At 40.6% G+C, this 144,179-nt stretch overlaps 1 protein-coding gene across 2 annotated transcripts; it reads left to right on the plus strand.

The window, feature by feature from the left end:
• The first annotated feature begins 14,043 nt into the window (after positions 1-14,043).
• On the plus strand, positions 14,044-79,217 carry SLC16A9 (solute carrier family 16 member 9). 2 transcript variants are annotated; one of them, XM_057735399.1, is made up of 6 exons: positions 14,044-14,362; positions 42,991-43,223; positions 56,035-56,178; positions 69,845-69,940; positions 75,033-75,950; positions 76,593-79,217. In XM_057735399.1, the coding sequence occupies exons 2-6, from the start codon at positions 43,028-43,030 to the stop codon at positions 76,778-76,780; spliced, it is 1,542 nt and encodes a 513-aa protein (XP_057591382.1). In that variant the 5' UTR covers positions 14,044-14,362; positions 42,991-43,027; the 3' UTR covers positions 76,781-79,217. The 2 variants fall into 2 exon arrangements, with proteins under 2 accessions (XP_057591382.1, XP_057591383.1); XM_057735400.1 differs by lacking the exon at positions 56,035-56,178.
• The last annotated feature ends 64,962 nt before the right edge of the window (positions 79,218-144,179 follow it).

Below are 144,179 nucleotides of genomic sequence, written 5' to 3' on the forward strand. Positions count from 1 at the left end.
GGTAAAGGAGAAAAGAATAGCTTTATTGCTTTCCCAGACAAAGGGGCCACAGTGGGCTAATGCCCTCAAAACCGTGTGTCCCAAACTGCAGGGGGTAGTGAGGAGCTTTACAGTAATGGTTCAAAGAGGAGGGTGTGTTCAGCTTGTGGACATTGTTCTGATGGGTTGGTGGTGAGGTAAGTGGGAGTCAACATCATCAACCTTCTGGTTCCACCCAGTCTGGAGTCTACATGCTTGTAGGCAGCATACTATTAACTTCTCCCATCTAGTGGGGCTTTCAGCATCTGCAAAACAGCTCAAAGATATCATTATGTATATCCCTTGAGGGGGAACCAGGACCCTGCCCCAAGGCTGCACTGTTGTTTCTTGACTGCTCCTCCCTTATCTCTGCATCCCCTCCCTTCCCAGATTAGCAACAACTTGAACCCGCTCCTTGGAACTCAGGTAATGAATGAATGAAGCCTATTTCCTGTAATCAAGAGATGGAGGACAAGAAAAGGCTATTGTGCCCAGGAGGCCCACAGGGTCCTGCTCTGTATCATCCTCATGGAGCTTGCCTTCTGCTGGGGGAGGAAGACAACAAACTGATAAACATGTGAAAATTTCAGATAGTGCTGAGTGCTGTGCAGAAAATAAAGTGGAGCCATGAGAGAGAAGGTTTATGTGGGGGAAGAATATTTTAAGTAGGAGGAGCTAAGGAAATTTTCCTGAGAAGGCGACATTGGAGCAGAGGCTTGATTGATGGGGAGCCAGCTAGGTGGAGATCTGGGGGCAAGTGAGGACTGCTTATGGGGAAAACAGCAGATACAAAGGCCCTGAGGTAGGTAGAACTCAGCAAAACATTGGCAAGGCCAGTGTGACTACAGCTTAGTGAAGCAGTGGGGAGTTAATTTTTTAGGATTGATGAAAACTAGCTTCTATATAACTTCTCTGGTTTAGGGAAACTTTCTCATGGCAGAATATGTCCTTTGTATGGTACACATCACAACTTACAGTAAACAAGGAATCCTCTCTCCAGGGGTTGCAATTCTTCCATGATTATTTCAGGCTGATCATGTCTGGCCCCTAACTTGTCACGATGCTAGGGAGCTTCGTAGTTCTGTAACAGGGAAGCGTTAAATCGGACTCCATGTTGGATCTGTTTCTTTGACTTTAACCTTTGCTTTTTGTTGCTTTTGTTATTATAATCATACATAACGGCCTGCCTCAGAGAACCCTGCCCACCTGTGAATAGCTGCAGAAAAGAAGAAATTAACATATCCCTTCCCCAAGGCTAGTCATTCCCGGAGAGACATTTTGCAAGACTGATGGCCCTTTTACTTTACTTCCCCAGGCCTCTCCCTCTCTATTCTGCCTTCTTACTTTACTTCCTCACCGCCTCTCCCTCTCTGATTCTGTAAAAGAAACTGGTATCCAGACCCCAATAAGATGTTGTTTTGCAGACACTAGTCCGATATCTTCTTGCTCTGTTGGCTTTCCGAATAAAGTCGTATTCCTTGCCTCAACACCTCGTCCCTAATTCATTGGCCTGTCGTGTGGTGAGCAGAGCAAGCTTGGACTCAGTAACGGTTCTACTAGATGTATTAAAAAGCGGTGTTTTTAGGACAGCTTTTTTAAAAACTGTAAGCAGAGCTAAAATTGCATCTGCTGTAGCTTATTTTAATAATAGTCTTATTGACATATATTTCATATACCATACAATCAATCTATTTAAAATGTACAATTCAATGATTTTTTTTCCGTATATTTACAGAATTGTGCAACTATTACCACAATCAATTTTGGAATAATTTTATCACCCTAAAAAAAAAACCCCATACCCAGTAGTGCCCATGAGCAGTTTTTTCCCATTTTCTCCCAACTTAACCTCCTCCAAACCACCACCCCTGTAAGCCATAGGCAATACTAATCTATGTTTTTTTATATGGGCATTTCATATAAAAAGAATCATACAAAATATAGCCTTTCATGCCTGGCTTCTTCATGGCCAAATAATATTCCATTGTGTGGATATACCACATTCTATTTATCCATTGATCAATAGGCGGATATTTGAATTGTTTTTATTTTTGCTGATTATGAATAATGCTGCTATGAGCATGCATGTACCAATTTTTGCAAGGGCATATGTTTCCATTTCTCTTGGGTATACACCAACCTGTGGAATTATTGGGTCATATGGTAACTCTTCCTTTAAACTTTTGAGGAACTGCTGGACTATTTTACAAAGCAGATGCCCCATATCTATAATCCTTGAAAAGGTTTTCTCTTGATCTCTAAAGGAAAAAGAAGTTTTGTCACTCCGATAATCCTTAGGATTTCAAATGTTAAACAGGTAGGTTATGAAATAAAGGCTAAAGATGAAAGTATTCTGTTCCCTTTCTCTTGATTTAAATTTTAAAACTTTCCTCTGTTTTCTTTAAATCTCTATTTTATGCTGTCTAGCAATCAGAGTTCATTATTTGGGCTCCTTATTACCCATTTCACATCAAAGAGTTAATTACATAAGAAAGTCCTCACCTGTTGAAGGACATTTAGGTTCCATCCCATGTCCTGGCTATTGTAAACAATGCTGCAATGAACACTGTGGCACATGTATCTTTTTGGTTTTTGTTTTTTTCATGTATGATTTTTTTATTTTTTATCATACCAACTTAATTCTCCATAAATACAAATATAGTAACTCATTTCTGTTTTAATTTGGAGGACATTTAGTTTTCTTCTGTTGTTTTAAGGTTTAGAACACAATATTCTACATTGAAAAAAATTAAAATAGAACCCTAAACATAAATAAAGAGAAAACAAGATACTATAGTCCAAAGGCAATTGCTGTTACATAATAAAGAAAAGTTAGTTTAAAAGTCAAATAGAAAGCCTCATAATCAAATGTACAACTTGGCTATAATCTCACTGGATAGAGACTAGCTATGTTAAGATACCTACAATTTTATCAAACAATATATCTCAAGTGTTGTGAATCTCCCTAATGTTACAGAGGTTAATATGTGACATGTCCCAGGACAGTAAGTCACACTGGCATTTAACCAGTCTTTAGAAGGGACTTATACTAATTCATTTCCCTTTTAACTGTGACTCTAAGTTGACAACCCTTGGCAAGGCAGTATGGAAGAAGGATGATTAGGAGAGAAACATTCTTAAAATGGAGTAAGCAGGAAAAGTACTAGCCTGTCATATGCAACAATCATAAAGTCAAGGAGAAGGCTGATGGATTGTTTGTGGTACGTGTATCTTTTTCAATTATGGTTTTCTCTAGGTATATGCCCAGTAGTGGGATTGCTGGGTCATATGGTAGTTCTATTTTTAGTTTTTTAAGGATCCTCCATACTGTTCTCTATAGTGGCTGTATCAATTGACATATACACACTACCAAATGTAAAATAGATAGCTAGTGGTAAGCTGCTACAGAGCACAGGAAGATCAGCTCGATGCTTTGTGAAGACCTAAAGGGATGGGTTAGGGAGGAGATATGGGGATATATGTATACATATAGCTGATTCACTTTGTTGTACAGCAGAAGCTAACACAATACTGTAGAGCAGTTATACTCCAATAAAGATGAAAGAATTAAAAAAAAAAGAAAAAAGAAAGTCCTCACACTTCTTTCAAGTACCTTAGGTCAGATAATAAAGATCCAAGTTAATATGAGATATTTTTTTCATTGATGGAGAGATTAGATTTATCCAATTAGTTTTCACTGAATACCTGCTCTAAGCCATGCATCTTTGAGGTGCTGGATGTTTCCCATGCTGTTTTTGATTCTAGATGTTTTGCTTTATTAGTCGTGTGGTTGGAGGAGTACCTTGTAGTGCAAATGATCCTTGTAGCTCATTTTCCATAAGCAGTCTCTTTGCAGATTGAGTTTTTGGTCTTTGGTATTCATCAGCTGCAAACTTTTCCTTATAAAATATACTCTTTGGCCACACTTAGCGAATCAAACGTGTTATAGATTATAATTAGCATGACAGGAGTTCCATTCAGTATTTCTTTTCCCACCTACAGCAATATTCATTTCTTGATTTTGATGGTGGTATACTGGTTGGCTAAAGAACTTGTTGAAAAAATAATCTTGACCAGCCAAAGAAAAGTTGAACTAACAGCTTTGCCAAGAATGACATCTAAGTCAAAATCCAATTCAGTTCATTAAGACCATAGTTGACAGAAGATGGACTCAAGTTGTACAAATATTGGTGTGATGTGGGGTAAGGGTGACACCCGAGGAGTGATTCAGGTCTACTTGGTAAAAAGGTTAATTTTTAGACTTTGTTGGCCACTGAACTTTGTTGATTTCCTGGGCTGGCCCTCATACCTACTTATCACTACAGGAGCTCTTCTTGAGTGGATTTCTAGAACTCAGATGCAGGTTTTGATGAGACATCTTTAAAGGATATTATATATGAACAACTACTTGTAATCATTGTAAATCTGTCAGTGGGTAGAATTTTCTTCTCACTGTGTATGGGAAAGGTAGGATCAGATTCGTAGTTGTAGTGGGGTTCTTTGGGATATTTGTGAATACAAGTACTTGTATGACACTTGCTACGTGTTAGGCTGTGCGGAGCACTTTGTCTGGTTTAGTTCACTGAATCTTCTCAGCTACCATATGAGATAGGTGTTACTCTCCCAAGTTTACAGATGAAGAAACAGGCACAGAGAGGAGAAGGAACCTCATAAAAGTTACAGAGCTAATCGGTAGCCTGACTTCAAGCTGTGTACTCTTAGCCTCTGTTCTCTCTACCTCTTATCATTCAACCTCTCGGACCCTCTGTTTCTTTGCCTGAAAAATTAGTAGATTAAATGCTACAGTGAGTATAAGGTTCTATGTGCTAATCCTCAAGGCCTCTTCTAGTTCTAAGACTCTGATTCAAATTCAGCAATCTCTAAAGAAGCATTCATGACTGTGTGAAACTAAGACACAAAGTATCCTGGGAGTGTTGAAATACCAAGAAGCAGCCTCTTTGGGCCTCCAAGGATGTCTCGTAGACCAAGTTCAGTGGAAGGAAATGCCTGCAGTTGTTGTCCATGATTGGTGGGTGCCAGGGTCTGTGTAATTAACCCAAGTATTTGTACTGGGGGTCACACCATTCCAGATTTAGAAATGTAATAGTTTCTCTTTATATACAGACTGATGGATTTGGTTGTGGATATTAGCACTTTTGGCATGCCTCTGTCTGAGCCAGCTCTACATCTGGGGTGTCACTGATGTTTGCTTGTTGCTGCCAAAGGATCTGGTCCCTTCCTTCTAAGGTCTCTTTAACCTAATAATCAACCCTGATCCTTCTCAGTTAGGACAAGCCTTTTTCCAGTAAAACTTTGGCATGTACTTTGCAGGCACCACTACTCACAATACTGGTATTGAATAGGTTTCCTGCTTTTTGTTTCTGTTGCATGTGTTCACTCACCTATGATCATATTATCCAAACAACAAATCAGGAAATTTGAGTCGGACAAAAGAACTTTGTATCATATCCAATTGCAAAAGAAATCTTGAAAATATATTTTTTAATTGGAGTTTCTTGGAAATTTTTTATGTTTTATTGGAACAATGAGATACAATATTTGAAATCCGGACTATTCTAGAGGATCCTGCAGTGTGAGGCACACTTCCCTAATTTTACAGCAATTCTTTATAAGCTCTTACGGGAAACCTCCTGGAAGCCATCCCCAAACTTTCTTTCCACTAATCCCCACACCCATCCGTTACATGGCACGTCTTTTTCTTTTCTTCTTTTTTTTTAAATAAATTTATTTATTTACTTGTTTATTTATTGGCTGCATTGGGTCTTTGTTGCTGTGCCCACGCTTTCTCTAGTTGCTGCGAGTGGGGGCTACTCTTCATTGTGGTGTGAGGGCTTCCCAGTGCAGTGGCTTCTCTTGTTGCGGAGCACAGGCTCTAGGCATGTGGGTTTCAGTAGCTGTGGCACGTGGGCTCAACAGCTGTGGCTCATGGGCTCTAGAGCACAGCCTCTGTAGTTGTGGCACACGGGCTTAGTTGCTCTGCGGCATGTGGGATCTTCCCAGACCAGGGCTCAAACCCACGTCCCCTGCATTAGCAGGCAGATTCTTTTTTAAAAATAATTAATTAATTTATTTATTTATTGGCTGCATTGGGTCTTTGTTGCTACACATGGGCTTTCTCTAGTTGCGGTGAGCAGGGGCCACTCTACATGGTGGTGAGTGAGCTCCTCATTGCAGTGGCTTCTCTTGTTGCGGAGCACAGCCTCTAGGTGCATGGGCTTCAGTAGTTGCAGCACATGGGCTCAATAGCTGTGGCTTATGGGCTCTAGAGCACCTGCCAGGTGGAATCTTAACCACTGCACCAGCAGGGAAGTCCCAACACAGCACTTCTTAATCTTTCAAATTTGTCTCCTTATTGCAAAACTTTCTAGGGGTTAAATTTTCAAATATATATTTTTGCCTCAGCTGTTAAATCAGCCTCTGACCACTTTCTCTTCCAGTCCATCTTCCAACATGGTTTCTAAGACTGATGGTTCTGAAACACAAAGCCAACCCCCTCATCCACTGTTTAGAATCCTTCAGTGGTCCCTCTTTCCTTCCTGGAGAATGCTTTCATATAGAGACATGGGGTCTAACCCACTGTAGAGGATATTTATTGTGTTTAGGCTAGTCAACATCCCAATTTGCTTTTGGAGAGTCCTCTCAAAGTGCCTTGTCTTCCTCTGAGTGATGGTTACATTGTCCGAACTGGGCCAGTCACACTCTTTCTTCTGGGACTTTGAGTCTTGAACAAAACCCTGCAAGGATGAAGAAAATAGACAGAGCTCATTCATTTCCTGATGAAGCAATGTGCTTACTCTTTTCCTGATGAAGCAAGGTAGCCCCTGCCAGCTAGATCTCCAAGTGGACTGGAGTCCACCCCGGCTCTCCACTTATGCTGTCCTGCGAAGAGATGGGAGGTGTTCCCAACAATGGAAAGCCCTATTCCTGTTTACCTCCCACTTCCCCCAAGTACTCTAACCTTGGATCGTTTGTAATTATCCATTGTGGTTCCCTAGCCTGGGACTCCATTAAGGCTTTGCAAATGCTCTTCCCCCAGTCTTGGAATGCACTCCTTCAACCCAAGCAGTGCTTCCGCCTCTCTGTTCTCTACAAGTACCTCAAGTACCTCGACGGAGATACTTAGCATATCCTAGTGATTGCTCACCTGACAGTCTTTCCTCCTAGATTGCAAGACCCTTTGTTTCCATATAATGTCTGACCCAGCATAAATGATTAAGAATTATTTGATGAGTGAATAAGTAAGAATTGACAGTATAGCCTGTAATCCATGCATGGAGATTTATGTTATAGACAACAAGTGAGACACATTTCCAGGATTCAAGAAATGGGTTGCAGATCACAGAATCGACATCAAATGCGTGAGATGCACCATTAAGGTAAATTGCTGATGAGATTAAGGCAAATTGATCAAAGTAACAATGGTAAAGTCAGTCATGTGGCAAACGCAGAGCATTTATTTTCAAGCTAAGATTTTATTGTTGTTGTTTTTAAACTAGGTAGGTAATTTTAAGGCATTATTTTTAATACTGTTTGGTTAAATAGTGTAGTGATTAAGAGCACAGAACTGAGTCAGCCTGGCTTGAAATTGCATACCTCTGTTTTTTTGTCTGTAAAATGAAGGAAATAATACCTACTTCATAAGGTTAGATACATGTATACAAAGTGCTTAGCACAGTACCTGGTGGTTCTGGTCACTCTCCCTCTGCCTCTCTCCCCAGCCCAATCCAGTGCCTGCCTTCTTTGCCCTGCTCTGGGCTCAGGAGGCTGACCCCTGGTGGGCAGCATTTCCTGGGCTCCCTTTGTGCCTGGCTTCTGCCTGGCTTTGGCCAGTGGCAGGTGCCACCAAAAGATTTGAGAGCAAAGAGAGAGGTGGAGGTATTCTCTCCACACTCACTTTGATTCTTTGTCTCTGGCAATAAAATGATATCTTTTCCCAATTCCAGCTCCCTTCAGATGGTCCCTCCTTTGCAGGTTCTGCTCTAGGTCTTCCCTTTGTTATTTAGAGCCTAGGAGCTTCCTGCTGTCCAGTCTGAGTGTCTCTTGTTTATTCCTTTAATGTTGTCCACATCCCTATAGATATTCTTTCCCTTAAGATTCCTTCACTTGGCTATCTGGGATAAATTCTGTTTCCTGGCTGGACCTTGACAATACAGTGTATATAGTAATTGCTTAAAATCTGAGTTATTATTAAATTGTTAATCTGAAAAGTTATTAATAGGAAATATTTAAATAGATAATTATTAGTATTGAACATTACAATGATATTAAAATACACATGGCTATTGAGTAGAAAGTATTCACATGCCTCTTTAAAATCAAGCAGAAGCTCTCAAACACACTTTACTTCTACAGCTGGTTGTTTTGTCTATGGTTTGAAATAACTCCCAAGTACATTGATGGGAAAGTATAAGAAGCTCTACAGTGTGGTGGGTGGTAGGGATAGGGGTGAGCAAGCCTTTCTATGTGTGCACAGCTGTGGGGCAGAGGGGGGGAAATCCATTCATTCTATCAGATTGATTCCACCTGCAACAATTTCCGTCTATGGTAAACTCTTACAGAACATGTTTGACTTTACATTTTTCCCTGTACGGTATATTTTTTCTTTATAACTTTTAGGTTCATGGCTTAGCTACCATCTTCTAAATTTTACCCAACAAACCAAAGTTGCAACATGTTAAATAGATCTAAAGTGACCATATTTTCAAAATAAAAAAAAATGTTTACTTGCTGAAACCATGGGGGAAACTATTTGGACTGCTCACAAATTTTGGACGAAACAAACCGTGAACATAGAGTAGAGGTCACGCTTTTTCTCCTATGTCATGTAACAAAGAAGACAAGAAGGCTAAAGCTTGCCACATTGAACTGAAATATTGTTTGGACCTGTCTGAAACTTTGTTACGTAATACACATAAGTCAGACACGGAGGCAGAGGCATATTTAAAAAATTGGCACTGCTTCACAAAAGATTCAATTCAGTGGTCTTACGATCGTTTTAAAATAACATTCATCAATTGTATTTTCATAAGAAGAAACTAGATCCATTCGTACATTTAAACTGGACAGCCTACCTTTGGGAGTAAACCCTTCGGTGGTAATCTGTTATCTAGTATGATTACATCATAGGTCATACACGTTTAATTTGTAAGATACAAATGTCATGAGTGAATTCAAATGTGGGAAACGGCCTTAAACTGTTCTGGACACGTAAGCAAACCTCCTCCTTCTGTCCTTCAGTACGTTCATGGAGTGTCTACTGTGTGCCAAGCACTGAGGCTGATCCTGGGCTCGAACAAGCTGAGAACGAGCACGGTGAAGGGCCACACAGCCTAGCCCTACCAGTGTGCACCCTGGACTCACACTGCCTGTGCTTACCTCCTCTCTCTGCCGCTTTGGTGCCCTCACTTCCGGCAGCTCACTTAACCTCCGGAGGCCTTATTTTCCAAACTATAAAATGAGTAAAAGGTAGTAGTTGCTCTATGGGATTCAATGAGATGATGGTAATAGTTACTTAGAATAGAATAGAGCTTGGCAGGGCAAGGCAACTGAAGAATTTCAATGATCTACTGTAGCAATAATATTACTGACAGGGACTTCCCTGCGGTCCAGGGGTTAAGATTCCGACTTCCAATACAGGGGGCACAGCTTCTATACCAGGTTGGGGAACAAGGTCCCACATGCTGTGTGGTGCCACCAAACCAAACCAAACCAAACCAACCAACCAAACAAAAAATATATATATATTACTGACAGTTTGAGCATGCATTCATTCCTTTGCTTGTTTAATCATTCATTCCTTCATTCCATGAAAACTCATTAAGCAAAGTTCTATTCTTGTTGCCACTGTCCTCTAGAAAACAGTGATGCACAGGACAAATCTGGTACCTACTCTCAGGAGTTTATAGTTTCGCCTTGCAAACAGACAGTGAGCACATTAAGGATGCTGTCAATCCAACACCTGGAGATAAACTGGGTGTTTTGGAAACAGTATGTGTGAAGATGTAGGTTGCTTTTGGTTATGGCCTTGAAACCACGCAATGCAGGTCTGAAGGATGTAAAGTGAAAGGTGTGTATATGTGTCCTGCCCAACCCCCCACCCTCCAGAAGGACACGTAATTTTTAATTGCTGATTTTCATTTTCATGAGACAGGGTGGTGATTCAAAGCATGGTTCTCTGTAGCCTGGATGCCTGGATTTGAACCCTAGCCTACCCTTCCTTAACTGTGTGATTGGGGGCAAATTATTTAACTTCTCTCTAGTTCATTTTCATCACTGGCAAAACGAGGATGTTAATAAGAGCACCTACTTTTTAGGTTTATTGTGAGCCTTAGGTGAGTTAATGCAAGTGAGAAGACAGTCCTCCATTAGCTCGTACCAGCCTTGACTCATTTTTCTAAGGTAGATTGGGAAGAGCACAGGCTTAGAAACCAGCCAGACCAGGGCCTGAATCTTACTCCATCACTTACCAATTGAGTGACTCAGCAAGTAACTTAACCTCTCTGAATTCCAGTTTCCTCATCTATAAAATGAAGATAACAATACTTAACCACATGAGATTGCTTTCAGGAGTCAATGAGATAGCATAGTTCTTGGCAATTACCAGGCACTCGAAGAATAGCATTTACCCCTCTCTCCTCACTTCCTCTAAGGTTAAAAAGCATTTAAGCCAGATAGCATGATTAAAGAAAAGGCAAGAAAAAAGATGAAAAAATATTCTGGAGGAATGCAAGAAAAAAAAAAAGATAACATATGTCCTTCGGGTCACTTTTGACATTTGGAAATTTGTCCTTTTCAACAAAAGCTCTGTAAGCATGATTGGAAAGGATTAATCCATTTCTACTATTTTCTGATCTTTTACCTGTTAGAGGGTGAGTGAATGAAAGAGAATTAATAGAATGTTCTTTAGATCTCTGAGTTAACTGCTATAAAAACTCTAAAGTCTATTTTTTTTTAGTTACTTTTATGTCACACTGTAGTGTCTATGTAGCTGTGCTGTCATTCATAAACAAGGGAAGAACAAGATGTACAAAAGAGAAGAAACCTGCCCTGATGAAATAAGTCGGGAAGGGAAGTATGGTCAGCAGGGCAGGTGCTGGACCAGTGTCTCAGGGGCTGTGCAGTGTCCTAACCCTCCCCCACCAACTCTGCCCTCCGTGTTTCAGGCTTCCTTGTTGGGCTGAAGACCACAGAGTGATTTCAGGTTAATTTCTCTGCCTTACTCTCTAAAAGCTTGAGGCAGCAGATAGGCTAAGAAGGGGCGACCTTAGAATATTTCACAAATCACAGACTTCTTAACAAATGTTCCGTAATGATAACACAGGGCAAAAAACAAATGCCTTCCTTCAGGGCACCACCTCTATATAAATTTTTCTTTAAATGCTTTCCCTTAGGTCTCTTTCTTCCCAAGGGAGGCTCATTAAAATCGGGTTTATTCCTTTGAATCGTTCAATTATTTGTATTAATAAATTCCCTTCTGTACAGAAAAAAAAAAATCGGGTTTATTTCACAACCCACCTTTTACTCTCACTCCATCTTGTTGAAAGTATACCAACTTCTGGGCCCAAAGGGCAGGGGCTGCACAGAACTGTAGAGGCAGCAATATGGAACTTCTCTGACCCTCACCTCACAAGCAGATTTTGCATCTTCACATCACTGGGAATAAAAATTCTGAGTGGTCAGGAGGTCATTTTGGTCTTTACCGATAGAGGGATTTAGCAAGTAACAACCTCTCTCAACTCCAGTTTTCTCATCTGTGAAATGGAGCCAACGTACTTAACCACTTGAGATTGCTTCAAAAAGTAAAGGAGATAGCAGAGTCTCTGTTTGTGAAAACTGCTCCCCACCTGGCTCTGTCCTGGGGCAGGGGTTGATCAGGAACTCATCCCTGGCTTCAAATTCCATTCTAGGTAAAGTATCAAGTTTGGACTAGATTTCTGAATTCTCTTGCATGTCTAAATGCTCTGCTGAGGTGTGACTGAACAATAAACCTTCACAAGGAGGTGGGGGCAATTTTCACATTCCATCCAGGCAATAAATTTCCTGAGTCAAGTGGCCCCTGCCACCCCACCCCACCCCCTCAACCCCGGGCCAGCTTCCATGCTCCCTGTGTTCTCCAGGCTGCATTCTGTCCACTTCATTCATGACATTATGAGTCTGGACCCCCGGCCATTTGAGTTTTTGATCCCCGGGATCCAGTCTTACACTAGAGTTGGAACCACACTGTGTGTAGGAATGAGCTTAATTTTCAGTTCTTAGTTGATAGGCACGGACTGGCTGAGCAGACATGGGAATGCTAGTCATACACTCTCTTTAAAAGAAGTCTGGGAAAACTAGGTGAAGATGAGCACAGGGATATGGCAACTTTAGAAACCAACAGGTGAGCCCAGAAATATTTTTCAAGCGCGGTTTCCCTGTCCCCCAAATATAATTTCATATGTATTGACTGGTTCAACCATCAAGATGATATTTGCTCTGGTGGTTAGGGGGTATTTGAATCAAAGAAAAAACTTTCTAAAAATATCTTCTATTGAAATATGTAGAGAAAAATACAAATGACCAGTGTACAGGTCAAAGCATCATTACAAAGTGAACGCACTTGAGTAACCGCAAACTAGGTAAAAAATAGAAGGGGATGAGAAGCCCCTGTGGTATCCCCTCTCCTCAGAAATAAGGTGATGTTGACAGCATCACCTCTCCATTTTTACTTCCAGAAACTATTTCTGGGACCACTTTCCTCTGATTCTTACTGTTACTTTTCTTCCCCCTAATCTTTCCACTTCTTAGGACAAAACAAAATAATATCAATCAGCACTGGCCATTCTCTTCCCCATAACCTGAATGAAAGTCAGTAAATTGGGTGGAAAGGAATGATGCGAGGCAAATAGATGAACTGCTATTTTCCTATCTGTAAGAACACTCACCAGTGTGGCCAGGGTCCACAGATTTTTTGGGAACTCTCATCTCATGTATACTCCTGGATGCCGGCAAGATGAAAAACGGAGGCTCAGGAAGCTTATGCAGCTTGATTTGGTTTCAGAAACCAACCCTTTGCAAGGTGTAGGGTCTTTGTCTAGGTCAGAACTAGAGGAGGTTCAGCGTCTAAAAGAAATTTTCATCTCGGTGATGGGTGGTCCCAGCCCCCTTTGAGAAGCTAGTAGAAGGTATGATGTCCCTTCTCAAAAAGACCTATCTACACAGGAACACAAAAAGTACACATCATTTTAGGGGGTTGCCACACCTGGTTAACCCCAGGTACCTACCTATGGACTGTCCCCAGTCTGCCGCAGTGACTGTGGGAATCTCGGCACCCACGCCCATTACCTTTCAGCTAAAGACAGGAGTGTATTGTTAGTGCAGCCCACCTGCCATACAGACCGAACATCAGCCTCTCTCCCTCAGCACACTCTGTGCACTTCAGGGGCACCTCCCCCTTTCCAGGGAGCTGTCACAAAGGACAGCACTTGGCATCCTCACTCCTCACTGCCCAGGAGCACCGACTTCACAAAGTTCTGGTGCCCGTTTCTCTGGGATCACTGCCAGCTGGGGACACAGCTCCGGCCAGGAGGGCGCCCGGCGGCCCAGGAGCCTGGGAGACCCGGGGGAACTCGCCCTCATCTCCAGACCCGGGCTCGCTCCGAATGCGCACGGTCCTGGGCGGGCGGCCGTGGGCACGCGGCGGGCGGCGAAGGCACAGAGGCGCCGGGGGCCGCGCGCGTGTGCGCACCGAGAGGGCGCCTGGCCGGCGGTGGCCAGCTCGCCCGCGGCCTTGGTGGCTCGGGGCCGGGCCGGGGCCGCGGTCCCCGCGGTGCCCTCCCTCCGCCTGGCCGGCCTGACCCGGCCGGGAGCCGCGAGAGCAGGAGCAGCGCCCTCCCGCCCATCTCCTCCGCCTCCTCCTCCTTCCCTCAGCCACCCGCTCAGTCACAACCGGTTCAGACTGGCCGGGGTGCCCCGCGAAGAAGAGAGACGGTGGGGGGGTGGGGAAACACAGGGAATAACTTCCCGAGGAGGAGGAGAGGAGGAGAGGAGGAGGAGGACGGGAAGGTGGAGCCCACAGGAGGGGCCGGCTCCCTCCCTCCATGTGGCCGCCGCCGCCGCTGCCGCGGGGCTCGGCGGGGGCAGAGGGCGGCGGCTCCCGGGGCCGCGCGTAGCGGGACCGATTGCCCAATACTCCGGCAGGGGCCGGGGCCGGGCCCCCGGATAAATAGCCGCCCGACAGGCCCGGAGCTGCAGGGGAGAGCGGCGGCCGAGGTCCCGCCCGCACCACCCGCCCAGGGCACTGCGCCCTGTGCTGCGCCCCGGAGACCCCGCCGAGGCCGGTACCCAGGTAAAGGGCTGGGGCTCCCGGGGCGGGTCGCAGTGGCCGGCGGCCCCCCGTCTGCCTAGAGTCCCGGAGGTGAGAAGTAACTCCTCGGTCTCGGAGCGGTGGGAGGAGGCGGCGGCGACCCTGTCATCCACGGCCGAGCAGCACGGAACCGGTTTCTGGTTTGGAGGGTGTGTCGGGGGCTGAGAGTGTCCTCGATGCACTCGCGCTCGCCCCGTGACCCCCCCACCCTTTGGTGGGGTGCTTCTTCGCAGCGGGCCAGTTTTCCCGGGGCTCTGAGGGCGGCATTTTGCGCGGAGTTGGACGAGAGAGAGGGAGAAAGGGGGCCCTGGAGGGGGGACGGTGCCCTCAGGTTGGGCTCAGGGGAGAAATCTGCTCCGGGACTCCCGAGACAGCTTCTGGCACTGCTGGTGGCAGAGCAGGGGGTGGGGGCAAGCGGGAGAAGCGACCCAGGTGAGCCCCAGTTTCCCAGAGGGCAGCGAGGCCTCCAAGTGCCCTGGTTGGGAGCTGGTGCACGCAGGTGGACCCGGGAGGATGGCATTGGGGCGCCCCGGGGGCTCCTGGGCTGGGAGGAAAGCAGCGCGCGGGGCGGGCGGATTCTGCGCCGCGGCGCCAGGTTCAGCACCGCGGGGTCAGCTCGGGCGAGCGCAGGAGGCACGGGCGCCTCGGCCACCTGGACACAGAGCGGGAACCTGAGGGGAGGACTTGGTGCTTCGCGCTCCATGTGTGGCTCGCCCCAGGTAATCTGCTCTAGCTTCAGCAGCTCCCAGAGGCTTCGGAAAGAGCTGAAAGCTACTTAAAAACTTGGTCATCAAAAACAGATCAGTGCTTCTTAGGATGCCATGTCTAATCCAGCCCAAGGCAATCCCTCCCGGAGGTTTAGGTAGGATTTACAGTAACTACACATATACTTACATAGTAAGTTATTTAATATAATATTTTGGGGGATCAATCTCCTGGGTCACAGTTAGTTTGGGTGTATTTTTTAAATCTTGAATTACCTGGATACTAGTTCAGATTGCAAGTGGGTTCCTCTCCCTCCCCCCCCAGTAGGATTTTCAGTTGTTCCATCAAAGCCTGTTAAGTTGGTATGTCCTAAGTTTCTTAGATTTGACTTGACTTCAGCTGTGAGAAATTGTTCTGACTGGTTAAGGCAGAGGACTGAGGAAGATAGAGAAGATTCTAAAGTGAAAGCACCGCTTATTCATTATAGGATTACATCTTCTTTTAAATACCTTGTGGATCCACATACCAGGGTTACTCATATCATTGCTAGAAATTAAAAAAAAAAAATCTTTAAGGCCCTGGGAAGTGGAAATTATATAAAATAGCTTAACCTGCAATTTTGCAACAACTCATACTTTTAGCAGCACTGAGAACATTCTTCTCTGTTTCTTCTGTTTTGTGTGTAGGCAAGAGGGGTCACAAGGACCCTTCATGACTGCGGAATGAATATAGGGAAGGACGAAAGATATGTAGAGGTAGATCTGGACACTAGGAAATCTTTGCTGACTTCTGATTGTGACTCTGGAAAGATGGTGGCGATTGGTGTGCATTGGTTGGTGTCTGAATCTGTATCAGGGCAGATCATGGTGCTTTGGGGGTGGACTGGTCATGAAACTAGAGCTAGAGGGTGACAATTAGACAGATGTAGTCAGATTTTCAGGCTTTATTTTCTCACCTCAATCTTTTGAACCCCTAGCTTTTGTAGTCTTTTTCTCAGGCGAGCTATCTCAAACTTAATTCATACCCTGAAATTCGGTGAAAGCCAGTGGGAAAGCACAAAAGAAACAATGTCTTGCTTGTTTAACTATAGCTTTGCAAGAAAGTATCACCTAGTGACTTTAATTTAAATTAAAGATTGCAAGAATGCATATATTTTAAGCTAGTTGGCCTTTTCTTTGGGAGGTTCTTTGTAGACATCAAAGTATTGAACTGTGATTTAAAGCTGAGTTCAAGGAAAGAACACATGACCCCGGCCTTCAAAGAGTTTAGTCTGGTGGGAAAGATAGGCATATTTACAAATATCTATAATACAGAATAGTAAAAATGGAGTCACACAGCAGTGACATCAATTGTGTGCTAGTGAATGGCAGAGAAAAGGAGAGGTTCATTCAAGGTTAAGACTGAGAAAAGTTGTGCAGTGGGTGTAGCACTTGAGCTGGGACTTGAAGAAGGAAGAGGATTTCCTTGATGGAAAGGAGGGCTGCTGGAACAAGGGCGTAGCACTGAGGTGTGGAAGTCTGGTGTGTTCAAACATAGCAGAGCAGTTTGGAGTGGCCAGAGCCTGGAATTTAAGATAGATAAGGCTGGGAGGCAGGCTGGGGCTAGATTATGGGAAACACAAGCCAGGCTAAGAAATTACAATGTGATTGATCCTTGTTATTGCATTTATACCAACAATGTTAACATCCCTAACTGTAGTTTATTCTTTGAAGTTCAATTTTGTGAGCGTCCCCTAAACAAGTACGTGAATAAAATCTTCATGGTAATTGCTTCCTATAAATGTTTCTGTAAAAGTGTAATTTCAAATAGCATTCAATGCTTTATTCAAATCTAATAATTATTTTTCCCCCGAATCTGTAATCTTATGGTATAACAACTTTTAGTTTGATTAAAACTTTGGATAGGAAAACACCTCCACTTTCCTGGGCCACTATGCAGAGTAAAGCCATTTTCTGTTCACTGTTTCAATTACTACTACTACTACTAATTCATCTTTATTAAACACGATATGTCAGCTGAGCCACATACCTTATTTTATCTAGGGAGGCATAATTTTTTTCTTAATCTGAGAATTTTGATAAGGTCACTTAGCTAAGTAAATGGCAGGACCCGGATCTGAACCCAAGACGTCTGTCTTGAGAGTTATCCTTTGGGCAGGGACATAGTGTATGATAAGTGTTATTAACAGTAGTTAGAAGTTGGGCCTGCTACCTATAGGAGAAGTGTTTATTTTTTCGTTGCATCCTCATTTCTGTCATTCTGATTTTATTTTACTTTTTTAATTGAGATGCAATTGCCAAATAACGTGTTACTTTTAGGTGTACAACTTAAAGATTCTAAATATGTGTATACTGTAAAATGATCACCACTGTAAGTTTAATTAACATGCATCACCACATATAGTTACAATTTCTGGGGGTATGTGATGAGAACTTCTAAGATTTACTCTCTTGGCAACTTTCAAATATGTAATGCAGTCTGTTAACCATAGTCACCATTATCCGTTACATTAGCCATCATTCTGATTAATTTTACAGATTCAGTGATGGCACATATTTCAATGTTTTAACACATCTTCGGACTATTACATGACCTTGTACTTTTATGACCCACTCAAAAGAAACTCTTACGCTCTTTGAGAAGAGATGGGATATGAGATGAGAAAAACATTAGTGAACGTAGCAGCCTTAAATACAAAGACCAGACCTGCCAGATTCCCTGGAAGAGTGTCAGTTCCATATATTCTTTTCAATCTTCCCAGCAAGTCCCCCAAATGCAGCAGATCTTTTTGTATTTCAGCATCCCATATATATTACCATGTGTCTTGAGTTTTTACTCTGAAAGTGATATAGCAAATCTACTAGTTTGTACACGACATGCTGAAAGTGTATATTCAGACAACAGATTGGAGTCTATATAATCATGTACAAGTTATGTAAAACACATGCTAAGGAAGAGGACACACCAGCATAGATAGCATCATCAGAGATTTCTTCACCAGAACTTCACCACTACTCCTTGGACCGAGCTTTGTGGGATGTGGGTTGTGTGGAATCAAGATAAGCTGAAACAAGAGGCTGACAGCATAGGGAACATGATATGAGTGTGGGATAAAGGGAAATGATGGTACCTTCTAAGTGTCTGGCCCTCATTTTGCCTATATTGACTCTGCTAAATCTTTAGATCTTTTCTCAGACTCTGAATGATTTACGAATTCCACTATTTTCTCTTCTGAGCCTGAGAACAGCAGGATTGGAAATAGATGGCCATTCGCTGGATGGGTCAGTAAGGGCTCTTGAGACCAGTCTCCCCCCTAATGAGACATCTCAAAACTGCAGTTTCCTCGTACGGAGGAGGAAAATGAAGAATTGTTAAGATTGGTGGCGGCAAGCTCACAAGGTTCACCCAGGGCAGACGGACATCGTAGAGGAGCAAAGCAGACCAGGGTGGGAGGTGGGCAAAGCACAGGTGAGACTCTCAGTGCAAGTCAACCTTGGTCCTGTGTCAGGGAGATGAGAGGGAGTGGAAGGAACTGGAGACCCATTCAACGAGGGCCAGAGCTCCTCCGTTCCAGCCAACTGTTACATAAGAACAAGGACCAGATCTTCTGAGTTTTCAAGAGAATCCAGAAATTCAGAGTTTGATGTGCAAACACTGGCAATTCATTCAAAATGGCTAGAAATAAAATAAATAAAATAAAATAAAATAAAAAATTGGGCAGGCCAGACAAAACACCTTAAGAGATCAGATTTGGCCCATATGCTGCCAATTTGCTAGATGATTTCCAAGCTTCCTTCTGACTTCAGACTTCCTTGATCCTACACTCAGTCCATCTGAGTCCACTGCAGTACCCACCATATCTAAAGTATGATAGCTTTGGAAGAGCTCTTTGGCAAGTGCTGGACAATGATAGATTTACAAGGCCTTTAAGGTCAGAGAATGCCTTTTTTCGATGGCTGTGCTGTTGACATAATTCAGAGGCCCTGGCAGTTAATTGCTTGTGTTAATTATCTCTTTCAGGGACAATTAGTGCGGTTTAATTCCAGGACTCAGAGCTGTTTCTCTCAATATTTTCCTTCCTGCTCTTCCTTCTCACCCTAGTGTGAGATAATAACTAGTTGGAAAATCGATCCTGGTTTCCACTTGGACAAGGTGTGTTTATAGGCTTGTCTTAAGATGCTGAGACAAAGAAATCTTCATCTTCTTTACCCTAGCAAGACTTCACCATGTAGTCTGTCTCTCTTCTTAAAAGAGGGCTATCTGGGATGTCCTTGAACTGCAGCAAGGTAAATAAGTTAAGGATTTGGCTTTTGTCATGTGTGTTAATATGGAAGTTTAATTTTTTTTTTCAGTCCCTCTTTTTTTTTTTTTGGCTAAGCCATGCGGTCTGTGGGATTCTAGTTCTCTGACCAGGGATCTAACCTGGGCCCTCAACAGTGAAATTGCAGTCCCAGCCACTTGACTGCCAGGGAATTCCCTTTTTAAAAGTTTTATTGGAGTATAGTTGATTTACAATGTTGTGTTAGTTTCAGATGTACAGCAAGGTGAATCAGTTATACATGTATGTGCACTAGGATTCTTTTTAAAGCATATTTATATGGATCCAAAAAATAAAAATGAGAACAAAAGTAGTGGACTTGCATGTGATTGCAATCCCAAATTATTTTTTAATGACTCTGGTTCCTAGGAGAACTATGCAGTTAAATTCTTTAACATAATATTTTTAAAGCTGAGTTTCTTGGATGTGCTGAGCTACAATGTGTTCTTTGCTTTATGCCAGTGAGCTATTTTACAAACAGGTGGGCCTGGCTCTACTAGAAAAGTTCAGAGCAGATATTGACAATGGGAAGGGAGCATCTGAGTAAATAAAACAAGCATGGCGTGTTCAGAGAAACCACATACCTTATTGTGACTGAGTTGACTGAGAGAGGACCAGCAGAAGGCTCTCAATGACAGTTCTGAGCCAGAGTTTGTCCTTGTCCTGCTCCAGTGATGTCAGCCCTCCCTTGCACTCGCGAGAGTGTGTCAACCAACTCTGGACGTTTAACATTTAAAACCAAGCCTGAATTTAGAGACTGTCATACAGAGTGAAGTAAGTTGGAAAGAGAAAAACAAATATTATATATTAATGCATATATGTGGCATCTGGAAAAATGGTACAGATGAACTTATTTGCAAAGCAGAAATAGAGATACAGACGTAGAGAACAAACTTATGGATACCAAAGGGTGAGAGGGGGATGGGATGAATTGGGAGATTGGGGTTGACATATATACACTATATGTATAAAACAGATAACTAATGAGAATCTACTGTATAGCACAGGGAACTCTACTCAGTGCTCTGTGGTGACCTAAATGGGAAGGAAATTCAAAAAAGGGGGACATATGTTTATGTATAACTGATTCACTTTGCTGTACAGCAGAAACTAGCACAACTTGTAAAGCAACTATACTCCAATAAAAATTAATAAAAAACAAATGTGAAAGAATCAGGTAATTATCTGATCATTAAAGACATACCATCTGATGTTATATTGGTAAAAACTTTGAATTAAAAAAATCAACTTTATGTTTACCCATGTATTTAGCTAACCTTTTATTCAATGATGGGAGCAGGCTCTAAGCTCCAGGGAGGCAGGGACCACATTACTTTTGCTCCCCAATACCTTCCAAATGCATTCAATTCATTTTCTTCTAAATACGCAAATACCTTCCAAATGTACTCAGTTCTTTTTGTTGAATGAAAGCTATTTGATTAATCATTTTGATATGCTGGAGATTTAGGTCAGTAGGTTTTATGCACATTCATTCATTCGTTTTTTAAAGATTTGTTGAGCTTTTACTATATGCCAAGCACAATTCTTAGTGCTAAGGACTTAGTGCTAGGGCTTGTGGGTTAGATAGCTCAACAAATAATAATGTATTGTGATAAATATTGTAAGAGCAAGATTGCTCAAATTATTGTGAGACCTTCAAGGAGGATTGACTAAGTGTTGGAGGGTCTGGATGGCATCAAACAGGAGGAGCCATTTAAGCTCAGTCTTGAAAGGAAAAGCAGGAGTTGGAGAAAGGAGTTCCAGCAGTTGGTGGAGACTGAAGAGTTGAAGACATACAGGAGGGAAGGAGCACGGCTTAAGGGCTAAGTTGTGACGGTGGCTTGGAGAGCACAGGTTTTGAGACATCCTGGAGAAGTGGTTGGGGCTGAATTGTTGTGTGTGTGTGTGTGTGTGTGCACACGCAGACGTGCGTGCGTTTCAGGAACATTAAAAGACTTTTATGAAATAAGTAGAAATGTCTTTGGTAAAGACTTTTAGGACTTAGGGCCAAAGGAGATCTGAAGACCGCAATATTCTGTGTATTATTCTCAAAGGTTCTTGAAGTGGTCAAGTTATCATTATTATTATTATTTAGACATTACTTTGTCCAGTATAAACCCTTGAAGGATGTTAGCATGTTCAGTTATATTAAACAGTATCCATTAAAAAAAGTTTCCAATCAACTCCCCAAAGTAAAAGAATGCAAACCTATGGACCATTTATGAACCTGCATTAGGTGCTAAATGCTAGGGTTGAATAGAGAGAGCCTTAAGTAGAATCTAGCAAAACTCCTGTGGACGCTGCAGGTAGAAGGAGGGTTATTAATACCGTCCTAGTGTATATTATGTAGATGAAAAAGATAACTTTTGAACACCCTGGCACTGTGCCTGGTACATAGAAAGTGTTAGTAGGAAATGGTAATTAAAAGTTATTCGTGAAATAGCTAAGTAAGAGTACATTTCATCCTTGGAAATTTTCTTGATGCCACTGTTTAGAGAATTCCTAAGAAAGGATGGTCTTGTGATACCATTGGGATTTCAGGATATTTGAAATCTTTTTCCATAGCCATGTTTGATGTGGGTAAAAAAAAAAAAAAAGATCAATGTAAATAACTAAACGCAGTCAAGGCTTTCATTTTAGGCTTGTCCACCAAGAGGAGCAATTATGTAAGCTAGTGCGGTGGTCCACTCCTTTTAGTCAGGAACTTCACATTGAGATCACCTGGAGCCCTTTGGCACCCTGACCTCAAACCCGGAGATCCTGTTTTCATGGGTCTAGAGAAGGCTCAAACACTGGCCATTTTTAAGCACCCAAGGTGATTCTACAGTGCAGCCAGGTTTGAAATCCCCGGCAAAGTATATGCGTTGATGATTAGAAACATGCTCCTGTGGAGATGCAACCTTAAAATGGAGTCCTGTGGTTGCTTTTTTGATGCCCATAGAGCCATCACCTTTTCTTGAGAACTAGTTTAGAAAACAAGCTCTTAGGAACATATATGTGAGGGTGTGTGTGTGTTTCTTTTGCAGGGGGTGGGGGGGCGCTGCACTGTGCAGCTTGTGGGATCTTAGCTCCCCGACCAGGGACTGACCTGAGCCCTTTGCAGTGACAGCAGAGTCCTAACCACTGGACTGCCAGCGAAGTCCCAGAAGCTGTAACTATTGCTATAACAGACAAGTGGAACTCCTAACCATCTTTTGGGAACCACATGATATCATTACCAGAAGATCCCAGCTTCTCTGTCACTATGTTCCCCAAACTGAGATGTTCCGCTGATTTGACCAAACTGATCAGTGGTGACTTCACCGTCCGTGTTGACAGCTTTATTGTAATTATCACCACCATCGTTAACGATGTCGTCACCGTTAGAATCGTCTCTGAGTTTTACCTGCTGTGCTCATGCCTGCCCGGCTGGGGACTGCAGAGGCTGGCTGCAGCGTGTGGCTTGGCCCCAGAGAGGTGGGGTGACTGTCTTGGCACAGGCTGCCTGGAGATTCCTGAGGCTGCTCCTCCCAGGTCTTTTCTTGGGCTGCTGTGCAGCAGCAGGGTGGCATTATGGGAGGTTGAGTGATGCTCTAGAGGCAGTACACCCAGGCTTGGCCATTTGGGACAGTGGGAAAGAGACAGGAAAAGACCTCTTTCTCTCCTGGCTGGTGATGGTGTTTATATTTGCTCTCTCTCGGGCTGCAAGGGTGAAACTGCTCATTCTCTCGCCAGAAACCGGCTAACAGATTTTGGGGACTTGCCACACCAAAGGGTAGGGTTAATAGCATTGCCACCACCAGTAGGGACAGAGCCAGATGTCACAAATGAAGAGCGAGCAGGCAACTGTCCATCCCCTTTTTTCTCCCTTTGGACGCCAGGCTGCTTAGAAAAATAAAAGTCATGCTCTCCTGAGATGGTCCAATTATTCTGCTCTCTTGCTTTGTAAACTTTTGATTCTTTGGAGAGGGATACTTTTCCACAACCTTCAAGTCACTTACGTGCATTAACATAGTGGTGGTGGGGGTTTTTTTGGTTTGTTTTTTTTGTTTTGTTTTGTGTTGTGTGATATACTTTCTTATACCACTTTCTCATATTTTCATTGAAGGAGCAGATAAAAGGTCATTATCTTTTAAATTTTGTGTTATAGATAATGATTCCCATTTTATAGAAAATCAAGAAATTAACTTTTCCTATGGTCATTGCTCCTATGAGAATTTTTGCTTTTGTTTCTGTTTGAAACCTAGATGTGATGATCAGTAGAGATTTTGGGGGGTAAGTTAGCTTTGTCCTTGACAGTAGAGATAACAGGGTAGAGCTAAAAGGACAGCCAATTGCCGGCTGCTGCATTGGGGTGGGTGGGCTCCGGGCAGAGAGTTTCCACTTGCTCCGTTCACTCCCTACTGCCAAGTGCTTCTTACCTTCTTCCCTCCCTTCCTCACCTGTGTCCCTCCAGTGGGACGGAAGATGGAACAGTTGATTGGAAGGTGCTTTATCCTATAGGGCAGTGATTCTCACCCTAGCTGTACGAGGGTGAGTCAAAAATTATCTGCACTCTGGCTGTAGAATTTATCTTAATTAACTTTTAGAAAAGACAAATGCATCATTCTTCAACATAGTCGCCTTGCTTTTCAATACACTCTGTCCATCTGTCAACAAGCTTTCGTATTCCCTCATTAAAAAATGTCTTAGGCTGAGCTGCAACCCACGAGTGCACCGCTGTCTTCACTTCTTCATCAGAAGTGAATCTTCGTTCTCATAGGGCTGCTTTCAGGGTACCAAACAGGTGAAAGTCTGATGGAACAAGATCAGAACTATAGGGAGGATGCTTTAACACCTCAAAACGAGGTTTTTGCAGAGTGTAGACAGTGTGGGCAGAAGTGTGTGGACGTGCATTGTCATGCAAGATGACAACGTCCTTGGATAGCAGTCCTCTGCGTTTAATCTGAAGTTTAGGCTTCAGCTCCTCAATAAACATCTCACTGTAATGAGCACTGTTGACTGTTGAACACTTTTCCTGGTGATGTTCCAATACTGGCCCTTGAGAGTCCCAGAAAACTGTAAGCATCAGTTTTCCAGTTGATGGTTGACTTTTGAGTCACACCCTCAGACCACAAAAAACAAATCACTGCACGCTGTTCTTTCATGCAGGTCACAAGTGGGGCATCCATTTTTGCTCACACTGCAGTTGCAAATGAACTGATGTAACACATTCACACCTGCACTGCAGTGACTAGGGAGACAGTAGCATTGAATGGAAAGCGCTGATAAGACAGTGTGGCCAATAGAAGTTTTAATATAACCAGAGTGCGGATAATTTTTGACTCACTCTCGTACATTGGAATGGCGGGAAGGGTCAGGCTCCACCTCAGAGCAGGCTGATGGTGAGACCTGGCATTGGGTATGTTTAAAAGTTCCCCAGATGATTTTAGTGCCCACTGTGGTTGGGCAACAGTTTTCAGAGTGTATCTGTGGATGACCTGGGTCAGAATCATAGGGTAACTTTTTTTTTTTTTTTGGCCACACTGCACAGCTTGTGGGATCTTAGTTCCCTGACCAGGGATTGAACCTGTGCCCCCAACAGTAGAAGCATGGAGTCTTAACCACTGGACAGCCTGGGAAGTCCTCTATCTCTGTTTTGTAGATAAGTTCATTTGTACCCCTTTTTCATATTTGATTCTACATATAAGCAAGCTTTGTGCTTTAAATTCACTATTATCCCATTTTACAGATGGGAAAACCGAGGCTCAGAGACATTAAGTAATGGGTCAAAAACACATGGTAAGTAATGTAGACTGGATCAGAAGCCAGATATACATGTAATAACAAAGCTCATGATCTTTAACCATTGCTCAGTTCCTACCATTTGGAACCAGATGCCAGAAAAATTTCTCCTCTTCGTATCTACCCCATCTTTATGGTGAAACTAAGAGGAATAAAGGGAAGCTATAGAGCAGTTGAAACTATTGTTAATTTGCTCCATATCATTTTCTTTACATCCTTTTCTATGTATACAAAGCAGTCAAAGATCTCTGACATTTACTTCAGAAACCCTGAACTTATGTTTTATTTTCATTGCTTAGTTTCTTCTTTTACGGTGTATATAGTCATTCCCGCACTTGAACAGAAGCTCTGTTACTCCCTTATTTGAGGAGCTACAATACAAAGAGAATAAGCAAAACATAATCTCCTGATTTTTATTGCCCTTGTTTAAACCTGTTTGTAGGTTGAAAATCTGGGTGTGTGTGTTGGAAAGTGTGTGGACGTGGGTGGGTAGAAGCAACATTGGCCTGGGGGAGGGGCCTCACATTTATGAAAGGCCTCAAACAGATACGGTTGATTTTATCTCCAAATCAGGCCATGTATACGATCATTGGAACCATATGTAGCATTAATTATTTTTCTTTATAAAATCAGATTTATTTTTTTTGCAAATAATTTTATATTAGTTATCTATTTTATACATATTAGCATATATATGTCAACCCCAATCTCCCAGTTCATCCCACCACCACCCCCCGTAAAATCAGCTTTATTGAGGTATAATTTATATACAGTAAAATTCAATTCTTATAAGTGTGCAATACAATGAATTTTGACAGACGTATTCAGTTGAGGTTTGCGTTAATTTTTGAATGACAGCTTAATTAAAATATAATTCACAAAGCTTATAATTCATCTATTTAAAGTGTACAATTTGATGATTTTTAGTATATACACAGACATGTGCAACCATCACCATAATCAGTTCTAAAATGTCTTCATCACCCCCAAAAGAAACCTCATACCCGTCAGCAGTCACTTCTCATTTTCTCCCAACCCTCCTAGCCCTAGGCGACCACTCATCTGCTTTCTGTCTCTGTAGACGTGCCTATTCTGGAAGTTTCATATAAATGGGAACCATGCAATATGTTGTCTTTTGTGATTGGCTACTTTCACTTAGCACAATGTTTTTAAGGTTCATCCGTGTTGTAGTACGTGTCAGTATTTCATTCCTTTTTATTGCTGAATAATATTCCATTGTGTACAGAAAGAGACTCACAGACATAGAGAATAGACTTGTGGTTGCCAAAGGGGAGAGGGGGAGGGATGATTAGCAGATGCAAACTATTATATATAGAATGGATAAACAACAAGGTCCTATTATATAGCACAGGGAATTATATTCAATATCCTGTAATAAACCATAATGAGAAAGAGAATAAAAAAGAATATATATATGTGTATTCATATCTGAATCACTTTACTGTATACCAGAAACTAAGACAACAGTGTAAATCAACTTTACTTCAATAAAATAAATTTTAAAAAAATAGAAAAAATAAAACTACCTACCTCCTCAGTTAACTTGGAGACTAAAGGGTCAATACATTTTATAACAAAGAAACAAAATTTTCCATTGTGTAGGTATTCCACATTTTATTTATTTACCAATTAATCAGTTGTTGGATACTTGGGTTGTTTCCACTTTTTTGGCTGAAGGCATTAATTTTTGGGGGGGCGGGGTGCTATGCCGTGTGCTGTGTGCCATGCGAGATCTTAGTTCCTCAACCAGGGATTGAACCTGTGCACCCTGCCATGGAAGCGTGGAATCTTAAACACTGGACTATCAGGGAAGTCCCTGACTGCATTAGTTTTTAAAGACTAAACTTTTAACAGATACCTTGATTTTTATGTCCTCATTTAGGCCTTTTTTTCTTCACTGTTTACTATGCCAGGAAACTGGAGTGGCTTAGACTTGACTTCTGAGACAATCTGATTCAGGCCACCACAGTGGGATTTACAGTTGTACTCAAATTATTATTTGGAGTTCAAATTATTATTTGGAGTTCACTCTCTCTTTTTTTTTTTTGAGTTCACTCTCTTTTATAGCTATTTAATATTGTAGAAAATGCTTATAGAATTGTAGATATAGAAATATATATGTGCATGTGTATATGTAAAATAAGGATAACTAATTTTACAAACGAGTTTTAATAGTTAATTTAGAAGAGTGGGTTCTTTTCCTTTAAACAATAATATTGATATATAACTAAAATTGTTTTACTTTAGAAATCATAAACTGCACTGACCATGAAATGTCATTGGAAAGTGACAAAATTGATCCAGTGCCTATAACTTTTGCAGGACTAATATGTTAATGTGACTTTGTTCGCTAATATATGAATCAACAAATAGATTCACTTGAAAGTTTACGTCTTTGACCCAGCGGGAACTTATATATTATTTTAAAGCTTTAAATTACTCATAAATTATCAAAAATCAGTCATGACAGTGTTGACACTTTTGCAACTGATAACTGCAGATGCACTTTCCACCCCTCAAACACATTATAGAATGGACGTGCTTAAGAAATAGGAAAGTGAAAGTAGAAGTGGAATAATAGCCGCGATAAAAGAGGACTCAAGAACTAGGAACAGGCATCATTATATCTCTCTCTCTTTTTTTTTTTGTAATAAGTCTTTTTTTAATTGAAGTATATTTGGTTTACAGTATTGTGTTAATTTCTGGTATACAGCGAAGTGATTCAGTTATGTATCTATTCTTTTCCCTTATAGGTTATTACAAGATATTGAGAATAGTTCCCTGTGCTATACAGTAGGTCCTTGTTGTTTACCTATTTTATATATAGCAGTGTGTATATGTTATTACCAAATACCTGATTTACCCCTCCTCCTCCCTTTCCGCTTTGGTAACCATAAGTTTGTTTTCTGTATCTGTAGGTCTGTTTCTGTTTTGTACATAAGTTCCTTTGTATCATTTCCTTTTTTAGATTCCACATGTAAGTGATATCATACGATATATATCTTAACTACCTTGCCTATACTTGTCTCCCATTAAATGAAATTTATGTTCAACTATGAGCTTTAGTATATATTAGTGTATATTTGTTTATCTACATTTTAATAGAATTCACAAAGAATTATTTGCTTACCTTCATTTTTTATTACAACACCCAAAGAATGATTTGTTTACCTACCTTTTTATTAGAATTCCCAAAGAATTTTTTTCGCAATTCCCAGAATCCCTTTCTCCCAAACTGTGGTGGTGAAGAATAAATGATGTATGTTTGGATGGACAAAAGGCACAATAGGGAAAGAGCAATACTAACACTAGAACGGCTCTGGCAGAGCAGGTCTGCTTTTTAGTTTGAGCAGAAACTTGTTACCTCTATTGGAGTCAGAACTTTTGAATGTGTTTTCTAATTTCCAGGAGCTTTAATTAATTAGTTTATTTTTTTATTTTTTGAAGAACATGAAAAATTATTTAATGACAGTACTCTTGGAATCATATGTCTGTAAAGAACACCACAGTAGGACTTCATAGGTGGTGCAGTGGTTAGGAATCCACCTGCCAATGCAGGGGAAACAGGTTTGAGCCCTGCTCTGGGAAGATTCCACATGTCATGGAGCAACTAAGCCCGTGCACCACAACTATTGAGCCTATGTGCCGTAACTATTGAAGCCCATGCGCCTAAAGCCCGTGCGCCACAACAAGAGAAACCTCTACAATGGGGAGCCCGCACACCACAATGAAGAGTAGCCCCTGCTCACATCAACTAGAGAAAGCCCGTGTGCAGCAACAAAGACCTAATGCAGCCAATAAATAAAATAAATTAATTACTTAATTAAAAAGAAAAAAAACACCACAATAATCCCACAATGAAGTTTGTTTCTGGGGGAGAAGCTAACACAGAAAGGCTCACTTAACAAGCAGTTGGAGTTGGGGGTTCCTTTGAGTGTATGTGATTGTAGAGGAGATTTTAAATGTTTTCTTTTGACAGTTTTATCGACATAAAATTCATATATGATAAAGTGCCCCCATTTACTGTGTACTGTTGAGTGGATTTTATTCAAGAGTTGTTCAAACTGTACCACAATCTACTTTTAAAACATTTAAAAATAATTGTAATACATTTTCATCACCCCAAATAAAACCTTGTCCCTCTAACAGTCATTTCTCATTTCCACTCCTAAAACTGTTTTCCAAAGTGGCTGCAGCCTTTCCATCCCCACCAGCAACACGGAAGGGTTTCTGTTCTCCACCTCTTGGTGCATGGTTTAGAGCTTTCACATAAAAGTGGCAGTAATGTAACTGAAGGAAGGTCATGAAGCCCAAGATGATTCAGACTTTTGACTCTTTTCACAGATGCCTAAATCAAGACAAAATCAGCCTGGAATCAACCATTTTTTCCCCAGGATGTAGTTCATGATCCTAAGCTTTCAATTTAAAGTGACAATTCAGCACCAGATAATTTGGTAGTGATTGAGATTCAGATGAAAATTTGCTGTTTTTACCTACTTTTATAATTCAAGTAAAAAATGTATCTAGGAATCTTTAGTGAGATATTTAAAGATAACATTCAGAAAGGAATTAGAGAAAAATTATTATGGAGGAACAAAAGCAAGAGGCAGCTGTTAACTGAAAATAAGATCAGTTGTAAATCACTCTGTATTTAGCAAAAAATAGTACAGAACATTTGTATACATTTCAGGGACAGGAAGCTTCTATGTCAACATTAAGTGTTCATAAATGTCAAATATGCAATTCTGACATCCTATATCCGGGAGAATAGAAATTTTCAGCCAGTTAAGGAAATAACAAAGACTTGGCATCATTTGAACAGAACTGAATGTTGTCTAAGATATTGGAGCTTAAAAGTTTACCATGAGTGAAACATGGATTTTCAACAGCCCTTTTCATTTTCTGAAGGAAATGTCTTGGAATTTACCTAACTCTCCTCTCCCTTTAACAAAACAAATTATAGCTCTAAGAGACACGCTGTCCTTTATACTAAAGATAATGGAATTTTGTTGAATAATGATATTTTATTATGATTTATTTTATTTCATGTTCTCCTTCCTTGTCCAAGGGAGGTTTATAATATGTGGAATACATTTAATTTTTTTTTAAAAAGATCAACTTTTTTTTACTTCGTTAGGGATTTTATTTTTTAGAAATTTTAAAATTTTTTACAAAATTTGAAAAGGTTACTTTCCATTTACAATTATTACAAAATATTGGCTGTATTATCTGTGTTGTATAATCCATCCTTGAACCTATCTTACACCTAGTAGTTTGTACTTCCCACTCCCCTACCCCTATATTGCTCTTCCCCCCACTGGTAACCACAAGTTTGTTCTCTATATCTGTGAGTATGCTTCTTTGTTGTTGTATTCACTAGTTATATTTTTTAGATTCCACAAATAAATGATATCATATAGTATTTGTCTTTCTCTGTCTGACATTTCACTTAGCATAATGCCCTCCAAATCTATTCATGTTGCTGCAAATGGCAAAATTTCATTCTTTTTTATGGCTGAATAGTATTGCATTGTATACCGATACCACACCTTTATTCATTCATCTGTTGATGGACCCTCAATTAGGTAGCTTCCCTACCTTGGCAATTATAAATAATGCTGCTGTGAACATTGGTATCTTTTCCATTAGTGTTTTTGTTTTGGGGGGATGTATCTTTTCCATTAGTGTTTTTGTTTTGGGGGGATATATACCCAGGAGTGGAACTGCTGAATCATACAGTAGTTTTATTTTTATTTTTTTGAGAAATGTCCATACTGTTTTCCACAGTGGCTGCACCAATTTACATTCCTACCAACAGTGTACAAGGGTTCCCTTTTCTCCACATCCTCACCAACATTGTTATTTATGTTCTTTTTGATGGTAGCCATTCTGAAATGTGTGAGGTGATGTCTCATTGTGGTTTTGATCTGCAATTTCCCTGATGATTAGCGATGTTGAACACCTTTTCATGTGCCTGTTGGACATCTGTATTTCCTCTTTGGGGCAATGTCTATTCAGTTCTTCTCCCCATTTTTTAATCAGGTTGTTTTGTTTTTTTGATGTTGAGTTGTATGAGCTGTTTATATATGGTGGATATTAATCTCTTATCAGTCATATCATTTGCAAATATCTTCTATTCAGTAGGTTGTCTTTTTGTTGTTGTTGTTTTATGGTTTCCTTTGCTGTGCAAAAGCTTTTAAGTTTAATTAGGTTCCATTTGTTTAGTTTTGCTTTAATTTCGTTTCCTAAAGGAAACGGATCCAAAAAATATTGATGCAATGTATGTCAAAGAGTGGTCTGCCTATGTTTTCCTCTAGGAGTTTTATAGTATCCAATCTTACCTTCAGGCCTTTAATGCATTTTGAGTTTATTTTTGTATATGGTGTTAGAGAATGTTCTAATTTTATTCTTTTCCATGTAGCTGTCCAATTTTCCCAGCACTACTTATTGAAGAAGCTATCTGTTCTTCATTGTATATTTTTGCCTCCTTTGTTGTAGATTAATTGACAATAAGTGCATGGGTTTTTTGGGGGGGCTTTCTGACCTGTTCCATTGATCTATGTGTCTGTTTTTGTACCAGTACCATACTGTTATGATTACTATAGCTTTGTAGTATAGTCTAAAGTCAGGGAGTGTGATTCCTCCAGTTCCATTCTTCTTTCTCGATTGTTTTGGCTCTTTGGGGTCTTTTGTATTTTCACACAAATTTTAAAATTATTTGTTCTAGTTCTGTGAAAAATGTCATTGGTATTTTGATAGGGATTGCATTGAATCTGTAGATTGCTTTGGGTAGTATAGTCATTTTAACAATATTGATTCTTCCAATCTAAGAACATGGTATATCTTTTCATCTATTTGCATTGTCTTCAATTTCTTTTATCAGCATTTTACAGTTTTTGTAGTACAGGTCTTTTACCTCCTTAGGTAGATTTGTTCCTAGGTATTTTATTCTTTTTGATATGATGGTAAATGGGATTGTTTCCTTAATTTCTCTTTCTGACCTTTCTTTGTTAGTCTATAGAAATGCAACATATTTCTGTATATTAATTTTGTATCTTGCAACTTTACTGAATTCATTGATGAGCTCTAGTAGTTTTCTAGTGGCATCTTTAGGATCTTCTGTGTGTAATATCATGCCATCTGCAAACAGTGACAGTTTTAGTTCTTCCTTTCCAATTTGGATTCCTTTTCTTCCTTTTTTTTCTCTGATTGCTGTGGCTAGGACTTCCAAAACTATGCTGAATAAAAGTGGTAAGAGTAAGCATCCTTGTCTCATTTCTGATCTTAGAGGAAATGCTTTCAGCTTTTCACCATTGAGTATGATTTTAGCTCTGGGTGTGTTACATATGGCCTTTATTATGTTGAGGTATGTTCCCTTTATACTCACTTTCTGGAGAGTTTTTAATCGTAAAATGGATGTTGAATCTTATTAAAAGCTTTTTCTGCATCTATTGAGATGATCACATGGTTTTTATTCTTGGATTTATTAATGTGGTGTACCACTTTAATTGATTTGCCCAGATATTGAAAAATCTTTGCATCTCTGGGAGAAATCCCACTTAATCTTGCTGTATGATCCTTTTAATGTATTGTTGGATTTGTTTTGCAAGCATTTTGTTGAAGATTTTTGCATGTATGTTTGTCAGTGATATTGGCCTATAATTTTCTTTCTTTTTTTTTTTTTTATGATATTTTTGTCTGGTTTTGGTATCAGAGTGATGCTGGCCTCTTAGAATTAGTTCTGAAGTGTTCCTTCCTCTGCAGTTTTTTGAAATAGTTTCAGAAGGATAGGTGTTAACTTTTCTCTAAATGTTTGGTAGAATTCACCTGTGAAACCATTTTGTCCTGGACTTTGGTTTGCTGGGAGTTTTAAAATTACTGCTTCAATTTTAGTATATGTGCTGCCAAAGTGAGCGCTAAATTACTGCTTCAATTTCATTACTGGTAATTGGTCTCTTCATATTTTCTATTTCTTCCTGATTCAGTCTTGGGAGATTGTACCTTTATAAGAATTTGTCCATTTCTTTTAGGTTATCCATTTTATTGGCATATAGTTGTTCATAATAGTCTCTTATGATCTTTGTATTTCTGTGGTGTTGGTTGTAACTTCTCCTTTTTTATTTCTAATTTCATTGATTTGAGCCCTCTCCCTCTTTTTCTTGATGAGTCTACCTAAAGGTTTATCAATTTTGTTTATTTTTTATTTTTTTATTTTTTTCTTGGCTGCATCGCACGGCATGCAGGATCTTAGTTCCCTCATCAAGGATTGAACCCATGTCCCTTTTAGTGGAAAGGGGAACTCCTAACCACTGGACTGCCAGGGAATTCCCATTATTATGTATATACATATTTGTTGTTGTTGTCTGTTTTTCAAAGAACCAGATTTTAGTGTCATTGATATTTTCTATTGGTTTTTTTTTTTTTAGTCTCTATTTCATTTATTTTTGCTCTGATCTTTATGATTTCTTTCCTTCTACTAACTGGGTTTTGTTTGTTCTTCTTTCTTCAGTTCCTTTAGGTGTAAGTTTAGGTTGTTTATTTGTGATTATTCCTGTTTCCTGAGGTAAGCTTGTATTGTTATAAACTTCCCTCTTAAAACTGCTTTTGCTGTGTCATAGGTTTAGGTCATTGTGTTTTTGTTTTCATTTGTCTCTAGGCATTTTTAAATTTCCTCTTTGATTTCTTCAGTGATCCATTGGTTGTTTAGTACCATTGTTTAGCCAACATGTGTTTATGTTTTTTGCAGTTTTTTTCTTGTAGTCGATTGCTAGCCTCAAAACGTTGTGGTTGGAAAAGATGCTTGATATGATTTCAATTTTCTTAAATTTACTGAGGCTTGTTTTGTGGTGTAGCGTGTGATCTATCTTGGAGAATGTTCCACGTGCACTTGAAAAGAATGTAGATTCTAATGTTTTCAGAGTGAATGCTTTCTAAATATATCAATTAAGTCCATTTGGTCTAAAGTGTTAGTTAAGGCCTGCCTTTTCTTATTGAGCTTCTGTCTGGATGATCCGTCTATTGGTGTAAGTGGGGTATTAAAGTCCCCTAGTATTATTGTGTTCCGGTTGATTTCTCCTTTTATGTCTGTTAACACTTGCCTTATATATTGAGGTGCTTCTATGTCGGGTGCATATATATTTACTCTGCAAGACAAGCTGGTAGACCTGGCCCAGGTTGTTATCAAATTACTGCTTTTCTACTGGTGCATGTGAGAGTCTGTGTGTGCACCCTTTAAGGGTGAAGTCTCTATTTCCCCAAGTCCTGTGTGGCTGCTGAAATTAAGCCCTGCTGGCCTTCAAAGCCAAATGTTCTGCGGCCTCATCTTCCCAGTGCAGGACCCTTGGACTGGGGAGCCCGATGTGGGGCTCAGAACTCTCACTCATGTGGAAGAACCCCTGCAATATAGTTATTCTCCAGTTTGTGGGTCATCCACCTGGAGGTATGGGATATGATTATATTGTGAGTCCACCCCTCCTATCTGTGTCATTGTGGTTCCTTCTGTATGTCTTTGTTTTTTTAAAATAAATTTATTTATTTATTTGTTTATTTTATTGGCTGTGTTGGGTATTTGTTGCTGCATATGGGCTTTCTCTAGTTGTGGTGAATGGGGGCTACTCTTCATTGCGGTGAGTGGGCTTCTCATTGCCGTGGCTTCTCTTGTGGAACATGGAGTCTAGGCACACGGGCTTCAGTAGTTGTGGCATGCAGGCTCAGTAGTTGTGGCTTGTGAACTCTAGCATGCAGGCTCAGTAGTTGTGGCACACAGACTTAATTGCTCTGTGGCATGTGGAAATCTTCCTGGCCCAGGATTGAACCCATGTCCCCTGCATTGGCAGGTAGATTTCTAACCACTGTACCACCAGGGAAGTCCCCTTTATGTCTTTAGTTGTAGTTAGGCCGAAACCTCTACCTCTGTGTACCAGTGCTGGATCAAATCTTAGAGACAGAATTTTGGGTGAAGTAGAAAAGAACAGCTTTATTGCTTTGTCAGGCAAAAGGGGACACAGTGGGCTCCTGTCCTTGAAAACTGTGTGTCCCAACCCAGGGAGATTTGCTGAGGAGTTTTATAACAATGGTTCAAGAGTGGAGTTGCTGATAAGACTAGGGTGTATGTAGGGCCTGCACTCCTTTAATCTGGTCTCAGGTGGTCTTCTCTGGAGTGAAGAATGCTGACATCTTCCATTTGTTGGGGGTTTTAGTTCTGTAAAATGCTCAAAGATATTGTTATGTGTATCCCTTGAGGCAGAACCAGGACCCTGCCCCAAGCCTGCACTGTTGTTTCTTGGCTGCTCCTCCCTTGTCTCTGCATCCCCTCCCTTCCCTGATTCACAATTATTTGAATCTGCCCTTTGGGACTCAGGGAAGGTCATGGAGGCTGGAGTCTATTCCCTACAAGAAATGGGGGACAGAAAGCATCCATGCCCAGAAACCCCACAGAATGTTGCTAGGTTTCAGTAGAAAATCTTTTCTGGTATGTTCCAGTATTTTTTATTGATGGTTGTTCTGCAGATAGTTGTGATTTTGGTGTGCTCATGAGAGGAGGTGAGCTCAGGGTCTTCCTACTCTATCATCTTGGCTGCTTTCTGGAATACATTTAATTTTTTTTTAAAATAAATTTATTTATTTATTTTATTGGCTGTGTTGGGTCTTTTTTTGCTGTGCGTGGGCTTTCTTTAGTTGTGGTAGGAGCCAGCTACTCTTTGTTGTGGTGCATGGTCTCCTCATTGCCGTGGCTTCTCTTGTTGTGGAGCACGGGCTCTAGGCATGTGGGCTTCAGTAGTTGCAGCACATGGGCTCAATAGTTGTGACTCACGGGCTCTAGAGCGCAGGCTAGTTGTGGTGCACGGGCTTCGTTGCTCCACGGCATGTGGGATCTTCTTGGAGCAGGGATCGAACCCGTATCCCCTGCATTGGCAGGTGGATTCATAACCACTGCGCCACCTAGGAAGCCCAGGAATACATTTAATTTTTAAGTTAGAGATAAGAAATACACTTAAATTATAATTTAAAGTTAATTTTGTGATATCCCATCAGACCCTGTAGTGTGACAAAACTACTCCTTAATTACAGTGCTCTTCAATTTGTCTTTCAAAATGGCTTCTAATTTTGAGTTTTGTAAGATGTCTTGTCATGCAGAGTCTGAATTTGTTAACACAGGTTAAAAGATTCCAAATTCTCAAAGGATGTACTAGAATATACTACAAGGTATGTGTTTCCTAGAAGCATATTTTTATACAGTTATATGAATAAGTTCCCAACACTTTGAATATACTCATGCAATTAAGACAAGAAGTTCTGGTACTTATTGATCTTGCTATTTTTTAGGGAAAAAAAATCCAGCACTTAGATAATATAAGATGGGTTATTAATGCCAGGATTTATTACAAAAAGTGTGAAGAGAATCCTGTCTTGGGGCTATAAACACAGGCTTCTTGGGACAGTTTCCTCTTAAATTTCAGTGAAGAGTGCCATCTTTCTAATCTGATTTTCCTCTGTGAGCCTTGTAAGGTCCGCCCTCTTCACTTTCCACCAAACCTATTAAGGCTGTTCCTGATTCCACACCCAACATTTACCTTGATCCTCTTGCCCGAGCCACCCTTTCATGCCACCCTTTCATGAGTGTCTGCATTATTCTTTAGAACCAACCTGCTTTGTGAGGCCTTCCACTCCTGCTCCTGCTGTGATTACCTTCATTTCCCTCTGACTCCTAAACGTTTACTATCCACCCACTTACGTGGCACTTAACTATATACTCTCTTGTGAGCATATCTTACCTTCCTAATGGGGTTATATCACTCCTAGATGGCAAGGGTGATTCCTTAGATTTCTTCTGATTTCCCCTGGTATCTAGTGCAATATAATTTAAATTGAAAGTGATCAAAAAACTTTTTGAATGAAGATCCCATTTTTACAACACTGTATTTCTGTAAATACTAGGATAAGTGGGCTTAGCGGAAATTTCAGTTAATTTAGACTTTTTATTTACAAGAATGCCAGGGAATACATTTTATCATATTGGATCATAAATTGTGAAGAAAGAGGATTAATAAGATGAAATTTTCAGGAAAAAAGGTATGGCATATCTATATTTCCTATTTTTTGTGGTCATAGACTGCACTCCTAAGCTTAACCTTTGGCCCAAATAGGATCAAGTGGGGCATGGATGGTTGAAATAATCAACTTGAAATTACTGCATACTCACAACACGTTTATTCTGTTGCACTTCAAAGAAACAACTACCAGCTAACTTAACAAAATAATTTACTAGGTTAGCTCATAGAATGAAATGGAAGCCTAGAGAAACCAGGCTTGGGTATCCCTAGGGAGCCAAGGTAGTAGAATCTGACAGAGGGTTTCTTTAATGCACTACCACTGGGATCAATAAGCTCCAAATATTTTTCTTTTATTAGAGGATTTCACTTGAGATTCAGGACGGAGAGAGGTCCTATTGGCCTTGCTTGGATCAGATTCTACTCTGTAGGTTAAGATCAAGGATTAATCAAGGATAATTGATTAATAGTCCCACCAACCATCTACCCGTGAGGAAGATCCAAGTGCTCTAAAGGAAACTGGGTACCCTTACAACAGGGAGGAAAGGCTAGTCTATTTGTGAAATCACCTTACTGAATATAGAATATCAGCAAAATAACAGGTGAGAGATATCTAAGGAGTAGCGGAAAGTACAGGAGAAAGGTGTTGCCCTGACAGAAAACAAGAAATCACTAAATGATATTTTTCACCATGTTCTATTCAGGCTACAAGTATCTCAAACTATGAGACAATTAAAGGTCAGAAGCTCTTAGCCAACTCTTTGTAAAAACTCGTCTTTCTCGTTCAAGTTGATATATATGGGAGCTTTGTATTTCAAAGGTTTGCTTTCCCAAATATTTACTGTGAGAAGAATTTCTCTGGCTCATGTCCTATGTGTTGAAATGTTACCCAAGGCACGGCAGGGCAAAACAAGGCAAGGCAAAGGTATTTGGTGTATAAAGGCATTTCTGTCTACTTCGGTTTGAAAACTGGCAAGGGAGATACTCCTCACCCTTTCACTCCCCTCCCCCACCCTCCAGAAAATACTGGCTTTATTTATGACTGTGCTGCTTTGCCTTTGTAAATGTGTACTTTTGCTGGAGTGCTGTAACTTGAAGATTTAAATGAAGGATGATCTCTTATGCATTTGTTTTTATACAACCTTTTAGTCTCATTAGGTGTTTGGCTAGTGCTATCGTATATTATCTAGTTTAGGGAATTAAGACTATCATTTCTTTAAAAGGTACTCCAAACAAAAATTGCAGGAGGGGCATATCTGACTACTTCAAAGGATTTCGATATTTGGAAGTTTGGCATATTCTGTCTGCTAACACAATCATGTGGTCTGAGAGACTGGATTTTAGACTCTACAGTTTTGTGCACAAATTATAACATTCTTCAGTTATGAAATATTGAAAGTTAATTTGTACAAAAGTCTGTGGCAGGTGGTGACGTGATTTTTGCCCAGTGCTTTGAATGTCGAAGTAGAGAAATTTCACTGAGGCTCAGGTAATTTGTTGGGTGTAACTATAACTCTCTAAAGGTAGCCAAATGCCTCACCGTCTAATTAGGGATATGCATGAATGGATGAATGATATTCCTACTCTCTTTGCCTATTATCTGATGAAACTGCAGCCAAGGGGATGGTTTGGCAAAATCTGTGGGCAAAGAAGACTTTGTTGAACCTGAGTGTAAATCTGGCATGGTGAAGAGAGACAGGAGGTGAAGATTAAGTGGAAGCCCCTATTGGAGGCAGGAAGTTCAGGCCTTGGGTCTCCAAATCCATTGCCATGTAAACTATTTCAGAACTTATGAAGAATGAATATTTTCAAAAAATTTTTAAATATCATTTTAATACCAAAACCTAGTCAAAATTAAAAACAAAGAGTTGGAGTGAAGTGAGTCAGAAAGAGAAAAACAAATATTGTATATTAACACATATGTGGAATATAGAAAAATGGTACAAATCAACTGGTGTACAAGGCAGAAATAGAGACACAGGTGTAGAGAACAAACATATGGACACCAAGTGGGGAAAGTGGGGATGGTTTGGGGGAATGAATTGGGAGATTGGGATTGCCATATATACATTACTAATAAGAAAAATAATACCAAATTGTACACTCCAAATATATGCAGTTTATTGTCTGTTAACTGTATCTCAATAAAAGTTCTTAAAAAAAAAAAAGACGAATCTCACTTATGAATTTAACCCTCCCCCAAATAGACTGACATAATCAAAATAGAGCATGAACCAGGGAAGATTTCAAGGATGGTTCAATAGTAGAAAATACAGATTTTATTTCATTAAAAATTAAAAGGAGAAAATCATAATTATCTCCTTATGCACTGGAAATGCACTTGAGAAAAACATAATAAATATTCTTTATAATACCACTCAAAAGTAGAAATTTTTCTTTGTAACTTTGTGAAATATATCTATCTCAGCCTCAAGTAGCACCATGGCACTTGAAGGCTTTCCCATTAAAGTTAGGAACTAGACAGTGATGTATAATCTTATTATTTAACATTATATTGGATGCCTTGTCCCACACAAAGGCAAAAGAAGGAAGTTAGACACATAAAAATCCACAGTAAGGGGGTAAAACTACCACTGTAGATGGTTATATAACTGTATGGTATTGTATATTGTATGTACCCAAGAGAATCATCCAAAACTCTCCCACAAACAAGAGATTTTATAGTAAGGTAGTGGAATCCAAAATTAACATACAGATTTTAATAGCTTTTATACATAAAAACAGAAGACAAATCAAAGAAATAAGCCCAATTATAATGTTAGCAAAAAGGATAAGATATATACAAATAAAATAAAAGGAAATATTGGGGAAAACTTTAAACACTATAAACACAAAAGTCGACTTAAACAAATGGAAAGACATGAAATGGGAGAGACACTCAGCATCATAAAAGGAGTATTTTTCCTTAAATCAATTTTAATTTAACTCAGTCCTAATGAAAACACCATCAGAATTCTTGTAGAACCAGACAAATTGATTCTAAAGTTCATATTAAAAAGTAAACAAACAAGAAGAGCCAAGAAAATATTGAAAAGGTGTGCAATGTTGGAGAGAGGGAAGGAACTATTTCCGCTGGAACTTAAGATATATTAAAAAGACTTAGGGAATTCCCTGGTGGTCCAGTGGTTAGGACTCCACGCTTTCACTGCCAAGGGTGCGAGTTCAAACCCTGGTCAGGGAGCTAAGATCTCACAAGTCACGTGGCACGGCCAAAAAAAAAAAAAAAAGACTTAGTTAAACAAATGTGGTAATGGCTAGTGAATAGACAGATAAATGGAACAGAAGGGAAAATCCAGAAACACCCATATATACGCAAGAATTAGATATGAATTACAAATAGCTTTCCGCCTATGAAAGGACACATCATTTAGAGAACGCTGAGAGATGCAAGTTAAACCTATAATGAAATACTGTTTTAAAGCCAACAAATTGGCAAAACTCCAAGTTTCATAACACACCTAAAGTTGCTAGGGAGCATATAAATCAGTTTGATCCCTTGAAGTCAATTTGCTAATACTAATTGAAGTTACAAATGTGTATTTGTAGTTGACTCAGCAATTCCTGACAGATATGCATATATGCAGAAAGATATATGTGTATGTAAGGTTTTCACTGCAGCACTGTTTTTCATTGGAAGCCATGGGAACTGGTTGAAGAATTAAGAATTACTGGAACACAATGTAGCAGGAAGAAAGGAATGAGGAAGCTTACTATGCATTGATGTGAAAAATCCTCAAGGTATTTTTCAAGTGAAAAAAAAAGCAAGACACATACCGATGTATATAACATGCTATTTTTTGTGTAAAAAATTGGAGGAAATATTTATTTGAGTTAGCTTATATACTCATAAATTAATTCTGGAAGGTTATAAAAGAAACAAGAAGCATTGGTTACCTGTGGAGAGTGTGGAAGTTAGGTGAGAACTAGGTAGATGGAGACTGTATATTTTTTGTCATTTTTTTCATTTTTGAACCATGTGAGTGTTTTGCCTATTCAATAAGGAAAACAAACAAGTATACAATCATATGTGTGTATTCAAAAAAGAAGACTAAGGAGACTTCCCTGGTGGTGCAGTGGTTAAGAATCCGCCTGCCAATGCAGGGGACATGGGTTCAATCCCTGGTCTGGGAAGATCCCACATGCTGCAGAGCAACTAAGCCTGTGTGCCACAATTACTGAGCCTGAGCTCTAGAGCTCGTGAGCCACAACTATTGAGCCCCCGTGCTGCAACTACTGAAGCCCACATGCCTAGAGCTGTGCTCTGTAACAAGAGAAGCCACCACAATGAGAAGCCTGCTCACCGCAGTGAAGAGTAGCCCCCACTTGCCACAACCAGAAAAAGCCTGCGTGCAGCAACGAAGGCTCAACTCAGCCAAAAAAAAAGAAAAAAATTGTTTTTTAAATAAAAAAAATAAAAAAGAAGACTAAGGATGCTCTCTATATGTTGATAGGGAAGCATTCCCAAGGATGTTAAGTGAATAAAACAAGGCATGGAATAGAATGTGCAATATACACTTTTTGTTGAAAAAAGGAAATCTAAGACTATTTGCTTGGTTTTGTTTGTATATTCACAAAGAAACTGGAAGGATATTCGAGCTGGTGAACATTGTGGTATACTGCCTGCTTCCCCCTCCAGATCCACTTTAGGAATGAAAGATTTCTTTTTAAAAAAAAAAATTATTTATTTATTTTTATTTATTTGGCTGCGCTGGGTCTTAGTTGTGGCACATGAGATCTTCGTTGTGGCATGCAGGCTGTTTAATAGCAGCATTCATTCTCTTTAGTTGCAGCATGCAGGCTCTTAGTTGCGGCATGTGGAATCTAATTCTGCAACCAGGGATCGAACCCGGACCCCTGCATTGGAAGTGTGGAGTCTTAACTACTGGACCACCAGGGAAGTGTGGGGGTGTAAAGGGCCAGCTCCCCACCCCGAACTCAGGGCAAGTCTGAAGGGTCAGTCCAGCTTTAGAAATTCCCTTCCTTGAGATGTTAACTTACCTTCTCCTGCTGCTGTCTGTTGTCTTCCATAGGAAGAGACCACTTTTAATAAACCTCATCTTGCTATGAGTCTGTTTCCTGGGAAACTTAACGTGTAACAGGAAACCAAAAATAGTGACTTCCTGTGGTTGGGTTGGGGTGGGAACCTGGTGAACAGAAGTGAATTTGGGAAGGAGACTTTTCACTCTATGTCTTTTTTTAAAAAAATGTAAGCTTAGTTGGTTTACAATGTCGTGTTAGTTTCAGGTGTACAGCACAGTGATTCATATTTATCTAAAATATATATGTGTGTATATAGACATACATATATGTATACATGTATATATAACTATTCTTTTTCAGGTTCTATTCCCTTATAGGTTATTATAAAAATATTGAATATAGTTCCCTGTGCTATATAGTAGGTCTCTGTTGGTTATCTATTTTACATAGAGTAGTGTGTATTTGTTAATAGATGCATATAGTAGTGTGTATATGTTAATTTATCCCAAACTCCTAATTTATCCTTTTTATAATATAAAAAACATCTTTTTGGAAACATGTGGACGTATTACTTATTGAAATCAGAAATAAAAATTCTGAAGTTAACTTGCATGTCAGTGATATTTTATCCTTTTACTCGTATATTTTTAGAGAACTTTTTAAAGTTTTGATTTAGGAGGAGATATCTTTAAACTACCATGCCTCACCACACTCTAAATATGCTTTTCTCTTTTCTTTCTGTGTTTGCTTAGGACCTACGGAGCAACGCCGCTTTGATCCCACCTTACAATGGAGTCTAGAAAGTCACCCGATGGTGGCTGGGGCTGGGTGATTGTGCTCGTTTCCTTCTTTACTCAGTTTCTGTGTTATGGATCTCCGGTAGCTGTTGGCGTCTTGTACATAGAGTGGCTGGACGCCTTTGGGGAAGGGAAAGGAAAAACAGCCTGGGTCGGATCCCTTGCAAGTGGAGTTGGCTTGCTTGCAAGTAAGTGGATAAGTTTATGCTTCTCCTTATTAATGATTGAATTATGTTTGCCGCATCCTTCACATTGAGCAAGGCAGAGGAGGCTAGTTTTTAAAAGTATAACACCTACCGTGCTGCCTTCCTTGAGATTATAAACCGCTCTTTCACTGTAATAAAAATATGTGTGAAGATACAGGAATTTCCATAAAATATTTAGCCGTTCATTCAATAATTCATTTCTGTATTCATTTATTTGCTACTATGTGGCAGGCATTGTGCTAGATGCTGGAAACGAAAGGATGAACTGCAAACACATCATTTCTGCCTTTAAGAGGCTCAGTCTAGTGAGGCACACTTACTTCCGTGAGTAAGAAAGATACAGGGGTATGAGGGCAGTGATCCAGGTATGTCCAAGGAATACTGGTGACCAAAGGACCAAATGTTTTTCGGCAGTCCTGGGAACTGTTCCTCTAGGATTCGTAATTACTCCTCTCTGATTCTGATACACCGTAATCAGATTGCATGTCCTACATTTGTGTCATCTTCTTAAGAAAAATTTGACATGGCAAAGGATATTCCCATCTCACAATCCTGATGCCATTGAGGATTTAAATATAGTGTTATATATAAGATGTATGTGATGCATTTTGTGTGATCTTCTCCGAAAGTAATATTCTTGATAAATATTTATCAAGTATGATATAATAGTGATTCTTATCATCTTTAGAGAACACAGTAGAGGGGCTTTTTTTTTAAAGGATTAAAATTATATGCACTTCAATTTCTGGAGTCATACTTTGAATTCTGCAATAGTATTTAGTGATCATCAGTCTAACTTTCTTGGAACTAGTTAAGAACAGACATGCTATATACACACTACCATATATAAAATAGATAACTAATAAGGACCTACTGTATAGCACAGGGAACTCTATGTAATACTTTGTAATGACCTATATGTGAATAGAGTCTAAAAAAGAGTGCATATATATATATATGTATAACTGATTCACTTTGCTGTACACCTGAAACTAACACAACATTATAAGTCAGTTATATTCCAATAAAAATTAAAAAAAAAAAAAAAAAGAACAGACATGCTAAGACATAGCCCTGGAGTCTCTTCCTGAGCTGTGAACTTGACATGATTCGTAGAGTAAATCATAACCTCCATTCTTATGGGCAAAATAAAGACAGCGAATGTGGTGATTTATAAGGTATTTTCAGCTCTAAAATGATTTCCAAAGAAAGTGCATTGGCCATTCCTTCTTTTAAATCTGTTATCTTTCCTGATCACTAAAGGGGACTTAAAACAAAACAAAACAGTTGCTTCCAGTTGATGTATTACCTTGTTAAATTAAAAACAAAACTTGAAAAAGAAAGCTGGATCATCTGGCCATGTCAGATAAGAGAACTAAACATAACTAAGCAAATGAAAATAACGCTGTCATTATTAGCTTAAGAAAAACAGGAAACATTTGCCAAAATTTGTTTGAAAGAGTTTTTCAAGATGTGGATTGTTTGTAAAGCTGTCAAAATACGAGTAGATGATGGGTGATATGTTTGAGAGTATAATTTTTAGAAAATGATCTGGTGAGAAGAGAATTTTTAAATGTTCTCCAATTAGTCATCTTTTCTATTAGCAAATACAAAGTTAACAGAAATGCAATTACCTTGCCTTCCAGCAAGGGTCAAAGGGTAATGGAAATGCTATCTGCATTAGCACATACATGGAGAACAAAGCTCTTTTTCACAAAGTCTGTCCAGGTGGGAGGACCTGAGGGTTTGAGGGTTCAGGGAAGCTGAGATCTTCTTAGGGGTGGATGGGCACTGGTGGTCAGAGCTGACGCCGATACTCTGAATATTGAACTGCAGCTCTCCACTTTCTGCAGGTTCCTAGGTGGATGGACCAGTCTGTCTCAGGGGCCACGAGCAGCCCTCTTCACTTGTAAGCAGGATCAGCTACATAATTTGCAGGCCCACGTGCAAAATAAAAATGCAGGGCCTCCAGTTAAAAAGTTAAGAATTTCAAGACAGCAACAGCAGGGCAGCACATCAAGTGCATGGCCCTTCTCACAACTGAGTCCTGTGCAGCTGCATTGGCTGCATTGCCCACAAGGCCAGGCCTGCTTGATGGGCTGGAGAGAGAGAGCATCCCACCAAATGTCCAGGGAGTGAACAAGCACTAGGAGAATGTTGGGCTGAAGTCAGAGCTAGTCTGAGTCCTGGCTCTACCACCCTGTAGTTGAGGGACCCCGTCACTTATCACCGTTAATCATCAGTGTTTTCAGCTAGATGAGGAGACACTTGGACCAGCTAATCACAGCTTTTGAAGATAAGTATAGAATACAAAGACTTAAAGGTTCCAGAATGAGGAAGCAGTGAGAAAAAAAATGATGGCTGAAGACCTAAGACTTACACACGTGCGTGCATGTGTGTGTGTGTTTGTGCATGTGCCTGTGTGCACTTTAGTTGGTGGCCACTGAGTATCTGTGTTGTTGGCTTCCCTTGGCTCTTCATAGCATAACTTAAGGGACAAATCCTGGAAGCTGTGGTATTACAGTATTAGCAAGAGGGGTTTGAGCCACATTCATCTTCTACTTTGTTGACAACTTTGTTCTACACAGAAACAAAGAGATCAGTACTACCTTGGAAATAGGAAAAGTACATCTCATGATGGTTCTCAGTGATTCTTAACCAGGGAGATAATCAGAATCATCTATAGAAAGATTTCAGCATATAAATACCTGGATTTGACCCTCAGACATTCTAATTCAGTCAGTCTATAGTGGGGCCCACATATGTGAATTTTTTTCAAGCCCGCAAAGTGATTTTCTGTTGGGAACTACCACTGGCTTAAGTCCTTTCTACTTAGATTTCAATCTTGCACCTTTTGATAATTCTCAAATGTATGATTGGCGTTGACATTTATAAAGGGAACTCTTGTCACTTTCTGCTTGAATGTGTCACCACATATGCCATGTAAATCATGACAAAAAAATTGGCCTCAGTTCTGGTTAAAAACACATAAATGGACATCTTTGCATCCTTTTTTGATAAAAGTTAATTTAACTTATATGTATATATATGTGTATACATATTTACAGAAATACATCTTTGATAAAAGATGGGTATATGTATATATAGTTATTCTTAGATTCAAGAGTATATGTGAATTACTTGAGCTTGTCTAAAAAGCCATTTTCTTACTTATCAGTGCTGTGAGGTGAGGATGGAGGGTGGTCCCTGGAATCTTCATTTTAACTAGCTCTCCAGATGGTTCTGATGCAGGCAAGCAGTATCATATCTGAAAAACATGAGTTGTTTGATTTACCTGGTTTTGTCCAGAGAAGACCTGGTAGGTATCATCCTTGACCAGTTCTGTGATCCGACCTCTGGAGATTTATAATTGAGAAAGCACAGCAGAAGAAGTACATTTGCCAAGCAACATACAAATTCAACTTTTCCCGTTAGTTCAGAAAGTGCCCCTTGCGTGCCTGGCTCTGTACTAGCTACCTTCGTTTACTTGACCTTGGCTGATCCTCATAACGACACATTATTGTCCTTAAGATTTAGAGACCTGCTAAAGATGAAGCACATTGTCTAAGAGAAAGCGTGACACCCAAGCTCTGGTTTTTCTGACCTCTTAAGTCTACTTCTTCATCTTTAAATGGGAGATAATAAAAGTGTCTACCCTATATGATTGCTAAGTAGAATAATTGAGGTGGTACTTGGCATATGGTAGGTACTCAACAAATATTAGTTATCAGAAAACAACAATCCCCTACAAAGAAAATCACTCTCCCAGGTAGTTCCAACCGAACTGTAGAGTTTGCAAAAGAAAGGGACCCTTCATCATGAAAGACAAAGACATTTCTAGGGGCATGGGCAGGAGGGAGAGCTGGAATGCTGTCAGGATTGTACCTAAGCACCTGGAATTTAAAGGCCCACCCATTGTCTTTAACAAAACTAGATTTGGACAGTAGCTCAGAATAGTGCTTTACACATCTTAACTTTACACTCTTTATAATCTTAATTCTTTCTCTTTGAAACTTGAGTCATTGAGAAAATACTAAGAAGTAGACTTCTCATTTGAATTGTTTTCCCAGATGATCCTTGGGATAAATAAAGCTGAATATCAAGGATTCGGCTAGGTTATACACTGTCATTACACACACTCAGAGAGCCTCCTCTCCTCTGTGTTAGGGAGGCCCAGACGTCATCTCTGCTATAAGGGGTTTATAGTCTCAGGGAAGAGATTGGGAAAAAAGGGTAGTTATGCCTTGATACTTCACCATGGATACCAAGAATAGCAAGAACAAGGCAGTCTCTGGAGTTTTGTAGAGATAGGCTGTGAAGTGGGCCAGATGGGAGGGTGGACTGGGCGAGGTGGATGGGGTGGACGGGCAAGGAGCGGGCAGTCCATGCAGAGGCCCCGTATGCAAAGCCCTGGCGTGTGCGCTGCAGGTGGCGTGGTCCAGTAGAGTAAATTTGGCTGGAGAAGGAGCGATCGTGTTGGGGTGTATGATGGTCAGTGTCGACTGGGCTAGGCTACATTCCTCAGGTATTCAAACACTCACGCAGGTGTTGCTGTGAAGGTATTTTATAGATGTGCTCCAAGTCTATAACCAATTGACTTTAAGTAAGCAAAATTGTCCTAAATAATCTAGGTGGATCTGATTCAATTTGTTGAAAGGCTTTACGAGCAGAAGTGAGCTTTTCCTGAAGAAGAAATTCAGCCTGCGGGCTGTAGCTTCATCCTGTGGGAGAGAGTTCCAACCTGCCCTTCCTGACGCCTAGTCCTGTGGATGCTGTACTTGCCCAGCCAGGCCCCACAACCGCATAAGCCAGTTCCTTGCAATAAATCTATTTATTTATTTAGTTGTGCTGGGTTTCAGGCTCCGGTGGGCTCCTTGGTTGTGGCTTGTGAACTCTTAGTTGCAGCATGCATGTGGGATCTAGTTCCCTGAGCAGGGATCCAACCCAGTCCCTCTGCATTGAGAGCACAGAGTCTTACCCATGGTGCCACCAGGGAAATCCCCGCAACAGATCTCTTAATGTATGTCTTCTTGCCAGTTTCTCTGGTCAAAGCCTGAAGGACACGGAAGGAATGCAAGGTATCTGAACTAAAGGGCAATCATGGTCTTATGTTGTTTTAAGTTGAGAGAAAGCACTCTTTGGTTAGATGTAATTCTTCAAATGCAAGGAGAAGAGTGGGGCCATTTGGTGGGGGTGGGGGGTGGGTGGGGGGCGTTTTTCCGGCAACAGAGTTGCTGATGCAGCAGGGAGATCTTTTGTTCTGTGGTTTTGTACCCCAAATAGATTTAACCGTCCCCTCCTTCCCCCCTCTTCTGTCCTTAATTCCTCCAAAGGTCTTCAAATCGCTAATGAGTCAGTACACCTATGAGATTAATATGAGTCAGTATAGCCAACAGGCTTGCTGCATGGGTTGTGAGTGTTTGCAGAGCTGGGTTTGAGCGTATCTGTACACTTTTACCCCCAAGCACTGTTAACTCCTTTGCATGGGACTGAATTTCTGCCTCCTCCAAGGATTCTGTTTTGTTGGCCTGTTCCCAGTGTGCTAGGCAGGTCTAGGGTGGGTGAGAATCATGGCAGGTTTGGATGACTTGAAGAAGGCAAATGTACATAACACACCAAACCAACCAGCAAGCAAGGTGATCAATATACTTGAGAGCAAGGATTTGAGTGGGTGTGACTCTGTAGTGCCTTTCTCTTCCTCAGGAAGATGAACTTAAAATCCCTGGTCTTAGGGACTTCCCTGGTGGTCCAGTGGTTAAGACTCTGCCTTCCAGTGAGGGGGTGAGGGTTCAATCCCTGGTCAGGGAACCAAGATCCCACAAGCTGCAGGGTGCAGCCAAAAATGTAAAAACCAAAACCAAAACAGGAATAAGGAGTGAGAAGCCTGCCAATTTGTTGGGCCCCCTGCATTGGAAGTGGAGGGATAGGACTCGTGGACCCAATCAGTCTGCTCTATTAGGAAATCCTGGCAGTGCCACAAGCACACAACCTGGTTACTGCTATAACTTCTCTCTCACTGTACCATCAGCCTACTTATGACAGTAGGCCCGGCCGTCCTACCACTTTGGGGACTCTCTGAAACTTTTTGGGAGAGAGAATTGCATGGGAGTTGATTTCTTTCCCAAAGGGAATAATTTCTTTCCCAAAGCTATCTTATAAAAATTACAATTGGGAAAACCACATTATGGTTCTGTTCCTTCCATTTAGAATGTGTTTTCATCACTTTTGTGAATATAGCCATACTTCATAGCCCAGCGCAAGGCTCACTTCCTTGGCCCATGGTGATCTCCCTTTTCTGAAATCCCCAAACACATGATCTGAACCTTTTTTTTTTGGTGCTTATTGCCCATGGCCTTAGGTTTTCGAAAGGTGTTTGTTTTGCCTTTTGGTCTAGGTCAGAAATTTTGTGCCTTCTTCTCTGTGTCCTTATCTACCATGGTATGAGACTCCAGTGCTGTGTGGTCCAGTGCGGTAGCCACTAGCCACACGCAGCTATTGGGCACTTGAAATGTGGCTGGTTCAAGATGAGATGAGCTACAAGTGTAACAAACACACACTGGATTTCAAAGACTTAGTACAAAACAAAGGACTGTAAAATGTCTCTTTAATGATATTGAAATGTTGAAATGATAATGTTTTCAATGTATTCGGTTAGACAAAATATATTATTGAAATCAATTTTACCTCTTATTTTTCTATGTAGCTACTAGAAAGTTTAAAATTCCACGCGTGGCTCCTTATCTTTCTATTTTGCAGCAGTGCTGCTGTAATGGATGCTTGGTAAATAATGAAGGAATGATAATGGTTAAATATTTACTCTTTTGTTTGATTAATGCAGACCTAAATTTATGTTACTAGCAAACTTTTGAAGATGTATATGCTTCCTCTTCGCTAATTTTAACAGCCAGCAAAAAATTTAACTCTGTTTCTTCCCACATTACCCTGAAGGGCTAAAGGAAACAATTTCATCACTTACTTGTAGATCTTTCTGACTTCCTTAGAACAACTCATCCTTCTCATTTTCTTTCTTTTTTTTAAATTAATTTTTATTGGAGTATAGTTGATTTTTAAATGTTGTGTTAGTTTCTGCTGTACAGCAAAGTGAATCAGTTGTACATATACATGTATCCACTCTTTTTTAGATTCTTTTCCCATATAGGGCATTACAGAGTATTGAGTAGAATTCCCTGTACTATCAGAAGGTTCTTATTAGTTACCTACTTTATATATAGTAGTTTGTATGTGTCAATCCCAATCTCCCAATTTATCCCTCTTCCCTTTCCCCCTTAGTAATCATAAGTTTGTTTTCTACATCTGTGACTCTATTTCTGTTTTGTAAATAAGTTCATTTGTACCATTTTTTTAGATTCCACAAAAAGCGAGATCATATGATATTTGTCTTTCTCTGCCTGACTTACTTCACTCAGTATGATGATCTCTAGGTCCATCTATGTCACTGCAAATGGCATTATTTTGTTCTTTTTTATGGCTGAGTAATATTCCATTGTATGTATGTACCACATCTTCTCTTCCTTCTCATTTTCTAATTCATCCTTGATCATAACAAAACACTTTTTCCACTAGAGTCTTCATTTTTGTTTTCCTCATTTTCATTCCCCTCATTGGCTGAGAATGGTATCAGTCAGTCTGATTAGCAGATGACCATTAACGAATGATTTTATATTTTTGTTTCATTTTGTATTTAAGAGGTCGTAGGACTCAAAAGCCCATCCGTTTCCTCCTTTTTTCCTCACTTTGGTTTATAGGGTTACTCCCTAATATATAGATCCTTACCTTTCCTGAGGGAGCATTGTGCCAAAGATGTTGCCAGGCTGCTATGCAGGAGGATGGAATGTCTTTTAAGAGCCCTGCATACCTCTTAGCACCCCACCTGCCACCTGCATGCTTCTGTGCTGCCTGCCAGCTCTGCCACTTAGCATTTTCAGTTCATCCAGCCTAAGACTAATCACCCAAACAGAAGGCAGTAAGAGTAATAATGGCCCCTAAACACCAATACACATACAACTGTGAGTTCAAGGAAACTTCTCATGAAAGGCAAAATGAATATAAAGGCAGTGGTATATAGTGTGTGTGTGTGTGTGTGTGTAACTCTCTTCTTACTGGCTCCCATTTTACTCTGAAATTGTATCCTTCTCACTATTTCCCTATTAAAATCTTCCTTCTTCCTCTTTAATGAAATGACAATAATAGATGGTTATTACATTTAAAAATGTCTTTACTTGTTAAAGAAGTTGCCAAGCCGATGATGACATTCCTCCCTCCCTTTTTTCTAAAATTTTACAGATTCCAAGGAGTGAAGTCACTGGTTCATATTACAAGTTAACTAACTTTTGTTCCAAAGGTCCCTTCCGCAAAGTAAAAGACCTGAAGCCTCGTAAGGAATCTCCCCTGAGAGTAGTCCTTCGTATTAATTAATCTCTTGAATTGAAACTAGTCCAGTGCTGAGGAGTTTATCATCTTGGAGAACTTGCCTGGTACTAGGAAGAGCTAAACACATAAATGTGTCAGTTTTGTGGATGTGACTTAGTGGTCACTTCCAGTTACACTGTGCTCTAATTGTTATTGATGAAACCTGGGACTTTGGTGGTTTGAAGCTGTGTAAATCGAGTCTAGAAATACCCTGGTTCTGAGGATGAGAATAAAATAATTTGCTGTAAACTTTTAAACATCGAAGTGAGCATAAATGTCATGTTTCCATCTTCCATAAATTTATAAAACTACTTAAGCTGTGAGATAGTAACAAAAGTATGTAGGTGTTTTTTTTTTTAACTGATATTTCTAAAAATCATTAAGGTGCCAGTGGCAATACTTCTCAATTGGAAAGAATGCTGGGCTGACGTTGGCCTTAGCCCTGTCATTGATTAGCTATAGATTCTTGGTCAAATCACATGATCCTTCTGAACTACAGTTTCATCATTTTTTTAAATGAGGTCTTTGGACCCTTTCCAAGGCCCCATTCAGCTCTAAAATTCTGTCTTTAACCTCTGACGTCAAGATTTTTTCCTCTAAATAAGCAGCAGTTGGCAGTGTGAAAGTAGAGAATATTTTTTCTTCTGGTTTTATTGAGACATAATTGACATACAGACTGTATAAGTTTAAGGTGGACAGCATAGTGATCGATCCATCATGAATTGATTACCACAATAAGTTTAGTGAACATCCATCATTTCATATAGGTACAATATTAAACAGATAGAAACAAATATTTTTTTTCCTTGGATGAGAACTCTGAGGATTTACCCTTTTAACAGCTTTCATATATAACATAACGATATTAATTATATTTATCATGTACATTTCATCCCTAGTACTTATTTATCTTATAACTGGAAATGTGTACCTTTGACCACCTTCAGCCATTTACCCCTCCACCCACCCCTTACCTCTGGTAACCACAAATTTGATCTCTTTTTCTATGAGCTTGTTTGTTTGTTTTTAATTGACGTAGAACACTATATTCGTTCTAGTACACAACATAGTGATTTGATATTTCTATATGTTTTAAAATGATCACCACAGTAAATGTAATTACATTGTCACCATACTAAGATATTACATAATTATCGACTATATTCCCCAGGCACTACATTTTATACCTGTGACTCATTTATTTTGTAACTGCAGGTTTGTACCTCTTAATCTCCCTCATCTATTTCTCTCTCCCCCAGCCCTCCCCTCTGGCAACCACCCATTTGTTCTCTGTATCTATGACTCAGTGTCTGTTTAAATATGTTTTTTTCATTTGTTTTGTTTTTTAGATTGCACATATAAATGGAAACATTCTGTGTCTGTCTTTCCCTAATTTCACTTAGTGCAATATTCTCTAGATCCATCCATGCTGTCACAAATAACAAGATTTCATTCTTTTTTTTTATGTCTGAGTAATATCCCTATATACACACACACACACACACCATATCCATTCATCTGTTGATGGGCGCTTAAGTTGGCTTTGTATCTTGACTATGGTAAATAATACTACAGTGAACATAGAGATGCATATATCTTTTTGAATTAGTGTTTTTGGTTTTTTTGGATAAATACCCAGGAGTGGAATTACTAGATCATATAGTAGTTTTATTTTTAAGTTTTTGAGGAATCTCCATATTGTTTTCCATTGTGGCTGTACCAATTTACATTTCCACCAACAGTGCATGAGGGTTCCCTTTTCTTCACCTCCTCATCAACACTTGTTGTTATCTTTTTGATAAAGGCCAGACAGGTGTGAGGCAAGAAGTTTTTTGAAAAACAGTTTTCAATTTGCCTTTTTCATCTGTCAAAGAATTTCTTCTCGTTTCTTCCTTAGGCTTAATTTTTTTCAAAGAATCATGTATTAGGCAAACATGACTTCAGAATTTATCACAAAATTGATAATAATATTATACATTTTATACAATAGTGATTTTGGTTGTACATGCTATGAAAATGATTACCCTTCAACCCACCCCCAGCTTCCCAAACTCTGGGTTTCCTTGTAGAGTTAACATGCATTAAGGAGCACAAATTCAAAGTCCTAATTTGAGGATGAAACTCGAAACTTTTCAAGTATGCCAGTAACAATCTCTATTTCAATTCCATGTGCCTGTTAAATCTGTAAACACTGACTCTAATGTCAATACAATTTGGTAAACAACAGAGAAGGGTTATGACTTTATGATGTCAAACATCCATTTATGAAATCTGACTCTTAAAATCATTTCCATTTTTGAAGTATCTAAGTGTTTCTCATTGGGTATACACATAGCTCAACTGTCAGATGATAAGTTTGGTCTTTCAAATGGATTTTCCTCCTAAAACACTAGCTTAGAATATTTCCCTCTGTCATGTAAATGTATCAGTCTCCTCTTCCATACTGGCTCACACAAGAGGGCCTGAAATGCCAGAGGCCAGTTCATGACCAGGGAGGAATGTGGGATGGCTGTAGGCACTGAAAGCTCGTGGCATCTCAGTGGTCATAACCTGGTCTTAAGTACGTGCTTAGGAGACTCTCTGGTATTGGTAAGAACGGGCTCAGCATCTTCAGATCTTCGGTTCACCACTTACTAACAGTGAGACTGAATGCATGACACCATCTCTCCATTTGAGGTTTCCTAAGTTTTAAGATATGTACAGAAAAGTGTACGTGTCATGAGATTATAACTCAGTGAATATTTTTACAAACCAGACACACCCATGTAATGAGCACATTCACATCCAGAAACAGGACGTTCACAGTACCTAGAAGTTGGGCTGTGTTCCCTTCTGGTTATAGCTCCCTACCCCCCACCAAGGATAACCACTATCCTGACTTCCGACTGTAGATTCACTTTGCCTGTTTTTGTACTTCTTATGATTCGACTTACACAATGTATATGTGTTCATGTTGTGCCTTTCACTCCACATACGTTGGTGAGATACACCCACATGGCTGTGTGTAGCTGTCCATCATTCATTCTTATGGCCACATGATAGCCCATTGTATGAATACATCAGAATCTACTTACACCTTCGACTACTGAAGAACATCAGGGTTTGTAGGTGCTAGCTACTATGACTAGTTCTGCTATGACCATTTGTGTCCAGGACTTTTGGTGCAGGTGTACACAGAAGTAGAACTTCTGAGTTATATAGCGCTGTGCTCTGCTTTAGGAGATCACGCTAGCAGTTTATGGGAGTTCTGATTGCTTCACATCCTTGCTAACACTTAGTGTTGTCTGTCTTTCACCATCTTGGTGAGCCTGCTTTTTAAAAATTGGGAAGAATAATTGGCACCTTGAAAGGTTGTCATGGACTCAGTTAAGATGTTTCTCGTTGCTTTTAAATGTTGGGCTCTTTCTTCTAACCATGGCCATGGACAACCTTTCTGAGCTTCAGTTCCCTTCCATGTAAATAAGACTACTGGACTGAATAACCATCTGTGTCGTTTTATTTCTAATATGCTTAGCTCCGTAATTGTAGATACTTTCAAGGTACAGTACTAGTGAGAGAGAATTTGACTATCACTTAAATCCTAGTACATGAGCAGTTGCCCACTTCTGCAAGAAACTAGCCCAGATAATGGTCCCTTTTTCCTGTCAATCAACAGTGCACTTCCTCCCCCAAATTCCAGGTTACATGTAGTATGCAGGACAGTGATACTGACAAAGTCATGCCTAGGTGGGTAGGGTAGAGGCATTGGCCCCACCTGCCAGAATATTTTCTAGGAAGGGAGTAACGACCTCACCCTTCATTCATCCCTCTGTAAGGATGCTACTGATAGCATTAAGTCAATCATCAGGTTTATTTTCGTCATCAATTATATGACTAGCCTCGTGCTGGATAGGAGCTCTGGGTAGAAAGGATGCATGGCACATACAGGAGACCAAAATCCTCAGAAGAGTGTGGTAGTTAAGATGATGGACTCAAGAGTCAGATGGCCTGGGTTTTTGCTTCTTAATTGTTACTCTGGGGTGGCTGCTGCTGTTACTCTCATTGAACATTTAATAAAGTCTGACTCCAGAACCCCAATTTCTTAACTATGGGATTTTACTCTTCTGAAACTTTAATTTCCTTATTAGAAAAATGAGGATAACAAAAGCAGCTATCTCCCAGGAATGCAGTGAGATTACAATGAAGTGAGATTGTTTATGGGAAGTAACAGGGTGTCCCACCCGTAGTGAAAACACACTAGTTTATTATTATTGTTGTTGCCTTATGAGAGAAAGAGTCATTTTAAACTTACGATGGGATGGATGATAGGATTGTGGAGAGGAGGTTACTGTTAAATAAGTGAAGGTTTCATTTATAATTTTAGGTCCTGTCTGCAGCCTGTGTGTCTCATCTTTTGGAGCAAGAGCCGTGACAATCTTCAGTGGCTTCCTGGTGGCAGGAGGCCTCATGTTGAGCGGTTTTGCCCCCAACATCTACTTTCTGTTTTTTTCCTATGGCATTGTTGTAGGTAAGAAACCTGGTCCCTGTGACATGTTTCTAAGCTTTGAGAGTTAAATGTCGTTTTACCCGTATGATGTTTCTTATTCAGTTGATATAAGGAGTGAAAATGCTCAGGAATAATTCACTTTCAACAGACACTTCACCAAAAATTGTTGCTTTAGTAAAATGTCCGCCCAGTGAATCAAAATATTTCAAAGGATAAACATTTTAAAAATGCACATTATGTTTTCTTGCAAGGCGCGGGCAGGTTTTTCATTTCAGCACTTGTCTCTCCAGCACAAAAAAGGAAAAGAGGGAGGGAAGCGTGAAACTTAGATGTCACTGACACCTGCCCTTTCTCACTGATGTAGGAAGTGGTCCCTTTCATATCAGGCGGTTAAGCAGGGCTCTGTTAAACTGTTTGTGTTCTAAACATCCTGCTGTTCCACAGCATCTGTCACCAGGGCCCCGATCACAAGGTCATCGCAGAAGTGAAAAGTAGATTTTAAAGCACATAATGATAATGACTCTTTTTATTAGAGATAAAGCATGAGTGAAGGGAACTGAGTGGTGGGGATGGTTAATGATGATCTTGGTTACAGGAGAAGAAAGGGTAAAGGGCTCAGGGCCTGAGAGCACTGACAGTTTGGCGGGGATGCTTTTGTGATGTACTGTACTCATTTTATTCAGTGTTAAAACATCACCAAACTCATGATTCCTAGGAGCTGTTGGTAGGGAAATTTTTTTTTTTCAAATTTATTTATTTATGTTATTTATTTATTGGCTGCATTGGGTCTTCATTGCTACACACGGGCTTTCTCTAGTTGCTGCAAGCGGGGGCTACTCTTCATTGCAGTGCACAGGCTCCTCATTGCAGTGGCTTCTCTTGTTGTGGAGCACGGGCCCTAGGCGCGTGAGCTCCAATAGTTGCAGCACACAGGCTCAGTAGCTGTGGCTCACGGGCTCTAGAGCACAGGCTCAATAGTTGTGGAGCACGGGCTTAGTTGCTCCGTGGCATGTGGAATCTTCCTGGAGCAGGGCTTGAACCCGTGTCCCCTGCATTGGCAGGCAGACTCTTTAACACTGTGCCACCTAGGAAGTCCGGGAATTTTTAAAAGACTCTGACTTTCAATGTTTCTTCTTGTGTCTGAAAGAACTGAATTATTTTTTGTTTTGAATAATGAAAATATTTTTTTGCAAACCAGATAATCACTTTCAAATGTATCCTCTGTGTAAGTCCAAGTGTTTAGGAATTAGAATTTTTTAAATAATACACCAGTGTTATCATATTCTATTGGAGGGAATAACAATATAGGCAGAAGTTGTTGTAGTTTTTCATATTCAGTGTGAACAAATAGGAAAATATATTAGTCACATAGAGAGAATTAAATATTTTATTTTAGATCATAAAGATTGTGCCCACTCTATTATATAGTAAAATATAATTGAGTATTTGCTTAAGTAATGAAGGGGTTAAGAAATGATTTGGGGACTTCCTAGGTGGCGCAGTGGTAAAGAATCCGCCTGCCAAGGCAGGAGACATGGGTTCGAGCCCTGCTCTGGGAAGATTCCACATGCCACAAAGCAACTAAGCCCGTGCGCCATAAAAAAAAAAAAAAAAAGAAATGATTTGGGTTCTAATCAGAGGAACATAAGTTATAAATCTGTAGAAAGATTGATATTTTCCAAATGAAATTCTGATAGAAGGCTAAACAGTCTCAAACATTTTATATAAAGAATGAGTTATTCCTGATAAACATGTTTTTGCTTTAGTGTCAGAAAAGTCACAACACATTTGATAAATGTATGTTAAGAGCCAGTTTTCTAGACATGAGTTCCATAGTACCATCTATATGACATTCGTTCGGAAATGATGCCAAAATTCTTAGAACACAGCATAGTAGGGTGGAGGAAGAGATGCCTGCCAACGCTGACACAGCTGATTAACAGGAGGAGAAGCTGCAAAGGAAGAGAGAGGAACAGAGGGAAGATCTCATCCCTATATGTGGCAGCAAAGGGAAAAGTACAGCTGAGCCGGACACGACCCAGGCAGGGACATAGACACTGGCTCGGGATTTTGGTGTGTAAAGACTTCAGAGACAAATTCCAGCAAGATGGTTGGTTCAAGTCAAACCTGAGATAATTTAATTTTTTTTGACTACCAATATTCCTCCTTTTCATATGAGAATATTTGCCCAATAATAAATAATAGAAATTATAGCCCCTAATATTCCAGTGCGTGGTGTATGCTAGGCTCTGTGCTTTATACGATCTCATTCAGTCTTCACGGGAACCCATCTTACAGAGAGGGAAAGTGAAGCTCAAATGAAGTGAAATTACTAAGTAAAGCCACTTAGATAGGAGATTAGGGGTTGAGTCCCTCCAGCCTGACACCAGATCCTGACCTCTTTTATAGGCTTGTAATTATTTTGAGTGCTTTTAGAACTCAGAGTTTATTTTGAATTTAACTACGTACCCGGATTCTACTCAGATCATAACCTAAACAAGCAGGTCACTTGTTAGTTCTCTGAGAACAGGTCATATGTTTGATGTTCTGTATTACTTGTTCCCTGTAGTGCTTAACACAGTGTAACCCTGTGCATGCAGATATGTTCATCTCTGGTGTAGAATTTAAAAGTATTCATTGAAGAGTCATCTTGCATTCTTGGCTAAAATCATGAAAATAAAAATGTAGATAGCTGTGTTTGTGCGTGAACATCAGATTATTCTTTTTAGGACAAACCCCTTTTTACATAGAATGTTGAATCGTTATGCCACTGGCGTGATTTGGGCATTTCCCCCAAAACTTTGGACTAAGCATTTAAAATTTCATGGGGTTTTACTCCCTCACATGGTTTCAAGGTAAAGGTATAGCCTTTGTGAGTAAATATCCAAAGTTGTCACCGGCTTAAAAATTGACCAAAAGTGAGTGATACCATAGCATCTGCATTGCCTATAGTTAACAATGAGTTTTTAAAAAGAAAAAAATTAGTGTACGTTGTCTAAGATTTTATGTACATTTGATTGTGTTGGAAGCATATCTGAAGGTATATAGAAACACAAGGACAAAATGAACCAACTCCCATAACTAAATTTCTATCGCAATGGTGAGAGCTTTACCAACCTGCGAAACTGATGGTGATTTTTCTTATGGTGTTGGAACCTTTCAATAGCTAATCCTGTCCCCTCTCCTCCATGAACCTGTGATCTTCTATTAATTAGATAGGATTTTATATTGGTCTTGATTTACTCTTCCGGCTGCTGTTGATGGTGGTGGGCTTACAGGGTTTCCACTTGGCTTTCCCCACTATGGAAACTTTCACTCCACCTGGCCAAAGAACAATGTAGAAAAAAGGCTATACCAACTACCATGTACATGTGCTCCAGTTAAATATCAGGAACTGGGGAAATGACTGTAGGTTGGGCCCATGGACTCAGTGGACCTCCTGTGAGCCAGACGTGGGCCATGATCCTGTATATTACCTGGGCCCTCATGTGACCCCACACTAAGGGGAGGCCAGGTGAGTGCCTCAGGCCTCTAGTTAACAGTGCCAGTTCATTTCCTGTGCCCTACAGTGCTCAAAAGGCATCCCTCTTTCCCTTGTGTATGACCTATAAGTGATGGTAGTTCTCTCTGGGGAAAGATTCAAGATATTATTATCTATGTATTTGTCATAGTGTTTTTTGCAATGTCCTTCCTTCTGGAATCCTGGCTTCTCCTTCACTTAATGGAGTCTGGATCAGAAAACAGGCTGACGTCTGAAGATTGCATATGACTCTGATTTGGCAACAGGCTCTGAATCCCTGTAACTAGGAGGAAATTGTCAGCTCATGGAGAGAGCAATGGGCTTCGGGCCAGGAGACCCAAGTGCTGTGAGCTTGAGCAAGCCCCTTGATCTCCAAGAATGACTGTCTCCTCATCCGTGAAGGCAGACGAAGAAACCTGCCTCACATAGGTAGGCAAGCAAAATAAAAATAAAACAAATAGAAGAGTTGAGTTGGATTTCAATAGTAAAAAACCAATTTAATTTTAATTTCAATAAACATTTTACAATTTCCAATCATTTTAAGTAATTTAAAATTTTTTTAAAGTTTTAACTTCAATACTTAAAAAGTCACGCACTGTACTAATTATTGGGCCCCCATGAGCTACTTCTTGCTAGGAGATTATTAACACTTGTTATCATAGTTGACTTCTTTGTGATTGTATTTTGTCAATAGGCTCAGAGTATAGGGCTCATGGAATATTTGTGGGATAGATAAATGGAAATGTAATGAACAATGACACTTCCATTCTGTCACCATTGGAAACAGAGTATCCAGTTGAAAAGGAAGTGACAGGAAATTATGACACAGTCTGCACTCCTTCTCCCTTCTGTATTATGAATTCCTTAGAAAAAACAGAAAAGATTCAGTCTAATGATAACATATGTTGAGCACCCGTTCTGTGCAGTATTCTGAGCATTTCCCTCTGTTTGGAAATGAACTAGATGGTCTCTGAAGAGGGAGAGTATGGCGTGGGCAGGAGCAAGCACTAACAGTCCAACTCTGGGGTTGGACCGTGCGGGTTAATCTTATTTTACTCACTCGCCAGCCGTGGACTGTAGACAGGTTACCCACTGTTTTCTCATCTTTTAAACTGAACATAATAATAGTATCTCCCTTGTAGGGTTTTGTGGTTGGATGAGTTAATGCAGTAAATATTCGCTAGCATAACCATCCTTATCTGTTTTGTGACCTTGGAAAATTATCCAAACTCTCTGAGCTTCCGTTTATATTTTTATGAAATGAGACTAATGTGACTTCACAGAGATATTGTGACTATTCATGAGATAATGTAGGTAGAGAGGCACACAGTTTAATGCATATTTGTTCCTTTCCCGTTAAATTCCTTTCTGACCTCTTAGTTCAAGACCACAGCAGCAGCTTTTTGCAACTGAAGAAGCTCTATTGCATCAGAAATATTTGCATAACAGATTAAATGATATAGAGAAAGAAATTAAAGGTGTATGGTATGCTTATAATGTAAAACATCAAAAAGAATACTGAAGTGTATTAGTTGGCATAATGCTGTTTTACCATTTTTTTTCAAAAATACTGTCTTGAAAATATGATGTTATCTTGTTTGGTTTTTGAAGCTAGAATAAAATGACGGCTTGCTGGTTTTCAAGTGACTGTATGTCATACTTCCAAACCTGGTAACTCAGGCTTCTTTTTTTCTCAATAACTTTACTCAAATCTGGAAAAAGAAAAGTGTGGTGGGAAATGAGGAGGAGAGGAAGAGGGGCCGCAGGAAATATGCCCTTAATGAATTGCTCAAGCTTCTTCCCAATTATTTCCCTTTGCTTTTCTGAAAAGCACAACTCAAAATCAATTTCTTGCCTTCTCTTTTCTTCAGGTTATATCGTTTCCTAACTACCTGATTACGGTTTTCTTAATAATCTCATCTTGATTTTGGAAAAATTCAATTTTCTCTTATTTCATTTTCTTGGTAATATCTGTGTAGTCCATTGAGCTTGAGGAGGGCATAACCCATGATCATAGACAATCTGATTCTCCTCTAGTGATGGCAAATGAGATAAAGGTCATTTTCTGGATAGTCACTTTAGCAGTTAAAATTTTATAAGCCCTTGTCTTTTGTTTGTTTTTAATGGTTGTGCCATTAAAGATCACCTTTTGTCTCTCATAGATGTTTGGTTATAATAAGGAACTGTGATTTTCTAATTAGTCTGAGGCTGGAGCTACATAATGCCATAATACTCACGTGGAAAAGTGAAAAAAAATATTAGCATAATGGCTATTTTTGGGTACTTCATTATATTCCAAGCACAGATAATCATTTACATTTTTTATGTCTCTTAATCTTCACAACTATCTTAGGAGATTGTTTGAAAGATAAGGGAACTGAAAATCACACAGCCAGTAAGTGACAGAGCTGGGATTTGAATCCACACCTGCCTGGTCCCAAGCCTATACTCTCAACCAGCCACTGTCATGTTTAGGGAACATGCACTATTACTAAAACATTTCTTTTTCATAAAGATAATATTGCAGGGAAAAATTTTCATATATAAATGTAGGGGCTCAACAGATGTCTATTTAGTCAGTTATGTACCCCAAAATATGTACATAATGAAGGAATATTTAAAAATAATTCACAGACAATTTTCAAAATATAACAAAATTTCCAATGTTTATTGCTTGCCCCCCTAAAATAAATCAAAATTCCATTTTGTGTGATTTTATTCATATGCTGTTTCCTTAGTGATGATTTCTTTATATTTCTGAATTAGATGCATTTTATAATATTAGAGTGTTTTACTTCAGTTATATGTTCTTATATCTCTCTTATCAGGTTAATTGATCTAGGTGTTTTTTTTTTTTAGTTATAGATAAGGATTAAGAAAAATGAGGAAATGAGGCTGTTTAGTGTGATTTGCCCAAACCATCATCCTGTAATGCATGCAAGTTGTAAATTAGTTGTATCCTTTTTTCCAAATCATGTAATTCTAATTTTGTATTCTAATGCTGCCATCCTGTTACCTTCATTATTGTGAAGTAAAAGAATCTTTAATATCTTTAAAGCTAAGATTTATTTTCTGGCCTAAGAAAAAAAAAAAAAAAACAGCATCATTTAATTATAAAGCAGACATAAAGATATTTAAAATATATATATATTCACACACATACACGCACACATACATATTGTGTGTGTGTGTGTGTGTGATATTAATAAAGAAAATGAGATACACAGAGGAAGAGAAAAATACGAGAGTGACAGCCAGAGTAAGAATGGATAGAAATGGTTGAAATTAGCCAATGTGACATAAAATTGGGGAATTCAAATGAGGTATATGGGAAAAAGTAGTAGAATAACTTTAACACTCTGTGTCAGCCTCAGACCTGGCACCAGGACACTCAGATGAATAAGACACAGGCTGCCCTCAGGTAGCTCGTTGTCTAGTTGGGGGAAGAGACTTGTAAATATGTAACTGGTAACACAGTAAAATAAGTAATATCATAAAATGAAAGCAACATTCAATGCGGGTGTGGTGTGTGTGGGGGGAGAGGGTTGCGGAAGAAGATCTAATGCAGGAACTGGTGCTTGAGCTGAGTCTTGAAGGGCAGGTGAGATGTGATCAGGTGGGCATGGGTTGGAAAGGGGAGTGAGGGTGGTGGGAGAAGCACATTTCAGGAGCTCAAATGCTCAGAGGCATGAGATACAGTGGATAATAGGGGTCTTTTCAGAGATACTTGTTTAAGGAATGTACAAGTCACAAGAGGACTTGCAAATATGTCAAAGCTTGGTTTGCAACAGAGACCCAATGATGGAGAGTTTATATGGACCTTGTTGCAGGAGAGTAATGTGATGAGAACTGTGTAATAGTGGGTTAGAAGATAGATTGGTGGAAAAAGTACTGGAGGCTGAGACAGTGATTAGGAGGCCATTGTTCAGAATAGAAAAGATTTGGAGGAGATGAACTGAGGCAGTGGTAGTTCAAAGAGCAGGAGGTTGATAATTTAGGCAGTGGGTGTGATAAAGAGCTTGATGTCTGGTTTGATGGGAGGAGATCGGGGAAGAGAGGTCTATGAGGTTATGGTCTCACCGAGAGTACGTGAAATGAAACATAAGGTATGGAAAGGAAATGTTAGAACATGTAAGTATGTTTAGTTTCACCTGTGTAAGTAAAGGAAAACAATTATATTTTACTAATGATTATGCTTTGAATTGTTAGTAGTTTAGGTATTTCATTTAAAAAATTATTATGCTATAAACATTTTTTCCAAAGTAAAAAAAGAAAAAAAATATTATGCATATACTGGAGGTCGATGCTCAAAATTTTTTCCCTGGTAGGAATCTGGTAAAAAAATGACTGGAGACCAAGGATGGCTTTAAGGCAGTGGTTTCCAAACTTTATATTCTTGGTACCCTTTATACTCTTTTATTCAGGACCCCAAGGAACTTTTACTTATATGGATTTTACTTACTTATATTTATTCTGTTAAAATTTACTGTGTTAAAAGCTGAGAAATTTAAAAATATTTGTTTAGTAATTCATTTAAAGATAATAATAACAAACCCAGTACATGTTGGCATAAATAACATACTTATTATGAAAAACAATTCTATTTTCCAAAACAAAACAAAGTTTACTGAGAAGAATGGCATTGTTTTACATTTTTGCAAACCTCCTTAACATCTGGTTTCATGGAAGACATCTGGATTCTCATATCTCTGTACTCAATCTGTTGCAGTATGCTTTTTTGGTTGAAGTGTATGAAGGAAATTTGGTCTTACCCAAAGATAGAGTTGGAAAAGGGAGGGGTTTTTACTAGTTTTTTCAGGTAATTGTAGATACTCTTCTTTGATATTATCCCAGAACTTGATGTATGATAGTTTTCCAAGGGTTAATTGCAATATGAAACCTGATACCACATCAATATACTTTTTGTGCTCCATAATGTTAAATCAATTTGTTTATTCTGTACTTTGAATAGGTCAGCATGCAAGTCTGATTTTGTAACATCAAAAATTGGTTATGTGAAAAATATTGGTTTTTTGAGTTATGCAAGAACTTTAAAATGTTGACACATTTTATTAAACAATAGCTAAAAAATCACTTTTGTTAGTATCACCAATAGGCTTATCAGAAAATCTTTATGTGTTGGGAAGCTGTCAAATAATGGTGTTGGATAAAAATTTCCAAAATTTTTAATTTTTTGCTGGAAAGCTCAAATTTTATCATTGGTAACAGTTATTGTCAGTTATTTTCCTTGTTTGTTTGTTTGTTTTCAAGAAAATATTTGCCAAACACTCAAGTCTGAGTAACCATAGTTTGTGTCTGTCAGACATTCTTTCAAATACATACAGGGTTATATGGAAAAAGTGGCTACTTTAGCTGACTACTAAAGCGATCACATAAGTGCTTTTTCTTGCAACAATTGTAATTCAGATGAAACATTTTTTAAAAATTTGTTTTTACTGTGAGAGGTAATGAAGCATATAAGGTATGAAGTTGGATACCAATATATTGATTTGTACTAAGGCTCTTGAAGTTTTGCTCACCCTGTCTTTTGCACAAATAGCATAAATGTGAACACAGTGAAAAAAGCAGGAAACATGTTACTATCATCATGAAAATAGTTTTGACTTCATGGATTCCAGTGAAAGACCTTGAGGAACATCTCTTTAATAATTGATGGTTTGGGACTTCCTAGGTGGTGTAGTGGTTAAGAATCCACCTGCCAATGCAGGGAACACAGGTTTGATCCCTGGGCGGGGAAGATCCCACATGCCGCGGAGCAACTAAGCCCCGTGCACCACAACTGAGCCTGCACTCCAGAGCCCATGAGCCACAACTGTTGAGCCTGTGTGCCACAACTACTGAAGCCCGCAGGCCTAGAGCCCATGTTCTGCAACAAGAGAAGCCACCACAATGAGGAGCCCGTGCACCACAATGAAGAGTAACCCTCTGCTTGCTGAAACTAGGGAAAGCCTGTGTGCAGCAACGAAGACCCGATGCAGCCAATAAAATAAATAAATTTTAAAAAAATTGATGGTTTAAGGTCATCCCACAGATGTGGGAAAGCATCATGTCACCTTCTGCTTTTTGAAAAGTTTAGAGAAAAAGCATTTAAAATTTCTGCTACATTAAAAAAAAAAAAGTGAAATGATATTATCTGAAACCCATGGCCTTGAAGTAATTTTTTAAAACTTCTTTTTAAAGTCTAAGGTAGAGGGAGATAGGATTAAGATGGCGGAGTAGGAGGATGTGCGCTCACTCCCTTTTGCAAGAGCACCAGAATTACAACTAACTGCTGAACAATCATCGACAGAAAGATACTGGAACTCACCAAAACAGACACCCCACATCCAGAGATAAAGGAGAAGCTGCAATGAGATGGTAGGAGGGGCACAATCGCATTAAAATCAAATCCCATAAATGCTGGGTGGGTGACTCACAAACTGGAGAACAGTTATACTGCAGAAGTCCACCCGCTAAAGTGAGGGTTCTGAGTCCCACATCAGGCTTCCCAACCTGGGAGTCCAGCAACGGGAGGAGGAATCCCCAGAGAATCAGACTCTGAAAGCCAGTGGGATTTGATTCCAGGACCTCCACAGGACTGGTGGAAAGAGAGACTCCACTCTTGGAGAGCACACAAAAAAATGTGCTCACCAGGACCCAGGGGGAAGGAGCAGTGACCCCATAGGAGACTGAACCTGCTGGTGTTGGAGGGTTGCCTGCAGAGGTGGGGGGCAGCTGTGGCTTACCAAGGAGGCAGGGGCACTGGCAGCAGGGGTTTTGGGAAGTGCTTATTGGTGTGAGCCCTCCCAGAGTCCACCATTAGCCACCAAAGAGCCTGTGGGCTCCAGCACTAGGTGGCCTCAGGCCAAAACAGCCAACAAGGTGTGAACACAGCCCCACCCATTGGCAGACAAGCAGATTAAAGTTTTACTGAGCTCCACCCACCCAGCCCTACCCACCACCAGTCCCTCCCATCAGGAAGCACCCAGGAGCCTCCTAGATAGCTTCCTCCACAAGAGGGCAGACAGCAGTATCAGCAGTATTTTGTCTTGTGGAACTGAAAACCACAGCCACAGAAAGAGAGAGAAAATGAAAAAGCAGAGGACTTTGTACCAGATGAAGGGACAGGATAAAGCCCCAGAAAAACAACTAAATGAAGAGGAGATAGGCACCCTTCCAGAAAAAGAATTCAGAATAATGATGGTGAAGATGATCCAGGACTTTGAAAGAAGACTGGATGCAAAGATCGAAAAGTTTACCAAAGACCTAGAAGAATTAAAGAGCAAACAAACAGAGATATGCAACACAATAACAGAAATGAAAAATACACTAGAAGGAACCAATAGCAGATTAACTGAGGCAGAAGGGCGAATAAGTGAGCTGGAAGACAGAATGGTGATCATCACTGATGTGAAAAAGAATAAAGAAAAAAGAATGAAAAGAACTGAAGACAGCCTAAGAGACCTCTGGGACAATGTTAAACGCACCAGCATTCGCATCATAGGGGTCCCAGAAGGAGACGAGAGAGAGAAAGGACCTGAGAAAATATTGGAAGAGATTATAGTTGAAAACTTCCCTAACATGGGAAAGGAAATAGCTACCCAAGTCCAGGAAACGCAGAGAGTCCCAGGCAGGATAAATCCAAGGAGAAACACGCCAAGATATAGAGTAGTCAAACTGACAAAAGTTAAAGACAGAGAAAAGTTATTAAAAGCAACAAGGGAAAAACAACAAATAACATACAAGGGAACTCCCATAAGGGTAACAGCTGATTTCTCAGCAGAAACTCTGCAAGCCAGAAGGGAGTGGCATGATATATTTCAAGTGATGAACGGGAAGAACCTACAACCAAGAATACTCTACCCAGCAAGGTCTCATTCAGATTTGATGGAGAAATCAAAAGCCTTACAGACAAGCAACAGCTAAGAGAATTCAGCACCACCAAACCAGCCCTACAACAAATGCTAAAGGAACTTCTCTAAGTGGGAAATATAAGAGAAGAAAAGGACCTACAAAAACAACAACAAAACAATTAAGAAAATGGTACTAGGAACATACATATTGATAATTACCTTGAATGTAAATGGACTAAATGCAGCAACCAAAAGACACAGACTGGCTGAATGGATACAAAAACAAGACCCATATATATGCTGTCTACAAGAGAACCACTTCAGACCTAGGGACACATACAGACTGAAAGTGAGGGGATGGAAAAAGATATTCCATGCAAATGAAAACCAAAAGAAAGCTGGAGCAGCAATACTCATATCAGATAAAATAGACTTTAAAATAAAAATTGTTACAAGAGACAAGAAAGGACATTACATAAAGATCAAGGGATTCATCCAAGAAGAGGAGATAACAATTATAAATATCTATGCAGCCAATATAGGAGCACCTCAATACATAAGGCAAATGCTAACAACTATGAAAGAGGAAACGCAAGGCAGAAATAGAGACACAGGTGTAGAGAACAAACACATGGACACCAAGTGGGGAAAGCGGGGAGGGTTGGGGGGGAATGAATTGGGAGATTGGGATACCAAATTGTACACTCTAAATATATGCTGTTTATTGTCTGTTAACTGTATCTCAATAAATGTTCTTAAAAAAAAATAAAGTCTAAGGTAAAACGTTTAATAGCTATTGTTTTAACTTTTCTGACATTGGCATTTAGTAATCAGAAATGCCTTTTTTCTTTCTTGTCTCTAATGCCTGCCATTTGGTGGTCAGAGCTCTGACAACCAGATCACACAGAAGTAAATTCATTCCCTCTCCAAAATCTTTCTGAAATATAGTTTTAGTTAAGGGTGATGTTTTTTGGCTGCATGGAATTGATTGTTCAGGAACAGGTCTTATTTCATCAAAGTATATTATATGTAATAATGATAAATGTATAAATCAATCCAACTCATGTTTTAGTTAATATGTCTCTTCCCTTACATCATACAAAAGAGTGATAGTTTAAAAGGTTTATTTAAAGTGTAATTATTTTATTAATCTATTTCGTCTCTTTAAGAATACTTTTTAATGCAATCATAGATGATCATCTGAGTCCTGAGTTGTTTTAAGTGCTACTTTCCTAAAATGTTTATGCAGCATATTTGTTAAACCCATATATTCTTTCGAATCATAGTCCAGGTAGCAATTGAAAGTAATGAAAATGACCTTAATAACTTATCTTATGAGTCATGGTTAAAATTAGTTCTTAGACGATGGCTTTTGTGTTGTTTATAGAGTGATCTCCAAGAACAGATGGTGATGTAAAAGAAAGGCAAGTATTATGAGTTAGAAGCCAGAGGAAAGTTTTTTGAAAATGAAAGCTGGGGAGAAAAAGATTGACCTTAAATATTTCCCTGGGGTCTCAAGAAAGGGGATAGTGAGTTGTAAGGTATTTTTTTCCGTAACTGTAAAATAATTTCAAATTTATAGAAAAAGAAGAGCATAGTAGAGCAAGCAACCATATGGTCACCACTTAAATGTAACCATTGTTAATATTTTATTGTATTTTCTTCCGTTTTTTTTTTTTCAAAGATGTTTTAAACTAAAGACATGACATTTTACTCCTATATAAGGTAGTTTGCATCTCTAAAAGATAAAAACTTACAAATATACATTTTACACTGATGGGATGATCTGAGAACCCCAGAGGGCCTTTGTTTTGCAGACTGGGATGTGTCAAGCTATGAAGTCTAGCAAAATAGCTTGGGATGACAAAAGGGATTTTATAAAATTGTTTAGAAGACTTAGAGGAGGAAGAACACTGAGGTGAGGGGAAGAATGTGGAAGAGAGACAGAGATATTTAATGGGCAAGTTTGGTTAAATTTTGCTATTTGGTGGGTGATTTAAGCATTTACTCTATCTCTCCATAATGTCTTAATTTGAATTTATATTTTTCATTCATGCTTTAGAAAGTGGATTATTTTTTTGACTTGACTCTGACCTTAGGGTGGATGTGAAGTGAAAACTGAGGCTGCCCAAATACGTATCCATTAGTGCTACACCACTAACATCAGAGGGATCTAGGAACCCATACTTTGAAGAGTTTTAGCCAGTCAGTGATGGAATGTCCTATTGGAGTTATTTAATTACCCCTCTTTTTTTTTTCTTGCATTGAAGTAATACAGTCTGTCTTAATTTATGCAATATCTTCTTGTGTTTAGGTCTCGGATGTGGTTTATTATACACCGCAACAGTGACCATTACTTGCCAGTATTTTGACAGCCGCCGTGGCCTTGCACTTGGCCTGATTTCAACAGGTACATTTTCAGTATGAGTACAGCACTGCCACTTCTCAGCGTTCTAATCAAAGTTAAAAGTTACCAAGCACAGATATGTTTAGCCAACCACCCCCAGCTACCACTCAGGAGCACAATTTATTTTACTCTAGTCCTAGAAGGAAGTTTTATTTTCCGCTGTAAATATGGGTGTAGCTTTCAGAAAACCCTAAAGATACACGTATGAAAAAGCTAGGGCATTAGACGTCCAATATAATATAGGAAAAGAAAACTTATGGGTCCAGTAAGTTAAGAGTCATATGCTGGTGAGAGCTTTGCTAAAAGAAGCAGAGAGCACTTAAGTAAAGCACCTGATCCCTGAGAAAGATAGGAGAAATGGAAGGAAAATGAGTCCCTTCAGGCCATTGTCAGGAAAACCAATGCTGACACCTCTCGCACTCCATTTATTGTGGAACTTAACTGTTTTTCTAAAGTATTGGTTTGTGAGTACATCTCGTTGGTCTATGCGCACATCCAAATGACAGACTGTTTACTATTGTTATTCCTTTAAAAACCGAGAGAAGCTCATGTGGGTGGGTGGGGGGCATGGGTGGGGGAAGCGTGTAAGTGTGTAAGTATAAGCCTTCTGGACTTCCTCTGATATTTTAAAGTGGTGTTTTACTTTTCAGAAGGATTTTTTCTAAGCTGTTTAAAGAACTTATCAAAATTTCCGTGGCTAATATTTTATGAGTTTGCTTAGGAGATAAAGCTGCCAAGCTTACTAAAATTTGTAAGTTTACATTGCTAGTTGTTAATGGGTGGATATTCCTGGGAGGTGAGACTTTCAGATAAGATGAATTACTTCCATAGTGTATCTGGCAACAGGATCCAAACTCACATTTTGTTTCCGAGGCCAATGCAGTGGCAACAAAGTGATTCCAGATCAAATTAAATCGAGCTAGATTACCCAAGGTAGTTTAAGGAAGCATTGTCAGGAAAGAAATGTGAACTATGGCTTAGGAGGAAGCAGGACCAGAGTTTGGCTAAGGGCATGACTAAGGCAGAACTGGGAGAAGAAAGAGAAAAAACAAAAGATAGGGAATCCAGAACAGTTGGAAAGCAGTTTAAAGAACCTGACAGCATCTCCCAGAAGTGTGGGAGGGAGTGTGATAGCAGGCCTGGTAGCTTAAAGGACAGTAGGTCTTACCTATACTGTATTTTTTGAGGAGGCACTATAATGTAGTGACAAGCCCAGACTCTGGAGCCGGACAGCCTGGTTTTGAATCCTGTGTCACTTAGTAGCTGTATGGTGATGGACAAGTTACCTAACTGTTCTGTGAAATTAACTGCTAAGCCTCAGTTTTCTGAACTGTAAAATGGGGATAATAATAATACCCTTCTGTTGGGCTGCACCCTTCTGTAAGGCCTGTACTTGCCCAGCTTCAAGACCGAAGAAAGAGCCCAGAGTCAGTGATGGAGACATCAATGGTTCAATAGAAGGAGGAGCTTACAAATCCAGAGCAAAGGTCCTGGGGCGATACCCCACCACGTGCAGCAGACAGTGGGCAGGACATGGTGGCAGTTTTTGCTCCCAGGGTGGGAAGGGGCAATTGCCAGTTATAAGGGGAAGTGAGGTCAGGTTGGCTCCTTGGTTACCAGGGAAACTAACAGAGGGGCAGGCCCCTCACCACCCCTTTGATAAGAACAGTCACTAGCTGGGACCTGGGGCGAGTATGTAGGAAGGTCAGTCATGCAAGTAGGTGTAGGTGAAACAGGTACTGGTCGGGCAGGGCATGTACAGGGAGCAAGAGAACAGCCATCTTGGGTGGCCTGATCATATACCATCACATTTGGTTATTGGGATATTAAAGGAACATATGTGTAATGCACATGGCAAGGGCTCTAAAAGTATTAGGCATTGTAATCATGACCTAGATTTCCCTTAACGTCCAAATTCATTTGTGATGAAGGTGTTGGAAATTGTACGCTGAGAGAGCTGCTCTTGCTTCCATTCAGTCAAAAGAGGAGGGCCTATGGGCCTGGGCCGTGGCACGCTGAACCAGAATGGATTGACTGCGGACAGTCTAGATTTGGCAAAATTAGGGGGTTTTTAGTTGTAGCACATAGGAAGTTAGGTGAGGCAAAATTAGGGAACAGCATGAATCCACTGTCTTGGTCTATTCAGGCTGCTATAAAGTACCATAGACTGAGTGGCTTATAAACAACAGATATTTATTTCCCACAATTCTGGAGGCTGGAAGTCGGAGATCAGGGTGTCAAGGTCAGCATGGTCAGATTCTGGTGTGAGTCCTCTTCTGGGTTGCAGACAGCCACCTTCTCCCTTTGTCCTCACATGGCAGAAGGGGAGAGGAAGCTCTCTGGGGTTCTCTTTTATGAGGGCACTAATCCCATTCAGAAGGGCTCCACCCTATGACTTAATCACCTCTCAAAGGCCATACCTCCTAATCCCATCACATTGAAGGTTATGACTTCAACTTATGAATTTTGGAGAGACATAAACATTCAGTCTGTAGCATCTACCTTCAGTGAAAGTGGTGACAAGAAAAACAAAACTCATAGTAGAATTTTTTTTTCAATTGAAAAAAAAAAAAAACCCAAAATCAAAATACTTGAAATTATGGGACTTAGTTGTTGAAATATTGTGACCTAGGTGAAAGAAGGACACATGGGCATGAAACGGAGGTTTTGGGGAAATAATTTTACTCCCTGGTGAACAGGAGTTGATGAACTAATGCCCGTGGACTGAAACCAGTCTACTACCTGTTTTTTGACAGCTGAGCTGAGAATGGTTTTTACATTTTTGTTTGGTTGAAAAAAAAAATCAAAAGAAGATTTCATGGCACATGAAAATTACATAAAATTAAAATTTTAGTGTCCATAAATAAAGCTTTATTGAAACACAACCATATTTGTTCCGTCACGATCCTTCTCTGGCTGCTTTAACGCTTCAAGGGCAGAGTTGAGCATCTGTGACAGATATTGTGTGGCCCACTATGCCTTAAGTATTTACTCTCTAGCCCTTTAGAGAAAAAGTCTATTGACAATCCCCTGGTCTTAATGAGTTAATCAAAGCATGAGTGTATCTCTTACTGTTTCAGGCTCCCTGAACATCAATTCATATTTTCCCTCTTTGTGATAATGTATACTTTAGACATACATGGAAGCATAATTAGTGCTTTATTTCACTTTTTCCTTTGCACGGATGATTTTTAAATTGGGATTTTCTTTTTGAAGATTAAAAATCATAGTTTTACAGTTTACACAGTTCCACAAGGGAGCTGTAATTACTTTTCATTGCCCCAAAAGAATTTCTGCAGTTTTCTTTTCTTTTTGGCTGAACCACACAGCTTGTGGCATCTTCATTCCCTGACCAGGGATTGAACCCCGGCCCTTGGCAGTGAGAGTGTCGAGTGCTAACCACTGGATCACCAGGGAATTCCCTCCTGCATCTTTCTAAGCCATGGCTACATTCTCATGGGATGTGAGCTGAGGAAACTAGTGTCCAAAGTGGAATTTTATTTTGCTGACCTTTTATACATTTAGCTTATCATAGGTGTTTGATAAATACCTATTGAATTGATTTGATATGCTTCCCTTATATTTCATGATGTTGACAGGTGAACTTGGTTGGTGAGCAATGAGGAATTATTTACTTTCTCAATTTAAGGTCAAAATATAGAATTTTCAAAATACCAAGAATATTTTTAAGTATCTATATGGCACTTTGTTAAAACTTCTATAAAGAAATGGTGTTAGAGAAAAATATAAGTTAATAATGAATGGATGCTAATGCAGGATGGAATTACATGAAATGGTCCTCTTTTCAATTTTTTCAGTTCATTTTCTGAAGTGCTTTTAACTTTTGAAGTATGGGCTACTTTTAAAAAGATAAGGAAGGATTCAATTGGTCTATTTTATAACTTCTCAATAGTCAGCAAAGGGATACTTTCTTAGCAGCCACAGAAAGATACTATTTTAGCTGCCATTACATTAATGTGAGCTCTTAATCAACGTTTGTAAGCAAAGGTTTTTGCTTTCTTTGGGGATGAAGGAGTTAACTTTAAATATGTTAGGATGGGACAATTGTGGTAACAGAAAAAAAAAAGTTTTCTTATAACTCTAAGACGGAGCCATTTGTTTATTTGTAAGAATTTTTGATGGGTTTTTACCATAGCTTGGCATCCTGTTGGGGTCATGATGTAATTTGGTATAGATCATTTAAAAATTATAATTAACCTATTTAGGCTTCTAAAATTACAGATCTATTTATTTCTTTCCTGTTTTTTCATGTGATATTTCTTAATGATATTTAAATTTTAAAATACTCGATTAAAAACTTGAAATCAGAACCATATAAGAACACTGCAAATTAATTGAGCTGATGTAACTTTCCATTCCAGTGCAGTTAGTGTGATATATGCTTAAAAAATGGAGTATTTACAGTGTTTCCCAAATGTGCAACCCAGGCATATTTTATAATTTTAATACCTTATCAAAGTTCACTTTTCTCATAGTTTACTAATATCAATCATTCATTCTGGTGATTAACACTGGATTTGAGCTATCAAACCACTATAAATATCCTAAAACTAAAACATATCCTTCATCTCAAAAAGTAAAATACGAAAACTTTTCTTTTCCAAAAGGAATACACATATAGCATGGAGCCTATCAGTACCAAGAAAGTAATTGCATAAGGTGTGTGTTAAGAACGTTGGGCTCCTGGAGTCAGACTGATTGAGTGTGAGTCCTGCTTATGACATTTACAGCTTTCTGATCTGTGGCAAATGTCTCAACCTTTCTAGCCCTAGGTCACTTCAAGTGTAGACTGGGAACAATAAAAGGACCTACCCAATAGGATTATTGTAAGGATGAAACAAGGTCGTGCAATGTAAAGTGTTTAACAGCGTCTGAACTGCAAATACTAATTCTTAAATCTATCAGTGTTACTGTTATTGTTATTATCTTCAACATTCTTGTTGTGATTTTAATATGAAGGCACACACATGAATGCCAGTGTAAAAAAGAAATCAAATTGTAATACTAATAATGTTTGTCCTGAGAGCCCCAATGATAAGAGAGTAAGATTGAATAGTTCCCATTTCCTTTTTAGGTTCAAGTGTCGGACTTTTTATATATGCTCCTCTGCAGAGACTGCTGATTGAGTTCTATGGACTGGACGGATGCCTGCTGATTGTGGGTGCTTTAGCTTTAAATATATTAGCCTGTGGCAGTCTGATGAGACCCCTCCAGTCCTCTGATTGCACTTTGCCTGAAAAAACAGCTCTGGAAAATGTACCAGATAGATACTCGATTTACAATGAAAAAGAAAAGAACCTGGAAGAAAACATAAACATTCTTGAAAAGAGCTACAGTGGTGGGGAAACGTGTAAGAGCACATTAGCCAATGGTGACTGGAAACCAGAGAGTCTACTTCATAAAAACTCAACAACAATGGCACACACAAAAGAGACTGAAACATACAAAAACAAAGTGGTGGAACGGACATATTTTTGCAAACAGCTTGCCAGGAGGAAATGGCAGTTATATAAAAACTATTGTGGAGAAACTGTGGCTCTTTTTAAAAACAAAGTATTTTCAGCACTCTTCATTGCCATCTTTCTTTTTGACATCGGAGGGTTTCCACCTTCATTACTTATGGAAGATGTAGCAAGAAGTTCAAATGTGAAAGAAGAAGAGTTTCTTATGCCTCTTATTTCCATTATTGGCATTATGACAGCAGTTGGTAAACTCGTTTTAGGGATACTGGCTGACTTCAAGTGGATTAATACCTTATATCTTTATGTAGCTACCTTAATCATCATGAGCCTGGCCTTGTGTGCAATTCCATTTGCCAAAAGTTATGTCACATTGGCACTACTTTCTGGGCTCCTAGGGTTTCTTACTGGTAATTGGTCCATCTTTCCTTATGTGACCACGAAGACTGTGGGAATTGAAAAATTAGCCCATGCCTATGGAATATTAATGTTCCTTGCTGGACTTGGAAATAGCCTGGGACCACCAATTGTTGGTAAGCTATTTATCTTAAAGTCATTCCATTTTACTGTTCTTCTTTGTAACATCTCTGGATACAGAAATTCATATTGTAATAATAGCACAGATTTATACAAAAGAAATCTGCATGGCATGTCTCCTGATCATGATTTTTTCAAAATCACTTTGATGTAGTTGGAAAAGCCACTACACTTGCTCAGGAATTTGTGTTTATTTTTCATTTGGGAGAAATCCAAAACGCCTGCTTTTTCTTGTCCAACTATTTGAGAAATTCTCCTCCTCTAACTCCGTTAGGCCACTTTGGGAGTAGATCGGGTAATATACATCCTAATCCGAACTGTATATAAATTTTTTAAATTAATTTTTCATTGGAGTATAATTGACTTACAATGTTGTGTTACTTTCAGGTGTACAGCAAAGTAAGTCAGTTATACATACACATATATCCACTTCTTTTTTAGACTCTGTTCCCATATAGGTCATTACAGAGTATTGAATAGAGTTCTCTGTGCTATTCAGTTGGTCCTTATTAGTTATCTGTTCCATATATAGTAGTGTGTATATGTCAGTCCCATAGACTGTACATAAATTGATGAAATTAGAGTATTCCTATTCATACTATGTCTATCAACTCACTTTTTTCTTACTCTCTTTTCAGGTTGGTTTTATGACTGGACCCAGACCTATGACACTGCATTTTATTTTTGTGGCTTCTGCGTCCTACTGGGAGGTTTTATTCTGCTGCTGGCAGCCTTGCCTTCCTGGGATTCATGCAACAAGCAACTCCCCAAGCCAGCTCCACCAAGCTTTTTGTACAAAGTTGCCTCTAATTCCTCTAATGTTTAAAGGAATATTGGAAGGCACTACAGACTGTTTGCTCATAGCAGAATTTCACTGTGGCTGATCTGAATGAATATTTTTTTATATATACACATCCTATTCTCTATGTACTGTATATGTAGCCTCTATCTCCTGCATTTTTTTCTCTTTTTTCATTTTTCCACGAAGTGGGACTATTCTGTTTTACTATTATTCACGAGCTCTGGACATTGTGATCATTTTGGCCGGCCTCAGAAGGCTTTCACTGTGTAAAGAAACATAATTTCTCTGCAGACTCCATTAGTTCCATTGCAAGGCAGCTAGAGGAGACCCTGGCTATTTTAAAACTTTTCCAAGCAGTGTGATGAGATATGTGTGAAGGCTGCCAAGAACTAAATCACTCTCTTCTCTCTGTTAGCCTCGCTAGTAAATATGACTTCGAGCCAGTCAGGAAACAAAAGTGGTTCCTAAAACAGCGTTAAGAATTGCAGTGGCACAAACTGATCATTTTTTTAAAATTATATTTTAAGTTACTGTTACTAGTTTTCATTACAGTAAGTCCCCTACCTATGAACCTTCAAGTTGTGAATTTTCAATGATGTAAACGTGCGTTCACATGTCCAATCACATAAGTTAGTTCACGTGTCTGGCATGCATTGTCATGTGCATGCATCCTCTACAAGTGGTTGTGTTTTTGTGTACTTTACTATATAGTACTGTATAGAGTACAGTAGTACAGTATCTTTATTTCAAGCCTAGGATGTCCAGAAGCAAGGGTAAAAGCAGTGGTGATGTAGCTGGTACTATTGTACTTTTCAAGGTACTGTACTGTAAGATTAAAAATGTCCTTATTTTCTGTGTTTGTTTTTTATGTATTATTTATGTGAAAAAGTATTATAAACCTATTGCAGTACAGTACTATATAGCCGATTGTGTTAGTTGGGTATCTAGGCTAACTTTGTTGGATTTACAACAAACTGGACTTCCGGCCGTGCTCTCAGAATGAAACTCATTCATATGTAGGGGACTAACTGTATTCTGTTTACCTTGATGAACCACCCACATGTTTGGTGCCCACTGAGGATACATCCTTTCAATTCCTAAGGTGTTTGCTGAGATGCAGGCAATCTCCAAACACAGGAGTAGTCACTGTAGCCTTTCTTCATGGTTGGCCACTGTAACCTCACTCACTTTTGTTTGTCAGCATCCACTCAGCTGATGTTTCCCAAGAAGTGCTGATTTTACCTATTTCCAAGTTGGAAATGCATATTTAAACCATTCCATTCTGGCAAATGGGAAACATCCATTTGCTTGGGGCACAGTGGGGATGAATTGCAAGTCCTCGCTTATCTTCTCAGTGAAGAATTTATTTGCTACTATCAGGTTTTACCACTATCCAAGTTTAATTCAAGGGCAGAACTAAAAAGTGTGTATGTGTGTGTCTGTGTGTGTGCATGCGCGCGCGCGTGCCGAGTCTGTGTGCTATTCAATACATGGGAAGGGAAAAAGGCAATAAGAAATTGTTACCCTCACCCAACTTTATTTGATCTTAAGAAAAATGTTCTAGGAAGAAAATCAACACTTAGTATATTGACATTTTCCCAAAGAAATGTTTTTAAAACTTTGCTATGCATCAGAATTTTCTATAGATCCTTTTTAAAATATAGTTGCCTGAGTACCACTAGTAGAGATTTTAATTATGTAGTTTTAGGCTGTGGACAAGCATCTGTATTTTTAATGAACTCTTCAAGTGATTCTGAGAGCACAACCTGAGTTAAGAATGACTGTTATAAGACTGGCAGTAGAGAAATATTTTTTCTCTTAAATAAAACAAACAAACAAACAAACAAAAAACAATAAATCATTGGCGTGAGGGATTTTTAATAAATAGCCAAGTTTGGTTCTTTAAATAGGAGGCACTCTTCCCATTGTGCCAAATTGTCTTTTCATTTCTTTTGAAGTATGTAAGGTTATTTTATACTTCTATGTTGCCTTTCTTCGAAGGCGGCTGAAGCACTTTATAAGCACGAATCCCCACAACACTTCAAGTGAGGTCGGTAAATAGCGCTTTTCTAGGCAGTAAACCTGGAGTGTGGGGAATTTCATAACTGAGTGAATCCTACTCAATAACCCAATCATGGGGCTCCAAAGCGCCTTGGACTTCTGCTCTGTATTCAGACTTCTGGAAAGTTTTCTGTACCTCATTCTTTTAGTCACTGTCAAGATTAGTAAGTAAAATAAGTAACATTCAAAAAAAATTAAACGAAATGTTTTTGTGATAAAAGTTCCTTTTTGCCAATATCATGTTTGGGAAATTCAATAACCTTTTCTTAGCTTTCATGCCATCACCGCATTCATCAATGTTGACACTTGTCCAAGTGCATCTTCACCATGTCTACTACTGTCATCCAGCGTGTGCATTATCCATTGTCTAGGGAATGAATTTCAAGTTACAATAAAGTATTTTTTGTTTGTTTTGCATCAGTGTGGTTACTTTTTCTCTTATTAGACCCGCGAATTCCAGTCACACTTTACTAGAACGTAAAAATATGAATTCTCTGATTTCACTTCAGATCCAGAATCTGGTGATTTAGACATTAGCATATTCAAAAGTCAATTTGCTAAACTACTTTGACTGTTGCCTTCTAAAAAGCTAAAATGTCAGTCCTACAGAATTCTTTTGAGGAAAGCAGGGTGGACTCCCGTTTGGAATTCTTAATATTGATCTTGTTAATCATTAATGGAATTCTTGGTATGTTCCAAGCACATTATATTATTCCTCTCTCATAATAGCCCTGTGAGATGGGGATTATGACCCTCTTTGTATGGTATGAAACAATTGTTATGACACAAACAACATACACAAGTCATTTCCAAAAGCAAAGTGAGAAAGGTTTCTAGCAAACCCTTGACTTCTAACATGGCTAGGAAATGGGGCCTAGCTGGGAGGGTTGCTGTAAAGCCCATCCCTTAGTGAATAGAGGACTCATGTTTATGTAAGTAATTATTCATGACTTGCCTATTTCCTAAGCACTTAAAAAGCCTATTTAATAATGAAATTTTATTGATTAGAATACGATCATTCTTTTGTGACTCAAGATATTTCTTGTCATTCCAAGTGCCTGGGGCTGATTTGGGGAAATGTATGAAATAAGAAAGTTTGTTAGGGACCCTCTTCCCTGACTTTAACACCTCCTCACTTCTCCTCTCTGCCTCCTGTACCCCCACAATTCTGATGAGCCTCCTAGGAGCCGGTTGGTGATCTAATTTTCTCTAGGGTGGCTGTGCCTTCAGGGGAGAAGGTTCAGCTACCAACTTTCAAAGGCCCCATGAGGAACAATCCCAAGAATCAGGAGTTCCCGCTCTGGGAGGTCATGACCAAGCTGGATGGCAATTGTCTTGCGCTGGCTGGAAAGGCCCATGACCTTGTCTAGCCTCAGCTTCTAGCAATCATTGTAGGATTATCTCAATTTGGGACATTACAGGAAATGAAGAGCTCTGTTTTGAATAAAAGAATGTCTTTTTTTTCTTTGACTTGGAGTGTTACATTAAACACAAATACACAAGTTACATGAGCAGTACCATGCAATTTCTGCTTCATTAATATTAACAATCTTGGGATCTTTTGTTCTACAGTCAATTGTGTCTGAAGAATGACAGTAGGTTGCCTCTTTGAGTAAGGAATTTAACCACAATCAGTTAAAGTAATCTGAGATCTGTGAATGACACATGGATGATATGTGGAGAGACAGTGTACATGCTTTTTAAGGTTGTGATTCCTGGGTTCAAATCCCAGCCAGTTCCTGTGGCTGGGTGATTGCCAGCAAATTATTTAGCCTCTCAAAGCCTGTCTCCTTATTTGTCATACATGTCATGGGGCTATTGTGGGAATTGAATAAGATAACCCGTATGTATATCTGGCACATGCTCAGTAAATATTAGTTATTTTTGTTGTGGTCATTACACTTTAGTGAGTGTATGGCTTCTCAGTACCCAGGGAAACTATCAAGTGTTCCTGTGCACGGGTGAGGGGTTAATGTTTACACTGAAAGGTAACATTCAGAAGGAGGAGAAAGAACTTTCTGTTATCCCCAACTTCTACAACTATCACAGTTCCTGCCCTCCCCCACGCATGGTCTTGTCAAAATCTTTCCTCCTCAGGGATTCATGACTCAGCACATTTTTCTGAAATTGCCATTCAGAAGCCCTGACAGAAAGCAGAACAAAACAAAACACACGCTGTTCCTCCTCAAATCACATAGAATCCACTTTGTACACTGAATCACTATGGGAATTTGAAACTTTTATTTTTTTCCTCAAGAACTGATCACCCGAGCTGCTTGGAAGGCAGGACCGAAATGGGGCGGAAAGCAAAATGCTCCCGTTTGTTTACTGAGCACTAATTGGCTTCAGCTCAGGGCCCTTACCTCACTGCCTGCCCAGTAAGCCTTTGAGATTTACCCTTGAGGGAGTGTAATTCCTTGCCAGGTCCTCTGGGGTTCTATTCCTAGCAGGTCTCCTTCAGATTAGTCGCTCTTTACTACGTACATTCCTTGTCCCATAGAGTCATTTGCTTTTATTTTCCCTTCAAAAATAAAAAGATATATATATTTTAAAACTTCATCACTTTTCTCTAATTGATAGGCTAAAACCTTTGGTAAACAGCATGTTTTCAAAAAAGAATAATGAACTGTGGTCAAGGTGCTGAACTGCTTGCTGTAGGTCACCTTAAAACTGCATAGCCACAGAGATATGCCTGTTTTTTTTTCTCCCTGGGAACTCTCCTAACGCGATAAAGTAAGTTGTTATTCGTCCAGCTTAGATCTGAGAACTCCCCGAACAAATACAGCGTTGAGAGGGCATCTCTAAGACCAGCCCAGATGACCCTCGCACCCTAACCACGAAGGAGACCAGGCGGGATGGGTTATATCAACCTCTAAGGAGTGACGCATCCGGGTCAGCAGCTCATTTGCAGGCAGTCGCTAAGGCTGCTGGGAGGCCACCATTTTGAAAAGCCCTGGGAAATGGCATCTCCCCAAAGGTGAAGCGTGAACAAGGACCAGGTGGGGGAATCATTTGAGGCCAACGAGAGTGCCGTGGTACACAGAGTCAGGATGAGCTCAGGTCCCTGGAGAGAACTGTATGTCGAGGGTAGGCTTGTTCCATGAAATGGGACCGTCCGCTGTCCAAGACTGAAAACAACTGTAACTTTCAAGGGGCACTTAGCGGTCACCAGCTGAGAGGCATAAGCGGGGACAAGAGCTGTGTCTGTGCCGAATTCTCAGAGCTCTGGGAAGTGCTGTGACCCACGGGTGACAAGAGAAGCGCCCAGGAACCCGAGCAGTCAGGTTGGATGGAACTAGGAACGCACATGCCAAAGAAATCTGAAAGGGTGTGCGCCCTTGCGTGCATCCGCGCGTACGTCTATGTGCGTGCCTGCTGGGCGTACGTGCGTGCGTGCATGCGTAAAAGAGAGGTTGATGGAGGTGGGGAGAGATGGGGCTTCGTTCTCTCAGCCCACCGTCCGCTGTGAAACATCTCAGGAAGACCTTGTGTCAGGACCTGGGGCATCCCACTCTTTCCAGAAAGATCTGAAAATTGGAAACCCCTGGGTTGTCTTTCGGCAAGAGGAAGATTCTGCTCAGCTGGGCTTCTTCAGGAAGTTCGAGGTACTTCCTCTGTGGGTTACTGGCTTTGCCTTAGAGGGATTTGCCTAACCCCACCCTCAAGGGAACTGTGGGTGGGGCGTGCTCAGATCGCTAGGACAGTCCTGTGAGTGGGAGCATACCCCCAGGGAATCCGGTGGAACGCCGAGTGCTGCTGTAACTACCTGGTAAGCTGGGCATCAAAGATAGCTGGTAATAAGAAAACAGCCTGGCGAGGGGAGGAAGCATGGGCTCTGGAGCCCAACAGAGCCGACTTTGACATCCTAACACCTCCAGTTACCATCTCACTGGATGGGTGCTCTTGGTTTGTTAAACTCTCGGAGCTCAGTTTTTATTATTGGTAAACTGTATTGTTGGAACGTTTAGAAATAATAGATGCAAATGTCCAGTGTGTAGTTGTTTCTAAAAAAACAATAGAAATTATTTTTAACCTCTGCTCCCATAAGCGGCATCTTAGAAGGTGAACCCCAATATCATAAAAGTAGGAAGCATGTGGTAAAATAGTAGATACACAGTATATGGTAGATTGAATTCTTGTCTCCCTGGGCATATTGTCAAACTGTGGTTCTTTTTTGTTTTAAATGCTATCATACAGTATCTTTGCCTGAACACTTGCAGGCTGCTTTTTTTTTTTTTTTAATTTATTTATTGGCTGTGTTGGGTGTTCATTGCTGTGTGTGGGCTTTCTCTAGTTGTGGTGAGCGGGGGCTGCTCTTCATTGTGGTGTGTGGGCTTCTCAGTACGGTGGATTCTCTTGTTGTGGAGCACCAGCTCTAGGTGCATGGGCTTCAGTAGTTGTGGCCTGTGGGCTCTGGAGCGTAAGCTCAGTAGCGTCCGGGCTTAGTTGTTCTGTGGCATGTGGGATCTTCCCGGACCAGAGATCAAACCTGTGTCCCCTGTATTGGCAGGCGGACCACCAGGGAAGGCCCCAAGCTGTTGTTCTGAAAACAGTTTTGTGTGTGTGTGTGCTGGTGGTGGTAGGGGACAGTGTATTACTACTAGGGCTTGTCTTAGATGCTAGAAATACAGGAATAATTAAGAAAGCCTGTTGCCATGAGGAGTTCATGGTTTAATAGGAGCAACTGATATCCAATCAAGTATAAATGCAGCAACCGTTTTTAAAAACTTACTTGTTAATTTGTGTATCCATTCAACAAATTTTTATTTAGCACACGCCATGTGCCACATACACAGGCACTGAAGTAATGGTGAGGAACAAGGCAGACATAGTCCTTGTGTTCACGATGATTTCTTAAAGCACAGAGTAGATCTCATGGTATTCTAACTAGTATTTGGGCTTTAAGGTCTGTTGTGCCTATGAGCATGTCCTGGGGGAGAAAAATGAATCCATGTTTGCTGCTGAAGTTGATGCTGTGGTTTGTCACCCCGATATCCCTGCAGGACCTTGGCACTCCTTCCCTCAGGGGCTGGGATTGCCTGCTGAGGGCTCACAGCTGAGTCGTGCTCTGGGCACTGCCTTCAGCTGAAGGGATTTCACTCCCTCCTCAGGGGAAGCCAGACTCCAATAACCCTGGCCTCAATGACTAATGAATGGCCTCTTTGACTCTGTTGGAACAACTCTGAAGTGCTATTCTCTCTCTAGAGTTTCCTGTAGGAACTGAGGCCTCTGTTGCAATTGCATCACAGCTCAATTTTTCCTATTGCCCAATCCTGCATCCCCTGCTCTCTTGAAGGTGCTTTGGTGGAAAGCACACTCCAGTTAACTTCCTGCATGCAAACTCCTTTGCATAGTCAGTTTTTCACCAGGAAACCTGACTGAAGACACCTGTGATCCCAATACAGTGGGATAATGCCCTGCTCACAGGGTCATCAGAGCAGAGGGGGAAGGGAGACAGCTTTCTTGAGGGCCTATATGTGCCCAGTATTGTTCCAGATACTTCGCAACCACATCTTGTCCTGTTTAACTTCCAAAAACTTTGGCAAAGATTGGGTGTCATCAGGCAAGGTTGGCTGCTTGACTATCAAGATACCACAAAGATGCCTTTTGACTTGGTTCATTTAGGGCCCATGTTTCTTGTGGTAGATTCAGATTCTTCATTCCTTATTCACCCAACACGTATTAACTGAGCACCTACTATGTGTCAGGCACTCTCCCAGGGCCCAAGGATGTAACTGTGAGCAAGATAGACAAGGTTCCCGACCTGTGTGAGCTTGTCAGGGCCCCAGAGGTAGTTTCAGTAGAAGCCTCAGATCTTATGGGAAGCTTTGGACGTGGGATGGCCCTTCAGCCTTGTCCCAATTTAGTTGTCACCTCTCACTCACACTAAGATTCCCAAAAGATTGGATATAGGGGCCAAAATGCCAATTTATTAATTTGTATGAGAACTTTCCAGTTCACTTGCTAGTCATCCTTTCCTGGTAGGTATGTCCAGTGGGAAGCCACATACTAATCAGAAGGTGTTTTAAGTTCTTGGGATCAGGGCCATGGTGGCTTATTGAGTGACATGAGTGTTTAATAGCATCATGAGAAGACAGCCTGGTTCAACTTTCACCTGAGGCACTGCCTCTGGACAGTACATAGTTGGGCACAGAGACTGTTTGCCTCCATGGCAATCAGCACCATAGCTGACCAATCCCTGTTCTCTCCCCTGATGTGTTAATACCTTTAATCATTTTACAGCCAAGTGGTACTGGTCAGAGCCACTGTGCAAATGACTGCTCAGAGGCATGATGTTTGATTCATATTTCTCAAAAGGGAATCTACTTGGGCAATACACAGCTTTTGCTGAGGGAGCCACCATCACCACGGGGACAGACTGGGAAACCGAGGAATCGAGAGAATCAAGCCATGTGCTCCAGGTCACCCTGTGATTGCTCAGGCCCAGGCCCAGCTCCTGTCTATTGATGGAGGTGGGGAGGTTGAGAGCACATTCAGAAATGATCTGACCCACCCCCCTGAGCTCATAGAAGAAACACCGTGAGCCAGAAAGAGACAGGGTCCAGAACAGAACTCTCCTGCCTCTCTCTCTTTACATCTAGAAATTCATGACATCATTCTCTCAGCTTGAAAACAGACACTTAATATGTAACCAGAACTTTATGATTAGTAAGAACTTTCTTCTGTATTGTCCTAGTGTGGTAGCCACTGGAAATGTAACTATTGAGCAGTTGAAACAAGGCTTATCTATTGATAAATTGAGATGTGTTTTAAGTATGAAGTACCTACCGGATTTCAAAGACTTAGTACACAGAAGAAAAGTAAAATACCTATTAATAATTTAAAATATTGAGTATATGTTTAATGATTATTTTATAATTCAATAATAATTTGGCTATATTAGGTTAAATACATTATTAAAATTAATTTCGTCTGTTTCTTTTTACTTTTTTAATGTGGCTATGAGGAAATTTAAGATTATACATATGGCTCATATTATATATTTATTGGGCAGTACTATTCTAGATGTTATCATCCAAAAGCATTTAAATAATCTTATCACACATTATATTTGGTTGATATGAATTTTAAGTCTCTTTATTTAAGGTTTTTCTTCAATTTATTTATTTTGTTGATATGAATCTTGTCTCAATTTAATGTAAGGTTTTTCTTCTATTTATTTGTTAAAGAAATCAGATTTATTTGAGCTCGGCATCTTAGCCACCAGACTACCAGGGAAGTCCCCTGGTGTCATTTAATATATTCCTTTGGAGTCTGTATTACCTCGAAACTGGAAGTTATATCTAGAGGCTTGGTCACATTGAGATTTGATTATTTTGGGAAGAAAAATTCATTGGTGGGTATGTGGTTCCATTGAGGTGCACTAAATATCTAGCTGGTTGTCTCATTTTTTTGGTGTTAAGTAGTGGGGGACTTCCCTCGTGGCGCAGTGGTTAAGAATCCGCCTACCAATGCAGGAGACATGGGTTCAGTCCCTGGTCCGGGAAGATCCCACAAGCCCATGGAGCAACTAAGCCCATATACCACAACTACTGTGCCCAAGTGCCACAACTACTGAAGCCCGCGTACCTAGAGCCTGTGCTCTGCAACGAGAAGACACTGCAATGAGAAGCCCGCACACTGCAACAGAGTAGCCCCCGCTCACTGCAAGTAGAGAAAGCCCGAGTGTAGCAACGAACACCCAGCACTGCCTAAGTAAGTAAATAAATAAATAAAGTAATTAAAAATAAGAAATGACTATCACATAGATTGTGCTAAAAAAAAAAAAGATTAAGTAGTGGGTTCAGCATGATTATCCATTATCCATTTTCCCATAATGTCTTCTTCACTAATGGCTTTTGTAGCTATTTGTGTTCATTGCTTATGCTCATTATTTCATTAGAGGTTGCAAAATGGTGATATTCTATCATTCCTTCATTTATTATCAGACATCTATAAAGAGATGATTCTCCTTGTCAACTACCAGTTTCCCCAAGGAACAGCAGATACAAGAAAAGTAAGATACATATTTGATTCTTTCTCTTTATCAGTTTCAGAAACATAGGTTGGTTTCCTGACATCCTCCAAATGTTTCCCTGCCCCGCCTCAAGGGAAGACCTCATTATGAACTCATGGATTTAATATTTTGGGGGTTGGTAGGTTTACAGCAATTGCAGTTTTTTCTTTCTTGCTGCTCAGAATTTCCCATCAAGTTGACTTCTGAGTCCTAATGACACAAACTCAGTAGTCTTTGCTAGTTTCTTTACCTTTTGAGCTGCCACAATATTTTAGTCTCATCTTGTACATTTTCTGCCCCATATCTGGAATTAGTCATTCATCCAAGGAGCCCCGTGGGATGGTTTTTAGACCATAATCTGGGCACTAGGATTGTTCATCAGTAGTGGGTTGGAGATCATTCCTACTAAATAGATATTTTGTTTTTCAACAGAAAATGCATCATAAGTTAATACCAATAATTCTAATTTAAATTCAGGATCACATATTTTTACCTAACTTCATTCGTTTTCTTTGATGCTGAAAATGCTGATTTTCTTTTCTTTTTTTGAATGAAGTATAGTTGATTTCCAACGTTGTGTTAATTTCTGCTGTACAGCAAAGTGATTCTGTTTTACGTGTGTGTGTTTTTATGTGTGTATACACACTTTTTTTTTAATGTTCTTTCCTATTATGGTTTATCGTAAGATATTGAATATATTTCTTTGTGCTATATAGTAGGACCTTGCTGTTTATTTGTTCTAAATTTAAAAGCTTAGATCTGCTAACCCCAACTTCCCCTTCGATCACTCCCCCAACCCCCTCCCCCTTGACAACCATAAGTCTGTTCTCTATGTCCGTGATTCTGTTTCTGTTTCATAGGTTGTTTCATTTGTGTCATATTTTAGATTCCACGTATAAGTGATATTGTTTACTATTTGTCTTTCTCTTTCTTAGTTCACTTAGTATGATAATCTCTAGTTGCATCCATCTTGCTGCAAATGGCATTATTTTGTTCTTTTTTATGGTTGAGTAGTGAAAATCCTGATTTTTCTAATGAAGGTATTCTATCCTACCATGTATATGACATTTTCAAAATAATGGTATAACTGTTATGAATAACATGATTACTGAAAATACTTTAAAACTGTTTTGCAGCTCTTTTTGTCCTCAGGATGTGAAATCAGATTATGTTTTAGTCCCTTGAAATAATTCCTCTCTGTGTGATTAAGTCACAACTTGATACTAGGTTTACTTATGTAGTACTAATTTGCATTTGTCGTATTATGAGCAAGGTTGAGCATCTTTTCATATGCGTAAGAGACATTTGAATTTCTTTCTTTGTAAACTCTTTTTTTCTATAGGGTTATTGGCCTTTTTATTCTCTATTTTTAGAAACTCTTTATACATTGAGGATTTTTGCCCTTTGTGATTTTTCCGTTTGTTATTTGTCTCTTTAGTTTGTTCATGATATCTTTTGCCATGCTGCAGCTTTTAATTTTTATGTATGACTCTTTTTATTGGATGTTTTCAAATTGATTTTAATCAAGAATTTGTGCATTTTAGGTATTAGCTATGTGAATATTTGAAATTGTTTATTTACTTATTTTTGTAATTATGAAGTTTGTGTGTTATGGAGTGAACATTATGAATACTTCAGTTTATGCCTTATGAGTTTTGTGTCATGCTTAGGAAGGCCTTCTCAACTTCAAGATGATTAAAAAACAAAAAAACAATGAAAATACTTTTGGCCACAAGCTATAGAATATCAAATTAAAGGTTGTGAGTATATTAAGAATATTTATTATTTTGCATAGCAAAAAATCTGGAGCTAGGAAAATTACAGCATTGGTTAATTTGGTAGCCCAACAATGTCATCAAGGACCCAGTCTCTTTTCATCTTTTTGTTTTGCAGTCATAAGCAGAATAGTTTATCCTCTTAGGCTGAATCTTCTCCTGGCCTCAGAGAGCCACCAGTGTTCCAGGTATCACTTGCAAAGAACTATAGACATAGGAAAAGGAGGTACCTCCTGAGATTGCAGGTTTTGAGAATATGGAAAATTGTTCTCAGGAAGCCCTGTGGCAAGTCTTAAGTCTGAATTGTGTCCTAAGCTCATTTCCAGTGTAATCACTGGCAAGAATGACTAATGAAGATTTAATCCTGGGACTTGAGAAAAGCCTAAAGCAAATGATCATCACATACCTGAGCATGATCTGGATTTTGTGAGCAAGGAATAAGGAAGGAATCACTGTGTAGTTTTGCAGATTTCTTACATATAAATCTTTGATCCACCTAAAATATATTCTGGTATAAGCAAGGAGTTAGAGATCAAGCTTATTATTTTTTCCTTGAACAACTAATTATGTGTCCTACTTATTAAATCATTTATCTTTTTAATCAGCTATCTTATGACAGTTTCAGCGGAAACATTGAGGAAAATCTGCTGACACCATGGGAATTTTGGGTCAAGCTTTTTCAGTTCACGATCTCATAAAAACTCCATGAGACAGCACTTTCAAGTCACATTCTCACACATACCAAATCCACAATATAGGAACCTGATCAATGATGTTCTCTCTTCATCTAAAATCTAGACAGACAGTATGAAACATAACTTAAAAATCTTGAATCCTCTGCTAAGAAGTTACATGATAAGCTAGCTTAAAAAAAATCAGTTGCTTAGACGTACTTGTATCTTGTTTATTATAAAAATAACTAAATGCCCATTATGTGCCAGCCACATGGTGTCCTTAAAAAGCTTACATTTTAGGTAAGGAAGAGACACAAGAGCAAATATGTATTGTGTGTGTACACTCTATACATACAATGGAAGAAAAACAGAGTAAGAGGGATGAGAGTGCCGGGGTATGGGGCGTGTTTTTAAATATGATTGTTAGAGAAGGACACTAGGAGGTGACATTTGAATAGAGGTGAGATGGGGAACAAACTGTGCTTATCTAGGGAGAAATCAGCCTTGGTGGAAGAATCATGTACCAAGGCCCTTAGGCGGGAGTGTTGTTCGGACTGGTGGGTGGAGTAGTGTGAATTGAAAAGGAGGTGAGATCAGAAGTGAAGGAGCTTATAGGCTTTCATTCAGGGCCTTATAGGCTGTTGGAAGAATGTTGGGCCTTCAAATGAGGTTGAGACAACTCTAGTGATGAGGGGGAGAGAGGGAAGAATGAAGGAAGGAAGGAAAGAAAAGAAAGGGATAGATCTGAATAATGTTTTGAGAGGATCATTCTGGTTCTTGTGTTGAGAATGGACTATAAGAAGACAAGGGTGGGAGGCTGAAAGATGAGATAGGAAGCCATTGTAGTGATTCATTCGAGAAGTGACTTGGAACAGACAAGAGGTGGTGAGAAGGAACCAGATTCAGGTTTTACTTTGAAGTTAGAGCTAAGAATATCTGTTGATGGATTTGGTGTGGGTTATGAGAAAGAGAAAGAGAGGCTGAGAGAGAGAGAGAGGCAGGCAAGGGTGATTCCAGGGCTTTTGGCTTTAGCAGCAGGAAGGATGGAGTTGCCATTTGCAGAGATGTTTTGCAGGTTGTAAAATAAGAGTCCTGCTCTGGATGTGTCAGGCTTGAGATAGCTACTCTACATTGGTGTGGAGCTGCTGAGCAGGCAATTGGATGCACAGGCACAAAGTTTAGGGCCACTGTCTGTGCATTTGGAGTAAAGCCATGAGTTAGGATGAGATCTCTAAGGAGTGAGGGTAGATAGGGAAGAGAAGAGGGAGGGGCAAGGACTGGATCCGGATATTCCATCACTTAAAAATTTGGAAGATAAGATGAAACCAACAAAGGAGGCTGAAAAGGAGCAAATCTGTAAGACAGGAGGAAGAAGAGAGGCTAGTGTTCCTGAACCCAAGTGAAGGAAGTGATTTAAGGAGGAGGGAGTGATCAACTGTGTTAAGGATGCTGATGGGTTAGGCAAGGTGAACACTGCAGACACGTTGTTGGCTTGATCAGTGTGGAGATCCTTTGGTGTTTCGTTTTTTTATAAATTTATTTTATTCATTTATTTCTTTATTGGCTGCTTTGGGTCTTTGTTGCAGCGAGCGGGGGCTACTCTTCGTTGTGGTGCTTGGGCTTCTCATTACAGTGGCTTCTCTTGTGGAGCACGGGCTCTAGGCATGTGGGCTTCAGTAGTTATGGCACTCAGGCTCAGTAGTTGTGGCTCACGGGCTTAGGTGCTTCACAGCATGTGGGATCTTCCCAGCCCAGGGCTCAACCCCATGTCCCCTGCGTTGGCAGGCAGATTCTTAACCACTGCGCCACCTAGGAAGTCCCTGGTGGTCTTTTTTTTTTTTTAATTTATTTTATTGAAGTGTAGTTGATTTACAATGTTGTGTTAATTTCTGCTGTATAACAAAGTGATTCAGTTATACATATATATATTCTTTTTCATATTCTTTTCCATTGTGTTTTTTCACAGGATATCGAATATGGTTCCCTGTGGTATATAGTCGGACCTTCTTGTTCATCCATCCTGTATATAATAGTTTGCCTCTGCTAATCCCAATCTCCCAACCCATCCCTCTCCCACTCCCCTCCCCCTTGGCAACCACAAGTCTGTTCTCTACATTTGTGGGTCTTTTTCTGTTTTGTGGATAAGTTCATTTATGTCATGTTTTAGATTCCACATGTAAATGATATCATTTTTATCTTTCTCTGTCTGACTTATTTCATTTAGTATGCTAATCTCCAGGTCCATCCATGTTGCTGCAAATGGCACTATTCCATTCTTTTCTATGGCTCTGTAGTATTCCGTTGTATGTATACACCGCATCTTCTTTTTCCATTCATAGACATTTAGGTTGCTTCCATGTTTTGGCTATTGTGAATAGTGCTGCTCTGCACATTGGGGTGCATGTTTCGAATTATGGTTTTCTCCGGATATATGCCTAGGGGTGGGATTGCTGGATAATATGGTAGCTCTATTTTTAGTTTTTTGAGGAACCTCCATACTTTTTTCCATAGTGGCTGCATCAATTTACATTCCCAGATCCTTTGGTGGTCTTGATAAGTCATTTGGAGAAGGAGGCAGCACAAAGGGGTCTTATTAGAGTAGGTTCAAAAGAGAATGGGGAAAAGCGATGGGCGACCATGCGTATAAACAATTCTTAACGAGGTTTATTCTTATGTATGATGAAAATATTGTTAACTCAGTGGACTGACTTGGGCCTGGTGCTAATTAGCCCAGAATTACTGTTTCTATCCCTCTGTGAGCTTTAAAGACCTGGCCAATTAGTTTTGCTTTGTTTCATGGCTGAAAACAAGTCCCTGACTTCGATCATGCATGATAATCACCTCTGGGGATGGCCTGAGAGAGTGTGGATAAATCACTGCAAACTCATCAACAGTCCTAGAAAAAGAACTTGAAACAGGTGACTCCTGGCCTTCTTTGCTGTAAAAGTTTTCTCTACTGGGTGAAGTAAACTGGGACAAGACATTCCTATCGGGCCTGCTGGACGGCAGGTGCTCTCAATGAGCATGGAAAATAATAACCCCCTTTGACTGTACAGCACTGCCTAGTTTACAGACTTCTTTCTTATCTAGTGTCTCATTTGATCCTCATAAAAACCATGTGATGTCAGCCAGGCAGATGATGCTCTCACCATTTTACAGAGGAGGTAACTTAAGACTCCAGTGGCTGAGGCATTGCTTTAGGGCACAGAGCTGGGAGGAGCACCTGGGATTTCTGACCATCTTATTCAGTCCGATTCCACTGGCTAAGTCATAGTGCACTTAGCTCAAGTGATCAGCAACCTAGATCTGCTTCCCTGTCTCCTGTATTCCTGCTAACAGGAAGGGAAAGAAGGGCAGCATGTAGCTCTTATCATGGTCCTTGAACAGCCTGAGGCTGCCCTGTCCTGCCTCGGTGTCTGGAAGCCATCAACTCTAAGCTCTACTCTCTTCTTTGGGCCCTTCTAGATTGTCCGTTTTTCATGGGTTGTGTCTTAAAGTTTGGGCTGTGACAAGCCTCTCAGATTGTGCTGGATGGCATCTACTTCTATTAAAATCAAGTGTAGCTCCTTTTAAAACCAAGAGATTAAAGTATTAGATGAAATGACGTATTAGATGAAATGACAGGGGGCCCTTCATTTTGTGTTCCTGAAATTATATAACTTCTCTTCCATTTCCAAGAATGTTCCAGAACTAATTTTAGAGAGTGTGATCCACAGATCAATGTTCCTAGTCAAAACAAATGAAATGCATCAGTATGTTATGCTTCGATAGGAGGGCATTAAAGGGGCAATTTGGAACTGAGGCGGTGGAATTCATGGAGCTGAATTTTTTCTGAAAAGGATCATGCCTCCTTTGAGATGTTATTTAAAAAGGCCTCAAGGTGAAATCGCTAGTATCTTCAAGCAGCAAACCCACATAGAATGTCTGAGAGTCTGCAGAATGTGGGACACTGGTCTGATTACTAATTACACAGTAAGGTGCATTTACACATGCCAGGTTTCATTATTCCAGGTTAACTTCTTGTTTTTTAGCTCTGGTCACTTGATGGAATTACTAAGTGCATCCTGAACTCAGAGAGGAGAGAGAACAGATGGAAATTCCTTCACTAATCACACTTGACACTGTAGCCCTGAGGGCCAAGCATCATAGGTCAGTCTACAGGAAGGAAAGGCAAAAAGACAATGAGAAAATGGTTGGTGAAGTCATGCTTGTCTAACAGTGGTCACCCTCCAGGCTAGCAGTAAGCATGGGTCCAAAGAGGCATGTGGGGTGGGAGTGGAAGATAAGGGTAAGAGGATACATGCACTTGGGAGACCTCAAATCCAACAGGCTGCCTTGAAAGTAGTGAACACACATTTGGTGAATAAGTGCTGATGTAGCCACTCTCATGTACTCACTATAACAGAATGAAGTAAACTTTTTATGGACAGTTTGGCAGTATCTATCAATATGGGCATATTCTTTGATCCAGCAAGTTCACTATGAAGAATTTATCCTTTTCTTGTAGATGTGTGCAAGGATGTACACAAGTGCTCGTTGCACCATTGTTTGCAAGAGCAAAGCTGGAAATAACCTCTATCTAAGAAGAGAAGTTGATAATTGCATTAACATATATTATGTTAATGCAGAGAATCCTAGTGTGGCCATTTGATAATTATAGACTTAGATGGAATGTGTTTCAAGACATATTAAGTGAAAGTGTATGTGTGTGTGAGTGGGGGCGGGGATTGCGTGTATTGTGTGTGTATCAGTCAGGATCCCATTAGGAAACAAAACTTGCCCCAGATGGTTCAAATGTTGAGACTGTAATGAATGGAATGTGTATAGAAGTATGGGCGGAAGCACTTAGACACCAGCACCAGTGAAAGAAGCCACTACCTCCCTATAATGGAAACTGAGGTTCCACCCAGGTCTCCTTTCCAGGGCTCATGCACGCATTCCCAGGGGCTGGAAATATCAACTGTTGTTGGCTCACAGCTGACCCTTCACTGAGTTGCCCTCAGCCATCATGGGGCACAGCTTCGTTCTGGTTACACTCCCTCCTGAGGGTGGCCACAGCCAGTGACTATCTGATGCAGGAACACCAAAGCCAAACCCCCTTTTCTCAATTTGGGACATTTGTTAAGGGCCACCCCAGCTCCAGAGCTCTCTCTAGCATCATCGGAGTCCTCACTAAACTGTCTTTCATGTTAGTCTCTCCTTCTGGCCAGTCCTCCTTTCTTCCTTTCTTTACGGGTGTGTTTCCCAAGACATTCCTCAGTAAGCTATGTGCACACACCTCTCCATCTCAGTCTGTTTCCAGGAAACTTAGATTAAAGTACATGCTTGGAGCGGAAAGGGGCTGAAGTGCTGAAGCCTGGAGTAGGGGCTGCATGCAGGAGTTTTAGGCATGGAGGTGTACAGCTGCCCTCAGGGACATGGGACCAAAGCAGAGGAAGAAGAGATACTCAAACCTCTCTCCTCCCTCCTCCAACCCCCTTCCTTCCATGTCTCTCACTGGACAGACCCAATTGGAAAGCAGCCAGCAAAGGAGTCTGACTAATGAAGTGTGCAGGGACCATCTCTTGGGGGCAAATGGGACATATAATGGATTGAGAACAGGAGTGGCAAGTGGAGAATTAGTAGCACAGTATCTTCCATTTATATTAACAGGAGGAATATGTAGGTATATACATGTATGCAGGAGTATATGTTCATAATGTATATGTATGAATTCATATATATACATAAGATATGCTTGCTTATGCATATGATATTTCTGGTATGATCTAGAATAAGATGTAGTTAGGGCAACTGCAACTAGGGTATGAAGGAAAGTTGCCCTTCGTTCATTGTTTTCTGACCATTTGAAAATCTTTTATATATGTACATTTGTGTTTAATATTGTATTTGAAAAAAGTTTAAGATGAAAGTATTGAGCTTCTTGGTAGGGAATTAAGAAGAGAGATTGGAGTGAATGGTTGGTTCCTTCATTTGTGGGTGGTTGCCAGGTGCTTTATAGTTATTGAATTGCATGAACTCAAAGAGGAAAAGTCTCTGCCCTCCAGGATTTTACAGCTTAGTGTGGTATAGATGATGACAGTAATGCAGTGGTGTCACCAGAAGGGAGACCCCTTCCATGGCTTGAGAGTGGGGTCTTGTCCAACACTCGAAAATGAATTGTCCAAGGTGGCACACATACTGACAAAGCAAAAGACTTTGTTGGGAAGAGGAGACGAGGCAGAGCAGGGTCAGGGAACCCAGGAGGACTGCTCTGCCTTGTGGCTCACAGTCTCAGGGTTTATGATAGTGGGGCTAGCCTTCCAGGTTGTCTCTGGCCAGTCATCTTGCGTATGCCCATATTTGGTCTGACTCAGGGCCCTTCCTGGGGTGCGCGTCTCTCAGTCAGGATGGAGTCCAGTGTGAGGGTTTCTGGGAGGTTGGCAGGACATATTATGGGCTGGCGTCTCCTCCCTCCTTTTGGCGCCTCCCAAATTCTTCCAGCTGGCAGTAGCTTGTCAGTTCTGTGTTCCTTATGGGGACCTCCTGTTGTGAGATAACTCATGCAAGCAGTTATTATCGTGCCTGGCCAGGGTGGGTGGTTTCCGTCAATGGTTCCCTAAAAACGGACAGTGCTGTAAATGGAGGTGGACTGCGAGGTACAGTGGACCGGAAAAGAAAGTGGGTCTAAATCTCTCTTACCAAGTCTTCACCTTAAAGGAGCCAAAGCTGAAGCTGAAATGATGGTACGAGTGTCATCACACTTGGCCCATATGTAGAACTCATTAAGGATAAGGGGAGGATAGTGGGTAAGTAATGGCAAGAGGAGGAAGGAATTTATGTGCTATAATGAAGAGTTTAGTTATTGAGAAATCATGGAAGATAGATTTTGGTTTTTTATTTTATTATTACTATTATTATTTTGGCTGCACGTGCAGGATCTTAGTTCCCTGACCAGGGATCGAACCTGTGCCCCCTGCAGTGAAAGTGCAGAGTCTTGACCACTGGACTGCCAGGGAATTCCACAGTTTTTGTTGTTGTAAATTGAGGTAAAATGAAGTGTACAAGTTAATGAGTTTTGCTAAATGTATACATGTCTATTACCCTGGAAATTTTCCTTAGGCTCCCCTCCACTCAAGCCTCACTATCTAGAAGCAACCACTGTTCTAATTTCTATCACCAAATACTAATTTTGCCTCTTTATGAACTTCATATAAAAGGAATCATTTAGGATCTGTGCTTTTGTGTCTGGCTTCGTTTACGTAACAGAATATTTTTGAGATTAAGCCATGTTAGGCTTGTGAGATAAAGTGTAAGATCCCCAGTTAAATTTGAACTTCAAGTAAACAATAAATAACTTGTAGTAAAAGTATGTTCAATGCAATATTTGCTATTTGATACAAATCACATTTGTAATCCACAGTTTTGTTTTTAGTAGTTTACTTTTTAAAAAATGCTGAGCAATACTCTATAGTATGAATGCACCATGGTTAGCTAATTTTTCTCCTTAGTGAATATTTACGTTGCTTTTGTTTCATATGAATTAAGATGCTGTGCATATTCTTGTACAAGTCGTTTTGTGGTGATGTTTTTATTTCCCTTGGGAGAAACACCTAGAAGTAGAATTGCTGGTTTGTGAGGTAGAAATACAATTTTTTTTTAATGATAACAAACTCCCGGTTTTTCATTTTATACTCCATGGAAGAATTTTGAACATCACAGTGATGTGGTCAGATTTGCATTTTACAAGTATCTCTCTGGCAGCAATCTCAAGCAGGTGGTAGAAGAAGGCAGGGACAGTACTGGAGGCAGGGAAGCTGTTGGAGGCCATTTCAGGAGTCTGGTTGAAGATGATGGACACTTGAATTGTGGTGGAGGAGAGATAATTAGGAGGCTGACCCAATAGGTTTCTTTTCTGTTTTTTTAATCCCAAACTCCCCAGCCCTTGCTATCCCCTTTGGTAACCATAAGTTTCTTTTCAAAGTCTGTGAGTCTATTTCTGTTTTGCAGATAGGTTCATTTGTATCATGTTTTTTAACCGTTCCACATATAAGTAATATCATATGATATTCGTGTTTCTCTGTCTGACTTCACTTATGATAATCTCTGGGTCCATCCATGTTGCTGCAAGTGGCATTATTTCATACTTTTTTATGGCTCAGTAATATTTCAATAGATTACTTGATGAGTCGTTGGTGAGAGGCTAAGGGAAAAGGAGAAGTCTGGGTGTCTGGGTTTCCTGACAGGACATTACTAAGAATTGGTAGAGACAGTGTCTACTTTATTCACTAAACTTTGTTAAGTATGGTGTCTTAACACAGTAGGCTACATATAACATTTTCTGTTTGAATCTTAAGACCCATGCCTCTATACCCAGAGAAAACCATAATCCAAAAAGAAACATGTACCGTAATGTTCATTGCAGCACTATTTACAGTAGCCAGGATGTGGAAGCAATCTAAATGCCCATCAACAAATAAATGGATAAAGAAGATGTGGCATATATATACAATGGAATATTACTCAGCTATAAAAAGGAATGAGATGGAGCTATATGTAATGAGGTGGATAGACCTAGAGTGTCGTACAGAGTGAAGTAAGCCAGAAAGAGAAAAACAAATATTGTATGCTAACTCATATATGTGGAATCTAAAAAAAAAAAAAAAAAAAAATGGTACTGATGAACCCAGTGACAGGACAAGAATAAGGATGCAGATGCAGAGAATGGACTGGAGGACATGGGGTTGGGGGGGCAGGGGGCGAAGGGAAAGCTGGGACGAAGTGAGAGAGTAGCATAGACATATATATACTACCAACTGTAAAGTAGATAGCTAGTGGGAAGTTGCTGTATAACAAAGGGAGATCAACTGGATGATGGGTGATGCCTTAGAGGGCTGGGATGGGGAGGGTGGGGGGGAGGGGATATAGGGATATGTGTATAAATACAGCTGATTCACTTTGGTGTACCTCATAAGCTGGTACAAGAGTGTAAAGCAATTATAATCCAATAAAGAGCTTAAAAAAAAAAGGCCCGTGCCTCTAAGGAGAGTTTCAGATCCCTTAGATGATTGTATTTCCATCAATATTTTTAACGAGTAAAGTGTGATAAATCCTATAAACAGAGAGCTACCATAATACAGAAGAAAGGGAATATGACAATTAATGAGGATTACCTTTTGCCAGGTGCTGTAATTTCAAGTCCTTTTTAGCATCTGCATTCCTCCTAAAGTCACAGGATCATAAGGTTGAAAGGTATCTGGGAGAAGCCACCTGTTACTTTGGATATTGAGTCCTGGGTTAAATCCTTTTGAGGTAGGAGATAGATGGGCTCCAGGCTAGGCATTTACAACTGGCCTGCTGTTCACACCTCCTGAGGTGAAAAGAAGATGAGGTCCAGGCCAGACATTCATTACCAGCTCCTTGTTTACATTTCCTGAGGCAAGAGAGGCTCAAGGACTACATATTTATGACTGGACTCCTATCTATATTTTGAGATCTGCACTTTGATATAAGAAACAGCAACAGGAATAGGGTAGATAACCAGACACTGGACACTTTTATGGCAGGGACAGAGGGGAGTAAACCCTGTTAAGAGATCAAGAGGTCATCCATTCCCCATCCTTGGGGCAAGGGAGACATTGCACATTCAGAGAAAGGCTCTTTGGGGGTGAAAAAAGGGGGGGGACCACCCCATAATATGTGATGCTAAGGCCTCCCATAGGCCTCTGGGCTAAAATACACCTGGGGGAAAAAAGTTGCACATGATGGGGAGGGTCCTAGGGCAGGTCAGGTGTGGAGAAAGAAACCAGATAACTGGCTAAAGGTAAACAAAGACCCGGAAGAACTGCTCTATATAAATGACTTTAACAGCCTCTTTAGGGAGCTCCTCCTCATTAGGGAGGACACCACACCCTTTCTCTCCAGGTGTGCATCTCTGCCTTGCTTCTGTCTTAACTAAACAGACTTTTTCTGTGTGCTCTCCCACTTGTTGTTATGCAGTGTCTAATGATAAACTTTGTACCTGCTTTTACAGTTTTAGCCTCCATGAGAAATGCATTTTTCACTGGGGGCAAGAGCCAGAGAAAAATAGCTTCTAGCTTCTAGCCTCTAGCCCTTGCTGGTCTGATGGCTCGGATTCCTGGTTTTCATCCAGGCTACCTAGGTTCAGTTCCTAGGCAGGGAATTAAGATTTTGCTTCATGCCACCGCTCACTGCTGCCTCGCTGAGATCACTTTCTTTGCTTCTTACTAACTATATGACAATTACAAAGTCACTTAACCTCTCTGAGCCTCTGGCCCTCCTCTCTATGTTGTGAAGGTTAAACTGAGTGGTGTATACATGTACATCAATAAGCTTTCTCTTCCTCTCTTTTGTACTCTTTCAACAGTAGGTGATCACAGCTGTCTTACTCACAATTGATTGACAGTTATCATGCTCATCAAACAGCCTCCCAATCAGCCACGTGAATTCAGAGAAGAGTCATCAAGTGTTATCTGTGACCCCATACCTGCGAGGTGGTACTATTCCCCGCCTCAGTGCCACTTCTCATCCCCTCCACATTGCTAGTGCAGAGAGGCGCTGCTGAGACTTATCTTTCTGCCAGGCTAATGTTTTGCATGGTCCCTTCTTGACTAATCAATACCTCCCATCTATGAGGAGTAGCATTTTGTAGTGATTAAGAACATGGACTCTCAATTTAGATAGACCACAGCACCAATTTGCTGTGTGATATTGAAGTTGCTTAACCCCTCTGAGCATCAGTTTCTTCCTTTGTAAAGTAGGAATAAGTAATAGTATTCATCTCTTTGTTTGAAAGATGATTAAAGTAAGGTTTGGAAACACCTTAGCACGGAGCTTGGGACCTCATGAGCACTCAATAAAGGGTGACTGCAAGGCTGGCCACAGTTGGGGGCTCTACTCTTGGAAGACACGGTGTTCCTCTTTAGTCAAGGGCACCCTGTTTTTGTCATTATGGGCTAGTATTTGCTGCTTCTGCCTTCTCATCTAGTGGAAGCACTGGGAGTCTGCGGGATCACTCTAAGTGCTGTGCAGGTGGATTGGCGAGCCATTTCCTCCACACCCTCCTTCAGCTCCACAGCAGCTCCGACTAGAGGGCTGAGAGAAAGCCCTGGAGCAGCGTTCTTACTCTCCACAGTAATGAGAGCCTCTCTGCGCTTGCTAAGTGTGGGGCCACAGGTCTGATTCCTTAAGATGTGCAGACATGTTTCCATCTCTCCCAGGGCACAGTAATCCAATGCCTGTCCTTTCAAGTTGACAAGGCATTCATCACTGGGGAGCCAGGGCAGAAATATCAGCTCTTCTTCCAAAGATCTAGGTAAAAATGTCTTCATTTCCAAGGCCTGTTGTTTCAGGGATTACGTAAAAGCTATAATCCAAGACCACAAGCTGGGGTTGGGGGACTAGGGCAGTGTTACCCCACTGGTATGGAAGTATCTCAGTATTTTACAAATGACATGGTTGTATCGGTGCCTTGCTCTTAGAGCGGCAATATCTGATAGAAATACAAGAGCCACATATGTAATTTACAGTTTTTTAGGAACCAGATAAAAAGAACGGGAGATTAAATTTAATATTTGACGTCACTCATCCAAAATGTTATCATTTCAACATGAAATCAATATACGATGTGATTAATGAGATAGTTTACATTTTTTTGGAAATCTAGTGTATATTTTGAAATTATAGCCCATCTCAATTCAGAAAGTACCCAATGGACACATAAGGATACTATGTCGGACAGTGCAGGTCTAGAAAGATTGTGGGGAAGGCTGTCCTCTTTCTCTCCGCTCCCTGGATTTTGGGGGAGGTGACCTCTCAGTTGTCTAGAACTTCTGGCAGGATCTTCCCTGGGGTTTCCTGCACTGTTTAGCCCACCTATTGGTGCAAACCTCCCTTAACAGGTGTAGAATTTACGATAGAGGCACGGTGACTTTTTCAGCTCTGAGCGGTTACATTAATTACCTGCCCTATTGCTTAGTGCAGCCTTCATTAGCAAACCAAAGCATGACTTAATTGCTCTTTAAGTGCCTTTGAATTTTCAGGCCTGATTTACCAGCAGCCTGAAACTTGGGCATCTGTGGATTTACAAGGCTAACTGGGAATTCGCTGCGTGCTGAGGCCTTCCTTGGTAGGCCCTTCCTAAGCCAGCATCTTCCTTTTTAATTCAGCCACGTGAGATGAGGAATCTTTGCTTTCCTTTTTTCCCTGCTCCTAGCAGGTGATGCCCAACGCTTCAGAGGCATTTCCTGTGCTTCAGCGCCACCTTGTGGTTTAGGGGGAAAAGTGCAGAAGTAGGCCACATCCATCTTGGGATCATTGAGCATAATTAACAGCCTTGAAGGGCCATCTGGCTTTTGTTGTCTCCTTGAGCCTGAGAGGAAATGAGATTTGTTACTGGATATGGAAGTCTCCTACAGGCTAACTGCCTGCTGAGAGATCAGGCGGTGTAGAGGGTCCAATTTGAACTAAGCAGAGAGTCATGCAGAAACATAAATCCGGGCTGCTACTGTTCTATTATTTACATTGAATCGTGTCCACATTTCACAGATGACTTGGCTCAGTCAGGGAACTTGGCATCTCCCACTGCTGTTACTGTAAAACGTTGAGCTCATGTTTTGAGTTGCTCCAAGTTAGAAATTAGCTCCTGGCCATCAGTGATAACACCCTGGAAACTGCATTCACTTGACCTGCAGATGAATTTCACTAAGACATGTGGGTTTGGCCAGCACTGGCTGAAAATAAATGGCATTAGAAAATGGGTAGATGGGGCAGAAGCTTACCCCATATCTATAATCTCACATACTTCCCTATTATCTGGCACCCTTGCTCCTTTATCCCTTGATCATTTGCTTCTGGCAGAAAGGTGTATGAGTTTGCAATTTCCTTACTGGTCCAGAGAGGACAGTGGATTGCCTGTGGTCACACCGTTAGTCACTGGCAGACTCTTATTGAGTAACGTACCACTCTTAGTGATTGCCTGCTTCATCCCACAGATTTCCTTTTTCTTTTTTTTAATAAATTTATTTATTTGTTTATTTTATTGGCTGTGTTGGGTCTCTTTTGCTGTGTGCGGGCTTTCTTTAGTTGCGGTGAGTGGGGGCTACTCTTTGTTGTGCGCGGGCTCCTCATTGCCATGGCTTCTCTTGTTGCAGAGCACGGGCTCTAGGCGCGTGGGCTTCAGTAGTTGCAGCACATGGGCTCGATAGTTGTGGCTCACGGGCTCTAAAGCGCAGGCTCAATAGTTGTGGCTCACAGGCTTAGTTGCTCCGCGGCATGTGGGATCTTCCTGGAGCAGGGATCGAACCCGTGTCCCCTGCATTTGTTGCAGAAAAAAACTGATCCCACGAGAAACCAAGCACAACACTCAGAGAGTTGGAGAACTCAGGTTTATTGAGCCGGCGGACCCAGACAAGCTAAAGGTCCAAAATTCTGGGGCCCCGTTTCAGGGGAGTCTTCTCCTTATATAGGTTAAAACATACAGCTATAATTGGTACAGACTGATTGGCTACAAATTACTATAGGTCAGGGGCAGTTATAGAGCCCGGGAGTTGCCATGGGTTACACACATAGTAGGGGGTCCTAACAGGAACTTGTAGGAGCCGGACATTCCATTCCTATCAGGACTAAGGTCACAATTTGCATTCTCATATTGGTTGCAGGTTGAAGTTAATGGTCACTTAACAAGTCTATGTGCAAAGGGTCTCAAACAAAGGCTTGGGGTGGGGAGAGCGAGACATTCTTACCTTATCTGATCACTCTTAGTAATTCATTTTACTATTTAACTGAGAGTGGCGAGCAGGCCTTTGCAAGATAAAGGAGAGTAAGCAATTACAAGTATGGAAGTTTCAGTTTCCTCATCACATTGGCAGGTGGATTCTTAACCACTGCGCCACCTAGGAAGCCCCAGATTTCCTATTAAAAATAAGTCATCAGGTTTTTTTTTTGTTTTTCTCAGAGACATACTTATACTCAGAGTGATAAATAGAGTCACTATCCAGAGGCCCACGTCTCCAAACACCAGAACCTTAGGGGACGTGTTTAACTGTTGTCACCTGTTCAAATCCAAACTCTCTCCTGCATTAACTGTGTAACGTGGGCAGAATGTTTACTGGTGAGATTTCTGTGCCTTAATTTCCTCTTCCCATTAAATGAATTAACATATAAAGGACTTAGAATAGGGCCTGGGACCTGCTAAGGATTCCTTAATGTTGAGAATCAGGGCTAAGTTGAGGCAAGTGAGGGTGCAAAGTGACTCTGAGAGTGAGCGCCTGACTCACATCCTGGCCCTGATGAGGACGATGATGATGAAGCTGATTCTGACATGGCGTTTGCCTAAGTCAGTCTGGGCTGCTATGTCAAAGGACTGCAGACGGGGTGGTTTATAAACAACAACAATTTATTTTGCATGGTTCTGGAGACTGGAAGTCTGAGATCAGGGCGCCAGCACAATTGGGTTCTGGCAAGGACCGTCTGGTTTCTGGATGGCCGTCTTCTCATTGTATCTTTTCATGACAGAGAGCTGAGGAGGAGAGGTGGCTCTCTTCATTTCTTATAAGGACACTAATCCCAACATGGGGACCTAATCACATCCCAGAGGCCCCACCTCCTAATTACCATCACATTGGGGATTAGGATTTCAACATGCGAATTTTGGGAGAACACAAACATTCAATCTATGGAGTGTTAATGTTATTGCTGTGTCCAGAGTGAGCCAAGCAGACACTCTGAGGAGCAACTGGACAGCCCTGATCTCACCATCTTTTTCTTTTCTGAGATTTCGCTGTAAGCGCTTCAGTCCTAGGGTAAGGCATGAGAAGACCTCAGGAGAACAACACATTAAGCTCTTATCTTGTCCTTAACATTTTCCAAAGATTTAGCTTGAGGGGAAGTTTAACAGGGACTACTGGGGGGGGGGGGGGTGAGGAGAACAGCAGAGGGCAAGAGACTTGGAACTGATTGGAGAGGAAAGAATGCAAAAAAAAAAAAAAAGTGGAGGGGGCAGTTTCTTCTGCACTCCTTTTTATGAGGATGGATACCTATCTTAGAAGCTCCTCAAAGACTACTCCTTAAGTACCACTGGTCTGGATGGGCCCCATGCTCCTGCCCTGGCTGTGACATTTTTGGCCTCTAGTGTGGGGCCTTTGGACCATAATTAGGTCACGAGGGCAGAGCTCTCATGCATGGGATAAGTGCCATTATAAAAGATGCTCCGGAGAGCTCCCTTGCCCCTTATGCCACATGAGGACACAGTGAGAAGACAGCCATCTATAAACTAGGAAGAGGGTCCTCACCAGGCACTGAGTCTGCTGGTGTCTTGCTCTCAGAATTCCCAGCCGCCAGAACCATGAGAAACAAATTTATATTGTTTGTAAGCCACTCACTCTGTGGTTGTCTGTTAACAGCAGCCTGAGCTAAGACATGTTCCTAGCAGAATGCCTGATACACCAGATAAGCTCATCAAGATGTATTCTTTCACTTCCAGCATCCACAGCTCAAGAATTTCAGAGCCATGTTGTCCCACTGGTCAGGTGTTCTTGGGTCATCAAGGCCAGGCAGGACAAATGATGGGGGCAAATGAACTTGACTTCGGTAGGGTTTGCTCCTTCCTACTAGACGTCACAGAAAAGTATGATGAGGTGGCGATAAGGAAGAGGCAGTGGGAGAGGAAAACAGTTTTAAATGCTTTCTATTACTGCATACAAAGCACTTTGGAATGTGCCCATTTCCAAGACTAATTTCATGATCCCACTTAGGAAGTTGACAACCCCTTCCTAGTTGCCCTACGTGGGTGTCATTTCAAATAGCGTGGTTGTAAAACAGAGGCGTTGGACATTATTTCATAAAGATGTGATCAGGTTGACACCCCACCCCCCGCCATGCTTAACACACAAGGCAGATGTGGATACGTGTACTTTCACATGTGGCCATCCTGGCAGGAAGGTTAAAGGGACCATTGACATGGCTCAGATCCACAAGTGACTAGGATAGCAATGATGCTCAAAGGGGCATGGATACTAAATATGCAAAGAAGGAAAGAAATAGGAAAATACCATTTTGGAATCTATAATGACAGTATTGATCCAGGCAAGCATGATTTATCTGTGTAAAAGGTAACTAGATGGGTGGTCGGGGAACAACTGGGCATTCCTGTGGTGTCAGAGTAATACCACACAGGTGCAGACTCAGACGTAAGGCACAGACTTTACAGTACGACATGATACCAGACCATCAGCACGCTGAACCAGGTGTCAGGCTCAGTGTCCCCAGTGACGTGCTGAGATATTACACATCTTTTGCTGTCATGTACCTCAAATCCATTCAACTCTTCAGACTGATCTTCTATTGAACAGGGACAGCTAAACAACACTGTAAGATAGCAATGAAGACAAATTGAAATCCAGAAGGTGGGGCATGTTCCAGGATATTTGGGGCCATCTGTTTCATGTCAGAACTAAGTTAAAAGAGACTGAAGGGAAAAAAAGAAAAAGATGCAATGCCATCATCGTCCTGGATTAGATATTGGTTTGAATAAACCGGCTAAAGGATGTTTTGGGGTCAATTGGGAAAATTTGAATATTGTCTGGATATTAGCTGATATAATGTAGGGATTATTCACTGAAAAATAGATAATAAAATAGTGTACAATGTCATGTCAGTTAAACATACGTACATATATATGTAGAAAATGACCCAAAATGAAATGCACTAAAGTGTTAATGGGTGATCTCTGTATGGTAAAAAGGTGATGTTTTTATTTTTTAGGTTTTACTTGTTTGCCTTTTATTACTTTCCACAATGCATAGGTCCTGTCTGTGTAAATAACAGGTTATTTTTAAAGGTTGTTTTAAAAATTGTTAAACTGAACACACACAGAGGGGAGACGATGGAAAAACCCTGCCTGTTTAATCTCAATTTTGCTGAAATCTGGCTCGATCTGGAAAAATAGCTCTGAAAACTAGCCATATTGTTTATTCTCATTCCCCCTTTCCCTTCAGGAGCAATTGCTGAAGCTGCTGAAAATGGCCGCCTTAAGTATTTTCTGTAACTGTCACGCAATCATAATCAATCTGACTACTTCTACCCAGCAAAGGCATTTTCTCAGTAGGGTTCTTGGAACATATTTTAAAGCTTAAGAACGTCCAGGACAAGGTATGTTGAATGCTTTTGCTTTTTAATAGCTGGAAAGAACAGCCTCTCTCTATCCATGCCCAAGAAAAACTGAGACCCAGAGTCAGGAAGTGATTAGTCTAGGACAGACAGCCGGTTAGAGGGCAGAAATACAGGGCTGATGCCTGATCCTTGGTTGTTCCTTCCGTTCATCATAGATTTATTTATCAGCTCCTCTGTGTGGGTTTGAGGGGTACAGTGAAGAGGGTGCCACTCTGGCCCACAGGCCTGACCCTCTCTTAGTGCTTTGTTCTTGGGAAATGCCCTCCCCTAGTTCAAAAGATCCTTGTCTTTTGGGTAATGAACTAAAAATCCAAATGTGCTTATATGAATTTTCATGTGAGAAATGAGAGATTTCTGAGTTTAGCATCAATATTCAATGACAGGGGCAAGCGTGTGTCTTCCCCTGTTTGTTGAAAAAGTCAACAATCCGATGGTTATATGTGGGAAAATAAATGAGAAAGAGTTCTATGCAAAATCAAGGCTTCTGTCTGAACCACAGTGTATGGCGGGGGCGGTGGGGGGGTGTAAAATGTTCTTTCCCACATTCTCTGATACTCAGCACTCTAAAGAGATTTAGGGACTCATTCTTCCGCTGACTAATCATTTTGCAAGTATTTCTTAAACGACTATTGCAGGCAGAAGCCACAAGTCAGGTGCGGCTGGAATGAGAAAGGCTGGGCTCAGCATTTAAGTTCGAATCCTTTCTATTTTCCATAGCAGGAGAACCATCCTAGAGGAATGGAGCCAGACATGGGAACAGATTGTTCCAATAAATAGCATCGATTGTTTCAGCAGTACAGGCAGGGCCTGAATTCTCACTCTTGTTTTCCTTGGGAAGGCTGCATTTTATAGCTCTGTAAGAGTGCATTCCTTTATAGCACAAAACATAAGATAATTATCCATGAGCTCATACTGATATGAGTAAAGGACTGAATAAGTTAAGATATGGAGGCAAATCTCCTATGCAGAAGGATTCCAAATAATTTATGGAGCTTCTCCCCCTCAATGAAGTGAAGCCTAGCTCCCCGCTCCTTAACTGCGGGCTGTGCATGGCCAGCCACTTCCTTCCAAAGAGAACAGTATGGAAAGGGACAGGGGAAGAAAAGAGTAATTGTACAATGGAGAAGCCTGACAAATACTACTTTACCCAGTTGATCAAGGTCAACATCAGTAGTTATATATCACATTAATAGTATATACCCTTGGGCTTCCTAGGCGCAGTGGTTAAGAATCTGCCTGCCAATGCAGGGGACATGGGTTCGATCCCTGCTCCAGAAAGATCCCACATGCCGCAGAGCAACTAAGCCCATGCACCACAACTGAGCCTGCGCTCTAGAGCCCGTGAGCCACAACCGTTGAGTCCATGTGCTGCAACTACTGAAGCTCATGCGCCTAGAGCCCGTGCTCTCCAACAAGAGAAGCCACAGCAATGAGGAGCCTGTGCACCGCAACGAAGAGTAGCCCCCACTCACTGCAACTAAACAAAGCCCGCACACAGCAAAAAAGACCCAACACAGCCAATAAAATAAATAAATAAGTTTATATAAAAAAATAGTATATACCCTTGATATGATGTAATGAAAATGTTATTTTACCTCTGAGATCCTCCTCCCCCCAAACCCCATAAGCATAGTTGAATCATAAGAAAAATGTTATACAGATTCCAGTAGTGTGATGTCTTACAATATACCTGACCATTACGCCTCAAAACTGTCAAGGTCATCAAAAACAAGGAAATTCTAAAAAAAAGTCACAACCTAGAGGAGTCTAAGGAGATGTAATGTAATATGGTATCCTGAATGGGATCCTGGAACAGAAGAAGGGCATTAGGTAAAAAAACTAAGGAAGTCTGAGTATACTATTGACTTTAGTTAGTAATGAATTAGTATTGGTTTATTAATTATAACAAATGTAACTGTCCTAATGTAAAATGCTAATAGAGGAAACTGGGTCTGGGACAGATAGATGGAATTCTCTGTATTATCTTCTCAAATTTTATTTTGTTTTTTGGTAAATTCAAAACTATTCTAAAAAATAAACTCTATTTTTAAAAAATGCATCCTCTGCCAAGGAAGTTTGGGGACATCTTGTATTAGATCTTATAGGTGAACAGCTGTTCTGGGATAGACACTAAATGCTTAGGTGGCCATAGAACGTGGTATATGGCAACAGTCACTTTTTAATGGCTCTTTCTTTAGAAGATTAGCTTTGTGGATTACGTATACATAATGTAAATAGTGCGTATGAAAACAGTATGCTTTTGTGTAATTCGTTTTTAAATATTTTTTTTTCCTGATTACAAAGGTAATACATATTTATCTTAGAAAATTCGGAAAATATCAAAAAGCTTGAAGAAGAAAAATTTAAAGCCATCTCAAAACAAGAAGTCTCAATACACAAGAAATTCAGGATATTTGATATCTTCAAGGGCTGCAGCTCTTTTCCATGCATGATTTCCAGCTGAAGTAGCTGCTACATGTGTCTTTTCTCAAAGGTCAGGGCTGACAGGACATCCTGCAGAGAAGGTCTCAGTTCCGTCTGTCCTCCTGCTCTCATTGCCACATCCATGGGGGGGAGGGGGAGGCGGTTTCGGAAGGGATTGCTCTTTAAATCGTCTGCAGTTAATTTTACTCCAGACCTGAGAAGGTCAGGAATTAACAACGTGATTGGGATTTGCCCTTTCTAGCAAGTGGAGTGTGTGAAAATTATAGTAAATAGATTATTATCACATATTGTACTAGAACTCTGTGCTTATTTGGATTTTTTTTTTAAAGGCAGTTTTTCTCATTCAGGTTATTGTGGGAAAACCAGAGAGTATATTGAGAGATTGAAATAGGGTTATGTATATGAAAGGAGCTTTGAAAAGTTCAATATGAAGTATGCATTTCTTTTTATTTTCTTATTTTTACTACCTATGCCAGGGTCAACAACATTTTTCTATAAAGATCAGATAGTAAATAGTTTAGGCTTTGAGAGTCATGTGGTCTTTGTTACAATTACTCGACTTTGTGGCACAAGATCAATCATAGACAATACAAAGGGACATGGCAGGTTTCCAATAAAACTTTATTGATAAAAACATATGGTGGGCCAGATATGGCCAAAGGGTCATAATTTGCCTGGTCCTGATGGACACACTTAGGGCCTCATCTGTATGCAGCTTTGCATGCTCTTCTGGACAAATTGGCTTTGGTGGCTTTAACGCATGAGGTGAAGCCTGAGGCAGTGAATGGGCTCAGAAGTGGTATGAGGCGGGGAGGGGGGGCGATGGGGAATGTCATTATTATCAAAGTGACGGAGGAAACAAACCCAGAGACTCGAGAATGCCCTGTAAAAGGGTGTCTTTGTGGGCGGGTTGCCAGGAGCACAAGATCCCAGCTCTTCCCGAAGGCTTCCTTTCCTCTGGGGATCTCTTCTAACTCCCACTGCTGTCTCCATGCTTTCCATCTTCTTTTTAGAATTCCAACCCACCGTGGACAACTGACCCTTCCCTTTTTTTCTCACAATATCTGAGAGACACAGCTGGGACAGCCAGAAGAAGACTTTGCTAAAGGGCTGGGGAGTAACAAAAGGGAAAGGTGCTACAGAGAGCACCATGAAATCTGGGCCCTGCAGCTTGTGCAATTGATGCTTAGCCACTGGTGTTTCTGCACAGTTCCAACTGTGGGGGCTCTGGGAAAAAAGAGAAATCCATGAAACAATTTTATTTCTTCACTCAATTCCTCGCTGCTTTATTTTTATTGTTTCGAAATTGTTATTTTGACATAATGGTACGAGGGAGTGGTGGCTGCAGTGATGAGAGGAAGATTAGGTAAGAATCACCAGAATTGTCTGTGTGCACCAAAATCTCCCCCATTAACACCGTCATGTCTGTGTTCACCTTGTAAAGTCCTAGCACTGAGACCCTCAGGAAGCTGAGGGCCTCCCCCTGGAAGGAATGATCCCAAACAGACCTTGATTTACTTGCGGGCAGGGATTGATGGGGGGTCAGTAGCATAGAAACGCATGTGTATTTGTTTATGTTTAGGGGCGAATAACCTTTTAATATGGTGATGACTATTTGCCACTTATTGTTTGAAAAGATCCATTAGTCTCTGAAGTTAAGTTCTTTTTCTTTGTACTGGCTGCTTCAAAATTTTAGACCCATTGCAGGCCAATGCATTATTTAAAAAAAAAAAAAAGAAAAAGAAACAGGAAAAAGAAATCTAGATCTTAAGACCCTATATGGAAAGATTTGATTCCCTTTATGATGGTAGCTGTAAATATTGCCTGTTTATATGGTCTTGCAAATCTTTGTCCTGTTTTGACCTTCAGAATTTATTTTAAAGATCATTTTGTATCTACCATCGCTTACCTTGTGGGTTTCACATGTATTCGCCCAAGTTCAAAGTTTTTCTTACCTTAAGGAATATGTGCTAGAAACGATTTTAATCAAAATCTTCTCTTGCAACAATAATCTAAAGGGATTTCTACCAGATTCTCTTTCCATTGCCTGTATTTATTGGGGATGGCCATCTCTTTTTCCAAAGTTCCTTTAACACCTACCCAATTTAAAGTCATAAGCAAGACGTATTGGGGATCTGGGTCCCCACATTATAATGTATCCCCCCAAGATTCCAAATATTGTTACTCAGTGTTCAAGAGAGAAAAAAATAGTATCAGTCAGCTATGAATTAGAATGTGAAGACCGCAACATTAATTGCAAGATAAAGTCGTGGTTTGGCATTTTTAAACCTCATAACCTTTTTGTCCAGATATGAACCAAAGATGAAGAGAAACTCTGAGACCATGTCAGCATGTGCCTCCTCAACTTTGTAAATCATGCTGTGGTCTTGTTGAAAGTAGAGTTTGCATCAGTTCACTCAGATAACAAATGTTCCTCTAATGACATGGTCGTTTGGAATGGATTCAAGTTTTATTTTGGCTGAAGAGAAAGTGAGTTATTGGGAAACGTCTGCTTTCCTAGGATATCAGCATTGTGTTTAAGGGATGAAGTCGGCCAGGAGATCTGGGAGGTTCTGGCTTGGGGATATTTGCTATTTAAACTGATGTCTAAAGTTTCATAAATATGATTGAGGTCCTCCATCCATTTGTTAAAAGAAAAAAAAGGTTGGATCATGGCATATGAGTTCAGTAGGAGAAATGTGAAAAATTTTTTCTTGCCTGCTGTAACTTAAATAAGATGCTTTAAGAATATTCAGTAAGGAGGAACATTCTAAATACTGATGTTTTAAAGGAAATTATATTTGTGTTGTGTTATTACTGGAAGTAAAATCTGGCCTAGGCTAGAAGGAGGCAAAACCAGACTTAGAAGGTAAGGCTTCTAGCTACCATGTAAGGTCATTTGCACTGCACTATGTTCTGACTCATGAACGAAGTTTCATATGGACATGAAAAAGTTCTTGTTGGAGATCCAAATATACTTTAATTTACTGCTGGATCTCATTGCTCTATTTATGTTACAGAAATAAGAGATCAACTTTGGCATCAAAATGTAAATAAACTCTCCATCATTTTGTGAAGGTAAAACTACATTTTAAGCAATATAAGCAAACATAAACTTTGCTATATTACATAATCCAATTCTACTGTATTAAAAATTATTTTTAACTTTTTATTTTGAGATAATTATAGATTCACATGTGCTCATAAGAAATATTATACAGAGAGTCCATATACCCATCACTCAGCTTCTCCCAGTGGTAACATCTTGCATAATTTACGGTATAGTATTACAACTAGGAAATTAACATTGTTAGAAACCATTGACCTTTTTCAGATTTCAACAGTTTTACATACACTCGTGTGTGTGTATGTGTGTGTGTGTGTGTGTGTGTGTATTTAGTTCAATGCAGTTTTATCACATGTGTATAATAGTGGGACTACCACCACATTTAGGATACAGAACAGTTCCATCACAAGGAACTCTTGTGCTACTCTTTGACGACCACAGCCACTCTTCTCCCTGCCCCACTCCTTAACTCACGGCAACCACTAATCTGTTCTTCATTTCTATAATTTTATCATTTCAAGAATACTATGTAGATGGACTCCTACAGTATATAAATTTTTGAGGTTTTTTTTTTTCACTTAGCATAATTCCCTTGAGATCCATTCAGGTTGTTAGGTGTATCAATGGTTCATTCCTTTTTATTGCTGAGTATTATTCCATCATATGGATGTACTGCTGTGTGTTTAACCATTTACTGGTTGAAAGGCTTTTGGATTGCTTCCAGTTTTGGGATATTATGAGTAAAGTTGCTGTGGACATTTATGTACAGGTTTCTGTGTGAATATAACTTTTCATTACTCTGGGATAAATGCCCCAGAATAACTGCTGGATCACATGGTAAGCACATGCTTATTTTTATAAGATACTGCCATCCTCTTCTCCTGAGTGGCTGTACTATTTTACATTCCTACCAACAATATATGTGATCCACTTTCTCCACTTTCTCATCAGCATTTTCAGCTATCACTTTTTTTTATTTCAGCCCTTTTGGTAGGTGTATAATGATAGCTCATTGGGGGTTTAATTTTCATTTTCCCAGTGGCTAATGGGGCTAAACATAGTTTCATGTGCTTATTTGCCATCTGTTTATCCTCTTCAGTGAAATGTCTGTTCATGTCTTTTGCCTATTTTCTAAATGTTCATTTCTAATTGGTTTTTTAAACTGTGGAGTTTTGAGTATTCTTTATGTATTCTAGATATAAGCCCTTTGTTGAATACGTGGTTTGCAAATATTTTCTTCTAGTTTATAGGTTATCTTTTCATCAGCAAAAGCTTTTTTGTTTTTTGTTTCTTGCTTTTAATGAAGTCTGTTTTTCAGTTTTTTATCAATTTTTCCTCTTATGGATCATGTTTTTGGTACCACACTTTATTTTTATCCCTAATTTATTGTTATGCATAATGGCCGCTAAAAGGAAAACTTTGAGTAGGGCACCGTTGTGAGTTTCCTGTGTTTTCATACTTTCAGCCATTTACTCATATTGGATGAAGTTTGATTAGTTGCTTTATAGCCAGCTGAGCAGTGCAGATGATGACAGGAGTCCTGGGAAGGACAGGAGTCCTGGGAAGAACACACTGCACATATTATTTTCCTCCTTGTTCTCACAATTGATATTCTTTCTCAGGCTTTTAAGTGGTTCTGGTTTTGGGGATTGCACTAGTTGGTATGTGCGCCAAGCTACAAACCTAAGAGGTGTTCAAAGTTTGTTTTATTTTATTTCAAGGAGTCTCTGTAGTATGAGGGAAAGTGCAAGTGTGGAATTCCAAGGCAGCTCAAACTTGAATCTTCCAAGCTGTATGAACTCATGATGCTTCCATTTTCTCACCAGGACAGTGGGGATAACAATCCTCACTGCTTCATAAAGTTGCTGTGAGAATAAAAGGAAATAGTAATGCATGCAAGGCACGTTAGAGAGGATCTGGTACACAGATGTGCTGAATAAATTACCTGTTATGATCAGAACCTTTCCTTTCTGCATGCATTCACGTTCAGATTATTTCCATCTAAAGTGAAGAACTTCAGAGTTCCATAGCTGCTCCCAGCCCCTTATCAAAGAGAACACGGAGGTCTAAAGGAAGAAGCACCAGCTGTATTTGGTCCTTTAAGGAGGGGATGAACACAATGGGTTTACACATGGGAGAAGAGCGAATCTATTTTGCTTATTTACAGAAGAGACATTATCCAGTAAATACCTCATCCTTTGCAATTGTTTAACAAAATATACATCCCTAACAAGTTGTGTGCCCTCAAAAACAAACCCGAGGTAAGAATTGGGGTTTATTTAGAATATGATCAAAGAAAGCACTCTGGAGGAATAGGCAAATGAAACAAGGAAGTAAAGAGCCAAAAAAGGACGTGGTATCCACAAGGTACCACTATAGGCAGCAGGAGTTGAATTCCTCTGAGAAGTCTATGAGACAGTGGAGAAGCTGGGACTCAGAGTGGCCTCACTGGAGGAGTGAGGGATCTGGGTATTTGTCTACCAGTTACCCCTGGCATTGGAGGATGGGTGCTCCTGGGTGGCGTGGATTAATTCCCTGGCACATCCCATAGCTCCAGAACAGAGAGAGCCCCCAGGCAGGCAGTGAAGGGTGCTGGCCATTGGGAAGTGAGGGAAGGAAGTGGTAAGTGTCAAGGGGATGCAGCAAGGCCTTGATGGTTTCTGCTACAGTCTGTTTCTTGCCTCTCACACATCCCCTTGTGTCCCATTTTGACTTTATCTCTTACTATTTTTTCAAGTTTGAGGCCAGTCCCTGGAAGTTAGCTACAGTCCCCGCTGTTGCCATGGATTTCAAGGACATCATTGCTACTTATCATCTCTTTCCTCCACCGTGCACTCTAGATACCCCTCACCCTCAGCCCGCACTTGAGCACCCGGAGGTCGCTTACACAGTGGGAGAACCCACAGCTTCATCTCCTGGGGCCTGGGCCCCTGGTTAGAGTCTTAGTGGTTCTGTATTACAATTGCTTGTTTACAGTTCCTGGGAGATGGATCAAGATGGCAGAGTAGAAGGATGTGCGCTCACTCCCTCTGGCAAGAGCACCAGAATTACAATTAACTGCTGAATAATCATCGACAGAAAGACACTGGAACTCACCAAAAAAGACACCCTACATCCAGAGACAAAGGAGAAGCCACAATGAGATGGTAGGAGGGGCGCAATCGCGATAAAATCAAATCCCATAACCACTGGGTGGGCGACTCACAAACTGGAGAACAGTTATACCACAGAAGTCCACCCACTGGAGTGAGGGTTCTGAGTCCCACGTCAGGCTTCCCAACCTGAGGGTCCAGCAACGGGAGGAGGAATCCCCAGAGAATCAGACTTTGAAAGCTAGCGAGATTTGACTGCAGGACCTCCACAGGACTGAGGGAAACAGAGACTCCACTCTTGGAGGGCACACAAAAAAATAGTGTGCTCACCAGGACCCAGGGGGAAGGAGCAGTGACCCTATAGGAGACGGAACCAGACCTGCCTGCTGGTGTTGGAGGGTTGCCTGCAGAGGTGGGGGGCAGCTGTGGCTCATGGAGGGGACAGGGACGCTGGCAGCAGGGGTTCTGGGAAGTGCTCATTGGCATGAGCCCTCCCAGAGGCCGCCATTAGCCCCACCAAAGAGCCTGTAACCTCCAGTGCTGGGTAGCCTCAGGCCAAACAGTCAGCAGGGTGGGAACGCAGCCACACCCATTGCCAGACAAGCAGATTAAAGTTTTACTGAGCTCTGTCCACCCAGCCCTACCACCATCAGTCCCTCCCGTCAGGAAGCATGCACAAGCCTCTTAAGATAGCTTCCTCCACAAGAGGGCAGACAGCAGTATCAAGCAGGATCAGCAGTATTTCATTCTGTGGAACTGAAAACCACAGCCACAGAATGATAGAGAAAATGAAAAAGCAGATGACTTTGTACCAGATGAAGGGACAAGATAAAACCCCAGAAAAACAACTAAATGAAGTGGAGATAGGCAACCTTACAGTTCCTGGAGGGCATGGAAGCATCAAGGAGGGCTCTGATGAATTCTCTGGGTTCCAGACCTACTCCTCCGTGCCCCATTATATAGCAACAACCCTATGTGCTTCTAATTATCAGAGGGAGTGAGCTCTGGCAATATAGACACTCCTTTCTTGACCTTCCATGATGAGAGATTTTGGTGGAACCCTTACTATTTCTTCTGGTAGAAGCATTCCCTCACCGCTGGCGCATCCACAGTTTATTCCCCAGACCTAAACTAATGTGGGAGTTTTATCTGGGGTAAGGATATCATCTTAATTATACATCTGGGAATGGAGAAAGCAATCCACTGAGAGACAGACTTGTGGGAAGACATTCTTGAAAATGTTGAAGTATGTGGGCCGAGCGATGGGATTCAGAATGTCCTGCTTGAGCAGTGGAGGAGCTGAGGGTGCGGGGCGTGGAGACTAATATCACCCTGTTTGGTCCTGAAGGATGGCTGGTTAGCCAAAGACGGGTAAGATTCCTCAAGGGAGGAACAACCTAAGACAGGCACAGTCGCAGAGGGGCCAACACCGGTGGGGCACAGACCCCCAATATCTGAGAGAGGTCTCCTGCCCCCAGGGCTGTTTTGCTCTCCACACCCAGCTCAAATCCACACCTGCTCAGCTCGGACCCAGGAGGCAAACAAGGATCATTGCCCCAGTCATGTGAGGCCTTTGATTGTTTATGAGTGTAACCTGAGAATGTTAGCCCACGAACTCAATAAAAGCAACCTGGGATGAGTCAGCAGGGCTCTTGATCCTAGAGGTCTTGAGTCCCCCGGTCCCATCTTTCTCTTCAGTCTGTGTCTGTGTCTTCTTCAAGCTTGCGGCACCCGTCACTCACCTCGAGTCGCCGAGCTGGTCTCGGCACAGACTTGGGCAAGTTCTTTGTTTATTGTCTAGTTTCCACTTCACTTGCCCCACCCTACTAGGGGGCCGTATGGTGATTTGCTCAGACCTGGTACCAAACAGTCTTTGAGTGATCTGGTTATTCTCTTCTCCTCAGTGTACAATTACACGGGTTAATGGCTATGGGTCCTTTGGGAGTAGGATTAGGGGAACTCTTCTTGTGTATTTGCTCTGCTTTCGCAGGTCAAATGCCTTCAGTGGCTTCAACTGGTTGGCTCTGGATCTCAGAGCTGATTGGTCTAGAAACGAGGCAAGGGCTTCCCTTGCAGTCCAGTTGTTAAGACTCTGAGCTTCCAATGCAGGGGTCACAGGTTTGATTCCTGGTTGGGGAACTAAGATCCCACATGCCCTCTGGCATGGCTTAAAAAAAAATGTTAGAAAGGAGGCAAGAGTTGGAGTGTGTGTTCATCAGTCTTGTCAGTCACTGGCTGAAGGCTGTCCTGGGGAAGCATTAATTCCTTGGTATTCCTGGTCCTGTGGTCAGAGAAAGCCCTTCGGCAAAGAGCTGAGGTATTGGCAGTGGAAATTTAAGCAGACAGACATGGAAATGGTAAATACCCAGGGACCGCTGGGTGTGGGGCACCAACCACATTTTCAACAAACTAGTTCCCGCTAGTTTGGAATAATTGGAGTATAGTATTACCACTGGTATCAGAGAGTTCAGTGGATTTCTGCATAAGCTAACTCCAGGATTTATCTTTCCCTGTAATACCAGTTTATAAATTGTTTGTGGCTAGGATTTATTTTTTCCCCTCTAAATAATTAAAAAAAAATCTCATCAATAAAAATCATAATAAGTCACACAAAATTAAAAAACAAAACAGAGACATTAAAAAAGTAAATCAACTATGCTTCAATAAAATTAAAAAAAGAGAGACAAAAATAGCCACACATATGATCATTGAGAAACTACTGTAATATAGGCATGGAGTAAGAGCGGGGCGGGGGCGGGGGGGGGGGTTGCATCTGATAAGCAAGTTAAGGGAAGGAAATAGGCAGAGACCTTGAGTATCTCTGCTGATCCCCTGGTCTTCAGCCTCATCTCCTCCAGCATCAGAACATCCCCAGGAGACAGATAAGATGTGGAATATCATTCTCACTTTATCAGAAAGGAAGGTGAATAATAAAAAAGCTAACATGTTCAAGGTTACTTTGTGAATTTTAGGGATACAGTTTTGCCTCTTGATTCCCAGGTTAGTATTCCGATGCCCACTAAACTATTCCTTATCTCACTTCACTTGCTCTCTCAAATTATGCTGGTAAGCTCAGAAGCCACAATCTGTTTTCTCTGGGGGAATGGAGAATGACAGCCTTTCCGTCATCCGTCTTTGCTTTAGAATGAAATGTGACTTTTATGTAACTACAGTAATATATGTATGCGATAAAAATGCCTTGCAGTCTGAAAATGCTGCAAACAAATTGGGAAATGAAGACTAATGTGCTACTGAAAGGTTATAATTTTCAACTCTCTTAGCATGAGTCAGACTGCATGTGCCAATGCTCTCTTGAAACAGGGTGACAGTTCTTCAGCGTTAAGCAGAAACAAGATGGAGTTCATCTCACACGTTATAAATGTCTCGTACCCACCATCACAAATGGCATGCGGAACTTGGGACCTCTTGTTGGAAGAGTGAACCTAAAAGCCATGTAGCCTATAGCAATATCTTCCTATTAAGTTTGTTCATACACAGTTTGTTCTTATTGAAATTTCCTTTTCCAGAGTATTTTACATCAAATGGCCCTGTGATGTACTTTCAATTATTTTCCATGCAGAATGGTGGGAGATTTGTGTACTGGAAGTGTCAGACCTTTATTTCAATATTTAAAGCAGTTTTAGCAAAGCTGCCATATGTGTGTGTGTATATATATATATATATATATATATGGTAGGAAGGAATATATATGTGAATAAAAAATTAATTTTTCAAGTGCTTCACCTACTCTGTACTTTACTTATGGATGAAGACTTGGGGCCGAATGCTTATAACCATTCAACTCCCAGAGAGTTTCAGCTGTTCAACCATGGCCATTTTACAGATCTTCTTTCCAAATCCTTGCTTTTTGTTCAGACGTGGAGTGAACATCCATTTCCCTTTCTCTCTACCCTCATGAAGCACAGAGGTGAAGTTAACTGGATGAAAAGGAATGGGTTTGATTTCTTCTGTCACCTCCAGGCCAGCCACACAGCCATCGCACCATTGGTAGATTGCATTAAGCCTTCTATTTCTCTTTGGATATTTGAACCACTTAGAGCTTGTAGAATCCACTTTCTTCTTTTATTTTGTGAGAATGGGGATTATCATTATCATTATGCTTTTTCTTCTCTCCAGTTCCTCAGAGATTACCAACAGCAATTCTCTGTGATCCCCGCACTGTTCTTTGTCTGCTTGAAACTCATTTAGGACACCTAGGTTCTCATTTACAACCTCCTGATCCATCTGTGGCTTCAATGCCCTCTTAACAGTATTAGTTTCACCTTTCCCGGTGCGACAGCAATGCTTTTGGACAGTGCAGATGGAAGTAAAATAGAAGCTGAATGAAGACATTTGTTCTTGTGGTTTGTTAGTATTAAATCTTTGCCCCAAAGCAGATTTAATACAGCTTATATAATAACTGAAAACAAAGCAAACAACAAAAAAATTAAAAAATAAAAAACTATTACCAACATTGTCTTCCCTCTACCCCAATTTTAAAAGTCATGATTAGCTAATTAAAATATTCACTTCATTTTGGCTCTTAACTGTTCTGATTTAGTTGTAGTTCTTAATAAGCCATCCCTAAATTATACATTTTTTTTTTTAGTTTTCCTATTCTACTGAAGAGTATTGTACCATCTTTATTTTTAAATATTTTCAAGGCCTGCCACAGACCCTTTTATTTTATTTTTTATTTTATTTTATTTATTTTTTTTCACGGCAGTGAACAGAAAACTTTATTTTCCGCCGTACTGCCTGCGGCTGGCTGCGGGCAGCCTTGGCTGGAAGCGCATGTGGGCGCCTGGAGCTGGCCCCTCCCCGTTGGTTGAACCGCGCCAGCGGCGTCTGAGAAACATGTTGCCGGGTCCCCAGGTCCCGGGTCCGCGGTCCGTGGCCGTGACTGACCGGAAAAATGCGCACCAGGAGAATGGGGCCGTCTACGAGTCCTCGATGCCCCGCGCTCCGGATGTGGCCCTCTCACTTGACTGCCGGTTGTCCCCCATTTATTTTAAATGATGATTGGCGAATTGAAATTGCCAAGTGATTAGGACTGTTATTTCAACTGTGGGCTTTGGACTCGAAAAGACTTTATCTCCGCTATTAAATGCTTGCATGACCCTTAGCAAGAAGCGCAACATCTTTGACCTTTTGTATCCTCCTCTATAAATGAGCTGTTAGGATTCAATGAAATAACGTGTGAAAGTCCTGCTCAGCGTGCCTGACACATGACAGGAAATCTGTGAAGTGTCACCTTCCCCCTCCTTTGAACAAACTGTGATGGGATTGAAAAAAATTGTTTTTAATTTTTATTTTATATTGGAGTATAGTTGGTTTACAATGTTGTGTTAGTTTCAGGTGTACAGCAAAGTGATTCAGTTATACACATACATATATCTATCCTTTTTCAGATTCTTTTCTCATGTAGGTTATTACAGAGTATTGAGTAGACTTCCCTGCACTATATAGTAGGTCCTTGTTGTTTATCCATCCTATATATAATAGTTTACATTTGCTAATCCCAAACTCCCAATCCATCCCTCCCCAACCCACTCCTCCCACTTGGCAACAACAAGTCTGTTCTCTATGTCTGTGAGTCTATTTCATAGATAAATTCCTTTGTATCATATATTAGATTCCACATAAATGATAGCATATGGTATTTCTCTTTCTCACTTCACTTAGTATGATAATCTCTAGCTCCATCCATGTTGCTACAAATGGCATTATTTCATTTTTTATGGCTAATATTCCATTGTATATATATACCACATCTTCTTTATCTGTTCCTCTGTTGATGGATATTTAGGTTGCTTCCATGTCTTGGCTATTATAAGTAGTGCTGCAGTGAACATTGGGGTGCATATTTCAAATTATGGTTTTCACCAGATGTATGCCCAGGAGTGGGATTGCTGGATCATATGGTAATTCTATTTTTAGTTTTTTAAGGAACCTCCATACTGTTGTCCATAGTGGCTGCACCAATTTACATTCCTACCAACAGTGTAGGAGGGTTCCCTTTTGTGCACACCCTCTCCAGCATTTATTGTTCATAGGTTTTTTGATGATGGCAGTTTTGACTGATATGAGGTGATACCTCATTGTAGTTTTGATTTGCATTTCTCAAATAATTAGCGATGTTGAGCATCTTTTCATGTTAGGCAGTCAATTTTTATGCATTATGGAAAGTTAATTTTTTTACAGATCTTTATCTATGAAATTAAGGCAAGAAAAGTAAGGCAAATTCATGAATCATTTTGAATATTTTTTAAAAAGTATTAGGACTTCAAGCTCTCTAGATGTATTTTCCAGTCTTTTCCTAACAGGATTCATTTTTCCAAGTTTATAATTTATGATGACTGATATCAATACTGTATAATTTGTCAGAGAGCCTTTTAATCAGTATGCGCTCTTTCTCATAACCAGTTCACACACCATACATAATTGCTAGCTGTACACAAACTGACATACTTCACCCTAAGAAATTTTCTTAGAGAATGTGGAGTAGAGATTGGTTCTGATCTCCTATTTTGTTACAAACCAGGCTTGTGGGAAAATTCTTTCCTTTGTGTATTATATTACTTACATTATTGAACAAGAAGTATCTATGAATTTAACACAAAATAAGACTTCTTTTGAAATAGAGAACAGATTGAAAAAATTAAATTTAAAAATATTTGAATCAATATTTTTAGTTCCTTTAAAAAAATTGTTATGGATTAAAAACCCAATTCAAACCAGGCTAAGTAAAAAGAGAAATTTATTGGAAGGGTACTGGGGTGCTCATGGGAAAAGCAAGCCATGTGGACAGTAGAGGTGCCATTAAACCTGAGGGAGCACCAGCTGGAAACAGGAACTGAAACACAATCAAGACAACTTCTGTCTTCCATCTCTGATTCTCTTTGAGTCTCATCCTTTTCTCTTGCCATAGACTCACTTTCTCCACACGGCAGAAACCATGAGCTGGTGGCTGCTGAATTTATATCTTACTGCTCCAGCCAGCAGAGAAAGAGTAACAGTACTCATCGCCTTGAAGGCCAGCAGTCCTAGGGAAGGTGGTCACTGGTGGAGCTTAGGTCAGTGCCTACTGCTGGATCAATCTAGAGAGGGAGTGGGGTCTGGTGAACACATGGCAGGTCCTGTAAAAATCATTTAGGTAGAGTGGGGAGGCAGGTTGGTGGTTGCTGGGTAGAAAAAAGCAATAGGTGTGTTTATGACTGGGCTCTGCTCCTTTTGCAGAGCCATTTGCCACAGCCTTCTTGTACTTTCAGCACTGTGCATACTGCGCCACTGTTTTTAATTCCTGGGCTTTTGCTCGTATCGATCTCTCCACCTGAAATACTGTTCTTCTTCCCTTCTCCTGGTGACTCCTACTTCCCCTTTTATTTTCCACTTAAATATACTGACCTCAAGAAAGCCTTCCCCGACCCTCAAGTTCAGGTTTCACCCTAACCTGTTGAATTGGATCCCGTTATTGGGATCCAATTATGGCCTGAATTTCTCACAGTAAGGCAAATACCATATTATATTTTCTCCAACCCTGAGTAGGCTATAAAATCATAAGGGTGGAGAACTCATTTATCATGTTTATAGCTATATCTTTAGCACTTGGCCCAGCATCTGGCATGAATAATTGTTCAATAAACAGTTGTTGAGTAAATGAAGGCATGAACAAAGGAACAGGAAATGAGCACAGTGTAAGAGCTGTGGTAGCCTAGAGAAGGCGGCAGTCATGGCAGACTACATAGAGAGTTTGAGGGTTTCTTGGCTAATCCTTTTAGCCAATTTAGAACACTATGTGTCTGGCACTGTGCCCAACACATTATTTTACTTAATCTCTACGGGTTGGTTTTAGAATTCCCATTTTACATTTGAGGGAGCTTAAATAATATGCCAGTGGTTCCACTTAAAGTACACACAGTAGCTGGATTTAAAACTCAATATCTGACTCCAGTTCCTATGTTCTTAACCATTACTTTGCCTTGATTCCTTTGTTGGCAGTTCCCAGGTGAGAGAATGGACGCCTAGATCTTCTAGCTCTTGAAGTCTATGTGACACTCATTTTTCAAGAAGGAAGGAAATCTTCGCAATACCATTAATACATTGGCCTGTAGATTCTTTGGTAATTGAACACATTGTTAAATTCTTATTCTTCTTGGTAGTGAATAAAAATATGAAAAATAAAAATTAGCAATCATAGTTTAACCACGAGGGAGAGAAAGAAATGTTATTAACTGATTAGTCATTTGCTGAAGATTGCTGAATTTCAGTAGGTCTAAATTATGTAGAATAAAAAAATCTGCTGTTTGATAATTATTTTCGCTCTCTGATTTTACTATGGGCATAAGCAAAACTTTCCAGAATCTCATGAATTATCAGTACTGAATGATTCTTAATTTAGAAACAGTACCGTAATTACCTAAATTTAAAAATTTACTCTATTTTCATGTTTACATATAACAAGCTTGCAGGTGACTCCTAAGTATCAGAAATTCTTCCCGTTCTATCCTTGGTTCATTCTGATGGCAAATTTATCTTGGGTAGCTTCCGTAGAAGGCAAGTTTCTTCTATTTCCCTCTGTTCTGGCTATGTGACAGAATCCAAAAGACGTGTGACAAGTGAAACTGTAGCTAGCCCATCATTCAGACGGCCTTCTCTTTTTGGTGCTGGGTAAATCCATCTCTAGAATAAAATAGATTGATGGGCCTGTCATTCAGAGTGACATGCCATCATGTAACTATGAAGGATAAAAATGGACATGTGAATCGACGTCCCTCTATGCATTAATATTTTTAACTGTGATCATTTCCTGGTCTTGTAATTATAAACCACTGAGTTGGAATTTGAGTGTAATTTACTAGAGTTATAATTCTTGATGAAATTGCAACAAGCACATCAGCCTCTGATTAATTGAAGTGTGCGTTCATGTCAACGATCGAGCATATGAAGAAGTCACATTTATATATATCTTTGTTTTTGTCCCATCTCACCTATAAGTTCATAAACTTCAAGAGGAAAAGACTTGTCCCTTCTACTTTTACACTCTTTCCCAGTGTCCCCCTGGGCAGTGCTTTAGCACCCAAAGAGCACTTGGTAACAGTGAGTAATCGACACTTCTCTCTTCAGGGTGTAGCTGTCTTTGGAGAAGGAATGTGGGAGTTTCAGTGTCATGTTCTAAGTGTGATGCTAATCTGGAAGCTTCCATATAACTTGGCAATAATTTTCTTTATTTCTCTTTTTTTCTTCACCTGCCACAACCAGTTCATTAGCAAGTCTGGTTAGCTCTGCCTTTAACATAGATCCAGAATCTTTGCACTTCTCTCCTTCGCTACTGTTATTAACCCACACCAAGTCATCTTTTTAGGTTTATGTATTAGCCATTTTTTGTTTGTTGGTTTTTTTTTTGGGGGGGGGGGGGTTGGCTGCTCCCAGAGAGCACGGGCTCTCGGCAAGCGGGCTTCAGTAGTTGTGGCACGAGGGCTCTAGAGCGCAGGCTCAGTAGTTGTGGTGCACAGCCTTAGTTGCTCCAAAGTACGTGGGATCCTCCCGGACCAGGAATACAACTCTCATACTCTGCCTTGGCAGGCAGAGTCTCAACCACTGTGCCACCAGGGAAGTCCCTGTATTAGTCTTTTTGACTGCGTTCCATGCTTCCACTATAGCCTCCCTTCCTCCACTCCCCAGTCCACCCCCCCTTTCATTTTTCTTACAGCAGAAAGAGAATGTAAATCAGATCCTTTAAGCTCACTGAGCATCAAACAGTTGAAGTTTCCACCTTGGAGCCTTTGCACTTATTCTTTCTGCCTGGAAAATTCTCCCCTTCTATGGCTGACTCATACTGTCGTTCACTTCAAGCTCAGAAGTCATTTCTTGGAGAGGTTCTGAAATCTCTTTTCTCTTGTAACTCTTCTCCCATCTTTGCCTGTTCATAAATATATATAGCATTCACTAAATAGTCATATTTCAAACACATTCTAGACATGGTATTTCCCATCTGCTCTCCTGTCATGCGCAGTTCTATCCTGTGACTTTTGCTCAGGCTGGGACCCTCCCTGCAAATCTTTATCCTCTTTTCCATCAACCAAAATCACAAATTCATTCTCTCTTTTTTAAAAACTTATTTTATTCAAGTATAGTTGATTTATAGTGTTGTGTTAATTCTGCTGTACAGCATAGTGATTCAGTTATAAATGTGTATAAATTCTTTTTCATATTCTTTCCCATTATGGTTTATCATAGGATATTGAATATAGTTCCCTGTGCTATACAGTAGGACCTTGTTGTTTATCCATTCAGTATATAATAGTTTGCATCTGCTAAGCCCAACCTCCCAGTCCATCCCTCTCCAACTCACCTCTCACCTTTGGCAGCCACGAGTCTGTTCTCTAAGTCTGTGAGTCTGTTTCATAGATAAGTTCATTTGTGTCATATTTTAGATTCCACATAAGTGATATCATATGGTTATTTGTCTTTCTCTTTCTGACTTACTTCACTTAATATGATAATCTCTAGCTCCAGCCATGTTGCTGCAAGTGGCATGATTTCATTCTTTTTTTTATGGCTGAATAGTATTCTATCATATATATATATATATATATATATATATATATATATGATGGAATACTGTATATATATATATATATATATATACACACACACACACACACCACATCTTCTTTATCCATTCATCTGTCGATGAACATTTAGGTTGTTTCCATGTCTTGTCTATTGTGAATAGTGCTGCTATGAACATAGGGGTGCATGAATTTATACAAATATCTATAGAGGACCTGCAATGTGCCAGGCACTGTTCTTGGGGCTGGGAATATAGCAGTGAATATAACAAAGTCCCTGCTCTCATGGATTTATATTCTATGAAAAAATTAACAAAATCTTAGTGAAAGTTGGCTGAATGGCTAAGAGTCATGGCAGTGAGTGAGGTGTTATTTTAAATAGTGTTGTTGGGTAGATTTAAGCAAAGACCTGAAAGAGGTCAAAGAGTGAGCTATGGGGATATCTGGGGGAATCTCTCTGGCAGAAGGAACAGCAAGTTCAGAGACCCTGAGCCTGGAGTGTGCTTGAAGGATCAAAGGAATTACAACCACGTGGTTTGAGCTTGTCCCGTGTAAGCAATAGGAGACAGGTCAGTGAGATCAGGTGGCACTGTGGTAACGACTTGGGCTACTCCCCTATTCTGAGTGAGATGAGACACTAGTGGGGGCTTCTGAACAGAAGAGTTCCAAGATCGCATGGATATTTAATGAGTTCCCCTGGTGGCTGTGTGGAGAAGGGGCTGGAGGGAGCTAGGAGTGGGAACAGGTGGCTGGTCAGGAAATTATAGAAGAAATTCTGGCAGGAGATTATAGTATTAGTGGGAAGTGGTCAGATTATGGATATGTTATGGATAGAGAACAAACAAGACCTGCTTTTGGAAGTGGGGATGGAGAGAAGGAGAGGAGTCAAGGTTGATTCCAGGGTTTTTGGCCTAAGCAACTTGGAGAATGTATTTACCAAAATGGGGAAGATGGATTAGGGTCAGGTTGATCTCGGGTAGCCTCAGCCTGCAACAGCTTGAAGCAGGATTTCAGTTCCCTGGCCAGAGATTGAAGTCAGGCTGCGGCAGTGAGAGTGCTGAATCCTAGCCACTTACACCATGATGGCCAGTGGCCAGTGACAAGGCCCTGGGCCGTCAGCGTTGTAGAAATGAGTTTCCACAAAGAGATGGAAAGTAGTGAAACAAGCAAAGTTTATTAGTAGGAAAAGTGGTGTGTGTAGGTAGACACACACAGGCGGACTCAGAGAAAGAGTCGTGCCCTTGTGGTAGTTTGAATCACTTATATGGGGTATTTCTTCTGGGTTTCCTCTGGCCAGTCACCTTGCTTTGCCTGGTTCTGAGTCTGTATTTGGTTTATCTCAGGGTCCTCCCCAGTGTGCACACGCATCTCTTAGCCAAATGGATTCTAACGAAGAGGCCTATGGGTAGGTTGACATCACTCCCTTTTTTACCTCCAAGGCGCCTTTCTGCGCATATATAGTTGTTAAGGTCTCTTTGACCTCAAGGATGAGGAATATTTGTTCTCTATCTTTTTTCTGGGCAGGGCTCAGCTTTTCTCTTGCTCCTGCTGTTTTGGAGTATCTGTCCACAGGGAACACACTTCAGCTGCTCAGCCTGGGGCTCATCTATCTCCTGCCTCAGGGTTGGCAGTGGTGGCATGTGCTGGGGTGCATTGAGTTCAATTTTGAATGAACCTTACTTGGAAATGACATGTATGGAACTAGATATGTGAGTCTGGACTTCTGGAGAGAATTGAGGCCTGAAAATATGAATGTGGAATTGTTGTGCTATATAGATAGTATTTGAAGTCATGAAGCTGAATCTGGCCTCTGTACCCCGGCACTGAATTAAATCTCAGAGTTTTGGGTGAAGTAGAAAAGAATAGCTTTATTGCTTTGCCAGGCAAAGGGGTCCGCAGTGGGCTAATGCCCTCAAAACTGTGTGTCCCAACCTGGAAGGGGTAGTGAGACGTTTTATATGGTTCAATACAATGGTTCAAAGAAGGTGTAATCAGCTCATGGACATTCTTCTGATTAGTTGGTAGTGAGGTAAGTGGAAGTCAGCATCATCAGCCTTTTCGTTTCAACTAGTCTGAGGTCTACATGCTCATGGGCAGCATACAGTTAACTTCTCCCACCTAGTGGGGGTTTCAGCATCTGCAAAACAGCTCAAAGATGTTGTTATGTGCATTCCTTGAGGGAGAACCAGGACCCTGCCCCAAGGCTGCAGTGCTGTTTCTTGACTGCTTCTCCCTTGTCTCTGCATCCCCTCCCTTCCCTGATTAACATCTGTTTGAACCTGCCAGTTGGAACTCAAGGAATTTTCATGGAGGCTGAATGAAGCCTATGTCTTGTAATCAAGAAATGGGGGACACAGAAAGGATTTTATTCCCTGGGAACCCCACAGGGTTCTGCTTGGTATCAGTCATAGGACTGGATGAGGTTACCAAGGAGTGGTTGTAGAGAGAGGAGAGAAGACAAAAGGAGGATCTAGAAGGGGTTGGGAGGGGAAAGAAACAGTTCATGGGCTTAAAATCCTTAAAAACTTAGGATAAGTCTCACTTCCTTTTCAATACTTCCCTCATTATCTCAGCTATATTTTTCTATTTCTTGGTCTTTCTACACCACTTGAAACTATGTGATGGAATTTAGCATTCAAGTTACATCCTGTAGTATTTTGTATACTACAGGAATATTCATTGGAATACAAGAATATTCACTATTTATGTGTCAGGTGCAGTGCTTGGCACTGGCAAGACAATGGTGAACCAGGTAGACAGGAAGCTTCCTCAGGGGAGTTGTTGTTCCAGTGAAGTAACTATATAGTTACGTAGTGTATAGTCTGTGCATAGAGTATATAGCGACACAGTATATAGTCCATACTTAAAGTGTATGGTGATACAATATATAGTCCGTATGTAGAGCGTTTGGCAATACAGTATATAGTCCGTACTTAGAGTGTATAGCAATACAGTATATAGTATGTACGTAGGGTATATAGGGATATAGTGTATAGTCTGTACATAGAGCATATGCTCTTTGCACAGAGAATGTAGCAATATAATATTATTAACTACTAAATATTAAGTCCATATTATCTCCTTTCTTTTTCTTGATATTTCCTCAGTGGTGTTAACTCTGAAGAATGGAAAAGACTTAAACATTGATGAGTAGACCATTCCTTTGATTGCTCAAAGAAATATTTTAAAAGTATATAAAGAAACGTTTTGAAATTTGATCTGAACATTGCATATTCAGTCAGTGCATAGCATGTGTTTTGTTGTAATGACAAGTAGCATCTGTTAAAAATGATTCTCCAGAATGCCATTCCAGCTTGGCTAATTCTTAAAGGTTTTCCAGCATATTTCTCTATTCAAATAGTGCTGCCCTTCCCTATGGGAAGAGCCGACCTGCTTATGCCACCCCTTCCCCAAAGCAGCCCGTCCTTGGTTTCTTGTCCCTCGGCTCTCCCTCTCTGCTCTACTGCTGAGTAGCTGTCCCTCAGGCCCACTTTCCCTCTCCCCATCCCCAGTCCAAGTCTTGGCTCTCCCCCTCAGGTGAGTAGCCAGGCAGAGGGGTTAAAGCCAGCTACAGAAGAGAGGGTAGCAAAAACCATCCCAAGCCAAGTGAATCCTAATTTCTGAGAGTGGGGGCCTAGGAATCTGAATTTAACAAGGCGCTCCAGGGGAATTCTGATGCAAATTAATGTTTAAAAACCATTGGTGAGTTTGGCAAGATGGATAAAGCAGTACTGGATGGCCCAGGCTGACCCAGGACTGTGGTGTGAAGAGTGTGTTGGGTGAGCTTCACACATATTAGGTTGGCTACTTGGGCTGGCCGACTGAGTGTTTTGCAGCCCCTTCCGTTTTGTGCCCCAGGGGTGTCCCTCACTTGCTTCGCCCTAGGCCTGGCCCTGCTCAGAATCTGTGTACTTCCAGAGAAGGCAGGATCAAACACTGGTTAAGAGCAGGGAACCACTGGCACTGCCACTAAGCTGTGTCATCTTAGGCAAGTTATTTTCATACTCTGTACCCCCGTTTTTCCCTTAGGAAAACAGGAGTAATAATCTCACTAACTTTATAAAATGTGCTGTGAGGAATAAATGGAAAAATCCACATGAAGAGCTTAGTATGGTGCCCATCACAAGCAGGGCACAGGCACCGTTGGTTGTCACACTGTCCTATGGATCATTTTTGTTTTCCTCTGTGGGAAAGCTTGGCCTGATTTTCACATGACAAATTCACATGTTTCTAGAACACAACCCATTCATAACTTGGGGATGTCCAACCTAAATGGTTTTGACTTTGCCATTGTTGGCAGGAATTAATCAGAAGCCACAGTTATTCTAATCTGATTAAAAGAATAAAGCCCCAAGTAGCAAACCAACCCCAGTTGCTTGTGGTTGCTTTTACATCAGCCAGCATTTTTAGAGGTGGCCTAAAAAACTCAACTGATACTGTCAACTTAATAAACAACATTCACAAAGTCTCTTTGAGGAAGATATATTATTAAAATGGGACTGTTTAAAACAAAGCCTCTTTTCAAATAGGGTAAGATGTAAAAACTTCAAAAAATATACTAAAGAAGGAAAGCCAAATCAAAGAAAATCTGAGTATCGGATCAGTGAGAGAAAAACAGTTTCAACCTAGTTTCTCTGTTACTTTATTGTCACAGGTAGAAAGATCAGTGGGAAATTGCAGATAATTTTAGAGGCACATGGAAATTGTGGGTTTACTTTTTCCTTTTGTTGGCATCTATAGTGGTCCTTTGTTTTATATTCCCACAGGCCATCCCTAGAGTCAGTATCTGCCTTACTTAACCAGAGACAATTTCCCCAAACTCTCTCTGTCTCATTCTGTGCAAGCTCGCTGGAGAGCATCCTGAATAAACTCAGTATAAATCACACTCCCACTCCAGGATCTTACCTTGGGGGCATCCTCTTTGAATTCTGCCCTCATGCCTTTGCCTGTGCTGCCTCCTCTTTCTGGTTTTCCTTCACTGTCCCAGCCCATCTCCTGCAACACCTTTTATCTGGAGTGAATTCTAATATGTGTTGTTATTTTTCTCTCTATTGAAGACCCTTCAGAGCAGGAAGAGGGCCTCAGGCTTCTTTGTATTCCCAGCAACCAGTGTCCTGGATGCTCAGTAAACATTTGTTGATGTAAATGATAATGATCCTGACTAAAAATTGGATTGATTCTGGAGGCTCTACTTGTGATTAAATTCTGAAATAATTTCAGGTCTATTACAGCAATGAGTAAAACCCAAATTGCTTCCCACTTGGGAGAGCAGGGCTGTGATGAGGAAGAGTAACTCCCAAAAAAGTTCTAAGTTAGTTTCTCCCTTTTCCCTGATGCTAGTTTGCACCAGGATTTTGAGAAAAAGCATGGGCAGGACCTGGAACCTGCCACAAGAAAGTTTTTACTATTTAATACCATGTTCTACCAGCTGGTGATTAAACACTAGCTGTATTTTTAAAGTGCTCCCAAGAATTCTAAATTCCTTTCTTTCCCTCAGCTGCAGCAGAACACCAGGTTTAATTTGCCACTTTCCCCCCATTGCTCCCTGATTCACAAGGATAAATTTAAGAAGGGAGCTGGCAGGGACTGATTTGTACAAGTCATCCAAGGCATGTTATTAAAAGTTAATGTGTTTCCCTAGCCAGATTGGGGACTAATGTAGCAATAAATTGAAGGAAGATGGCACAGACAGTTTACATAATGAGAAACAAGGTAATGTGGAACTAGAGAACTTTTTGTCTTTCTAGCGGGGAAGGGTGGGAGCTGAGCAGTGTTCAACGTTTGTTTACAAAGCATCCACAGTAGCACGAGAATCCAAGAGATGAGGGAACGTTGCCTTTGTAGCTAAGCTATCCCAAATTCAATTTCGCCTTCTGGGTTTGGGGCCAGGGTGGTCATGTTACAGCTGACATTCCTGGGCACCTATGGAGGTTGGTGATTCAGGGAGAGAAAGTCCCTGATTCCTGTTGCATCAGGGTGAAGAGTACAGGCTTCTGGCCAGGGTTTGAATCTCAGTCCTCTTACTTACTGACTCTGGTAAGCTGTTCAACCACGAGGTCTCACTTTCCTCCTTTTGGGGCTGATAATAGTACCCCATTAGAGTCAGGATGAAATAAACTTGTAGTGTAATGAGCAAGGGCTCATGTGTCTGCCCTGCAGGAAGCGGAACTCTGACAGCAGGTGTTTGCAGCAAAGTAAGGGTTTATTTGCAGGCACCAAGCAAGGGTGTGGGAGACAAGTCTCAGCTCCATTTCAGCTTGGTCTTTGAGTTTGGGTTTTTTTGAAGGGGAAGAACAAAGAAGCTGGGGTTAATCATCATCTTGTGACATTTCTGCAACATTTCTTAATTGTAGTTAAGGGAGTCAGGATATCTCTTGTTTAGGATTCTCTGGGCAGGTGGTCCATGGCTGGGGGTCTGCTAGCTCAGCTTGCCCTGGAGAAACAACCTGAGTTTGTTCGTTAATGATGATATCTATAATAGCAATTTTAGTATATTAACAATGTTGTCGACAACAGCATTCTGTCATCTGACTCTGATTGATTACTGTTCATTTAGTACAGGTTTGGGGACAAGAAAGGGAAAAAAGTTTTGGATAGAGCGGTTAATCATAAACTCGGTAAGGGAACTCAGGTTTTTTTAAATTAATTAATTTACTTTTTTATTTATTGGCTGCATTGGGTCTTTGTTGCTGCGCATGGGCTTTCTCTAGTTGTGGAGAATGGGGGCTATTCTTCATTGTGTTGTGCGGGCTTCTCATTGCGGTGGTTTCTCTTGTTGCAGAGCACGGGCTCTAGGTGCGTGGGCTTCAGTAGTTGCAGAGCGTGGGCTCATTCGTTGTGGCTTAAGGGCTTAGTTGCTCTATGCCATGTGGCATCTTCCCAGGTCAGGGCTCGAACCCGTGTCCCCTGCATTGGCAGGCGGATTCTTAACCACTGTGCTACCAGGGAAGCCTGGGAACTCAGTTTTAAAGGGCTTGGTTTCAATAGCCGGAGAATGCATGAGTGCCAAATTCATAGTACATTCACAGTAAATGGTAGCTCCTTTTACTATTACTACTGAAGAATTTTAATCAACTCCACTCCTGAATTGGTGAAAACTAACTCAAGAGTCTGTATTTTTTCCTTCCTTCTTTTCATCTTTCTGTTTCTCCCTCTTCCACTTCATCTCTTCTTTAAACTTTGTAATTCTACTAGGCTTCCTAAAGATATAGGACATGCTTGGTTTTTTTTTGTTGTTGTTATTATTGAGTATAATAATAAATGATACTATTGCAGGGTATAATAGGATGGGCTAAAATTCCGCTTCAAGAGACTTAGGGCAGCTGTTACATGAGAAGAAAAGAAATGGATCTCCCCTTTCTGGACCTTGCAATGCCCCCTGTGAAATGAAAGACTGAGCTAGATAACATGCACGAGCAGAGAAGAGCATCACCCAGAAATACAGGGTTAAGTCACAGCCCACTGCAGTTGCCCACCAGCAGTGCACCCTGAGAGGCATTCAGGAGGAAAAGCAGCATGAAGCACTCGGGGCCCTAGATAGCTAGGTGCATATTTCAGGAAGAATTTCAATAACCAGATTCTTGCATCTTCCCATGCATAGACGAGCACTGAAATCATTAACTTGAGATATCTCTTCTTTGTGATTAGCAGTAATCTTTTACCAAGATGTAATCGTCACTGCATGTATTTCCTAGCCAACATATCTATATTGGTCCCTCCCCTACCTCTTCAGAGCAGTTCCTCAGCAGTAACTGAGTGGCTGTTTCTTGGCCTGTAGCGCTCAGGAAGACCCTGAACAAAACTTAAACACACAACTCTTATGTGTGTGTTTTTCTTCAAGTTAACACAGGGAACAGGGCTTCAAATGTGTCAGTATTTTCCCCTCACTAGGAATGGGTCACATGTAGTGGTAAATTGTACTGGGCCACTTCTGACTATCTCTTTTAATAAGAATCTACTTTAGGAGCATCCTGGAATCTAAAAAGGGCTGAGAAAGGGCAGGCCCCTTTTCCCTGGGAGTTTTCAAGTGAGGCGGGGTCGTGACCTGCAGAGGAGCAGGTGTGACAAGTTAAGAGTGGTGAGCTGGTTGTGGTGAAGCTCTCCGGGGAACAGGATGCCAGTCAGCTACTTAGAAGGCTGCTGATCAGGGTCTGAAGAGCCTGGGGCCCCACAGGCGTCAAAAAATGGATCCACCTAGGCAGGTGAGGCACTGAGAGCGAAAATTAGGGGTTTTTCGGAGCTGACCGGAGGGAGGTCATGGAATGTTGGTGGTTAGCAGGTCCTTAGAGGAAGCCATGGACTAAGAGCTGAAGGATCCCTGAGATCATCTCAGAGAAGCACGGTGGTGAGAGGAACAGGGATTGTCTTTTATGAAGCAGGGAGGGTCTGCATCCTGGCTTGACTTCTTACTAACTAAGCGAATGGGGAAGCTTTTTTAAAGCTTTGGCCTTGGTTTCTCGATTTGTAAATTGGGAATCTGAAAACCAGCCTTTCACGGCTGCTGTGAGGGTGAGAGGCAACCTGTGCCTGGTGATGTGCTCATGAAGTGGAAATGATTAAAAGTAACTCCCTCATTTTTTCAGGTAAGAAGATCAATACGAAGGAAGGGACATGATTGAGCTATCGGTTTGTGAACTGCACCAGTGTGTCTCCAACTGGAAAGTGCACAAAAATTCCCCGGAGAGCTTGTTTAAAATGCAGAATCTTGGCTTAGTAGATCCGGGTGGGGCCTAAGATTGAATCTGTAACAAGCTCCCAGGTGCGGCCCATGCTGCTTGTCCTCAGGCCAAATTTTGAGTGGCAGCAACCTGCACCACACAACCTGCAACAGTTGTGGTGAGATTTGTGTTGTGTAGATAAAGCGCTTAGCACATAGCCTTCTTGGGTAGGCCTCCAATGAATTTGTTTGAGAAGCTGTGTGCCTTTAAGTTTGAGCAGGGCAGGGAGGAAGGTGCAGCAAAAGGAGAAGGAAATTGGTGGAGACCCTCCCAGACTGGGTTCCAGGCTCTTCCTAGCTTTTAGTTATCTGGGGGAAAGGGTTACTCAATGGGCCTGTCTTTAGCAGCTCCAGCTGCTATGGGACAAGCCAGGTGTGGGCAGCAGTACTGTTGGAGAATGTTCCCTGAAGGTGGCCCCCGAGAGGCCAAGGAAGAGGAAGGCCATGCCAAAGGAAAGACCGGCCCTTCTAACTGGCCCTCCACATAGGCAAGTTTATAGCCCGGAAGAGTGCAGACTGTTCTCTGTGGGCCCAGCAAGCACAAATTTTCAAGTTTTATGAGGACTTTCCAGCACTTACAGTGATATTAAAAATTTAATGCCTGTGCTTTGCTCAGCGAACAGTGTTCTTTTAGAAATGGAATGAGATTCCAGCCCAAGCTTCTCAGACATCTGCTTGTCTGGTGCCCTGTTTAAGCCCTTCTTGCACAGAGCTGTCACAGACTGCTTAGAGCAGACACTCATTTGATATCTGGCCTTCACTCATTTCGTATGACCTTTACTCTCTGCAGGTGTGTTAGAGCACTAGGAAGTTCCTTTCAAGGGCCAGCTTATGGAATAATTTCCTGTCATCAGTCTTCTTCCCCCGTGTCATAATGGAATTCTTACTATGCTATTCTGGCTTCCTGTTAGAGTCACAGCAGGATTACGGAAAGACTCTGTATGTACTTCACATTAATAAGATAAGGTACCAAGGACATCTATGACATGAATAGGAGACACTCATTGCTTTTCAAGGCAATTGACAAGCTTTTAGGCAAAGGCACTGATTATACAAAAATAGATTAATCCCTGACCCAGATGCAAGGCAAAATTTTAAAGTCAGTGAAACTCAGGTTCTGTGTTTTGTATTCCTATTTTCAATAAAGCCAACCTTAATAATTAAATTCTTTTACATTTATCAGAATATCCTAGCTCCATGTTTCTCAGAGAGTGGTCTGAGCACCCCCTAAGTCAGAATCATCTGAGTAGCTTATAAACAATGTATATCACCTGGCACCACCCCCAAGCCATCTGAACCAGAAGTTATGGAAGTAGGGCCCTCCAGATCTGCATTTTCAACCCCCATGGTTTGAGAACCACTGACTTCTTTAAGGGCAGTAGCTGGCATGGTTGAGAGGAGACTCTGTGGGTGGGCTTCTAGCTGTAATTTATCTCTTTACCTACTTAAAATTCTGTTTGCAGAAAATGTTTCCATGACTAAAAGAAGAATTAGAAAATCTCTGGTGTAATGTATAGAGAATGGGTTTTCTTGGGTTCACATCTGGACTGCCAAATTCTTAGACCAGGGGTTAGCAAATGACTGCTGACTGCCAAGGTCCAGCCAGCCTGTTTTGCTAAATAAAGTTTTATTGAAACACAGCCCCACCCATTTATTTACTACCGTCTATGGCTGTTTTCAGCTATAACGGCTGAAGAGTTGTGACAGAGACTATATGGCCTGCCAAGCTTAAAATGTTTACTAACTGGCCCTTTAAGAAAAAGTTTTGCAACCCTTGACTTAGGTGAAGTAAAGTCTCTTTCTCAGGCTTAGATTTTCTCATCGATAATATGGGATTAATAGCACCTATCTTGTATGGTGTTGAAATAATTAAATGATATAATTAATGGAAATTTCCCAGTTTGGCTTCTAATAATATTGGCTAAAATTTATTGATTGCTTGCTGTGTGCTAGACACTGATTTAAACACTTTACATGGATTTTCTAATTTATTCTTTATTACAATTCTGTTGTCTTATTATTATTCCCATTTTTCAGATGAGAAAATGGAGGCCTCAAGACGGTGAATCATCTGTCCAAGATGATATAAACTATAATCAGCTGAGTCAGGATTTGATCCCAGAGCCTGTGCCCTTCATCACTGTGCTGAATTTCTTCCAATCAGGTTAGTTTCTTACCTTTCCTCCCCCTCTGGAAGTTGGTTGTGCTTGTACCTTTCCTCACAAATCTTAATCCTGAGAGGATTCTGAAGTGGGAAAGGGACTGCAGAGTTTACCCAATAAAACTCATCATTTTATAGTTGAGGAAACTCAGGCCTTGCATCCAAAGCCCCATAGTCAGATATGTGCAAAGCTAGGACTGGTACCCAGGGGAGCCCTCATTGAAGTCAGCTGACAGCACTGAATGATGAACTAGTTCCCCTCTGTGTAGGAAAGCATGAATTCTTCTTTGGAAAGTTGAATTAGAACTAAAACTTAAGTGCTTACTGCCCTCAAGGTTCGTAACACTGTCAAATACATACGTAAGTATTGGATAGGCTTAGCTTTAAATACCTGTTAAACCCAGATGGCCTGCTAAGGTGGCCTATTGTGTATGTCATGAATCTGCCCTTTTCCACCCCCAGGGATTCAGAGTTTTCAGCAGTATATACCAGTGTAGCCATACTGGTTATTAAAATATTGAAATATTTCTGTATCCATTGGAAATCATGGCTTTTCTGAGCCTGCCTAGTGCCCTTCAACTGACCTGTCTTTACCCTCACCCCTGTCAACTTCCTACAATCCAGCAATTAAAGAGTTAAGCCCTGGCAGGCCAACAGGACCCTGCTCCAGGCCTCTTCAGTTGTGCAAATGCAAATGTGGAGCTAATTACTAAGTTCAGTCCTTTGAATGTCACCCCAACCTGGGCTTTCTCCTTTGGTTCAACAGGCTGAGCTGAGCCAATCACATTCTCTCTCTCAAGAATTTGTACCTAGAAGACAGGGCATGGGACCTTTAAGTGGGAGTTGGAATGACAAGAGGATTGTGAAGGGGGCTTGCCTGGTGGTCCAGTGGTTGAACCATGCTTCCACTTCAGGGGGCGCGGTTTGTATCCCTGGTGGGGTAATTAAGATCCTGTATGCCCCACAGCCAACAAACAAACAAACAAACAAAGGATTGTGAAGAGGATTGTGGGCAGGGTGGGCTCTGGGCAAGACTGGGATGTGAGGAAGCTGACCTCAGAGAGCTGGAGAGGGTGCAGGCAGATCCCATAGAGCAGTGGTCCCCAACCTCTTGGTACCAGAGACTGGTTTCATGGAAGACAGTTTTTCCACGGACTGTGGGGGTGGGGTGGGAGGGTGAAGGGGCAGGTGGTGCAGGCAGTAATGGAGCGATGGGGAGCAGCAGATGAAGCTTCACTTGCTCGCCCGCTCTTCACCTCCTGCTATGCGACCTGGTTCCTAACAGGTCTGGACCAGTACCAGTTTGTGGCCTGGAGGATGGGGACCCCTGCCATAGAGAGAGAGAGAGAGACAGTGACAGCATGAGAGAGAGCAGATGGCCCAGGAGAGGGACAGAGGGAGCAGTCGGTTCTGAGATCCACTTTGATCGTTGAACACATTCTAGGTCCATTAAGACTCCTTACAAGTACCCAAACCAAACCCCTTTTTCCCGGATGAATCCGTTCTTGAAATAAAAGAGCCAGACAAATCAATAGGGTTTCAAGCCAACAGTCATTCATTCCATTTAAATTAAACCACAAGAGACCCATTTAAATCATAAGATCTATTGCAAGCAGCACCACACCACGGATATCTTTGATAGCATCTGCGTGACTGGCCCTGGCTCTGAGAAGATAGACCTTCACTGTGACGAGGTTAGAGGAGGTTAGCAACTGAAGCCCAGCAGCCTGGAGAATGCGCTTCTCTCTCAAATTGGCCTTGATTCAGCACTGCTGCCCAGAGCATGAATGATCACTTTTAATAACCAAATGGACATTGAAATGGTAATGAGAATATTATGGTTTTCCAAATGAAAAGCCTCAATCTAATACATTTTCCTTTGAGAACACTAATTTGAAAATAAGATCATAGTTAATTTAAGCTGAGTTAATTACAAGGAACCATGGAAAATAACCAGCAAATGCCACTTATACCACTGCTTTCATATGGGTGCCCATGTACCTATAGAATTTATCTGTAATTTCTTACTTCCTAGGAAACTGTGGACAGTTGGCAAGAGTTCTGTCATAAATGAATTTTTAAAAAATGATTATATAATGTGCTGGAAGTACCAAAGACTGAAATGGAATGAGAAGATTTTAAGTAGGAATATGAATCATAGGCAAAACAATTCCAAGGGCTAGACCAGAAATGGTATTGCAAGGTGATGCAACACTCAGGAGAGAAAAACATACCTTAAAACATACCTTAAAGCCTGGTATTCTTTTTCACACCCTCTGAGCCTCTGTCTCATGGACAGCCCTGGGGTTCGTCTATCTCTACTTGTCCTTTCCATTCTGTTCAGAAAGCTGAATCTCTGATGGGAATTCTTGTGGGTCCTTCAAACCCACACCCTCACACTTTCCCAGTCCCTATTCTGACTGAATTTTTATTGCATTTTGCACGGCCTCCTGCCCCATGACATTTAAACATAATACCTTGTTTTCAAATGTTTGAGGTACATGTGCTTTTACTATGAGTTGCCTTGAGCTTTGGCACATTTTTTTTGCCCTATATACCTGAAATGTCCATGTCTTCCCTCCCCCACCCCCACCATTTCTAATTAGCTCTTGCTAATCTATAGATGACTATTCAAAAGACTTTTCTGGGGAGCCTTCCTGGACTTCTCAGACTAAGTCAGATGCCCACAAGTCATCTTGTTCTCTTTTGGTTGTGGCACTAGATATTTATATAATTATCTAGTAAATGTCTATTGCCCACTCTAGACCAGCCAGGGCAACATGAAACATACAGATTCCTAGGCCCTGGAGATTCTGGTTCCGTGGGTCTGGGATAGGCCCTGGGGAGGCCCAGGAATTTCTACATTTAACAAGGATGCAGGTAATTCTTATCATCAAGAAAACTTGGCAGGTACTGCTGTAGGTCCCCAGAGACTCATATTCAGTTGATCTGGAGCAAGGCCTTGGCAGAGTGTGAGAAGAGATATTTTCCGTGTCCAGTTTCTATTTTAGTTTCATGTTTTGTAGGCAGCCTTACCCCTTTTTTCCCCCATAATATGTTGCTTTTTATAATCCAGACTGATAAGAATATCTAGCTCCTGGGTGAGAAGGAGACTCACAGCAGCAACCTTTTCTCATGAAGGGCCTGAATTACGTCTGTTCTATTTCCTTCCTGTCACTGCAGATATGCTGGTAGCCATCCTCTTTATTTGTAGAGTTGGTTTCGGCTGAGATCACCCCCAATCCCCTCCATATTGGGCACTCAAGGAGCCCTGGGGTAAGAAATCAGATACGGCTTTTGGTCAAAAGATTTGGGGGAGAGTTTATTGGTCATAGAGTATTTCTCAAGAAATGGGCACCAAGCAATAGGCTGGGCTACATCTGATGCAGAGAGATAGCTTTCAGAGTGATTTTAAAAGGCTATGCAATCACTTTCCTAATCCCCTACCTTTTCCCTCCCCCTCTTAACACGCAAGGGTCAGTGAACACATTTGAGTGACTGAAGAATGGAGAAGCTGAGGCAGGCTGGCAGCCCCGCAGTTGCCTTAGCAGCAGCACCTGAGCCCACCTTCCCCTTTTGAGTACTTATATTTTCTGCCTTTCCACATCTCCTCGTAAGCACTGAACCCAGAAATGAGTTTCAAAATTTTGAGAAACCAATTACAAAACTTTCTTTGAACTGTTTTGATTAAAAAGTTTATTTCCATTTTGAGCACATTGTTGAGAGTCCTCAGAATTTGCTTTTGTTTTTCAGAAAAAAATTCAGATTATAACCTAAACTTCAGATTAGTAGCCTTAACCATATGCGCTGATAGTTGGAAATTTATGTGTGATGACTTTATAAGACTTTCACTGGAAAGCAAGTATTCTTTCATAAGTCACCACTGTCTTTTACATCAAACGATAAAGAACTCAACATATTTGTTTCTTCCAAGCATCTTTAAAGCAGAGCAGGTTTGTCTTGAACGTGGCATTTCTTTTCTGTCAAAAACAGGCTCTCATCTCTGCAGGGACGTTAAGCGCTATTTCTGTTTCATTCCACTTGGGGTCAGTATTGTGCTCCTGATCGTCCCTGTGTTCTTGTTTTTGTAACTTAAAAATGTTAATTTGGGAATTTCAGTGGAAATATCCATATAGTAACAAAATTGGAAGATGCCAGGGCACTCCAGCCATGGCTGTTGCCACCCCTTTGATTGCCAGCTGCAAACTCACTTTGTAACAGACGTGGTGGCCAACTCATTATAACTCCTTTGTCTCGACATCTTATTTTAATATTCATACCTTCTGAATCTTTTGATCCCTATGAATGCTTTAGAGACCTGACCTGCAGTGACAGCTTATCATCACACAATAGTGACAAAGGCTTAGCAACAAGGGGGCTGAGAAGGCAACATTTTACTGCCAGCAGTTTCTCCTTATTGCTCTTAGCAAAATCCACTGGATTTTTTCTTAAAAGAGAGAGATTACAGTTACTTGTTTGAGGTAGGAATTAGGCAGGGATTCTCATTCTTGTCTTCACATTATGATCACCTGGGTAGATTAAGTAAAAACCTGATGGCATAACCTACAACAGAGATGGAAATCTCTCGGCGGAGAAAGGAACCTGGGGATTAGCGTTTTTAAAAGCTCTCCAGATAATGTCAATGTGTAACCAGATCGAGAACCACTGACCTAAAGGAAAATTTGGAGTGTTGGAGCCAACTGTAAATACAGAAGAATTCCAAAGTTAAAATAAGCTAAAATTGAGCCCTAAATCAGAAAATCTGGTTCCTAGTTCCTTCTCTGAAAAGTAGAGAGAAGAGGGTGGACTGTATAGAGACCCCAGGATTCAAGGAATGATGTGACAGTGAGCTGTTTGGATTTTCTTTTTCCCTCTTATATATTCCAGAATTCTTGCTGGAAAAGCCCACAAACTAGGAACTTCAGTGGGTACAAAGTCCCAAGAAAAGTCTGCTCTCTCGTTAAGAGACTGGGAAAGGTGCAGCCTAGCAAGACAGAAACATTTTGACAATGGATGCCCTACTCCAAGGAAATGCCAGGCAAAAAACTGTGTCACACCCTTATCTTGTCAAAAACATGGAGAATTCTGGGTGGAAGACCTAGACGTCTACCCTGGACTGGGAGTAGTGGGTGCTCTCCTCCCACCCCCACGCTTCCTGAAGTGGTTTTTGAGAAGCCAGGTAGGGAGCCTGGATTCCTACCCTGGTCCTGTAGTGATGAGGCAACCTTCCCTACACCTTGCCACCCCGCCTCCCCCACCCCGCCCGCCCCCAGCCCCCTGACGGTTCAGTGGAGGTCACCCAGGGAACTTGAATTTCTCCCTACGTCTGGTGGTAACGAGTTGGAGAGTCTGAACTTTCATCTCCTCCCAGTGGTAAAGAGGAAGAGAGTTAGGTGCCTTTCTACTGCCATCAGCCCGGTTTCAGTGTAGGTCAGCTAAAGCAAAACATTTAAATCAGACCTGACACCCCAAATGTCCAGAATACAATTAAAAAAAAATCACTCGTGTTCTAAGAACCAGGAAAATCTCAACTTGAATGATAGAAGAAAATCAATAGATGTCAAGATGAGATGACATGTATGTTGGGATTATTTGATAAGTATTTTCAAGGAGAACTCTTAAAAATGCTTTAATGAGCATTTATGAACATGCCTGAAACAAAGACAAGCAAACCATTCAGATAATTTCTGTGCACTCCAGTGTCTGAAGATCACCAGTTCAGGGAGTTTAGGCTTCTTTGAAGACTGGAAGCAGACAGCTGGCCAACCAGGTCTTTTTTTTTTTTTTTAACCTGTATATGATACAGTGTTATTAACTATAGTCACCACTCTGTACCATAGATCCCTGGAACCTACTCATCTTATAACTGAAAGTTTGTACCCTTTGATAAACACCTGACATTTCCCCCACTCCCCAGTCCCTGGAAACCACAGTTCTGCTCTTTTTCTATCACCTTGATGTTTTTAGATTCCACGTGTAAGTGAGATCATATGGTATTTGTCTTTCTGTCTCTGACGTATTTCACTTCGCATAATGTCCTCTGCATTCATCTGTGTTGTTGCAAATGGAAGGATTTCCTTCTTTCTGTGGCTGAATAATATCCCATTGTGTGTATATGCCACATTTATCAATTCATCTGTTGAACTTAGGTTGTTTCCATGTCTTGACTATTGTGAATAATGCTGAAGTGAATGTTTGGGTGCAGATATATCTTTGAGATAGTGATTTCATCTCCTTCAGATATAACGCAGAAGTAGGATTGCTGGATTATATGGTAGTTCCATTTTTAATTTTTTGAGGTATCTTCATACTGTTTTTCATAGTGGCTGTACCAGTTTACATTCCTATCTCGTGATTTTGAATTGCATTTCCCTAATGATTAGTGATGTGTAGCACCTTATTGAACATTTGTCAATGTGTACATTTTCTTTGGAAAAATGTTTATTCAGGTCTTCTTCCCATTTTTAAATCAGGTTGTTTTTGATATTGAATTTATGAATTCCTTCTGTATTTTGGATATTAACCCTTCACCAGAAATATAGTTTGCAAATACTTTCTCCTATTCTATAGATTCTCTTTTCCTTTTCCTGTTTTTTTTTTTTGCCATGCAGAAGCATTTTAGTTTGAGGTGGTCTCATTGTTGGTTTTTCTTTAATTGCTTGTGCTTTTGATGTCATATCCAAAAAAAAAAAAAAATCACTGACAAGACCAGTGTTAAGGAGGACTTTTTTTTCCCTTTTTTTTTTTTTTAACAGACAATAAACAGCGTATATTTAGAGTGTACAATTTGGTATCCCAATCTCCCAATTCATTCTCCTCAACCCTCGCCGCTTTCCCCACTTGGTGTCCATATGTTTGTTCTCTACACCTGTGTCTCTATTTCTGCCTTGCATTTCCTCTTTCATAGTTGCTAGCATTTGCCTTATATACTGAGGTGCTCCTATATTGGGTGCATATGTATTTATAATTGTTATCTCGTCTTCTTGGATGGATCCCTTGATCTTTATGTAATATCCTTTCTTGTCTCTTGTAACATTTTTTATTTTAAAGTCTGTTTTATCTGATATGAGTATTGCTACTCCAGCTTTCTTTTGATTTTCATTTGCATGGAATATCTTTTTCCATCCCCTCACTTTCAGTCTGTATGTGTCCCTAGGTCTGAAGTGGGTCTCTTGTAGATAGCGTATATATGGGTCTGTTTTTGTATGCATTCAGCCAGTCTGTGTCTTCTGGGTGGTGCATTTAGTCCATTTACATTCAAGGTAATTATCGATATGTATGTTCCTAGTACCATTTTCTTAATTGTTTTGTTGTTGTTTTTGTAGGTCCTTTTCTTGTCTTATGTTTCTCTTTTAGAGAAGTTCCTTTAGCATTTGTTGCAGGGCTGGTTTGGTGGTGCTGAATTCTCTTAGCTGTTGCTTGTCTGTAAAGCTTTTTTGATTTTTCCATCAAATCTGAATGAGATCCTTGCTGGGTAGAGTATTCTTGGTTGTAGGTTCTTCCCTTTCATCACTTTAAATGTATCGTGCCACTCCCTTCTGGCTTGCAGAGTTTCTGCTGAGAAATCAGCTGTTACCCTTATGGGAGTTCCCTTGTATGTTATTTGTTGTTTTTCCCTTGTTGCTTTTAATAACTTTTCTCTGTCTTTAACTTTTGTCAGTTTGAATACTCT

The sequence above is a fragment of the Hippopotamus amphibius genome, chromosome 5, assembly GCF_030028045.1.
Source record: "Hippopotamus amphibius kiboko isolate mHipAmp2 chromosome 5, mHipAmp2.hap2, whole genome shotgun sequence".
Lineage (NCBI taxonomy): Eukaryota > Metazoa > Chordata > Mammalia > Artiodactyla > Hippopotamidae > Hippopotamus > Hippopotamus amphibius.

Excerpts from the sequence above, each read along its gene's own strand:
- SLC16A9 (XM_057735399.1), top strand. The coding sequence starts at position 43,028 with ATGGAGTCTAGAAAGTCACCCGATGGTGGCTGGGGCTGGGTGATTGTG. Across the intron at positions 43,224-56,034 it reads TGGAGTTGGCTTGCTTGCAA|GTCCTGTCTGCAGCCTGTGT; the intron begins GTAAGTGGATAA and ends TTATAATTTTAG. Across the intron at positions 56,179-69,844 it reads TTCCTATGGCATTGTTGTAG|GTCTCGGATGTGGTTTATTA; the intron begins GTAAGAAACCTG and ends TCTTGTGTTTAG.